Consider the following 144,179-nt stretch of genomic DNA (forward strand, 5'->3'; position numbering starts at 1 on the left):
ACCTTAGCTACTCCTCTGATAGTCATGTTCTGAATTACAGTCCCTGTATTCTTATTAGAAAAAGCAAGTAAATCGATTGACTGCAGATTAAATAGCTGAATAACAAGCGGCACCTCTGGTTGGATGGGTTTTGTTAACAGGTTTGTTCACTCTTCCCAGTCCTTGGACAACCCCAAAGGCGGTGATGTGATTTTTAGAGGCCCAGTCATAATGCTAATGTGTCACACAAACTTTCCTGCGTCTTTTTTTTTTTTAAATGCATGCTAGTCTCCCGCATGGAAGCCTCTGCTACTGCAGGACTGACATGTCATCTCTATTCTCCCTGTTCCTTCATTCCTCCACATTGACAGCCATGACTCTTGCACCTGGTGGTGTAATTTCAGTGCTTCTCTCACATCCACCATCTCCATGTGACAAATCACAAGCAGTAATGTAAGGAACTGCATATTTCTTGAAGCATTTGAACAGAGATGCTGTTGTGCTCTTGCCCCTGGATAGAGTATTGCATTTTTGTAACCCTTATATTCAGTCATGTGGCATTTGGGTGTTTCTAAAAAGAAAGTAAAAGTGTGCTTTTGGGGTGGATGCCTCATCCCAGTTGGAGAAAGGAAAAGGAAGGGTTATAATTGGCTCTTTTGCGATTCATCAGAGTTCTCCCTCGTATTGGACCCTTGCGCTCTGTGGCAGAGTTGTGTTCCTTGGAGGCCCTTACTTATGCTCAGCCAGCACATCGTTGAAGATGTTCAGGAAAAGGTGCACATGATACTCCTTGAACACCAGAGCAGGACGGAATCTGATGGACTTCTCACCACAGCCTCCAAGGATGATGCCTGTGTAATGAAGAGGTATGTGTTCAACTTTGTGCTTCAGCTTGGATCAAACACCTTCCTTCAGTGTATTTACATCAGCTGATGGCTTCAGCAGTCTTGTTTTGGCTGCCTTGTGGCATTTCACTTCAATATATTTAAAAGTCAGAGTTGGAAGATCTGTAATGCTGTGCTGCAGCAACTTGCCAGACCAAGGTAAGTGTAGTTAAGTGGAGATATGGATCATGTGACATCGGTTGGGACAGGATGGTCCGCCTACTTACCTTTGTTCCGGACTTTGAGAATGAGCCTGTCACGTGTGGCATCATCCCGAGCATTAATGGCACAAAATGTGCCCACGCCCCTGGCAGCACTCAGAAGGTGGGGGTACTGGGCCTGCGGAATGGAGGAACATCACGCCATGTTCACAACAGCAGTTGAGCTCTCTCAGCGATCTCAGCTCCCACTCGTAGTCGTCACACATACCTGCAGCTCATACAAACCCTGCAGCAGTGCCTTCCCCGACCGCGACACCTCCTCCAGCAGGCGCTCTGTCTTGATCACATTTAGCACTTCAGTCAGGAAGATGTTTTTGGATGGGTCGCCCATCCACGTGTTGAAGATCCTGTATGGCTGTGTAGGGTGCAGGCAAAACTGTGCTCAGTGAAATGTTCAAGAGAATAACACAGAATGGCAGCTCTGCGGTAAGACTATTTCTGAAACATCCAACAACAGAATAGAAAGGCAATACTCTTGGAGCACGGGCGGGGTTGGGGGTGGGCTATGTTTCTCAGTTTAACGGATACCAATTCTACCATTTGTACATGCTGTACAGAGGTTGGGAGGTTGAAGACAGCAGATTTCAAAATACAAACTGCTAGGCTTCCAGAAAACAGCAAATCGACAGTGATTTTTACGGTGTAAGAACCCCAAATGAAAAACTTTAAGTACTGTAGACAGCATACCTTGTCTGCCATGAACTCGTCTTTGTGGAAGTAACCCCCAGTGAGCATCTTCTTGCTAAAAGACACAATGTCTGCAGGGTCATCCAGCCCCCAGTGCTCGTGGGCCCAGAACTTTCCGGTGGGGCCGCATCCCGTCTGAACTTCGTCCACATGGAAGGCGCAGCCGTGCTAACAAGAAGTGGCCATATGTGAATTGCTATCTTAGTGCTTATGAGTTAAGAGCTACTGATGAATTATTGAACCTATGATTCATGGGGGCCAGGAAGCATATATCTGCCCACAGACATTCCTACCTTCCGTGCAATGTTGCGCAGCTTTTTGAAGAAGTCAGGAGAGGCGTGGTTGTCACCGCCTTCGGACTGGATGGGCTCAGTGACAATCCCCGCCACCGTCTTGCCCTTCTGTCTCCATTTCACTATGAGGTCTTCCACCTGGAAGGTGCACCTCAATGACTAATCCACTACACAACTGGCTGCTCGTGAGCATTTTTCAGTTTTAACAGGGAAGGTGTGTTGCGGGAAGGAGTGGATGAAGTGCTCGGAGGACAAGCGTGAGGGGGTGTCTCTTACCTCCTCCAAGCATCGGGCCTCCTCCTGGGAATTTTCCCGTACAAACTCCTCCAGCGGGTAGCGCAGCTTGGGGAAAGGGGCTATGGGCCAGTCAAAGGAGGGCACGTCCAGCTTGTGGATGGATTTTGAGTGGGTTGTGGCAAGGCAGCCTGTGGGGTACGATCAAAAACGCAGCATCATCGTTATTATCATGGAACAGGACTGGAACCACTGACCACCAGGTCTCAGGGCGAGCGCTGCTACTGTTCCTGTGAGAGAGCTTCTTAGATTGGATAACTTTGGAGAAGTAAAGAGCCAGTGTTTACCCATGGTCCTTCCATGAAATGACCCCATAAAGGACAGGATGCTGAGGTCAGGACAGCCCGGGCCCTGTGCCAGAGAACACACACAAATAAGGGAGCTGTCAAGTCTAATCTGGGCAACATGTTGTGGGGGTAGAGGCATGCATGATGGTTGCCTTAGATTTTTGGGAGACATGCTGGAAGGGCTGTGATGTTTTGTATTTACCTGGTTGAGCATGCAGCTGTTTATTTCCTCCTGCGACGGTTGATTGTGGCCCCGTTCCTTGTTCTGGAGATGAAATAAACACACAAAGCAATTGAGTATCCGGAACAGAAATGTATTTAAACCTACTCATCAGTGTAGTTGTATGAGGCCAAAAACTGAGTGTATGACACAATTGTAAAAGGGGTATACGTGACTTCCTCAAATGCTGTCCGATGCTCTTGAACCCTGATCTTAGTCAGAACAAAGAATGGCCTCGGTACTCACTTTGTACCAGATGAACATAGACTTGAAGGCATTCTCATTGGAACAGGACCCACATGCCATGGTCTGCACACGACTCATGCCCCTGGGGGCCACCTGTAGAAGGGCACAATGTGTCAATATCCCACTAGAGGGTGCCACTGTTTGTTTCTATTAAAACCTGCAACTGCACCAAAATACTTCTGCTTCAAGTTATCGGGGATGGTCCTTACAGCACTGCAGAGCAAAGTGTCCCATACCATTGCAATGAAACTGATTAAAAAAAAAAAGACATCCAGAATTGTTGAAAGGACAATGGACAAGAATCATCATCACAGATGCCTGTCTACATCACTGACAGTTGCCAAGGACAAGTCCAGAAGTCACACCAGAAGATGGACGGAGATTGCCTCATTCGGCATGATGAAATGCACCCAACGGCTGATCAGACAGCCTGGTCTGAGTCAGCACAGTTGCATAACACCTGACCTTCTGCATCCTTCAATGAACTTTTCCCCACGCGGCAAATGAGATTCTGCAACATAGGGAAGTGAAAACTCTTGAACTGGATGTTCAAGAGTTGTGGGATATTTGTACATTTGTGGTTCACGCTCACCGAAACGAGAGTCTCCATCAGCCTTTCTGGGAAGTTTTCCGGTGGAAGAATCCCCAGAGCTGGACGGTTCACAAAGGTGCTCTGAGAATGGGTGGAAGGGGAAATGGGCAAGTTGTAATAAGGGCCATGAAGGGTGGAACTGCATCATCAATTGTTTTTCTTTTTGCCACACACATCCTCCTCCTGACTCCAGCACTGCAGTCTGTGCTAAAGAGGGTCCTCAGGGGATCTCTGTTATTCATTGAGCTTGCACCCAAACCTTAGCCCCCCCAGTTTCCAGCTGCATGTTTACAGCAGGTTGAGTGCAAATTAAGTGTAGCAATAAGCATTTTGATGACTTACTAGATTGTGGGGCTTTGACAAGACTTTCAGGAGGGCTGGGTGGTTGTATCCTAAATAAAAATGCACACATCAGAAATGCAGAAGGCAACAGGAATCACATAACAGCTACGTATAATATATGGGCCACTGTTGTTCCTAATGTTCTTTCAAGTTTGAATGTATGGCACAGCCATGGATATTTCCCTTCTGAACAAAAATGTGAGTATATAATCATGGTGCTTTTGCACTGATTACATACATTACATTTTACATTTATTCATTTATTCATGCACTGCATGACTCCATGATCCATGAATGCGTTCTTTCTGTGCAATATCACATCCCTTGTTATTAAATGCTGATAACCACAGAGAACACGATGTTCTGAAGCAGACTTTGCATTTTTGATCCAGCAGTGCGACACACTGGCTGAGTTGCATTTCTGGCTCCGCTTCCTGGTGTTTGAAGAGACAAATATTCCATTTTAACAAATGCGAGGAAACCCAAGGCAGTCCTTTTATGCAAAGTCCATTACCATACATTTCATCAGGAGTGTTTACAACGACATAAGTAGACTGAGCTCCCTAATGAATCCAAGACAGGGAGCCAAGTCCTCATGGGAAAGTGCACATCAGTCTGCTCTCCCTCAGTAACGGTCCATGCTGGCAGTGCCACGGTGTCCCCATATTGTATTCACATTCATTGTACATTAAAAGTCTCTAATTCAAATATCACCATATGGATGTGAAAACTGGAAGAATCAGGACAGGGAAAACAGACTCCTTTTAACTGCGGTGCTAGAGGAGACTTTAAAACATACCATAGACAGCCAGGAAAGTAAACGGATGGATCCTGGGTCAAAATCAGAAGTCTGACTGGAAGCACAAATGATGAGACTGGGGTATCATACTTTGGACACATTGTAAGATTTGATTATCTCGAACATGAGGATGATGGGAAAAGTTGGAGGAAAAAGAAGGGGAGGATGGGCAGCAACCAGATGGATGTATTAAATCAGTGTCAGCAAACACAGCCCTTTCAGCACTAAGGACACAAGGTGGAGGACAGTTCATTCTGTAGGGACTCTATTTATGGTCCACAAGAGTTTACATTGAATCTACAGCACTTAATGACAGTAACAAAAAAGTGACAATCTCAAAATGCATCAACTCCTTCAAAGATAATCCATACATTGTGAAAAACCTAATTTGTTTGTCTGCAAATAAAACAAAAAGATGAACTGTTTCAGGAGTGCATCAACCTGAAGGTATAAAACCAAAAATTGTGTTCTGAAAGATTTTAAAAATATAATGAGCTGAGGTGTGTATGTATGTGCATGCTTTGCTTGAAGGGGTTGTGAGCTTTAAGGCTCTCCTCTTAAATCAGCACTTTACAAGTGTCACTGAGCCCAATTACACCCATCCTGAAAGGAATTGAGAACATTTCAATGTGTCCAAGGATGACAGCAATTTGGTTTATAGAAGCAGTCCTCTCACTCACTCACACTCACTCACTCTCTCACACACAGAATATTTGCAGCACTCCTTGACTGCTAAACCATGAGGCTTCTTCATGGTACTGTGTGGTCTGTGGAGGAAGATGACCAGCACAAGGACATCAAGAGCAGGACTGAAACTCCGTACTATTGATGGATGCTGTCCTGTGAGGACGATGCAATCCAAGATTGGACAGCGTTATCATCCATGTTTGCTGATGAAAGCTGTACGCACGTCACTCTATCAGCAAATGTGTAGGGGATGTTGGGAAAGAGGGGATTGGGATGTGTCAGAGATGAGAGATGCTCTCCTGTGACTGTTTCCTGATATGGCCATGACTGCCAAAGAGGACATCTTATTATGTTCTTCCGGAGTACACCGCAAGGAAGTGATGAGGTCAAGCTCAATGAGTTTTAACCCCCAGCCCCACCTCCTATATGGGGCCACCTCTGTTGCAGACAGCCTTGTGCTGTGTTGCCATAGCACCACATTACCGTGGCAGCGCTAGTCCATCACATTAGCTTACACAATAACTCCAGTAAACTGGTCACCCCCAGATGAAACGCGTTTCCTGTATATGTCATCATGGGTAACTTTTTTTTGTTGCTCTGTCCAAAGAAAACCCTAATTTTACAACAAAAGAGCTGTTTTATGTTTCTGAAGATGCTGAAATTATGGTTTGCATTTATTGACTACCTCAGCTCTCTGTAGTATCTCTTTGCTGGCCCTTTTTGCCTATCATAAGTCAGTGGCTAAGGTACATTCTGAAGTATGTTCCAGCTGGTCCTTCTTAACCTACCACAGGCCAGTGGTTTTTTTTCTTACCGATGGGAATAGAGGAGATCTGGGTGTACAAGTCCAGCATTCGGTTGCCGTCGGCATCCACCAGGTAGTTTCCCCTGCTTTCCTCATAGTTGCAGAAGAAGTGCACTGCACCCACATTCTGCAGAAAGACAAGCATGTCTGCTATGTCAAAACCTTTCATTTTCCAAGTAGACACTCTGGGGAACGATGAAGCTTACCATTCCACAGCCCCGATAAATATAGATGTATTAGCTAATGGAGCAGTTTGTTGGTGCAGTAGCAGGACCCCAGTCCTAAGACTTGGACTGGCCACCTTTCTGTCAAGAATCCAAACCATTAACCACTACCACTTTACCTTCTGTATTTCCTGCAAATCTGTCTAAATTGGGAGATGCTTGGAGGTATGAGAGGGCGCAAGGGGGCATTGATGGCACAGAGCAATTATACCCGGTTCAGGTTAATGTACAAACAAAAATCCTTATCTGTAATTATTTTTATTTTACCTTGGACTATAGAGTAATCATGTCATTTTACAGTTCCATGTGACACATAACATTAGAGCATCTCCTTAGACCAGACATACTGTGCTTGGCAGCAACTGGCAGGAACTCTGATTATGGCATATCGTTTGTATTTTTTCAGGGTTGCAACTGTGCTTTTTCTGGGGAAAAAGGCCCATTCCAACTACTAAAAAGAACAGGCTGTAACAACACAGCTGTTCAGAGAATGTGTTCTGAGACACATAATTGCACATAATTCCATCACTGTACACATCTGCAATGATTATGATATGAATGGTTCCAACTGGATATTTGGTTAGAGCTAAAGTAGTAAACAATTTAGTAACAATGTAGTAAAGCCATACTTGTCACCATCTGGAACATTCCTGACATAATGCTGACTCATACATTCGAACTGTCAGTTTTAAGACTTCTTCCTCCATGTTCAGTGCACCAACATGCATCATAATTAAAATATGAAATCCTTTTGCAAACAGCTACTAATTCGGCACAACTGCATTTTGTGGTGATCAAAAGGGCATGGATTTGTGGCTACAAGTTCCCCAGTATTGTGTCTTGTTTGGAGACTTCCTCTTGCTGTATACTCAGCAATAGCAAATTATACAAATAAATGTAAAACTAAGTAAGTGGAATAAAATCTTATAACTTTAAATTAAAAAATGAATTAAGTGAGGCATTAGAGAGCAAATGCAGAAGTCTTCTGAAAAATCCTACTCTGAGTTTTGACCTATAGGACACTTCTGCTATGGAGTCCATGGGTGTCCTGTCCCATAGTCTACCAGCTCCTCACCTGGATTTCTCCCAGCTGTTTGGCCAGTTCCTGTAAGGAAAGAAGGGTATGAGTCTTTATTGTCATCTTATTTGACTAAAAAAATAATATGCCTTTAAACCTTTTTAAAATATATATTTTAATTCTAGTTCAGCTGCCTATTTTGAACATTAACAAATATGGTAGTTTTACAGGATGAGCTTTCTGTAGTTCCTCGGCTTTTAGAAGATGTGAGCAGGTGATAAGTCACCCTCTTACCCTTGACTTTGGACCAGGCACTTCTGTCTTCATTGAGGGACCATCATAGTCAAACTCATCCAGTGTCTTGGTTGCCATTTTGCTGATATGCCTGCGGCCTGCAACAGGTGTCAATGTACATTTCAGGGGCAACAGCATGAACAACAATGGGCTGTTTAGTATTTCTACTGTACTGTTACTAAGAATGATAAACAACTGAATTTACTGTAATTTGTGAATGTAAATTACATAACAGCAATTGTCTTAATACATTATTCATTTATTCATTTAGCAAATGCTACTCCACTTAAACACCCTGTCTCCTGATTTTACCAATGGCCGTTACAAATTTTCCAAGGTACAAATGTTTTTCAGATTATTTAAAATACTTTTTCTTAAATCACTTTATTTCTAAAAATTCTTTTGGTCTGTACTAGACCAAAAGTGACTTGTGTTCTTCCACCAAAGTAGTAACTGACAATAACGAATACCCAAACACAACAGCAGTGTGAGACTACCTTAATTTAATCATGGTGGTTATCAATAACAAGGTGAGGAATGCTGCACATTTGTGAGCTTAATTGGTCAACAATTAGGATTCAGTAGGAGTTTCTGGAGAGAATTTATTTTCAGTCCTTTAGAATGTTTAATTTTTTTTTTATCTCAACAAAAATACTCATATTCTTAAAGAATATTATTACAGCTACATCTGAAACTTATATGGAAACTAACTTGTATAGAAATCAAAGAATGCCTATTATTAAGCTTCTGCTAACTGGAACTTAGTATTAACAGTAACTAAGTTATGAACAAAAATTATAAATGCAAATTGTAGAGGCAGTATTTTTGCCTAGGATTCCTCACTTCTGTCCTGAGCGTAACAGATTCCATCGATGAACAGTCACACGTCAATAAATGACACACAACACAGAGTAAACTATTAATGATTAACTACGCAGAATGACATTTCAGTGTGTTTCCTGTGTACTACTGGACTATGGTTTATGACTGGAAAAGGAGTGCCTAGGAGAAACAGCTGACAGAGGAGGATTTTTAAGATGGACCACCACTGTGTCTAGTACTGGGGGCGTGTGACCTGCCCTTCACCACTGTCCAAAGGGAATGTGTTCACGCTGAAGCTATGTGACAGTTTGGCCCCTATTAATTATTGATGTTTGTCACTGCTGGTTATCAACGTTCATCTCTTTGTTATATGATGTGACTGTATCTGTGTCTTTTGTGGAGATCTACTCTAAAGGAGGTTGCTGTTAAATGCTGAAGTTATTTTTAAACCCCATCCAGCAGGTTTTAAACTAGCAATTTATATAACATCAAATTTATGTAGCAGATTTAATGTCAGGAAAGCTATCATGCATACAACAATACCATGCAGTAGATTTCACTACATCCTCTTTACTGGGTGGCACAGCAAGTAGTGCTGCTGTCTCACAGTGCCTCTATGGTGAGAAAGAACAAGGGTTCAATCCCCACTCAGTTTGTGTAGAGTTTGTATGTTCTCCCCAGGTCTGTGTGAGTTTCCTCCCACAGTCCAAAGACATGCTGTTCAAGTTCCCCCATAGTGTGTGAGTGACAGTGAGAGTGTGTTTCACTGATGTATGGATGAGTGACCCATTGTAAGTAGTGTATCTAGCAGTGTAAGTCACCTTGGTGAATAAGGTGTGTGGGGCTGATAACACTAGATAGAGTTCACTGGAAGTCGCTGTGGAGAAAAGCATCTGCTAAGTAAATAAATATAAATACTAATTTCTAAGATATTTCATAGCCAGGACTGAATGTCAAATGGACCAGAGAGAGGGAAGCTATCATTAAGATTTTGTGCACATCCAATGCTTCGTGGTCACTGTGGGAACCAGGTGGTACACAGAATGTGACCCTAACATGCTGATAATTCACAAATTTGACAGAAAACTGAGATAGAGTGGCTGAAGTATCTGCTGTGTTATCTCAGTGTTCGGTGACTCCAAAGAAAAACCCAGCTAGGATTTCAGGCCACTGAAATAATATACAAAATGTCTTTGGTTGTTGGGTGCACATGCAGGCTGTGCCGCTAATATGGCCTCAAACTGAGGCCGTTGCCCAGGCTCTGCTACAGGTGCTCCTTTCATAGGGCAAAATGAGCGACTCCCAAACTGGCTGGAACTGGAAAACTGTTGGTCACTTATTAATGTGCAAACCTTTGTACCCCATGTCTGTGCTCCTCCTTGTTTATCTCTGCAGGAACTAAAATGCAACATGCTACCGTAAATATAATGAGGTTATTTTGTAGAAATGGGCTTAATTTCATCAAGCCTCTCCAGACAGTGTTTTTCCTGTCAAAGTGTTCCCATGTGTTTCCCCCTCCATGTCTCTCTCTGTCCATTAATTTCCTGATTCTGATCATACCAAGTTCAACACACTTCATGGCCTACAAGACAATCAAAGGGTGTGCTCCCCAGTATCTACAGAACCTGATCACTCCCTGCACTCCAGTAAGAGCACTGTGCTCCTCTACCTATGGCCACCTGTAGTCCGACACACAAGCGGTAGCAAAAACTGAAAAAAGTTTGTCAGTTCTTGCTTTTGGCCCTGATGTAGTGGAATAAGTTCCCTCTGTGCCTCAAAAGCCCCTGAATCTCTTCTAACATTCAAGGAGGGTCTCAAAATGCCACATTTCCAGACCCACTTCTCTCCTGATATCCTAACTGCTTCATAAATTTTCCTCACATAATCTGTCAAAATCCCCTTTAAATTACCTATTAATCTACCTGCAGCTACTCGTGTAACCTTTGCTGGCAAAAATAATGGTATTAGACAAACTAACTATGCTTTAAGAATGACACATCTCCATCTATATCAGGGACAGCTCATAGTGAGGTTAGCCTGCTGCTGTGGAGCCCAAAAGTTGCAGGTTGAAATCCCACCTGTACCTGCAGTACCTTTAAGCAATGTACTTATGTTTACATTTATTCGCTTAGCAGGTGCTTGTCTCCAAAGCGACGTACATCTCATAGAAAATACAATGTGTGCATTACCTTGGCAGGAAGAGAGACATAGATGCAGACATGTGATTCTTAAGTACTTAGCCTAAATTGCTCTAGTAAAATTACCCAGATGTATAAACAGGTAAATAATTGTAAAATGCTTTGGAGAGAAGTGTCAGCCAAATGTAAATATCCCTTCATCTGCAGTGAAATGCACACACACATTACATATGCGTCACTTTAGAGAAGAGCATCTGTCAAATGAATAAATTAGGTGTAAAAGTGATCTGCATACATTGTGTCTTGAGAATGATGTACATGTCTAAGGTTGAATGGAGTATTATGTGGAATGGAATTCTGTCTGAAGGAATCTGATGCGTGGTTGTGCCACTCACCTGAGCCTGACAAACGCAGGTTCCTCTGTATGGACAGGCCCAGCTGACGACTCAGCAGTGTGGACGCCATGCTTGTGTTTTGGAACAAGACAGACAGAGACAGGCCCAGTCTTCACCACCTGCAGGGAAAGGCGATCACAAAGGCATGTCACCGTCAGTGACCCAGGCATGCAGGCAAAGGTTATTATGTTGAATCATAAAAATTACTTGCTTGCTGGTTAAGGAGTTGCTTTTTCATTTTTTTTTTTTTGATGCAGAATAAAATGAGGCATAAGCACAGTTAGCGGCTGCTATAGAGTCCGAGGGTGGAAAGCTTTCACCAGAACTTTATTTAAATTGGTTAATATTTCAGGATTACAAAGGGAACAGTTCTTAAAAACCATAACGGATTATCTCAAAACAGATTTCTCAACCTGGATCGGCAAGAACTTGCAGTTTCTCACAGTAAATTATGGGTCATTAGGAACGATTTGTGTAGTGAATGAAATTATGGAGTCACTGGAACTGAGCAACCCATGTTACCAAAGGACTCAAAATCCTCGTAAATCAAAAAACAAGAGTGCAGCTCACCCGTGTCGTTTAGAATAAAGTGCAGATGCACAGTCCTGAAGGCCTCTCTTGGATAAGCGCCAAGTGTTCTACATGCATTCTGTGGTTTAAAAACTATACCAATCAGCCAAAATATTAAAACCACTGACAGGTGAAGTGAATAACATTGAACAGCTCATCACAATGGCACCTCTCAAGGGGTGTGATATATTAGGCTGCAAGTTAACAGTCAGTTCATGAATTTGATGTGTTGGAAGCAGAAAAAAATGGGAAAGCATAAGGATTTTAGCAACTTTGACAAGGGACAACTTCTGATGGCTAGACGACTGGGTCAGAGCATCTCCAAAAATGGCAGGTATTGTACACTAAGCTATGGTGAACCGGCGACAGGGTCATGGGCACCCAAGGCTCATTGATGCGTGTGGGGAGCGAAGGCTAGCCTGTCTGGTCTGATCCCACAGAAGTGCTACTGTAACACAAATTGCTGAAAACCTTAATGCTGGCCATGATAGAAAGGTGTCAAAACACACAGTGCATCGCAGCCTGGTGCGTAGCTGCAGACCGGTCAGAGTGCCATGCTGACCCCTGTTCACCGTCGAAAGCGCCTACAATGGGCACGTGAGCACCAGAACTGGACCATGGAGCAATGGAAAAAGGTGGCCTGGTCTGATGAATCACATTTTCTTTTAGGTCATGTGGACAGCCAGATGCGTGTGCGTCGTTTACCTGGGTAAGAAATGGCAGCAGGATGCACTATGGGAAGAAGGCAAGCCAGCAGAGGCAGTGTGATGCCCTGGGCAATGTTCTGCTGGGAAACTTTGTGTTCTGGCATTCATGTGGATGTTACTTTGACAAGTATCGCCTACCTAAAGACTGTTGCAGACCACATACACCCCTTCAAGACAACGGTATTCCCTGATGACGGTGGCCTCTTTCAGCAGGATAATGTGCTGTGCAACACTGCAAATTTGTCACGCCATCAAGTGCTGAATCATCAGTGGGCCCCAAGACATGAACGTTGCACAATATGAGGTTCCCAGTTAAGGTAATTAAACCTCACACTCCAGCTTTCCTCCAGTGTTCAGTTACCAGCACTGGCCCAAAACTGAGGCAAACTCCTGTATCCTGGTCAAGTTTCAGATGGCATCTGAAGAATGGCAAGACAGGACACACTTGACCTCAGTAGTCGGCCAAACACAGTCATATGATGTGATTTTCAGAAACAACAGAGCTCTGACCATGTGCCAATGTGACCTGCAGTTGCATTGCTGCAAGAGGTGTGGAAGACGTATGAGCACCTAGTCTCCCACGATAAGGCAGGTATGCATCTCACACCTGCTGTACCAGCTGCCTGTATTTATCCCATCTCCTGGGATATTGGATTGTGAAACTCCCACAGAAATGTTTTGCTGTTTCTAGTACTGACTGTCCAAGCACAACTAGCAGCAACACAAACAATTACAAGCGATAACAGGTCGTTTCCACTTAGGTATCTCTTTCAATGTTCAACTGATAACGAGACCGTTTACACAGTGTCATACTTTGGTTCAAAGAGTGGGCTCTATTTGAGGTGTCAGCTGCAGCTGCCTGGCGATGTCACTCACTCCTTCGAGCCACCCAAACATTCTGCAGCAGCAGTTTCTTTTGCACCCCTTCCCCGTCTGCTCCAGATCTGCTCTTCACTTACATAATCTGGGCAGTAGAAGCTGGAACATTCCAGACATCTCACTCTGGGTCCTATCACAGACACTCCAAACAGGATGGAACTGGTTCTCGAGAAGAAAGTGTTATGCAAGCAAGACTCTGGCATGCCCATGATGGGACGCAAAATGGGGCAAAGTGGGTTGCCACGGTTACACCCCACAGAAGAAAGGGCTGGGCAGTCCTGCATCTGTAAATTAAGAAAGATGTCTAATATGCGGGGTGCGGTGGCGCAGTGGGTTGGACCACAGTCCTGCTCTCCGGTGGGTCTGGGGTTCGAGTCCTGCTTGGGGTGCCTTGCGACGGACTGGTGTCCCGTCCTGGGTGTGTCCCCTCCCCCTCCGGCCTTATGCCCTGTGTTACCGGGTAGGCTCCGGTTCCCTGTGACCCCGTATGGGACAAGTGGTTCTGAAAATGTGTGTGTGTGTGTGTGTGTGTGTCTAATATGCCCATCTACTCCCAATATCATAAAAGATAAGGGAAACGACCTTGCTTGCTCCACAGCAGACAAACATGTCACTTTCGTTCAGATCCACAGAATGCTCCCTTTTAGATGCTCTTTATTACTTTGAGGACGTAACCCCCACATCCAGTACAAAAGATAACTGGTCCTAGCAGAAGTCACAATAATTGACTTGCACAGCCCAGCACAGAACACAGTGGTAAACAAACTTGTGCCCAGATAGTTGCAAAGTCAAATCCCAGGATCACACCTTGCTTAAGCAAATAAGTGGGAATAAAAGTACTAACATGTACTCTGAAGTATACCAGATGCTTACAGCAATCATTTCAGTGTTTTTATTATTTACTAATTTCTCTGACACTTTTCTCCAAGGTGAATTACAATGTTATTGGTTAGTTAATTGTTAGTAGACTGAGATACCTACACCGATTTACCCATTTTAAGAGCTGGGTCATTTTTACTGTACCAATTCAGGGTAAGTGAATGTTACTACATCAACGTTACTACACCAGGAACAGAGACTTGAACTTGGGTCTGAGTGCAAGTCAACATATCTAACTATTACACCCCCTGCTTCCTACATTATTTGTATTTGTAAGTTATTGTTATTTGTATTTGTAAGCTGCAAGTTATTTGTTCTCCAAGCGACTGTATTTTGATCATGCGGTGTCTCTGCTTTTTCTTAATAAAACAGGTAACACGTTTTCACATTCAGCTGAGATTCAAAAAAAAAAAAACTTTTCACTGCACTTTCACAGCACACTGAGTACAGGTTTCTTTCCCATTTATGATCCAAAGCGAGAGTTTGCTATCGGAATCATTACAGAGAGCTCTGGACCATGTTCACTGGAAGCAAAAATCAATATCCTGAAACAATGACCACATGGGTAAGGGAGTTAAAGGCACAACTTCCAATGGTACTCACCAAGACTGTAACCTGCATTGACAAATCTCCTGTACTTTTGGTATGTAAGAAAAGATTGTGATTTTAGGGCATCAGAGACAGTGGAAACAAGTTTGTCTTTCATTATACAGACTTTAGTTAAAGTCCCTGCTGCAGTACCATTGATCAAGGTACTAGCCTGGAATTGACACCACAAAATTACCCTGCTGTATAAATGGGATGGGTAAACAGTATAAGTGTCTTAGTGAACAAGGCACCAGCTAAATAAATGAATATTAATTGAACTGATGTTTGTCTATTAACTGACCTTCACAGTTAAAATTTTACAGCTCACACAGGACACAAATAAAGCACTGTTAACAAGTGATTACCTGTGCATCTGCAGTCTTTACGTGCCTGTAGAGGGTTAACCTCCTCTGACAGAAAGCGATCCCCTCCGGCTGGTTGTCATAGTTACCAAAGTGGCTCTGAATCGCAGGCACATGGAGCAGTTGGCAGCGCTCAAGGGGGACAATAAGTCTGTGTCTCCTCCTCGCGCTCAGTGGCACAGACGCATTAGTGTGCAGTCATTACAGTAACGGAGAGACAACGGCCCTAGGGGCCAAAATCGGAACACAGCACACGCAAAATTTCACTGCTACACGAGGGATGCGAGTATCGTGAATACCCCAGAAGACCTGCCACAAAGAGGTGAAACTGCAAAAAGTCCTTTTCTGAGTGGTCAAACTTGAGTTAAAAGGTGTGGCAAGTGGCATAGCGGTCCTGGGGATGATTCTCTGTTGCACTGATGTGTCAGTGGTCAAGGTACCCAGCTGTATAAATGAGCAAATCGTTGAAAGTAGTTTAGTATACAAAACCCATCATGGGATGTTATCTTGAAAAAAGACATCAAACTAAATAAATCATGAACAAATTTAAATTTGCTGGATCTACTCTGCTTCATGTCACATCATATATAAAACACACGTTTCTCTCCATTATTAATGAAGAAGTCAGGTCAAGAGCCATGATGACTCGGATTAAAGCATTTTGGAGATAGCGTGAATAAGATGTGCCATGGGTCCAAAGCAGTTTTTCCACACTGGTAAACAGCTGGAACTTAACCAACCAGTCGAGTTTCAGGTTTTACAAATTTTAATAATTTAATAACATCTCCAGCATTGCGTCAATAGTTAATCTGTTTTCTGCTGAGTTTCTTGAATCGCATCACCTACCAGGATTTAACTCCAAACAGCTTCCACCACCTCCCCAAAAGGGTGTTTTAATATGTTATTTAACAATGTGTTATATAATAGTCTAAAAGTGTTTATTCCGTCAGTTAAAGGACCTGGGTTTAAATCCTGCTCCTGCTGTAATACCCTTGAGCTAGATGCCCTTAATTACACCAGTGAAAATTTACAGCTATATAAATGGGTAAATCACTGTAAGTACTGGAATATTGTGTCTATCCATTAATCCATCCAGTTTCAATAACCACTTGTCCTGAGCAAAGTGCCGGTAATCCAGAGTCTATCCCGGAAGCATTGGGCACAAGGCTGAGGGGGATAATATTGTGGCGCACAGCGCCGTGGGTTTGGATGGGGCGAAGAAGGACGCGGAGGCAGCGTTCATTACGAATGATTTATTTGAACACCAGCACCAGGGAAATAATGCTCTCAGTCCGAGGACCTCGTTTCCTTCAGGACCTGCACCTACAGCCAGCCTTCCCAGCCTGCTTAACACCCTCAGGCTCTCTTTTTCTTTCTCCCCCAGGCAGACGCAAACACCCCATTTTATTCCCCGCGTGTCACCAAACACTAACCAATAACAATAAAACACATTTCCCGCTAAAAACAGTAACGCGGGTCATTAAAATATTGCGTCTCTTTGGAGAAAAGCTTCAGCTAAACAACTGACTATTAGCTAATTATCAACCTTTCACTTTTCCTCAAAGGACCTTCACAAAATGACAAAAGCAGTGTGCCCCTCAGTGTTTGCACCTTCCCGCCACATTAAATTACTCCTGACTCACTATGACAATAACTGGCCCAGAACAATAAGGAACAGCAGGAATGTGGTGATTCAGCCGTGCCACTTTAAATTTCTTTTTTTAAAATTAGGCAAAATGAAATGACCAATCAGTCACCTATGTTAGTACAGTATCTTAGAATATATGTTTTTTTCAGCGCACCTATGCTATGGTCATAGTAAACCATTTTTGGTCATGCAGAGCAGTGGCGTCTTAAACAACTGCACTGCTCGTGCAAAGGTAAATTGAATAAAAATATTTTATACAGAAATCGTTAAGAAAAGATTTTGCTGTGGATTCTTGCAAATACGAGCGTTCGTGAATTATGTATGGCGTCTACTCAGTTCAGCGTCTCCTCCAGTAAAGTTCAGGCTTCCAGAAACGGAACGAATCCATGTGACAGGAATGCCGTTTCCACTAGATACCGCTGCGCATTTTTGCAACCCTGTCGCGAGACAACTTTATCTGCGCCTTCTGACGTCACTCCGAAACGTATACAAATCAAATGTAACCAGCAGAAGGGAGAACACGCTCTGCAACAGTGCGCAGTATATAATCATAACTGCGCTGAATAAGCCAGTCTAACGATGTCATTTCTAGAAACAAAGTAAAACAACTAACGCATGTACACTTTGTGTATCGCGTGCGCAGGTGTGCTTGCCCGTCGCAGCAGCACTTTATGAAAATCCTGTAAAATTATGCAAATGATGGGTTTGACCCCAAGACTTCTCAAACATTGCATACATCAGTCAAATGTGAAATGATATCCGAACTAGGCGCCCCGGAAAGATAAGATAAGACAACACACACACACACAGAGCAGCGGGAGGTAACCGGTTCCGACTGGATCAGTCCAGCCTAGTCTGTGTGCGGACATTATGATTACAAGGCATGCCATGCCGCATGCCAGCCAGCTGTTCAGCGTGCGCGATCGCGTCGCGGAGGAGTTGGAGGAGAAGTTATGGACATCGAACATCACAGAGATGTGTCCGAGCCCCTCCCCAAGAACTGAACGCGATGAATGCGCTGGGGCGAGTTCATGCATCGGAGTGCAGCATCTTCTAAAAGCTGCATGCGCAGACGGTTTCCCAAAAGCAGACAGCTGTCAACATGTGTAAAACAAGGGTCGTCCCTTAAGCAAAGCTCATTCCTTAGGTAAGCGCGTGGTGCGCGGACAGCGGTCCAGTTCGCACTGTCAGCCACCGCCTCCAAACTCACCCGGTTGATTTGATGCCGCCCAGGAGGAACGGTTCGGGTCGCTTTCAGACAAGAACAGCCGCAGTTATCAAATGGGGTGTGCGTACGTCTTGATGGGGTTCACGTAATATTTGCGAGAGGTGTCCTCGGTCTTAAGAAGATGAGGGGCTACAGGCAGGCTTTAGATCTGGCAACCAATCAGCGAGCAGAGACCATCGCAGGGAAGGACGACTTTCAGAGACACTGGCCAATCATATAAGACAGAACGCCGCAGGGAAAGGAGACGCCCACAAACTGGACCGCTTAGAACAGCTGTCGTATTCTCACACTGAGTAGACACGTAAAACTGTCGACTAAATGTGAATAAAAGAAGGACTATAAACATGTTTCGAATCATCTTTGAAACGAAGCCTAGGCTTCTTTTAGGTGAATCGGACTGCAGTGCATATGTGTCTATGTGTTTACATTCTACTGTATAAATGGGTCAATGACTGAAAAGAGTTCAGTGCAGGGGGTGTCAACACTGTCAGTTCCCTTGGTTAAAGATGGCAGCTAAATATACTGGACATCACTTCGGAGAAAAAGCATCTGCTAACTGAATAAATGTAAATGCAATGTGTGTGTAAAAAGAATGAATATGCCTTATGTGTGTATGTATTTTATTAGGGAAAATGGTGCAGAAGGATGGACTAAGATTTCATAAACTTTATGGATGTGTGAGGAATATTTACACACTTACAGGTTACACATATAGTTCTATACTAAAACTTTTGGTTTTTGACAGCTTCCCTTTTGTAAGTGACAGCACAAAGAAAACAGTTTCAGCCTAGGCTTCGTTTGAAAGATTATTTGAAAAAATTTTATAGTCCTTCTTTTGGGTTGTGTGAGGAAACCGGAGCACCTGGAAGAATCCCACGCAAACCCAGAAAGAACAAACTCCTCATAAAATGATCCAGATTCAAACCCACGTCCAGTTGCACCTACCATACATACATTTCCAATCGTTGTGGGAACTTTACTGGGACTTACAATTTAATGCAGTAAGTCAGAACCCTATCTTAACAAAACACACAAAATCATATTGTAACTGCGCTGAGGGTAGCTGATATAGTTCAATGTAAATAGTTGGTATTAGCATATACATTACATTTACATTTATTCATTTAGCAGATGCTTTTCCCCAAAGTGATGTACATCTCATAGAAAATACAATTTGTACATTACATTAGGAGAAGGAGACATAGTTGCAGACATGTGATTCTTAAGTAAACTTATTTTGTTTCTTTCCACTCTATGTGCCAGTGTTCATCAAATGAGTCACAATCTATTTCGCACGAATCTATTTCTGTTTATACTCTTGTGTTCTGTTCTGATTGGTGTTGTAATGCTTATGCATAGTTTGCCACGGGGGAATATTGGGAAGTTCAAGGGTTGACCTCCTAACCATTTGGTGGAAAAGGGGGTTAGAGTGACTTGGGGGAACTCTCCAGTGATCTGGGACTGCGTGGTATTGTCTGTAGCGTCTTTATTCCTGGTCAGGGAACACTGTCCAAAAAAAGAAAAGAACTAAAACTGAAAGACTGTTAAGTTGGCCCAGTACGCAGACAATACCATCTTGTTCATGTGCTCCAACTGGTCACTCGCCAAAGTGCTGCACATGACTCAGATGTTCAGGAGGGCCTCGGGTTAGGCATACAAGCTTGGGAAGACAGAAGTAAAGTACTTTGGATTCTGGGGGGCAAGAAAAGATACCTTTGGTGGTCTCTCACTCTGCAAGGGTCCCCTCAGAGTGTTGGGTGCGAGTTTTCTTTCAGGAGGAGCAGCCTGGGTCAACCAGGAGGAGCACCTTGCAATAGCTAGAGGGAAGAAGAGGCCGTGGAAGACGAGGTCCCTGTCCTTCCTGGGTAAGGTGTTGATTTTGAAAGTTGATATCCTCATGACCTTACTCTACCTAGTTCACGTCTACCCCATGCCTCACAATTTACGGAAAGGATTTCTTATAAACGTGTTTGGCTTGGTATGGGGTGGGAAACATGAGTATGTGAGGAGGGAGGTAATGTATCTAGGGAAAGGGGTCCCTGACTTCCCTTTTGAAATTTGACTACCTTTTTTTTGCACAGCGCTGCTCCCATCTAGCAGCTCCCCTGGAACACTCACACGAGCATTTTGTACGCCTCTGGCTGTCTATTCCTTTACAGCATTTGGTGAATTTGTGATCTAATGTAGGACCCAAGACCAAGTCCCTGCCAGACCACTACAAACAGATGGTGAAATGGAGTAAGACCATTTCGGCAGATGCTGACGCCAGCACCCTCCTCAAGCATAAAGCATGCTTTGCTGGAGAGGAGGGAAATACAAGTGATGTTGGGCTTTGGGGAAGACCTTTAGACCTGAATTCAGCCAAAAGGGCTTGAAAATAGGCTGCAGGACCTAAATTGGCAGTGTCATCACGAAAGGTTGCTCGTGATGAAAAAGCTGTACAGGAACAGGTTGACCGGACATCCTGACTGCCCGTGACCCCAGTGTTCAGGTGTGGAAACGATCAAACGTTTTCTGGGGTTGCAGTTATGCCAGGACAGTCTGGTCACTGGTCAAGCCCTTGTGCAGGGTGTTAAATAGCAAGATGGTTTGATTTTTGATGTCATTATGAAGGGACTGTCTCCCACGGTAAACAATGCAGCCTCTTGTAGGATATGGTTGATTGTAAGTTTGACAAAGAGAGAACCGTGGAATGCATGCATTAACCGTGTCCAAAAGGGGCTGAAATTGGAGTCTATGGTGTTTTTTTAAAAACTCAAGCTGAACTGAAGTTCAAGATAAAGCAGGATGTGATTGCCTGGGGCTACCATGAGGCAAATGACAGATGGAAAGGCCCCATGGAAGATATGTGTGGATTTATGGGCATGTGGGATTTTATTCACAGATTTTTAGTAGCCTTTGTTTTACCTGGCTACCTTGAGCACTTTTAACTGGTTTCTGATATTGATGATTATAATTTATTATATATGTATATGCTTTTTTATGTGTATTAGTTTTATTTTATGTTTTAGGGGGTCTAGTAATGTTTTACATAGTATTTTAGAAGAAGTATTTTATAGGTTTTGGAGATGCATGTATGTGATATGATGTTTCAGATCAGGGTGCTAATGGGGGACAGTCCTTTCATGGTTTTCTCGGTGTGTGGAAGATGTAGGTGAGTGGTATTTTTTTGAAGCCAGTAAAGGGATTTTTTTGAATTTTGAATGTATGTTATTGGAGAAAGATTTTATGTGATTTTATTGTGACAATGTATTTCATGTAAAGATCTCGTAGTACGTTTTTTTGACCACCCAAAGGAAATGTAGTTGTTATGTCGGGCTTTGGGGAAGACATTTAGACCTGAATTCAGCCAAAAGGGCTCAAAAATAGGCTGCAGGACCTAAATTGGCAGTGTCTTCACAAAAGGTTGCTCGTGATGGAAAAGCTGTACAGGAACAGGTTGACCGGACATCCTGACTGCCCGTGACCCCAGTGTTCAGGTGCGGAAACGATCAAACGTTTTCTGGGGTTGCAGTTATGCCAGGACAGTCTGGTCACTGGTCGAGCCCTTGTGCAGGGTATTAGACAACAAGATGGTGTTGACTTTTGATGTCATTATGAAGGGACTGTCTCCTACGGTAAACAATGCAGCCTCTCGTAGGATATGGTTGAGACCGTGGAATGCATGCATTAACCTTGTCCAAAAGGGGCTGAAATTGGAGTCTATGATGTTTTTTTAAAAACTCAAGCTGAACTGAAGTTCAGGATTGTGGTGTTTTACACCAAGAACGAATCCTTGAGAGTTTTGTAAAAGAAAGGTTCCTGCCGGCCTGTAGGGTGTAGGTTGACAAAGGAGAATTGTTATTGATTAGTTCCTAAAAGAAGCGGGAACCGTTATTGGGGGCACTATATATAACGGGGGTTTTTTTCGAGCGAACGCAGACGAGGTTCCGCGGTGTGAAGTGAGTTTGTGACACGAGCTACTGTTCTCAATAAACTCTTTGTTTTGCACACTTCAAGTGTTCCAGTGCTTTGTTTCAGGGAAACCTCCCAAGAACGCTGTACCTTCCTTTTCGGACACCACAAGGATAAAGCAGGATGTGATTGCCTGGGGCTACCATGAGGCAAATGACAGATGGAAAGGCCCCATGGAAGATATGTGTGGATTTATGGGCATGTGGGATTTTATTCACAGATTTTTAGTAGCCTTTGTTTTACCTGGCTACCTTGAGCACTTTTAACTGGTTTCTGATATTGATGATTATAATTTATTATATATGTATATGCTTTTTTATGTGTATTAGTTTTATTTTATGTTTTAGGGGGTCTAGTAATGTTTTACATAGTATTTTAGAAGAAGTATTTTATAGGTTTTGGAGATGCATGTATGTGATATGATGTTTCAGATCAGGGTGCTAATGGGGGACAGTCCTTTCATGGTTTTCTCGGTGTGTGGAAGATGTAGGTGAGTGGTATTTTTTTGAAGCCAGTAAAGGGATTTTTTTGAATTTTGAATGTATGTTATTGGAGAAAGATTTTATGTGATTTTATTGTGACAATGTATTTCATGTAAAGATCTCGTAGTACGTTTTTTTGACCACCCAAAGGAAATGTAGTTGTTAATTTGTTTAAATTTGTTTTTGTGTGTAATATTAAATAACTTGGGGGGCGCGGTGGTGCAGTGGGTTGGACCGGGTCCTGCTCTCTGGTGGGTCTGGGGTTCGAGTCCCGATTGGGGTGCCTTGCGGTGGACTGGTGTCCTGTCCTGGGTGTGTCCCCTCCCCCTCCAGCCTTACACCCTGAGTTGCTGGGTAGGCTGTGGTTCCCTGTGAACCTGTATGGGACAAGTGGTTCAGAAAATGTGTGTGTGTGTGTGTGTTAAATAACTTCATTCTAACAAAGTTGAAGTTAAAAACAAACTGTTTAAAAAAAGAAAGAAAAAACTACCCTTGGCACTTTCAAAGACAAGTGTGTTATGGCATGGCATGACATGTAGACAGGCCTGGGAATAGGCCAGGGGACCACCCCTCTTGAATGGTGGAGTTACTGGGTAAGCTCCTTTTAATTATTTTTGATTTTAAGCTGTGGGGTATGTTTTTAGTTTTTTGTAGGTCCTGTCATGCAGTCCTTATATTAGTTGGTTTAATTTATTTTATTCTTTTATTAGATTTTATTATTGGCATGACAGTTTTTAGGATTTATTTATCGAATAAAGATTTTAATCGTTGGAAATTATGAATGGAGAAATTTTTACCTGTTGAGTTGGACAGTGTGTGGAACCAGACACCTTTGGTGGGCTGGTAATCCATTCTTATCCGTGAGAAAAAAAATGAGAAGATGTGTAGCTCTACCACGTTGCTCTACCTTGCGCAGGTGTACCCCTTGCCCCACATGATGCAGAGAGGCCTTATGAAAGACTTTTTCGATCTCGTCTGGGGGAACAGGTATGAGTACGTGAGGAGGGAGGTCATGTACCTTCCAAAGGAGGAGGGAGGGAGGGATGTGCCCGACAGTCCTCTTAAACTGGATTGTCTCTTCCTCTCCCAGTTATGTAAACGTCTGGCTGCTCCGATCAAGCATCCCCACCAGTATTTTGTACGTCTTTGGTTGTCCTTTCTGATGTGCCAGTTGGTGAAGTCCTGGTCCAACACCGGGCCGAATGTTGAGACACGGCCCGCTCATTACAGCCATACTGTAAAGTAGAGTAGGACCATGGTGGCCGGGGTCGAGGCAGAGACCCTCCTTAAGCACAGGGCCTTGTATAAGGCCATGGTCTAGAGAAGAGGGACTCAAGTTCTTCTAGGGCTCAAGGAAGGCATGGCGTAGCCAAGCAAATGCTTTGAACACAAGAACCCAGCTGGCCCAGACAGGGGTAGACTTGGGTGTCCAGGGTGTGTATCATAAAATCCGTGCTGACCTAATATTTAGGATGGAGAAAGATGTCACGCAATGGGGTTACTTGGAAGCCAAAGAGAGGTGGAAGGACCTCTTTTGGCTATAACCCACAGGTTTGTGGCAGATCCTCCATCCTTGGGTGAGTAACACACATTCTTTGGCACTTACAAAATACCGCGACCCCTATTTCGGTGAATGTAAGTGTTGTGTTTTGTGGTGTGCTACATGTTTTATGTTAGGTGTAGGGTTCTTATATCTCTTTTAACACACTTTAATTGCACATTTTTATCATTTATAGCACCTGTGGAACTCTTAAGTAGTCACTTAGAAAAGACAACCTGTGTGGTTTGTTTGCATTTATTTATTGTCATTGTCATTTATTTATTTTATGGTGTAATTTAGTGTAGTGCAGGTTGGATTATTGTGTGTAGTGTTTATCAGTTTCCTTAATATGTCTTAGTATCATTCACCCATTTTACTAAAATGTCAATAGGGGAGATGTGTTGTGAAAAGGAAAACACCCAAGAACGGTAGGTAAGGTGTATGGGAACAGGCCAGGGGACCGACCCTTTTGAGTGGTGCAGTTACTGGGTAAGTTCCTTTTAATTATTTATGGTTTTAAGCCTTGAGGTATGTCTTTTAGTGTTTTAAAAGTCCTGTTGTGCAGTCTTTTTATTGATTTTATTGTTTTATTTTAGATTTTATGTTGGCATGACAGTTTTTCAGGTTTTTATTAAAAAAAAAAATTTGAGAAGAAGTATGCGGTCAACAAACAGCCTGTTCCTGTTACCCTGACTCGTGAGCCTCTCTAGTAGCTCCATGGGGGCGGTGCTACAATATCATAGTAAGTAAAGCATTTGCACTTTTAATACGGAGCTTTCAGAATTGAAGGGCTGTGAACTTTTTCCTTCTCTTCATTAAAACTTTCAACCCAAAAATTGTACAAACCCCAGTCATCGATGTGGAAATGCACTAAAATACAAATAACCAAATACTAAAGAGTGAGAGTTTCCACAAGTTTAGTAAGATTTGGAAAACAACTAAATGAAAAAAAGAAAAATACTAATATAATTTCTATGTGAATATGAAGCTATCTAAGTTTTACGGATAAATATGACTGTATGGCACAAGTGACCCTGCACATCAGATGTTCTGTAATTTCTATAAAAATTTCGGTCATAAGAGTTGTTTAGATGCGCATTCAGTGTAGGGCAGTGATGGGCAGGAGAATTTTAAACACTTTTGTCCCATGAAGCTTGGCTCAAGCCCTATTGGTTGCTTTGAAGGTGAGTCAAAGCGCTGTGTCTTGTTTTGTTCTTTATATACAAACACATGCGCACACACACAAAAACATGTGCATGTGTTTGTATATAAACATACACACATTCCAGCTATATCCCATACATACACACACACACACACACACACACACACAACACAACAAACAGAACCAGGGAGAGTGCCAAAGACGAAGAGAGATGATAATATCAATACTTTAATTTAAATTCTTTTAGAAAAGATTCTTGGAGTTGTTTTATCTAGCCAGTGTATATTGTTGACTCCATAATTTTAGTATGATATGTACATTTCTTAATGGAAGATGTGAAAAATCTTATAATCATTAATCTTAGCAGATCTGGAAAGACCACTCATGACTAACACTGTGACTAGAAAAGTTCCAAAAAAATAAAAGCTTCTAAGTTATTACCAGAATCATGCTTCTAAAGTCTCCTAAAACAATACAACAAATAAAACCAGGATGGAGAAATAATTGTACCCAGCAGAAACACACTATTTTCAAACCAAAATAGTTTGCCGCTTCGCCATTTACTGTCAATGTCTGGTCATTTAATTGTGAGACAGGTGTTCACTGGGGTGAATCCAGCTGTGTGTGAGATACCACTTGACTTCCTAGATTAAAGATGGGAAGCTGTCACTTTCCACAACTCCTGTAATACAAAGGAAAATTTATATTTTAATTTCTACATGTCGGTATACCAGCAGGCAATGTTGCCATCTAGTGGTGCAGAAATGCTATCGGACTTAACATGACTTCAAATAGGACCCTCACCAACTGATCTACTCTCTCGTACTGAAGGAACTGTGGGAAGCAGGTTTCCAGTTGCTCTACAGTAAACCTCATCTTGCCATCCACCAGATCCTGCAAGTTGTCTAGAGAGTGGCGGAAATAGTCGTAGGCTTCACATGTGACATTCAGGTGTCTGATTGTGAAGTTCAGCCTGGCAACCAAGAGTCAAAAGAGATCTGAGAATACTTGGCCTAATTACACATGGATCTCAGTCATCACTGATGTAGGAGAAACACAGAGAGCTGCTTTATACCGTTTTTCTATGCACAGGTAGATGGTTCCTGGGTTGCAAAGATTGCTGGAGATTCTGTACAGTGTCCGGAACAGGCTATCGGTGAGGTTGTCATCGTAGCACACTGCTCAAGGGTGCCAAAAAAATACAAAAAAGTACAGAATTTTTCATAAGTCAAAACTTTGCCCAACTTTTATAACACGGCACTGGATACAAAAAATAAATCTTCTAAGTTCAAAACACAAAAGAATAAGCAACGAGGACATCTTTGAAATGTTCATCTCATGGCAGTGCACTTATTTCTTTCTTAATATCTTTTACACTTTCTTATCTTTAAGTGCAGGCTTTAAGTTTTTTCTTTCGTACTGGCCAAATGTATGTATCAATGTACTGACTCCCTGTACATCTTTGGGCTGCATTTGGGGTATATTTTAAAGGATAACATAAGATTGAAAAAGGAATCTCATATAATTTGACGAAGAGCACTTAAATACCAAATAAAAATTACAATAAATACCAGCATAAAATGAGAAGTAATCCTCATCATTGCTTGAATGTACAAGACATTTACAGTTAATTACTTAGCTGATACTTTTTAAAGTGTTAAGTTACTTATGATGTTTTACCCATTTATACAGCTAGGTAATTTTTACTGGAGCAATTTAGGGTAAGTACCTTACATAGGGGTACTACAATCAGAGGTGCGGATTGAACTTATAACCTTTGGGTCTAAAGGCGACAGCTCTAACCACTACGTTACCAGTTGTCCAAAAAAATTTTAATCTCCAGATTCTGGACTCTGGTCCCATTTTCAATGGGTACACATGAGTTCCATATCTATCTTATCCTTCTTCAGCAGTGATATAATGTGAAAGCAGAAGCTGACAACTATGGGCTCCATGGTAGTGTCCTCTGCACCTACCATCTGCTGCAAACAGGACAGTGGCGTTGTCATGCAGGTCAGCTACTTCCTCTTCAGACCAACCAAACTCAGAGTTTGTATCTGAATCAGGAAAGGCAGGGGTGCAGAATGCAGATGAGAGGTGACTATACAAACACTGTAGTTGACAGCTGTTGTAACAGAGAAGGACTTCAAAGTGCTTTCTGGTTCACACACTCCCGGGGATGTTCTTAGCTCTGAGAATATGTCCTTAAAACTGAGACTCTAACAAATTAGACATTTGTGCAACGTGTTTAGAAAAATATATTCTGTATGCTGGTTCCTCTTACTTATGAACACAACTGGGACTGGAAGCTGTTTATAACTCAATATTTCTGTAAATCTAAATTCACTTTTGCCACAAAGTTCCAATCAATAAAAGGCAAATGGCAAATGCATGTCCCTCCACTTATTAAAGGGTTAGGGTCTATAAAAACCTCAGAAAAAGTTACAATAAATTTAAAAAAAAATACTCAAACACTTCCATTCATCCATTAGCAAAAATTCATTATCGAGTGCAGGGTTATGATGGTCTGCTGTATCCCAGAAACATGGAGCAAGAGAGTACATTCATTTAAAATGACTGAAAATAAAAATACATACTGTTTACAGGTCCCTATTCATTGAAAATTGTTGACTGATTCATCCTATTAACATGTCTAGTGTTCCTCATCCTGTTATTGATTCTTGACACTAAGGGACACCCAGACATGAGCTGTAAACACTGTAGCAGGTATTTGAATTAAGGTGTTTCCACATTCCTATTGTCTTTCTGTTGTGCCTGAGTGTGTTTTGTGGAACATGGAAACGTGAGTCATTTTTACTCCACAACAAACAGAAATGTCAGAAAACAGAACAGCGGAAAAAATGCAATAAATAGTTTGTATGCTCAAAAATTCCCGAGTTAAATGTTCGTAACATGATGAACCAGTGTGTACAATTTGACAAAAGAGAAATATCCTTTTTTCTTTAGTGATTTCTTATTACTATCAGGCGTATTACAAACACTCTTAACAAAAGTACAAAAGGAACAAGAAGAAGAAACTCATGACAAATGCATGTCATCTCTCAGCTAGATCCCTTCCTGTGTTGAAAACCCTTGCAGGGCAGTGAATTTGTGTGTGTATGTCTACCTGTGCAGAAATCGTCCCACAGCCAGTCCAATTCACGCACTTTAACTTCACCTTCTGTCAGAGAGAGGGACAAACAGAGGATAAAACCTTGATCGTCAACAGTGGGTTTGTTTACCAGGCTAGCAGTAATGCTGTGGGACACTGTCAATTATAACTGTCATAGTATGAAAAAAGGCATTTTTTCACTTCACACTTTGGATCCAACGCCAGGAAAAACATGGATGAAGCAAAACTAGCTGTGCCTCGTCCCAGCAAAAACCACACTGTCTAAAGTGAACTTGAAAGCAACTGATATTTATTTAAAGAAAATGCGTGCTTGGATTGCTTTGTGTAAATGGATAACTCTGCAAAGAGGTCACCGTGTTTTACCAGCAGACTGATAATCCAGTCCTCATCTGGTAATTCCAAAGTTCAACATAAAAAAAAATTAACAAGAGCACAATGCATGCATAATTAAAATCCAAAATAATTTGTATTTGCAAAGTCTTCTTACCCCCAGAGTCCAAAAGGTGTGTGTTCAACATTATATTCCTTTGACACATGGTCAGAAGGTCATGACCAACATCTGGAATAAAACAATAGAGTACAAGATTTAAAAAAGGGAAGATGAGTATTTAGTACCAAACAAGTACTTCTGTATTCAATAAATCCAACAACAGGTGAATATGAGTTCAAAGAGTGCAGTATATAGACATATAATATATCACAGTAATATCTTTAAGAGCACACCTACTGTCTAAGAGACTCATGAGGAAAATTATCTGTCAAACTATTTTTTCTTTTGGGAAAAAATTCAAATCTTTATTATGATGAACTTCAGTTGTCCTTACTGAGTATATACACACACACATAGTCTGAAACCGCTTGTCCTGAGCGGGGTCACAGCGAACCAGAACCGGAGCCAACACAGGGCAAAAGGCTGGAGGGGGTGGGAACACACCCCAGACGGGATGCCAGTCCATCGCAAGCCACCCCAAGCAGGACCTGAACCCCAGGCCCGCCAGAGAGCAGGACTCAGTCAAGCCTGCCACGCCACGCCACCGCACCCCCCTCATTACTGAGTAGTGCTTTATAAACTTTTTACTCATTCATATATTCAATTAACAAGGTGATTGATGAATGTGAAAGCAATCCCCCCCGGCTACAAAAACAGGACTCATTTCCAGTGCACTCAAATTGCCCACTTCGACCAGGTTTGTACCAACTATAAAGGATGTCAGGATGATTACAGAAGGTTCTTGACACATCTTTTCATATTTACATGCCACTGCTACTTCCATAAATTTGTTTCGAATGGCATCAGTTTTTATTCTTCACTGCACTGACCTTGGTTTTATTTCACATTTTAATTAGCTAATTAGCCAACTAACCCTGCAGGGCATGCTGTGATGTGAGCAACTTTGAAAAAAGGGATTCTTTCAGTAGTCATCTGTGAGATTGAGAAAAAAAGGTTTTTTCCCTAAATGCCCTGCCAGCTGAATTTATATCAAATCACTGGAGAAAGAATAACCTGTAAAAATTAGAGCTTCAGTTGGTTGTGAGGTGTTGGGCAGTTTGTTGTGGTTCTCGCTTATAGATTTCTACAAAAACTGAACATAAGTGAGCATGGTGACATCAGCGTAGAGGCAGCTTTGGCTGCATTTCCTTTACCTGTGCAGTAGACTCTCTTGGCCACCATTGCCATGACGAGACTGGTCAAACCTGTGCCAGCGCCCAACTCAAGAACAGTAGCCCCTCTGAACATTTCAAGCTGAGAAAGGATGAAGTCGGCTAGAAGGAGACCACCACGCCACACCTACACAGGACAGTGTCCATGGAGGAGACGGTGAAAGATGAGCAAAAAAAAAAAAAAAAAGGAGATCCTTTGCGCAGGAGGTAAGTGTGCCCACCTGCTTTCCAACATCTTCCAAAGGTGTGGCCATGGTATGCTCTGTGCAAACAGACAACACATAAAGTAGCACAGATGATTTTACAGTATTGTACCTCTCCTTAAAAATACGTAATCATTGATGGAAGATCAAGCTTTTGTGCAAAGAGCTGTGCCAAATATGCATTGTGGTACTGCTATTCTATTCCACCGATTCAGATGGTCAATGGAGCCTCTTACCGATCTTAATGACATCTCTGGGGCACTCTTCTTCTTCCACCTGCTCCTCCTCTGTGGCATCTGGCTCCGTCCTGCTGAGGATTGTGGGATACATTATGTCTCGGTTTCTCAGGCATAGCTCTGTTGGGACCCTCTCCGCGGGCCTCCTGACCACATCTAGATCACCATCTTCATCCAAGGGAACCTTTGGTGACCTCTGGGCTTCTAGGTTGTTCCCCTCCTCCTCCTCTCCCCTCTCCATCTTTTTTTCATCTCTTCCCAGCTCTCCGGAAGCATGGCTTGTTTTTTCCTCCTGTTCAGCTGTGGTTGAACCATGGCCAAAATCCTGAGTCTTGCAGTCCCGCAAAATCTTAAACCGTGAAGCAAAAACTGAGGAGAAAACCATAAATGTAATCAATACACTATATGTTAGCAAAAAGAATATTAAATCTAAACAAACTACTGCATTTTTTATTGCATTCACATCCTCCAATGTGAATTACCCAAACAGTAGTTCATCTGTGGCAAGATCTTGGATATTTTTGACAGTGATGTAGCTACTGTGAATACTAATTTGCTCAAATCGGGGAACCATGCAGGTCACTGTGCTACACCAAGGGATGACTAAGCAATGGGCCCTTAGGAGCCTTGTGTGAAGTGACACTTGGGTGACAAGGTGAGGCAATACGTGAACCCTGGCGCCCACAGACTGCCTATAATGACTACAATAGGTTTGCTTTGTACTGTCTGTGGTGCCTACATGAGTTTACAGTAGATCAAAACTCTGTACTACCACAGATTTTAGTGGGGGCAGAGTGAAGCCTAATACAGGACTATGTGTGGCATGACCGCAGCTTTCCTGGAGCAAAACTCCACTCCCTCATAGAAGCTCATTTTATTTTTTTGGTAGCCCATGGAGCCTAATATGCAGGGTTCTGGGTGGCTTGTCCACCGTCCCCGCAGGGTGATATGGACTTTTTATTGCTAGTAGTCTTGTTAGTTAGTCCAGCTCTCCCACTGACGTCGACAGCTCCGACAGGATCCGAGGAAACGATGACTTCCACAGCAAGGACGGCGGTTCCTGGGATGCAGACCACTTTGAAGAACACTCTTTGCTACCAGTGGAGGAACCGGGAGGATGACAGCAATCTTCCTGAGCGAGTTGCTTTCGTTTGGGAGGTTGTCTTAGGACTCCTGGCCCTCACCACTGACGATGTGGTCTGCATCCAACACAATAGACCATCGTCGTTCTTCGATCTCACGCTGCTTACCAAGGAGGAGTCTGGAAAACTTTGAGAATATGTAGAGAGCCCTGACCATGTCACCTTGAACCCCTACTCTGTGGAACCGCGGTGGAGGAACGACCGGAGGATCGTGACGGTCCACGTCTTTGACCCCTTCGTGTCAGCACTGCCTATGGAAACTTTCCTTTGTCGATGTCATCAGATGAGCTAAGCTTTTGGAATGGGCGAAGACAATTTCAGGTATGTCTTCGCCTTGACCCTGCGGGGATGGAGGGTTTTGTCCACCCTCCTGCGTATTTTAACATTTGCGGCAGCACGGGCTACCTATTTTATCAAGGACAGCCTCCTTCCTGTTGTCTGTGCTCAGACTGGGGGGACACAGAGAAGAACTGCAAAGACATGACATGCCGGCAGTGTTTGGAGACTGGCCACCTGGCCAGGGACTGCATAGGGCCCCACCGCCGTTCCCAGTGCAGAGGAGAAGGAAATCTCTTCTGCAGCTGCCCCCAACGTAGGCCACCCTGTGCTGGTAAGGTGCTGGGCAGTGTGGCAACAGTGCAGAATGGCCCAGAGGCAGTACCATCTTTGACGGGCGCTGGGGGGCAGACGGGAGCAGTGGCGGAGACTGAAGTAAGGGATGATTTTGCAGTGGCCAGTGTTGGCGGGTCCCAATCAGCCAGCACTGCTGCAGTGCCTCTGGCCGAAGAGGATGATTGCTCTCCTGGTCAGGAGGATATGACCTTGAATTTTTTACGGGTGAGGAGGAAGAAGAGACAAAAGAGGGAGGCTGGACATGTCACCAGTACTACACTGGAGTACGGTACACACATGGTACTATCTGTAATGATTGGCACCCCACAAAAAGGTCAAGAATATTACCCCCCTCCCCACTGAGACCAGATCATTCAGGTGTTTTGATTATTGATTTGTGCCAGGTGGGGTCCACTCCTAGGTTCAGTTTCTCAGACTCTAGTGAGGGGTCCCACCTGGAAGCTGTGGATGAGGGGGATTACTGTTTGGAAAGATTGATATATGATTCTAGTTGGATTTTATTGAATTTCAGTATTTGTTGATGTTTAATACCTTTGTTGTAGTTTATTGATAATGTATTATTATTGTATTTAATTTTGTTTTCTCTGTTTATAGTGTGATTTTAATATATGAAATTGATGGCAAAAACCCCTTATGAAGGAAAAATCAAGGCTTTCGTTTACCCCGCTCGGTATGGGGTCACCGGGGCCCCACCCTGGAGCCAGGCCTGGGGGGGGGGGGCTCGCATGCGAGTGCCTGGTGGCCAGGTCTATGCCCACGGGGTCTGGCCGGACTCAGCCCGAAGCCATGACGTGGAGCCGCTCTTCGGTGGGCTCACCACCTGCCGGAGAAACCGTAAGGGGCCGGTGCATTGTGATTTGGGCGGTGGTCGGGGCCGAGTGCCCGGCCGACCCAAACCTCGGGCGCCAACTCTGGTTTTTGGGACTTGGAATGTCACCTCACTGGCGGGGAAGGAGCCTGAGCTGGTGCGGGAAGTTGAGAGATACCGTCTAGATATAGTCGGGCTCACTTCCACTAACAGCTTGGGTTCTGGAACCACTCTCCTCGATCGAGGGTGGACTCTCCACTATTCTGGCGTTGCCCAAGGTGAGAGGCGGCGGGCTGGTGTGGGCTTATTAATAGCCCCCCAGTTCAGCCGCCATGTGTTGGAGTCTACCCCGGTGAATGAGAGGGTCGTCTCCCTACGCCTTCGGGTAAGGGAACGGTCTCTCACTGTCGTTTGTGCTTATGCGCCTAGCGGCAGTGTAGAGTACCCGGCCTTTTTAGAGTCCCTGGGGGGCGTGCTGGAAAGCGCTCCCACTGGGGACTCTGTCGTTCTACTGGGGGACTTTAACGCCCACGTGGGCAGCGACAGTGATACCTGGAGGGGCGTGATTGGGAGGAATGGCCTCCCTGATCTGAACCCGAGCGGTGAGTTGTTATTGGATTTCTGTGCTAGTCGCGGTTTATCCATAACGAACACCATGTTCATGCATAAGGGTGTCCATCAGTGCACTTGGCACCAGGACACCCTAGGTCGGAGGTCGATGATCGACTTTGTAGTCGTTTCTTCTGACCTTCGGCCATATGTCTTGGACACTCGGGTGAAGAGAGGGGCTGAGCTGTCAACTGATCACCACCTGGTGGTGAGTTGGATTCGATGGCAGGGGAAAAAGCTGGACAGACCTGGCAGGCCCAAACGCATAGTGAGAGTCTGTTGGGAACGTTTGGCGGAGGCCCCTGTCAGAGAGGTCTTCAACTCCCACCTCCGACAGAGCTTCAACCAGGTCCCGAGGGAGGTGGGGGACATTGAGTCCGAATGGACTATGTTCCGCGCCTCCATTGTCGGGGCGGCGGTTCGGAGCTGCGGCCATAAGGTCTCCGGCGCCTGTCGCGGCGGCAATCCCTGAACACGGTGGTGGACACCGGAAGTAAGGGATGCCATCAAGCTGAAGAAGGAGTTCTATCGGGCCTGGCTGGCTCATGGGACTCCTGAAGCAGCTGACGGGTACCGACAGGCCAAACGGAGCGCGGCTCTGGCAGTCACCGCGGCAAAAACTCGGGCTTGGGAGGAGTTCGGTGAGGCCATGGAGGAAGACTTTTGGTCGGCCTCAAAGAGATTCTGGCAAACCGTCCGGCGACTCAGAGGGGGGAAGCGGTGTTCCACGAACACTGTTTACAGTGGAAGTGGTGCGCTGCTGACCTCAGCTGAGGATGTTCTCGGGCGGTGGAAAGAGTACTTTGAGGATCTCCTCAATCCCTCCGACAAGCCTTCCGTAGAGGAAGCTGAGGCTGGGGACTTGGAGAGGGACTCGTCCATTACCCTGGCTGAAGTTGCTGAGGTAGTCAAAAAACTCCTCGGTGGCAAGGCTCCGGGGGTGGATGAGATCCGCCCCGAGTTTCTCAAGTCTCTGGATGTTGTGGGGCTGTCTTGGCTGACACGCATCTGCAGCATCGCGTGGAGTTCGGGAACGGTGCCTCTGGACTGGCAGACCGGGGTGGTGGTCCCTCTTTTTAAGAAGGGGGACCGGAGATTGTGTTCCAACTACCGGGATCACACTCCTTAGCCTCCCTGGGAAAGTCTATGCCAGGGTACTGGAAAGGAGAATCCGACCGATAGTCGAACCTCGGATTCAGGAGGAGCAATGCGGTTTTCGCCCTGGCCGTGGAACACTGGACCAGCTCTATACCCTCACTAGGGTGCTGGAGGGTTCGTGGGCCAACCAGTCCATATGTGTTTTGTGGACCTGGAGAAGGCATTCGACCGTGTCCCTCGTGGCATCCTGTGGGGGGTACTTCGGGATTATGGGGTTCGGGGCTTGTTGCTATGGGCTGTTCGTTCCCTGTATGACCGGAGTAGGAGCTTGGTTCGCATTGCCGGCAGTAAGTCAGACCTGTTCCCGGTGCATGTTGGACTCCGCCAGGGCTGCCCTTTGTCGCCGATTCTGTTCATTATCTTTATGGACAGAATTTCTAGGCGCAGTCAGGGAACGGAGGGTGTCTGTTTTGGTGGCCGCGAGATCTCGTCTCTGCTTTTTGCGGACGATGTGGTCCTGTTGGCTTCATCAAGTCAAGACTTGCAGCGTGCACTGGGGAGGTTTGCAGCCAAGTGCGAAGCGGCGGGGATGAGAATCAGCACCTCCAAATCCGAGGCCATGGTTCTCAGTCGGAAAAAGGTGGATTGCCCCCTCCGGGTTACGGGGGAGTTGCTCCCTCAAGTGGAGGAGTTTAAGTATCTCGGGGTCTTGTTCACGAGTGAGGGAAAAATGGAGTGGCAGGTTGACAGACGGATCGGTGCGGCGTCCACAGTAATGCGGTCATTGTACCGGTCTGTTGTGGTGAAGAGGGAGCTGAGTCGTAAGGCGAAGCTCTCAATTTACCGGTCGATCTACGTTCCTACCCTCACCTATGGTCATGAACTCTGGATCATGACCGAAAGAATGACATCGCGGATACAAGCGGCAGAAATGAGTTCCCTCTGCAGAGTGGCTGGGCGCATCCTTAGGGATAGGGTGAGGAGCTCAGTCACCCGGGAGGAGCTCGGAGTAGAGCCGCTGCTCCTCCGCATCGAGAGGAGCCAGTTGAGGTGGCTCGGGCATCTGTTCCGGATGCCTCCTGGACGCCTCCCTGGGGAGGTGTTCCAGGCATGTCCCACTGGGAGGAGGCCTCGGGGCAGACCCAGGACACGTTGGAGAGACTATGTCTCCCGGCTGGCCTGGGAACGCCTTGGGGTTCCCCCAGAGGAACTGGAGGAGGTGTGCGGGGAGAGGGAAGTCTGGAGGACTCTGCTCGGACTGCTGCCCCCGCGACCCGGCTCCGGATAAAAGCGGAGGAAGATGGATGGATGGATGGAAATTGATGGCAGATGCTGAAAGTCGTGATTACTTTGTTAAGGTCCAATGATTTCTTGAAGTGCTGATACTGTGCAATTGTGCTTTTGAATGCATGAGTTGTGGAATTTTTGGCTATCATATGATGATTGAGATGAATTGAAGCAAAGTTGTCATGATTGGCATTTGATGTTTTAACTGATTTTTAATGTTTGGTTTTTTGACTGTTCATTGATTTTTGTTAGTATGATCTTTTTTTTTGAGGATACTGAGTTGTGTTGGTATTGTAGTTTTGTTTGCAAATGTTGAATTTTGTATTTGTATAGTATTCCTATTTTTAACTGGAGCTAATAGAGGGAAGAAAAAAATAAAATAATGACTACAATAGGGGCACCGATGACTCAAAGTTAACAACTCTGGCTTGGGGCTATCCTCAGTGGAGGAAGACAAAGTCTAATAGCTACAACTAAACATTTTTCAAATGCATTTGGAGCTTTTTAATGCAGTTTCTTAATAGATTCTGGCTCTTTATACAGCTTGCAGAATCACCGGGGAGAAGGTGGGTGACACTGTAATATCTATGACTGACTTACCCTCATAATTACCCATTTGCTTTATATGGTAATGATTGTCATAAACAATGGCTTACTCTGAAACTCCTTAAAATAGCATTTAACACTATTTCTGACTTCTGCAGAGATCTTTGGAGATAAGCTACCCAGGCTTTACATTAGGATTGCCACTGGCAGCACAATCAGGATTACGGAAAGCACCATCAGCCAAGTTATGGTTGTCAGTATGAGTTGGCACTATGGCACAGCAGGTAGCAATAGTGCCTCACTGATCCCAAGCTGCAGGATCAGATGTGGGTCTGGCTTAGTTTGTGTCAAGTTTGTAGGTTTATATGTATTTCATTCAGTTCCTTCTATGGTCCAAAGACATTTATTTCAGGTGGATTGGTGACTCCAAATTGTTCATAGTGTGTGTGTCTGATTGCCCTGTGATGAACTAGTCCTGTCCAGGGTGTTCCCTTTGTCACAGCTTGTACACCCAAGACAGACTTCATTACCTGGCTGTCCTGCCACATTGAGGTGGACCATAAGGTGGCCTCTGTTGGGCAAGAGCAGGTGGACGTCGGACAGCACGGTATCACTGCGGAAGACCATCTGATCCATGCACTCCCTCAGTGAGTCAGCAAAACAAGAAACCTGGGGACAGACAAAAACACACACAGCCATCTTTCTCACACCACTTTCTGGCTTTGTCCATAACAACCAGTAGAAAGGATCAAAAGACAATTCCAGGATGTTTACTAGTCTTGACAGTGGCTACACTTCAACTAAGCAGCACTAAATTAAATACATGGCAGTTGTAAATTTGTTGTTGTATACCCTGTAAAACTGCACATGCATGGGGCAGTTTGTGTCATAGTGGTTAGAGCTGGTAGCTTCAGACCCAAAGGTTGCAGGTTTGAGTCTCACCTCCAACTGTAATACCCTTGAGCAAGAAAATTACCCAGCTATATAAATGGATAAACAGTTGTAAGTAACTTAATATTTTAAGTCACTTTGCAGAAAAGTTAAATAATGCAAATGTAAAGGCCTTCCTTAAATAACCAAGTCAATGGCACAACACAGCATTAGTGGGTTTGGTTCTTACAAATACCATAGCTGAGATGTTTCAAAACCCTGAAATGAGCCTTCAGTCATAAACCCATGAACATGTCTAATATCTAACTATGTTGCCGATTCACTTTAGCATAAATGTTCATTCTCCAGATCAATTTGTTTCTTATTTGGCTGTTTTATTTAAAATTAGTTGTTAATGTAGCTTGGTAATTTGCTGGAGTGTTGAACCAACAACCTTCTGAGATGCAGAATCCAGTATACAGTTGAGCACATCAAGTTACAATAGTTCAAGCATCCATTCCCTCCTGGCAAAGTCCATGTCTCACAGTTTTCTCAGTCTGTAGTCTGTAAAACAGTAGAGCCCTTAGACTCCAGTCCTGTAGTATTTTAAGGATTCTGCTCAATTAACCTCAGGTTTATACCTGGTGAAGTCAAGCAAATAACACAAATAATTACTTCAGCTAAATTGTTAGTTTCTAATTACTTTGAAGAAAATTACATTTAAGATGGTGGTCCCATGGACTAAAGGTAAAGGACAGAGGTTTTGGCTCCGTTGTGGTGGAATGACCTTCCCCTTTTACTCAGAACTGTGGAAACTCTGACATTCAAGAACGGTCTGAAAACTCACCTTTTCCGCACCCATTTCACCCAAGATCTCTACAGCTCATGTACGGTATAAATGTTCATGTAACGTAACTTCATGAGCATCCCCAGATAAGCCTTTATTCAGCCACTACTCCGGCATTGTATGTGATTGTTTGTGTATCTTATCTTTTTTTAAAAAAAAAAAAAAAATGGTAGGAGGGTATCAGGATTTGTCTATCCTGTTTTTTATGCACCTACTTGAATGATGAACATCGGTGCAGCAAGCGGAAGATAACAAACTAGGTTTACTTGAAAGTCACATGTCTGCAGCCATGTCTCTTTCTCTTAATGTAATGCACAAATTGAACTTTTGCTGAGATGTACGTCGCTTTAGACAAAAGCGTCTGCTAAATGAATAAATGTAAATGTAAGATGATTGTAAGCAGAAACCCCAACAGCATCTGTGGAAGATGTGCAGCTAGACCATCTGCCCAAATACAACACGACAGGTAACAACAGACAAAACTGGTAGTGGGGTATCTAATGAAGTGTACAAACAGGAGTGTGCATCGGGGATAATTTAAAAACTACAGACCACACCTCACAGTGCGGCTGTACGTCATAAGCCCACTGAAATGTGTGTAGGTTCTGCTTTGACATCTTCACACTTCTATCAGTCGTGGGGACTCATCCGTCGGCCCGTCGTGCTGCATGATTGAATGATTGTCTTTCAAAATTAATTTAACACCTCGGGAGCACAATTTCTCCTTTGGATCCTCCAGGCACTCCATATTATAACTTTTATTATTCCAGCACAGATAAGAGGTCATGATGGGCGAAAGCAACCTATATATGTCGACTGTGTGTGTGTGTGTGTGTGTGTGTGTGTGTCGTGTAGGTAAGTCTTAGCTGACTGTTTCGTTAATCTCATGCATCGCATTGCATCGTGCGTGCAATGCATGCAGTGACAGTTTTTTTCAGTTATGAAGTCACTCACTGCACGATAAATACACCGTTGCTGCTTAAAACAAAGCAAAGCACAGCAAAACACAAGATTTCTTATATTCATCATATTTATCTAATTCCATGAGTTACGGTTAGATAGATAATAAAAAAATAAAAATATCACTTTCATAATCATAGTCGGCGTTTCCAGCCGAACAGAACCGAGAACGGCTGGCCATGCATTATCATATCAAATATAATTTCAAAATCTCTCAATATTAGAAGATTGGGAATAGCAATAGGTACTGAACTGCATTTAGAAAACTTACATTGTTAGAAACTTGTAAGAGCCCATTTACCGTACACCCTACGATAGCCCAGTATGAGCTAAAGTTGCAACCTGGAGACGTGTGCAACGGTAAAATAGAACCGACCGAAAAGGGGGAAACAAATGTTACATGTAAACAGTCCCGGGCTTAATATTGTAGCGTTCCCCTACGGAGCTACGAGAAACCGGCTCAGGAGTCAGAGTGAAAGGAACGTGCGCTTTATTTAGAGAGTTTTTTTTTTCCCTCCTTTTCCCTACGGATCAAAATGGATTAACAGCCCACCAAAGGTGTCTGGTTCCACACACTGTCCAACTCGACAGGTAAAAACTTCTCCATTCACCACTTCCAATTATTAAAATCTTCAATAAATAAATCCTAAAAACTCTCCTGCCAATAAAATCTAAAACAAAACATTAAAAATCAATAAGATCAATTAATATAAAGACTGCATGACAGAACCTTTAAAACATTAAAAAACATACCCCAAGGCTTAAAACCATAAATAATTAAAAAAAGGAACTTACCCAGTAACTCCACCGCTCAGGAGGGGCAGTCCCCTGGTCTGTTCCCACAGCCTGTTCCCGCAGTGTTACCATACACCTTATCTAACATAAAACACACAACACACCACAAAACACAACACTTACATTCACAAAATTAGGGGGTACAGTATTTTTTAAGTGCCAAAAGGACATGTGTTACTTACCCAGCGATGGAGCATGTGTCACAAACCTATGGGGTTACGGCTAAAAAAGGCCCTTCCACATTTCTTTGGCTTCTAAGTAACCCCATTGTGTGGCATCTTTCTCTGTGCTAAACATTAGGTTGGCCTGGATTTTATAATATGCACCCTGGACACCCAAGTCTACCCCTGTCTGGACCAGCTGGGTTCTTGTGTTCCAAAGCATTTGTTTGGTTACGCTGAGCCACGTCTGGGCGGCTGCTGCCTTCTGAGCATCAGGGTTCCATCCACTCAAGAGTTTGTCATTCGTCAAAACCATCTGCGGATCGATTTTCCTACACAGGCGAGTCACCAAACGCTAGACCTCCCGCACCTGTCCACAGTCCCAAAAGGCATGTATGAGAGTTTCACTCTCGCTGCACTGGAGTCGCAGGCCGAGTGGGTGGCTGGTCAGTTTGTGCTTGTACAGGACTACTTTGACCGGCAACTTACTTTGTATACAACGCCAGTTCAAATGTTGCAGATGGTGATTGAGCTCTTTTGGCTGAATCCTGGCCCATGTGCCCTTCTCGAGCCCCAAAAGAACTTGAGTTCCTCTCCTCTCAACCATGGCCTTATACAAGGCCCTGTGCTTAAGCAGGGTCTCTGCCTCGACCCAGGCTGCCGTGGTCTTACTCCATTTTACAGCGTGGCTGTAATGAGCGGGCCATGTCTCAGCATTTGGCTCGGTGTTGGAACAGGAGTTCACCAACTGGCGCATTGGAAGGGCTAACCAAAGACGCATAAAGTACTAATGGGGATGCTCGGTCGAAGCTGCCAGTTGGTTACATAACTGGGCGAAGAAGAGATAATCCAGTTTAAGAGGAATGTTGGGTACATGCCTCCCTCCCTCCTCCTCCTTCGGAATGTACATGACCTCCCTCCTCACGTACTCATACCTGTCCCCCAGACTACATTGAAAACATCTTTCTTAAGGCCTTTCTGCATCATGCAGGGCAAGGCGTACACCTGTGCAAGGTAGAGCAACGTAGGGAGGATGTCCACCTTCAGCGCTCGCTTTTTCTCTATTAAGTAGAGGGACCTGGTCCTCCACAAACCCATCTTCCATCTGGCTTTGGTCAAGCGTTCTTCCCAATTGGCCCTGGCAGCACCTTCTGAAAGAAGTTGACCCCCAAAACCTTCAAAGGACTGTCACATTGGGAAAAACCACTGATGCAGTCCTCTCTGCTTTTCCAGCTGCATCGTCCGCGTACTGGGCTAGCTTCACTGCCTCACCACCACCCCCCCGCAGGAGGAGGCCATTGATCCCTGGGTGGACATGAATGGCAGCCATCAGTGGCTTGATGTACAGAACATAAAGGAGCAGGGAGAGTGGAAAACCCTGCCTCAGTCCATTCAACTGGGGCACCCACCCCTTGAGGGAGCTGTTGATGGTAACTTAGCTACCTACGTCAGTGTGAAGCACACACACCCACTTTAGGCAATTAGGGCTAAAGCCCAATCTGCTCAGGGTGTTAAATAGGAAGCGGTGATCCAACTGGTCAAACGCCTTCTCCTGGTCCAAACCAACCAGCGCGAGGGGGACCTTTTGGTCCTCTGTCCAGGCAATTGCATCCCAGACCAGGTGCAAATTCCAGAACACAGAATGCCCAGGCCCTCCACACATCTGGTCACAATGGACCACGTCGGCCATTACCTTCTTCAGGCTCTCGGTCAAGATTTTCACAATGATATTTGCATCAACGCAAAGCATCGTAACGGGTCTCCAGTTGGCAAGATCAGCTTTATTGTCTTTCTTATACAACAAGGAGAGCACCCCTGTCCTCATGCTCTTGGTAAGCATGACCCTGCCCAGCACCTCTGACAACATGCAAAAAAGCTGGCCCCAAGACCTCCCAAAATGTGGAATAAAATTCCACTGGTAAACCTTTCAGGTGGGAAACCTTGCACCCATTCATCTTACCAAATGCCTCCGAGAGCTCGAGCAAGATGACGGGGCTCTCTAAGCTGCCAAGGGCATCCTTGGGAACCTGCAACGCCAAATTCTTTAAAAAGCTCTTTTCTGTTACCGGGTCTGTTTCCCCAACTTTAAAGATTTCTATAAAAACAAGATGCAACTTCCAACATCTGGGTAGTGTCGGTGAAGGACTCACCCTGCTGGTTCCACAGAGAGGTAAACCCTCTTTTACGTTTCAAGTCCTACACCTTTTTAAAAAAGTAGGAGGCTTCTCATTCTCCTCTACCTCCTTTACTCTGGCACCAAACAGAAAGGCTTTGGCCTGCTGCTCATGCAGCTGCCTCAAAGTAGCCTTTATCTCCACGGCCCTATCATAATCAAATGTCCTTCCATTATTGTGGCAAGAATAAATCCTCTGGGGTTCCTCCTCAAGCGAGCTGATCTCCTGACGTCGCAAAGCGGCATGTCGGCTACAATAGCTGATAGTGAGGGTCTTGGCCTTCGCCTTGACCTCCTCCCACCAATCAGCCACCGAGGAGTAAAAATCCATGGAATCCAACCACAATGAAAAATTCTCGTTAAAAAAGTCTCTATACTCCTTTTCTTGGAGGACTTTGATATTCATCTTCCATCCATCCATCTTCTGTCCCGCTCGTCCTAAAAGGGTTGCGGTGGCAGCAGGGAGAGCAGAGAGGTCCAGCCGCCCCTGTCCCCCGCAATTTCCTCCAGCTCAACCTGGGGGATCCCCAGCCGTTCCCAGGCCAACTGTGAGATGTAATCCCTCCAGCGGGTCCTGGGTCGACCTCGGGGCCTCGTCCCAGTTGGCCGTGCCTGGTATACCTCCAAAGGGAGGTGTCCAGGGGGCATCCTTATCTGATGCTCGAACCACCTCAACTGGCTCCTCTCAATGTGAAGGAGTAGCGGCTCTACTCTGAGCTCCTCCCGGATGTCCGAACTCTTCACCCTGTCACGGAGAGTGAGTCCCAGCACCCTGCGGAGAAAACTCATTTCGGCCGCTTGTATCCGCCATCTTATTCTTTCGGTCATCACCCAGAGTTGATGACCATAGGTGAGGGTAGGGACATAGATCGGCCGGTAAATGGAGAGCTTCGCTTTATGGCTCAACTCCCCCTTCACCACTACAGTCCTGTACAGTGACCGCATTACTGCTGCCGCTGCTCCCAGTCTGTAGCCGATCTCATGCTCCCTTCTTCCCTCACTCGTGAACAAGACCCCAAGATACTTGAACTCCTCCACCTGGGGCAAAAACTCTCCCCTTATCTGGAGGGGGCATACCATCCTTTTCCGTGACAGAACCATAAACTCAGACTTTGAGGCGCTGATCCTCATCCCCACTGCTTCACACTTGGCTGCAAACTGTTCCAGTGCGTGCTGGAGGCAGCCATGTGATGGTGCCAAAAGGACAACATCATCTTTAAAAAGAAGAGACGTCACCTTCTGACTCCCACACAGAATGCCCTCCTGACCTCGACTGCGCCTTGATATCCTGTCCATGAAAACTACAAACAGGAGTGGAGACAAGGCACAACCTTGGCGGAGTCCAACACCTACACTGAACAGGCCTGACTTAGTGCCGAGTATGCGGACACAGCTTTCTCTCCGTATGTACAAGGACCGAATGGCCCGCAGTAGTGGCCCCGGTACCCCATACTCCCGAAGCACCTCCCACAGAATTTCCCGGGGAACACGGTCATAGGCCTTCTCCAAGTCCACAAAACACATGTAGACTGGATTAGCAAATTCCCATGCCCCTTCAATGATCTGTGAGAGGGTGAAAAGCTGGTCCACTGTTCCACGGCCAGGGCGGAATCCGCATTGTTCCTCTTCAATCTGAGGTTCAACTATCGGCCGGAGCCTCCTCTCCAGCACCCCAGCATAGACTTTCCCAGGGAGGCTGAGGAGTGTGATGCCCTGATAGTTAGCACACACTCTCTGGTCCCCTTTCTTAAAGATAGGGACCACCACCCCAGTTTGCCAATCCAAGGGCACTGTCCCTGAGGTCCATGCAACATTGCAGAGGCGTGTCAACCATAACAGCCCTGCAACATCCAGAGTCTTAGGCATTTCCGGGCGGATCTCATCCACCCCCGGTGCTTTGCCACTGTGGAGTTTACCAACTACCTCAGTGACTTCCACCAGGGAAATGGACTCTGACAGCCCGAAAGCCTCTGGCCCTGAGTCCTGTAAGGGAGGCATATCACTCGGGTTTAAGAGTTCTTCAAAGTGCTCCTTCCACCTCCCGACAATGTCCTCATCAGAGGTCAGAGTTTCTCCACTCCTGCTAAACACAGCCTGAGCGAAACTCCTCCAACCCTTTCTGAGCTGCCAGATGGTTCTCCAGAACCTCTTTGAAGCCGACCGATAGCCGTTCTCCATGGCCTCTCCAAACTCCTCCCAAGCTCGGATTTTGCTTCTGCAACCACAGCCGCTGCTGCCTTTTTCGCCTGCCGGTACCTGTCTGCTGAGTCAGGAGTCCCCAGAGCCAACCAGGCCCTAAAGTCCTCCTTCTTCAGCTTGACGGCTTCCCTCACCACCGGTGTCCACCAGCGGGTTATCGGGTTGCCGCCCTGGCTGGCACCAACAAGCTTTTGGCCACAGCTGTGCCTGGCTGCTTCCACAATGGAGGTTTTGAACAGGGTCCATTCAGACTCCATGTCCCCTACCTCCTCCGGGACATGGGAGAAGCTCTCCCGGAGGTGCGAGTTAAAATCATTCCGGACAAGGTCCTCTGACAGTTGTTCCCAACACACCCTCATTAACTGTCTGGGCTTACCGGGTCTGTCCATCAGTTTTCCCCTTCACCTGATCCAACTCACCACCAGATGGTGATCAGTTGACAGCTCAGCACCTCTCTTCACCCGAGTGTCCAAAACATGTGGCCTCAAGTCAGAAGAAACAACTACAAAGTCGATCATTGACCTTTGGCCCAAGGAGCTCTGGTACAAAGTACACTTATGAGCATCCTTGTGTTCGAACATGGTGTTTGTTATGGACAAACCATGACTAGCACAGGAGTCCAATAACATTTCACCATTCGGGTTCAGATCAGGCACGCTGTTCTTCCCAATCACCCTCCGCCAGATTTCCCAGTCACTGCAAACATGAGCGTTGAAGTCCCCCAGCAGGACAATGGAGTCTGTAGGTGGGGCCTTGTCCAGAACCCCTTCCACCTTCTCCAAGAAGGCCGAATACTCTGAACTGCTATTTGGTGCATAAGCACACACGACAGTCAAAGTTTTCCTCTCTGCGACGTATTGAGTATTAAGTCGTATTGAGGCGACCCTCTCGTCCATCGGGGCAAACTCCAACTGTATGGCAGCCAGCCGGGGACTTGTGAGTATCTCCACACCAGCCCGGCGTCTTTCACCTCGTGCAATTCCTGAGTAGGAGAGGGACCACCCCTCATCGAGGAGTTTGGTTCCAGAGCCAACACTGTGAGTGGAGGTGAGCCCAACTATATCTAGTTGGTATTTCTCAACCTCCCGCACCAGTTCCGGCTCCTTCCAGTTTTCGTCACGATGGGCCGTGATGCCATGCGCCACCCTGCCCCCTCCTGCCACCAGGTATACATAGCACCGGACCCCGATGCTGGACCTTGCAGGTGGTGGGCCCACATGGCCCCCCCACAATGCCTTTTCGGCTGAGCCTGGCCAGGCTACATGGGCTGCCCGGCCACCAGGCGCTCGCCTAGGAACACTACCCCCAGGCCTGGCTCCAGGGGTAGGTCCCCGTGACCCTATTCCGGCAGGGTAAACATTCTTCTGTTTCCATTTTCCATGGAGGTTTTTGGATTGTGTTAGTCTGGATCTTCACTCCAGACCTGTTTGCCTTGGGAGACCCTACCAGGAACATAATGCTCCTGACGACATAGCTCTGGAGATCCCTAGATCACGCAAGCCCTTCCGCCACGCCAAGGCCCCGATCCAGGAAGGGTTCATTCATCTACCAGTAGATGGAAATTGTGGCCTCGACCATCTTATGGCCCGTAGGCTGCTGGGCAGTCAAGAGAACTTTCTTAAAAGTAACGGAGGGTGATGCTAAAATGTAGTCTAAATGACTACAGGCGCTGCAGCTGTTGCGCCCAGTGATGCCCGAATCGGTGGGGTTGCATTTTCTAAAACCGTCTGTAAGGTTAAAACTGCTAATAAAACTTTCAAAATGTTTAATACTAGCATCGTCCTTGCCCTCAAGAAAGATGTTGAGGTCTCCTCCTATTATTAGATGTCTGTCGGTCACACAATGAGGGACTAGCTCATCTAACAGAGCAATGCGGTACTTGACCTCCACCGGAGCATAGACACACAGAACGCGTATGTGCTAACTTCTCCATGTGACGTCCACTCCCAAAACCCGGCCGGCATGAGCAATAAAAGGCCTTACTTTCTCAAAGGCGCAGTGCCCAAAAAAAATTCCCATGCCTGTAGAGCGGACGCCACCTACGCTCCGGTAGGACTCACCATTCTTGAGAGAAGAGAGTCATGTCCCACTGGTCCCGAAGGTGGACTTCCTGCAAAAAACACAGGATGAAGGCATAGGACTCAAACTGGTTAAACAAAACAGTTCTCTTAACTTTATTTTTAAGCCCCGTGACATTAAGGGTTAAAATTTTAAAAACAGCCATTGGGGTATGTTATTAAAAATAAAACAATAAAAGAACCCTAAAATAAAATTAAAAAACAGCCATTATTTAATCCATTAAAACCTCCTTCCCAGAGGACCCTGCCCCTGCCCCACTAAAGTCCTCGTTTGGCAAGTATGCCTCTGAGTTTGGCATCACCCGTCCTCCCTCGTACGATGACCACCGCTTCAGAGACATCGGCGGGGAACTCCGCAGGGCCCACACGGTATCCATCTCCTTGGGGGAGGAGGGGCACTCTCGGCCTTCTTCTGAAGGGGACCAGGCCGGCAAGAGGTCCCTCTCTGATGCCACAACCTGCCTTCCGGGCTTTTTCTTCTTATTTTTCTTTGGTGTAGAATCTTACTTTTTCCGCTTCAGGATCTCTGCCAGGGTAGAGTTAGGACTTGCTCCCTGGAGCTCTTCAGCTTCACCAAGGGCTTCTCCGGCCCCTGCCACCATTTTCACCGCTGTCCCCACCACGTCGATTTTCTTTTCGTTCAGTTAATGCCTGAAGACCCTCCTCTGCAGATTTTTTTTTCATACTTTATTCAATACCATAAGAACAAAAACAAAAATTCCAACATTCCACATCACAAATCACAAACACAAAACATCCTCACATTCCATTATAAAAACACTTCTCAACATAAACATGACAGAGCTTACTTGTTTCTCCAGACACCTTATTTCACTGATACAAAGAGTAATAAACATCAGAATTTAACAACAAATATAAATATCCATTATGACAAAAAGAACCTGGGACTTTAAAACCCTTCACCAAAAAGTGGTTTAAATACAAGGTTTAAAACACATGTGTACCACACCCACAAGAAAAGTACCAGGCACCCATGCCAAAACCCCCACATTCTGATTTTGATCCATCAATAAAAACCATAAACATTAAACATTCATACAACACACATCTAAAAATAAAACATTATAAAATCTAAAATACTATAACATCTACAAATTAAAATCAATTATTCAAACAGTAGGGGGTATGGTGGCGCAGTGGGTTGGACCGGGTCCTGCTCTCCAGTGGGTCTGGGGTTCAAGTCCCACTTGGGGTGCCTTGCGGCGGACTGGCGTCCCGTTTTGGGTGTGTCCCCTCCCCCTCCGGCCTTATGCCCTGTGTTGCCGGGTAGGCTCCAGTTCCCCGCGACCCCATATGGGACAAGCGGTTTGGAAAATGTGTGTGTGTGTGTGTGTGTGTGTATGTATTCAAACAGTTTTTCTAAACAAAAATCTCCTTCCTCCACAGCTGTCAGGTGGGACTCTTCCCCCAGCCCTGACGAACTGAACCAAGGGGGAGACCCCACCCAAGAAAGTCAATAACTAATAGGCCCGAATGATCGTGTACCACTATGGAGGAGGGAGCATCTTCTCAGTCCTTTTCAGGGGTCGCAGTCAAGACCAGCACCCCCAGTGTAGTACCGGGAATCAACCCAGCCTCCCTCCTGCGCCTTTTCTTCTTCCTGGTCACTCCCAGAAAGTCCCGTAAAATGTCCGAGTGACCAGGTGTGTCCCTCCCTTCCTCAGCCCGGGACCCCTCAGAAGTGCCTGGCAAAGAAGGAGACACTGCCACACTGGCCCCTGACAACCGCTCTCTTAGCTCAGCACCCACCGCTGGTTCCAGCTGGTCCGCAGCTCTGCTAGACAAAGGCTGGGCTTCCACATCGTCCCCCGTCTGCACCGCCTCTGCCCGCACCACGCCCGCATAGGTTGGCTTGCGCTGCGGGCAGCTGCAGGAGAGATAATGCCCCCCTCGCATTGGGTACAGCGGCGGGGGCCTACGCAGTCCTTGGCCAGGTGGCTGATCTCCAAACATCGCTGGCACTTCATTGTTTTGCATGATCTCCCAGTGCGTCCCTGACCACAGTGGCAGGAGGGAGGCTGACCATGATAAAATAAGTAGCCTCTTGCCTTGCCCAAGGTGAAATACGCAGGTGGATGCCTATAACCGTCCATCTCCGCAGGGTCGGGACGCAGGCAGACTAAAAAGTGTCCAGTCCAGATGCCCAGAAGGTCCTGGTCTTCCTCATGTCCGGGGAAGACGTCGGCAAAATCCCCCAGGAAAGCTGCCATGACGTCCGCCGACACTAAGGGGTCGAAGAGTGGACAGTCACAACTCTTCTATCTGTCGTCCAGAGTGACTTGATGGAGTAGGGGAGCAGCTTAGAATGCATTGCACTCACCCTACACACCTCCAACACCCTCCAATAACGTTCATCGGTTGCCAGCATGATTTTGAAAAAGGACAATGGCCCATTCCTCTGGATGCAGACAATGTCCTCCACCGGAAGTCCCAGGAGTCCGAAGACGATCTCACGAACAAATGGAACGCTCTCGTGAAATCCGATGAAATCATCCCGGTTCCTCCAGCGGAAGCAGATGGTGTTTTTCAATGCCTGCGTCCTTTCAGCCGTCATCCTCGCTGCCAATGATGGTCTCTCGTCCTCCCCAGGGGCCACCGATGTCTTCGAGGAAAATTCTACTCTGGACAATCTGGTACAGAACAGTTAAAAACAAAATCTCTGCGTCACTCTGCGGGGATAACAGACAAGCCACCTGAAACCCTGCACTATAGGCTTAGCAGGCTACCCAGAAATAAAATAAACTCCTACGAGGGAGCAAAGCTTCACCCCAGGAAAGCTGCGGACATGCCACACACAGTCCTGAATACGGCTCCACTCTGCCCCCGCTAAAATCTCCGGTACTACACTTGATCTTAGCCAAAAGGCCGAGAAGTGAGAAGAACCCTGGTTCCAGGCAGGGCATCTGTGTAAGAGGGACCGTACTGCGGGCAGGGACAGGCCGGATGGTATTCACTGCTGCAGATATTGCAGTGGCGGGGGCCCTTGCAATCCCTGACGAAATGACCGGTCTCCAGGCAGTTCCTGCATTTCATGTTCTTACAGGCTTCTGCCGTGTGCCCCTGACCCTGGTAGAGCCTGCAGAAGGGAGGCTGCTGGGGGTTAAAGAGATAAACCCTATTGTTATGTATATTGAAATATGCCGGGGGATGATGGAGCCCACTGGGGGCCACAGGGTCAGGATGCAGGTGTGCCTGAAACTGCCTGTGCCCGTTCCATATCCCAAACTCATCCTGGATATCCCTGTGGCCAGGTAGGTGGTTGACGTGGCGCTGGAGAAAAGCATGGATGGCCTCAGCGGGAACAAAGGGGTTGAAAACATCGACAGAGATTATCCTCTGTCCGTCCACCAAAGGTGCTAAATCTTATATTGCTTCAACCCCCTGTCCTTCTCCTTCTTACAGATTTCTACCACTTTCTGGTAGGTTTTGTCAGCGAGAACAGTGACATCAACAAGCTGCTGATGTCCATTCCTTTGAATACAGACAACTTGTGTGGTGGCCAGGCCCAACTTTCTAAAGATGACTTCCCTGATAAACCCAGCACGATTAGAGAAGTCCCCCGCTGCCTCCATGCCTTGCCACCTGAAGCAAGTGGTATGCTTCATCCTCAGAGCAATACCACTAGTGGACTGCTCCTCCTCTTCCAAAGATCCTTCCGGGGCAGCAGAGCTCTTCTTCTCGGGCCTGGCCACCTCTTCTGCAGGTGCGGCCATCATCGCCTCCACCCCTACAGTTGTCGTCTCCGGTGTTGTTGACTCCACCGCAATCTTTAGGTTTGACGCTGCCATCACCTCCACCGCCAATCCTCCTCCAGCCTGTGTCGGGGCTCCCTTAACGAAAGGCTCTGATGTCTCTGGTAGTCCTTCTTCCTGTGGGGAGCTCTTCCAGGTGGGTGACTCTTCATGGAGAGCAGCATGATGCTGCTTCCCTGGAGGAGGCAGCCTCACCTGCCCCCCAGTGGTTGTCTTCATCCTTGCTGTCTTCACCGCCATCTTTTTCTTTGCTGCAGTCATCATTGTTGATCTCCCTGCTGATGTCTTTATCCCCAGTATAATCCTAGGCTGGGTTGTAAGGGCTGTGGAAGTGCTCTTTTACACCCCCGGTAGCAGGCTGTGATACTACACTTTGATCTTAGCCAAAAGGCCAAGAATCTCTTTTATTGAGTACATATCTTTTGGTAGCAATCTTAACAAAGATGCTTCAGACAGTACAAGTAATCCCAAACACTGGAGAATCCCCATGAGTCACTCCCAGGCCCCCTACCGTGCCCAAGGTTAAGGGAGCACCCCCAGAACCCCCCAGAATATTCCTGAAACGTCAAGCATTAACAGAACAACCAATCAGAACAACACACAAAACTATATACACATATATGAACAATAATAACAACTGTATGTACACGGAGCTATTAAAGCTCCCTTCAGAGCCGTTACAATATGTTTTTTTAAATAATTTACATTGTTTATGCATTTTTGCACAATTATAATTGCTGCAAAATAACAGCTTTTTTAAGCATAATAAGATTCAAGTGAACATACTCTGACAGGTACGTATATTGTGTTAATCCGTCACGCTAATATCAATTTCAAATCACTGATTATGAGAGTATTTACAGTATATTTTAGGAATACTGCAGCATGCAATCGAAAGGCACAATCTTCGATGCATTCCGATAATCGAATAGAGCGCCATTTATAATTCTAAGAAACAACGGGTGGTTTATCCATGTCATGTTCTCGCTGGGAAGTCTCTAGGGAACACTCTGATACGCTGAGATAACAAACAGATGAAAGAGCTGGGAGCGCCCACTGCTGGCGAGACAGCGCTGAAAGTGATGTTACGAGTGATACTCGGCGACACTTGGATAGCGCGCGCCGAGCTAGTGGCAATGAGTCGTACACCTCCGACCATAATCTTCAGGAGAGACCAGGAGAGCGCGGTTCTGGGAGGATGAAGCTCACTCTGGGAGCGCTTGCCGTCTTCGTGGCCGTGGCTGGAGTCGTTAGCTTCGTGTTCCTCGTGCTGGCCATTGGAACCGACTTCTGGTACATCATAGATATGTCCAAATGGGAGCGCAACTCCTCTCAGCTGAGCTCACACTCGGGGCTGTGGAGGACCTGTGACGGTGAGCGATACGATCCTGTCGTATTACTAGTAGCCCATGCACACAAATGTTCAATAAATGGAACGGATTGAATTCCGTTTCAGCGCACAACAAGCAGTGCTGGCCATTCGTGAACCCATTCGGAAATGCGAACAACTTCACGGAATCCCACAGGCAACTTTTAGGTAAGAATTCGTTCGTTCATTTCTAACATACGGCAACTACGCTTTTGAACTTCTTTTAATTTATCTCGCATTTGATCATGTCTTGGTCTTGCCTCAAGAAGAGGGAGGGTTACCGTAGAACGCTCCTCCAGTATTATTATTATTATTAAAAGGACAAAGCGTAGTGCTTCCTAAGTTTACAAAGTTTCCTTTCGCGCATAGTCCTTTTTAATTTAATGTTCTTTATCTCTGATTAATTATTTTCCTGCTCCCCGTATAACTGTCAGAACCGAATTTCGTTATACTGTATATTTTGGCGCGCATCGTTTGGGTTCGCATGCATGGGGCGAAGAAGAACGCACAGGCCGCGTTCACGAACGTTTTAATAGAACATCGACACACAGAGAAATAATGCTCTCGGTTCGAGGATCCATTCAAGCCAGACCTGCGCCTCCCCAGCCTGCTTAGCCCCCCCAGGTTTCTGTTCTTCTCACTGGATAACATTGTCACCCCATTATTTTCTCCTAAGTACCCTGAGTGGTTGAACACTTATTTACATTTTCCCCAAAATCCAACTAGTTACAATAAACACATTTTCCCGCTCAAACTCACGGTAACGCGGGTCGTTCTAATAATGACAAATTAAGGTCAGCTGAATATTAAAGCGCCAATAAAATAAGTGAGGTTGGAATCAGTTGTTCCAGGAAAGTTCTGAAATATGGTTCATTGTGGGTGATTGTCTTTGGACTACTGGCTTTTCTTTGTATTTATCTCCTTGGAAGCATTCTTAATCAGGGTGATGTAGTTATCTATCATTAAATAATTCTGCTGAAAGTTTTGTTCCTAAGCAGCTGTTTTAAGGGTTATTTAAAATAAGCATTTTATTGTGGATATGGTGGGGGGCGTGGTGGCGCAGTGGGCTTGGCTGGGTCTTGCTTTCTGGTGAGTCAGGAGTTCGAGTCCTGCTTGGGGTGCCTTGTGACAGACTGGCATTTTGTCCTGGGTGTGTCCCCTCCCCCTTCAGCCTTGTGCCCTTTGTTGCCGGGTTAGGCTCCGGTTTGCCGTGACCCCACTTGGGATAAGCAGTTTCAGCCAGTGTGTATGATTGTGGATGTGAGCACCGAAAGCAATTGGATAAACCCCCTGCATTTTGGGGCTTTATCCAGAACAAGTTGCCTGGTTAGGGGGATGTGGTAGTGCAGCAGGTTCAGTCAGTGCCTGGGGTGTGGCAGGTCCAGGGTTCGAGCCCTGTTTGAGGTCCCTTGCGACAGACTGGTGTCCCATCCTGGATGTGTCTTTTTCCCCCCTCAGCCTTCCGCCCCATGTTGCCAGGTACGGCTCTGGTTTGCTGCAACCCTGCTTGGGACAAGTGATTGCTGATGATGGATATGGATGGATGGATGGAAGTTGGCTGGTTGAGTGGAAGGTCATCTTAATTCCTTTTCACTTGGAACAGAATAATTTAAGATAATTGAGCTGGCAATAGTGAGTTCTCCAGCCATGCTAGGGGATTCATAGTCATCAAGATCAGCATCTTTAAACCGTTGACAATGAATGAAACATATTGCAGCACTTAGAAGTGAACAGAAGGACTTATTAGTAACATCCTGGGAACAGCCCATGGGACCGCCCCTCTTGAGCAGTGGAGTTACGCATAAGTTTCTTTTATTTATTTATGGTTTTAAGCATTGGGATATGTCTTTTGTGCGTTTTATATATATAATATGTGTTTTCATATTAGTTGGTCTTATTGATTTTATTGTTTTATTTTAAATTTTATTATTGACATGGCAGTTTTTAGGTGGGCTGGTGATCCATTCTGATCCGTTAGAAAAAAAAAGCCTTTTAGTGTTTTATAGGTCCTGCCATGCAGTCCTTATTAGTGACCCAGCAGTTGCCATGGTGATAAGCTGTCGCCTCTTTCAGATACATACCTTTAAGTAGTGGGTAGAGGTTATATTTCTGGAGATTTTTATAAGCCTCGTACATTTTAATCTAACTCGCCTGTTACATCAGGTCCATTGTCTGCCCTTATCACTCTGGCAATGACTTTGATCAATAATTTGTTCAGTAATTGTAACCACTAGCCTACCCCTGCTAATAGTGTATCTTGGATTACTTATGTTAATAAATCTGTCAGTATCATTGCCTGAAGGACTTGAACTGAAAAAGAATCATTCTCGGGGACTTTAATAAAGCAAATCTCTCCCATGAGCTGCCAAAATACAGTCAGCACGTTACATGTCCCACCAGAGACGGTAATACACTGGACCACTACTACACCACAATAAAGGATGCATATCACTCGGTCCCACGGGCAGCCTTGGGGTTCTCTGATCACTGTCCGGTTCATCTTATACCGACCTACAGGCAGAACTGAAATCAGCTAAACCTGTAATAAGGACTGTTAAAAGATGGACTGAGGATGCAGAGCAGGACTTAACAAGCCTGCTTTGAGTGCACTGATTGGAGCGTTTTTGAGGCTGCTGCTACCGATCTGGATGAGCTCACAGACTCTGTAACATCTTATATCAGTTTCTGTGAGGACTTGTGCATCCCTACCAGGACTCATTTAACATACAACAATGACAAACCGTGGTTCACTGCAAAACTCAGACAGCTTCGTCAGGCCAAAGAAGATGCCTACAGGAATGGGGACAAAGTCTTGTATAAACAGACCAAAAACACTGGCAAAGGAGATCAGAGTGGCTAAGAGAAACTACTCTGAAAAGCTGAAGAAACAGTTTCCAGCCAACGATCCTGCATTAGTGTGGAAAGGCCTGAAAGACATCACAAATTACAAGACACCACCCCCCAGCACCGTGTCAACTCAACAACTGGCCGACGATTTGAATGAGTTTTATTGCAGGTTTGATAAACCCTGTCTCACACCCCACACCCATTCAGACCCTCTCTCCACGAATCAATTAACACCTCCAGTAACCCCCACCTTCCCCCCTCCTGCACCTTTGATCTGTGAAGAGGAGGTGTGTCGGGTCTTCGTCAAACAGAAGACAAGGAAAGCACCAGGCCCAGACGGTGTCTCACCGGCCTGCCTAAAAACCTGTGCTGACCAGCTGACCCCTATCTTCACAAAGATCTTCAACAGATCACTGGAGATGTGTGAAGTTCCTTCCTGCTTCAAACGCTCCACCATCATCCCCATCCCAAAGAAACCCAAAATCACAGGACTTAATGACTACAGACCTGTCGCCTTAACGTCTGTGGTCATGAAGTCACTTGAAAAACTGGTGTTGGACTACCTGAAAGACATCACTGGACCCTTGCTGGACCCCCTGCAGTTCGCTTATCGAGCAAACAGGTCTATGCATGATGCAGTCAACATGGGACTGCACTACATCCTGCAACATCTGGACAAACCAGGGACTTATGTGAGGATCCTGTTCGTGGACTTCAGTTCCACCTTCAACACCATCATCCCACACCTCCTCCTGTCCAAATTAACCCAACTCTCTGTGCCCACCTCCATCTGTCGGTGGATCACCAACTTCTTGACATGCAGCAGCTAGTGAGGCTGGGAAAATTTTCATCCAATACTTTCACGATCAGTACTGGCGCCCCCCAGGGATGTGTGCTCTCCCCACTACTCTTCTCCCTGTACACCAACGACTACACCACAAAAGACCCCTCTGTCAAGCTCCTGAAGTTCGCAGACGACACCACACTCATTGGCCTCATCCAGGATAGTGATGAGTCTGCTTACAGACAGGAGGTTAAAGAGCTGGCTGTCTGGTGCAGTCTTTCTGTTACCGCACCGCGCGGACCGGACGAGAGAGCTCTCGGGGAAGAGCAGAGGGGGTGGTGTGTGTTTCATGGTGAACAACTCGTGGTGTGACCGGAGAAACATACATCTCATCAAGTCCTTCTGCTCCCCTGACCTGGAATACCTCATGCTCCTGTGTCGGCCATATTGGTTACCGAGGGAGTTTACGGCGGTCATCATCACAGCTGTCTACATCCCCCCCCAGGCCGATACGGAGCAGGCGCTTAAGAAGCTGTACGGGAGGATCGGCGAGCAGGAAACCGCGCACCCTGAGGCCGCGATTATTGTTACTGGGGACTTTAATAAGGCTGACCTCAGGACAATAGCGCCCAAACTCCACCAGCATGTAACCTGCAACACACGGGAGGACCGGGTCTTGGACCGCTGCTACACCCCTTTCCCTAACGGCTACAAGTCCCTGCCCCGCCCACCCTTCGGCAAATCGGACCACTGCTCTGTGCTGCTCCTCCCCGCCTACAGGCAGAAGCTGAAGCGAGAAGCGCCCGCCCTCAGGACGATCCGCTGCTGGTCAGACCAATCAGACTCTGTGTTACAGGATTGTTTCGATCACGTCGACTGGGAGATGTTCAGGTCCGCTTCTGACGGTGACGTCGACGCCTACGCAGACACCGTGACGTGCTTCATCCAGAAGTGCATAGACGACGTGGTCCCGACCAAAACAATTCGGGATTACCCGAACCAGAAACCGTGGTTCAATAGCGAGGTACGGGCTGCTTTAAGAGCGCAAACCTCAGCATTCAGGTCTGGAAGTGTGCAGGAGTACAAACGAGCCAGCTATGCCCTCCGCTCAACCATCAGATCTGCCAAACACAAGTATAGAGTCGAAGTAGAGGGATATTTCAACTCCAACAACGCCAGAAGTCTGTGGCAGGGGCTCAACAACATCACGGATTTTAAAAAGGAAAACAACCACCCTGCTTCGGACACCGCTGCCTTTCTACCTGACGAGCTGAACACTTTCTATGCTCGTTTTGAGGCGGGCAACACCACCAGCAGCACAGAGAGAGCTTCCGCGGCTGCAGAGGTTAGTCCACTTTCTGTCTCCGTAGCGGATGTAGCCCGATCTTTTCGTCGGGTGAACACTCGTAAAGCTGTGGGTCCAGACGGCATTCCGGGCCGAGTCCTCAGAGTATGTGCGGTCCAGTTAGCGGGTGTGTTCACGGACATTTTTAACCTCTCCCTCTCCCACTCAGTCGTCCCACTGTGTTTTAAAACTTCTACCATTGTGCCAGTCCCAAAACAATCAAAAATTACATGTTTAAATGACTGGCGCCCTGTTGCTTTGACCTCCATAGTCAGTAAGTGCCTGGAGAGATTGATCAGAGACTATATCTGCTCTGTGCTGCCTGCCTCATTAAACCCTCTCCAGTTTGCCTACAGGAACAACTGTTCCACTGACGATGCCATTGCCTTCACTCTCCACACTGTTCTTTCCCACTTGGAGAAAAAGAACACTTACGTGGGAATGCTGTTCGTAGATTACAGTTCAGCTTTTAACACCATTGTTCCCTCCAAGCTCAGTGTGAAGCTCCGGGCTTTGGGTCTGAACAACTCCCTGTGCAGCTGGATACTGGACTTTTTAACTGGCAGGCGTCAGGTGGTCAGAATGGGCCGCAACATCTCCTCTCCGTTGACCCTCAACACCGGTGCCCCGCAGGGCTGCGTTCTGAGTCCTCTCCTGTATTCCCTCTACACTCATGACTGTGTAGCTACGCACAGCACCAATGCCATCATGAAGTTTGCCGATGACACGACGGTTGTAGGCCTGATCACTGACAGCGATGAGGCGGCCTACAGGGAGGAGGTGCATACTCTGACACATTGGTGTCAGGAGAACCACCTCTTACTCAACACCACCAAGACCAAGGAGATCATCGTGGACTTCAGGAGGCAGGAGAGGGAACACACCCCCATCACCATCAGCAGGTCACCGGTGGAGCGGGTCACCAGCTTTAAGTTTCTCGGTGTCCATATCACCGAGGATCTCACATGGACCACTCACACTAATGCAGTGGTGAAGAAGGCCCATCAGCGCCTCTTCTTCCTCAGACGGCTGAGGAAGTTGAGGATGAACCAGAACATCTTCAAAACCTTCTACACCTGTGCAGTGGAGAGCATCATTACTGGCTGTATCACCTCCTGGTACGATAACAGCACTGGCCTCAACCGTAGGTCTCTCCAGAGGGTGGTGAGGACAGCCAGACACATTGTGGGGTTGAGCTTCCCTCCCTCCAGGATATCTACAACAGGCGGTGTGTGAGGAAGGCACAAAGGATCATTAACGATCCCAGCCACCCTAGTCACGGACTGTTCCACCTACTCCCCTCAGGTAGACGGCACCGGAGCATCCGGGCCCGCACAAGTCGGCTGAGGGACAGTTTCTTTCCTCAGGCTATTAGACTGTTAAATACGCAGGGCTAAGACTAAAATTCAAATCCGCTGTTTTATTTCCCTGTATTCTCTGTACATACAGATACCGTACTTTCCGCGCTATAGAGCGCACCTGACTATAAGCCTCACCACCCAAATTTCATAAAATTTAAGAAAAATTACACACATAAGCCGCACCTGACTATAAGCCGTGCCTGCCTATCAGCCGCAGGTTCACACTGAACCACGATATCTTTATGGTACACAGAAAGATGGTACATAGAAAGATTTTTTTAAATGTTTAATTACTAAACACAGCAGTAAAATGAGATAACCATACCGGCTTTTTTCCGAACAGTGCCTTAACACGGCAGTAACGCAGCAGTGAAATTACATTATAGTAACATGCCGGTTAAAAAAATAACAAGCCTACCAGCTGTTGATCGTTAGCCTTTTAAAAAAGTCATTGATCGCTCTCTTCATCTTCCTCACTAAAACCACTGAATTCGTCGTCTTCAGTGTCGGAATTGAACAGCCTCAGAATGACTTCGTCACACACTTTCTCAGTCTCTCTTTCGTTGTCGCTCTCAACGTCACTTTCGTTCCGTGGCGAATTTGTGCTTGTGCTGTCCTCTTCATCATGCAGTAGTCCAGCCTTTCGAAACCCGTTGGTGATTGTGGATTTTTTCACACTGCTCCACGCTGTCAGGATCCACTGGCAGACTTGAGCAAAAGTTGCTTTTCGCATGCGGCCAGTTTTGGTGAATGATTTCTCACCGCTGGTCATCCAAGCCTCCCACTCAACCCTGAGTGCCACTTTAAATGCACGATTCACACTGATGTCGAGTGGCTGCAAATGCTTCGTTGTGCCCCCAGGAATCACAGCTGGAATTGAGTTTGTCCTCTTGATGGCTGCTTTCACAGAATCTGTTATATGGGCCCTCATGCTGTCCAAAACGAGCAATGCTTTTTTTCTGTGAAAAAATCCTCCCGGTCGCTTGACGTAGCACTCCGTCAGCCATTCCTTCATTAGACTTTCCATCATCCACCCTTTTGTGTTGACTTTCACGACGATGTTTTTCGGGAGTTCTTCATTTGGCATAGTCATCCGCTTAAAAATCACCATTGGTGGAAGCTTTTGTCCGGATGCTGTGCAGCTCAGAACACAAGTGAAATGCGTCCTCTCATGGCCGGTTGTTTTCAGCGTGATGGACGATTTACCTTTCTTGTCAACAGTCCTAGTGAGAGGTAAGTCAAATGTCAAAGGTACTTCATCCATGTTTATGATCTCGTCTGGTCCGATGGAATTCTCCGCTATCTTTGTTTGAGTGAATTTGCGGAAGTTTGTAACTTTTTCCTCATAGTCGGGAGGGAGTTGCTGACATAGAGTTGTCCGTGCTCTGATTGACAGGCCTTTTCGTCTCATAAATCTGAGGCACCACGATGGTCCACCTGTAAAATCTTCAATCTTCTTTTCGGTGGCGATTGTTTTGGCCTTCAGTCGGATCTGCACGGTGGAAACACCTCGGCCGGCTGCTCTCTGTGTGTTCACCCAGTCTTCAAGAACGTTTTCAAGTTCAGGCCATCTGCTTTTATTACCTCTGAAAGCTTTTGTCGTTTTTTTGCATTGAGTCAGTTCTTCACGCTGCCGTCTCCAACGTCTCACCATCGATTCATTGATGCCAAGCTTACGTGCAGCGGCTCTGTTTCCTTCTTCTACAGCCAGATTGATTGCCTTTAACTTAAAAGATGCATCATATGCATTTCTTCGTGTGTTTTCCATGATAAGGGTGTGCGCATGACGCGCAAAATGACTGTTCAAAACACAATTAACGTGTGTCAATCAAACTAGCGACTTCCTCGGCGCATTATTTCTCCTGCCTGTCTGTCACGCTCTTGCGCTTCCTGCTAGAGCGCCCGCTATAGGCCGTTAGCCCGTAAAAATATATAGATTAACCGCATCGTTGTTTAAGCCGCAGTGTTCAAAGCGTGTGATAAAAGTAGCGGCTTATAGTCCGGCAATCACGGTAGTTTGTTTTTTATTTCTCTATTTTTCTTAATTATTTATTTATTTTTTATTTATTTTTTATTTTATTTATTCTTCTTATGACATACTTTTAATACTGCACTTTCTGGAGCTGCACTCAAGATTTTTCACTCTTCTCTACATGTTATGTTGATGATGATGTGACAATAAAGCTTGTATTGTATTGTATTGTTCTGATGCACTCTCCTGCTTTGTCCATGCTCCTTGCTGCTTGAGCCCCACCATTCTGCTGCCTCTTACTTGCTCCATGCCTGCCCGTACTTTCTCCTGAGTAATAATGGTGGCTATCTTTGCCATGGGCCTTGCATGCCTAGATCGAGGCTTGCTGTCTACGTTGCCACTGTGCCCACCAATGGCTTCCATCTCAGGGGTGGCTCCACTCCCTCCAGCTCTTTCTCTGCCCTCCATCTCCGGCCTGTTTATACCTCAGTGCCAGCTACAGCCATCTTGGGGTCCGTGGAGTCTCTGTGCTGGAGCGCTTCACTTCTGCATGCCACCATGAACTCTTCCTGAAGGCCTTGAAATGGGAGTTGCAAGATGTTACTTCTCCCATACAGGGCTGTGCTACTGAGACGCCGAGGCAAGCCAGACCATCTGCGGAGGTAGCTGCTGATCTTCTTTTCCAGAGATTCAGCTGTTGTGGAGACCCTCTATATTAACCAAGGCCATGGGAATCTAGGCAAGATGGCATGTTGATAGGTTCAAGGCCTGAATTTATCAGGCAAACCTACTCTGGTAGTTCTCTGGATAGTAGCAGTGTCTCTACTACTGTAAAAAATGTTTCTAAGACTCTTGACTGGTTAAGTGATGGATGGGATGATTGCTCCAGACAAAAGCAGAATTTATCTACCACTTTTCCCTTCAGCACAAGAGACCTTGATTTTTGCTGGTTTAAAGCTCATCCTTGCCCATGTGATGAGCTCTTCTAGGCCTTGAAGGATCCACCTGCTGCCAGGCACAGATATAGCAGTGACTGTGAGATCATCCGTGAATGCTCTTATGGGGGGCTGGTGGACTCCAGTCCACTCCATTCCACCTCCTCTGATTTTACTACCATATTCATGGCGAGGGTGAAAAGTATAACCAAAATACTACAACCAGTTACTATACCCTTCTCAAGCAGATGTCGGTCTGATGTGATGGATCCAGAATTGACTCATCTTGAAGTTGCTGTAATAATCCAGGATGAGGTGCTTGATCTTGATGGGAACATGGTGTATGAGCGAACTCAACCAGTTTATGTGGTATGGACCCATAAGCACTGGCAAGGTCCAGCCATAACATGACCAGGTCCCCTTTGCCTTCTTGAGCTTCTCTAAGTTGTGGAACTACACCAGTATGCTCCAAACATCCAGGCACTCCAGAGATGCCGCCCTTCTGCACCGTGATGTTTACGTACACATTCTTCAAGCAGAATTCCGTTAGTTGACGTGAGAAGACACTGAAGAATATCTTGCACTCTATGCTGGGAAGTGAAATGTATCTAAACTGGTAGATATTATTAGAGTTATCTTCCTTAGGGATCCAAATGCCGTCTGTGTACCTCCACTAGGAAGCAATCTTTCCCCTGCGTCATATGACCCTCAAGATTTTAAACAATTGGCAAAGAATTTCTGGGCAACGCTTGTAAACAATGTACAGCATTCCATTGGGTCTGGGGTGGAAGCTGATCTTGTTCTTTTAACCACCTCTTGAACTTCCCTCTAGCAGGGCTCCTTTGTAACAGATTAAACAGTGGGGGGTGCTGGGTTAATGAGGGCCTTATGGTGTTCAAAGAATCGCCTTCTTTCTGGGTCACTCAGGGTGCTGTGAAGGAAGGTATCCACTTCTTCCACTGAGCGCATGAGCTGGCCGTTGTGCTTATCCCCTAGCAGTTTCTTGGTGAAATTAAAGGTATTGGAAATGAAGGAGGCCTGTTCTCTAGTTCTTTCTTTTCCACGTTTCCTGTCCCGATGCTCGGTGGGGTGTCATGAGCTTTCTCCTTACGGTGTTACGTAGCTCCACCAGTGGTTGTTGCTCATTTCACTGGCTATCTTGGGCTGGCATTTGAGTTCAGAGCACTTGCCTCAGCTGATATATCTTGGTGGCTCTGCAGTTCATTGAGTATACGGACTTTGTTTCAGGTTTTACACATCCAAACGTTTTGAAGGCATAGCTGACAATTATGGCTGCTATAGAGTGGAGTTGACTGTCCATGTCCCCTTTGGGTGTGGCTTGAATGATTTTGCTTACATCTTTATCAGATTGCTGCCACTCTCTTGTTGCTACTGAAATGCTCTTCAGGGCATGGGAGTTTGACATGCATGGAGGGGCTGGGCTCTGTGAGGTAATTCCTGGCTGGGCTCCTCTGGTGTCTCACCAGGGTCAGGTCCTGTGCGCTGCACATCTCTCTCATGTTTGAAGCATTTCAGTCTGCCCCAATGGATTTTAAAGCTGCGTAGGTTCTTGCATAACTTTCTGCAGGTGAGAAAACTGGGGGTGGGGTGCTAAGCAGGCTGGGAAGACTGACTTAAGGTATAGGTTATTTTAAGGTCTAAGGTTGCTTCTCAGCCTTTGGCTAAGATCAAAGTGTTATACTGGTGATTTTAGAGGGAGCAGAGTGGAACCTAATACATGACTGTATGTGGCATGGCTGCAGCTTTCCTGGGGTGAAACTCTGCTTCCTGGTAGGGTTTTATTTTATTTTGGGTAGCCCATGGATCCTAATGTGCAGGGTTTCGGGTGGCTTGTCCACCATCCCTGCAGGGTGATGTGAAGATTTTATTTCTAGTACTTTTATTAGTTAGTCCAGCTCTCCCACTGACCTCGACAGCTCTGAGGATTTGAAGAAACGATGACTTCGACAGTGAGGTTTGCAGTTCTGGGGATGCAGACCACCTTGAACACTTGTTACTTCTGATGGAGGAACTGGAAGGACAACTGCAATCTTCCCGAGCAAGTTCTCGTTCGGGAGGTTGTCTTGGGACTCCTGGCCTGCACCGTTGAGGATGTGGTCTGCATCCAATGCAATGGATCGTCGTTGTTCTTCGATCTCATGCTGCTGACCGAGGGGGAGTACTGGAAGACTTTGAGGACATGTAGGGAGAGTGCTGACCATGCCACCTTGCACCCCTGCTCCGTGGAACTGCTGTGGAGGAACGACCAGAGGATCGTGACGGTCCACATCTTTGACCCTTTTGTGTCACCAGCAGCAGTGGAAACTTTCCTGAAGGAGTTTGCCAACATCATCAGAAGACATAAGGATGTGCAGGATGAGCTGGGCTTTTGGAATGGAAGAAGACAATTTCAGATATGTCTTCACCCTGACCCTGTGGGAGTAGAGGGTTTTGTCCACCCTCCTGTGTATTTTAACATTTGTGGCAGCACGGGATACCTGTTTCATCAAGGACAGCCTTCCTGCTGTCGTTTGTGTTGGGGCCAAGGGCACACAGAGAAGAACTGTGAGGACATGAGGTGCCAGCGATGTCTGGAGATGGCCACCTGGCCAGGGACTGCGTAGGTCCCTGCCACTGTTTCCATTGCGTAGGAGAAGGACATCTGGTGTGGTGCTGGGCAGTGCAGCATCGGTGCGGGATGGCTTGAAGGCAGTACCATCGTTGACGGGTGCTGGGGGTCAGATGGGAGTGGTGGCAGAGACTGAGGTAAGGGATGATTTTGCAGCGGCCAGTGTTGGTGGGTCTCAATTGGCCGGCACTACTGTAGTGCTTCCGGCTAAAGAGGATTTTTGCTCTCCTGGTCAGGACGACACGACCTTGAACTTTTCCAGGGTGACCAGGAGGAAGAAGAGACGAAGGAGAGATGGTGGATATGTCACCACTACTACACTGGGGGTACCTGTTCAGATGGGCACTCCACAAAAAGGCTGAGGAGATTACCCCCCTTAGGACCAGATCACTTGGGTATTTCGGTAATTGACTTGTGCTGGGTGGGGTCTTGTCTTAGGTTCAGTTTGTCAGGTTCCAGTGAGGGGTCCCACCTAGGAGTTGGGGAGGAGGGAGGTTATTGTTTGGCTAGATTAATATGTGATCTCATTTGAATTTTATTGAAGTTTTAGTTTTTTTTTTAGTTGTTTATTCATAATGTTTCATTGTATTTTATTTTGATTCTTTATAGTACACACACACACACTTTCTGACCCACTTGTCCCATATGGAGTCGCAGGGAACCAGAGCCTAACCTGGGAGGGGACACACCCAGGATGGGACGCCAGTCCGTCGCAAGACACCCCAAGCAGGCCTTGAACCCCAGACCCACCGGAGAGCAGGACCCGGTCCAACCCACTGTGCCACTGTGCCACCGCGGCCCCTTTCTCTATAGTATGATTTTAATATTTGATAGTTATGGCAGATACTGAAAGTCATGAATACTTTGGAGTCCGATGACTTCTTGGAGTGTTAATATTGTGCTTCTGAATGCATTAGTCGGAGTTTTTGGGTTATTGGATGATGCTGGAGATGAACTGAAGCAAAGTTGTCATGACTGGCATGTGATGTTTTAACTGGTGTTTAATGTTGAATTTTTATTGAACTTTGCTTGAATGAGTTTGTATTTTGAGTTGTGGGTGTCTTTGGAGATGTTGAATTGCGTATTTGTATTTTTTAAAATTTGTTTTTAATTGGAATAAAAACAACTTGCCACAGGTGCATCCCATGTTAAACATCATCAGACCGTTAGTATGGGTCAAATGCCTTGAATCTATCCTGTTGGGGATCTGAATTCCCCCCGCTCGCCCCCTTGGGCTCCCCTGGGGATATGTACAATTTTTAAAAAATTAAATTGTTAAAAGCCTGGGTGAATGAATACTCATTGTGAAACAGTTACACTTCTCTAGAGAACATTACAGAAAATGTTTCCAATGAATACATTTAATATCTATGCTTATAAAATAAAGTGAGTTAAAGATTAAAATTGATCTCTTAACATGATTCGTTGACTTTAATACAAACCATTCTGTTCATATTCATAAAGTATATGATTGAATTTTAGTGCATCAACGGAGTCCCAGCTGGGACACAAAATGGGTTGCAAGTTTTGTTCTTTTTCCAATATTCTAACTGCAGCTCTTCAAAACATTTCTGGGCATCATAAACATCTCAGGATTAGATAATATCAGCAGAGAAATTTTTGAAAGCTATGATGCTGGGTAAGAATGTGTCCGCCAATCTGTCAGTTTGTTGTACTGTGGTGGTTTGCTTGTTGCTATGATGCTGGAAGCGATGCCACTGGTAGTTAACCTACCAGAAGGGTCACCCATGGTGGGCTTGTTTCAGGGACGCTTCTAAAGAACAGATTAGGGAGAAAGGCATGGCAATCTACTCTTGGGAAAAAAACACTGATGAAAACCCCATAGGTGGTGCAGCAGGTTTGGGTCTGTGCCTGCTCTCTGGTGGGTCTAGGGTTCAAGTCCCGTTTGGGGTGCCTTGTGGCAGACTGGTGTCCCGTTTTGGATGTGTCCCCTCCTGCCTTATGCCGTGTGTTACTGGGTTAGGCTTTGGCTCACCTTGATCCCGCTCGGGGCAAGCAGTTTCAGTCAGTGTGTGTGTATGTGTGAAAACCCCATGAATCATAATAATCAATGCTCAGGGAAGTAGCAACCAAAAAATTAAGATGTATTGCCCTGGGAAAATCTGCCGTCAAAGACTTGTCTAAAGTTTTCAGCACTAAAGATATCGCTTTAAAAACAAAGGTGTGTCTGATTCATGCCAATCGTCTCATGTGCTTGTGAAAGCTGGAAATTAAAAAAGGAAGATAGAAAAATAATTGATGCACTTGAATTGTGGTGCTGGCGAAGAATATTGAAAATACCATGGCCTGCCAGAAGAACAAATAAATCAATGTTAGAAGAAATACAACTAAAATGTTTCTTAGAGGCGAAGATGATGAGACTTAGACTCTCAGGGCACATTGTCAGAAAAGGCCAATCACTTGAAAAGAACGTCATGTTTGGTAAAGTCAAGGGCCAACAACAAAGAGGGTGACCTTCAGTGTGATGGATTGATACAATTGCCGCAGCAATGAATGCAAATGTGGGAATGATCAGGCATGCGGCGCAAAATCAGGCAACATTTTGATCTGTTACACATAGGGTCGCCATGAGTCATAAATAACTCGACAGCAACTAACTAAAAATGTGTGTACAGAGAGAGGGTCCTTTAAGAAACATGGCACTCATTGCTTGTTTAATGTTAATGTCCATACTGTACATATTGAAAATGGTCCTAATGGGTGGCTATATTTCATATTTGAAAATTTTAATTAAAACTCTTTTGAATATGTCCTGTATAATTATTTTGGTCATTTCATGAACTCAGTGAAAAATTTTTGACTAAGTCCACGCATTACATTACATTATGTTCTATAGCGGTTTAAGAAATGTTTTTATCCTGAAGGAGCCACATAGTTTATAATCCTGAAATGTTTAATTTAAAAAATCCAGCTGTTTAAAAGGGTGTTGCTCACAGGCACAATGGCTGCCAAGCTGACAGCTAATACCTTTGGATTAATTTTGCCCTTAGTAGTGTTTTGGTGTAATGCCTCTTGAGAAAAATAGTGATTATGTTTAATGAACAGTGAGAGACCAGATGTGGACGGTAATTATGCCGGTAAGAGGTCATGGCTTGTCATTAACAGGCCATCCACAGCATGCCAAGCACCTTTTACAATCCAGAGAGGACTAGCTACTTGAAAATAAATATCCTGCATTTAAGCACTAAATGAAGAGAATTATGGATCTTAACAAAAAACCATTATATGAATTTAGATAGTCCCTGTACCACTTTCAATTCAATTCATTTTTTTTTTTCTAGAGTGCTCTTCTCACGCAGTAATACGAGTGCTTGAACACAGGCATAAGGCAAAAAAACAAAGAAGATAGTTGACTACAGATTGGCATAGTTGACTACAGACTAGCATAATAGATTATCAATGCTTTTATAAAACTATAAGTATGCCTACTGGCCATGGAGGAAAGGAATAAAAAACACCCAACTGAAAGTTGAGAGATAACTTGGGGGTCCAAGTGCCAGTGGCTGCCCACCCCTCCTGGGCATTCTAGATTAAATAAGACTTCTAAGTCAGTTTACAGGTAACAATGGCATTGTTGCTGTATAATAGCTTGATTTCCCAGTTCAGCAAGGTACATCTCATCCATCATGGCAGTTCCTCACTTGAGTTTTGAGTTTTGATTGTGCCAAAGAGTGAAGGACTGTCCAACTATCTGTAACCCAGACAGAATGCTTGTGAAGTATGCTGTGGCAGCTGTGTTGGCTGACATTGCCATGAAATTTGTAAAGGAGCCCCACATCATGACCCCATCTCTATCCTGGACAGAGGAAACCATATTCTCTCTGCTTCTTACAAAATGATTGTCAGTTGGACCCTAGCATTTCAAACTGGGCTCTTTAATCTGTAAGACAAACTGTCGCTCCTCAAGTGTCCAGTTTCATTGTTTTTTGACCTAGCTGAGTCTAGTTTTAAACAGGTGTAGTCACACTTTTGACTGATAATGTATGTTTTGGCTTGTATTTTTTTTTAGACATGTGGTTCCCAAACTTTTTTGGTGGCTAACCTTAATACCTGCCCTAGGTGACTCTTTTGTACTGGTATGTACAGCATTAATGACCAAACCTTGTGATATGTTGTGTTTACTACTTTTACCGAATTACAAAACACATTATGATTTTCACAGTTTTTAGCTGGATGAAAAAGAAAAACAAATATATGTGAAAATAAAAATTTAATGCACAAAGACTGTTTTAAATGGCTAATAAAATACCACTTGTTTTTGTAGATGAACTCCACGAACCTTCAGTAAAATTACGGTGTCATTTGTAATATCATTTTAAGATAAGTGCTGCTTAACAAGAGGCTTCTCGCTAGTCTGCTTGATGCACAAGTATTGGACATAAGTGGAGTTGAATGTTATTGTACTTGCTATTGTAGAGTTGACAGTGCAGTTTGAGGATGCTATTGGAGAGGCATTTCAGCAGAAAATGTTAAAGTATTTGGATTTTGTGGCAGGCTCATGTGCGACCAGTAGAGGTAGATGTTAGGGAGTTTATGACTAAATTAGTTGCGTTGTTATTGGTAGAAAGTGGTGTTAGAGGCCATTCATTAAAGCTGGTAGTGAAGGAACTGTCTGAGGCTGCTGAGAAGGCAAGTCAGTAGTTACGGTTGAGAAGAGAGCAGGGTAGATGGAATTGCAGGTTGAAGGGAGGTGTATGTTGGTTTGGTAAAGTTAGTAGCAGGTGGCTAGCAATGGGAGGCAGCTTTTGTTGGCATCTATGGAAGTGTGGTATTTTAATTTCGATGGTTCGAGTTTGTGGAGTTTGTGCATTTTCTGTGGGTGGAGACCATTGTAACATGTATCGAAGGGGGTGGGTCCGGGATGCCAGATTTCACTGTTGAGCCTTCCTGAGGTTTCTTGGCCTAATTCTATGAAACTCAGATGAAAAGAGGTGCCCACTTGACAATCTCAATGAAACACCCATGTTGCCACCCTGTGATTGATGTAGTGTGGTGGGGGAGGAAATTAAGCTGCTTCATTTCGAGTTGTGATGTATAATGGCAATAACAGGTGTCTTCCTCTGTGGCTTCATGGTTAAGTCAGTTGGACGGGGTCCTTGTGTACAGTCATTGTTACACCCCATGGAATTTTACATCTTATCCTGTATATGTTGAATGTCAGAAATCTTTCATATCTGACCCTTGGTTCCAGGAGCCACTGTTTTATGCTCAGATGCACACCTTCAGATTATAAACTAGACAAAACATAATTTAAGACTTTGTTCCATAACTCTGTCTGTCAGTCATAGCTTTTGAATACATATTGCACAACATATAAAAGTATAGATTTTTGTTAGAGCACCCTGATGAGAAGGAGAGAATTTGTGCTGGGAAATAAATAGCATAATCATCCACATTAGCAAGAACTGAACAGGCAAAAAGGGTTTCCAATTATGTGTGATGATGATAGCAAAGCTGTGTCCTAGCCTTTGTCTAAAAACCTCATTTCCACTGAGAGGTTCCAAACAGCGAGATTTTTTTTCAAGATGACAGCACACCAAGTATTGCATAAAATGTGATTCATACTTGTTCTTCATATCCTTGTAAATGTTGCTTGAGGGGAAAAAACATTTTGTGCAGTCTCTTTTGGCTCAGTGTACCTTTATGTCAGTTTGGCCCTATTAGAAGACGACAGTTGGCAGACGTATAGAAGTTAATCCCCATGTCATCATATCCAAAAATGTAGAAACTGCACTGCCATGAAAGGTGACAGATGAAATTTTAATTTCTTAAAGTTATTATGGCACTACTATTGCCATTAAGGAAAAATAAGCGCTGGCAATCTGGATTAATGCTTGCTTTCGATCTGCTAAAAAAAAAGTCATTTTTATACACCCCACTATGAGTGACAGGGATGCACCCATTTTGCTTGTCATAATGGACTTGTTCCTCATTACACAAGTGCCAAGTGACCACTGAAGAGTACAAAGGGTAAAGTTCCAGCAACATGCCATATGTTTAACATGCAGCTAACATCCTTGTGCTTCAACAGTGTCATAATTATGGTTACATAATATCCTCCGACCTCCAATCAGATTTTCGTCTGAGCAGGAAACATCTGGGCTGCTCTAATGTAATTGTTGAACAGTACCAGAGACTGCAGCAATTCCAGAGACTGCAGCATTGCCACTGCGAACAAACACTTTGGCATTGTGGAGGACTGCTGTCTGCTGATATGTGGTGATTAATGTGCTATGTCATGCAGAGCTTCCTCTGCCGTCACAATTCAATATACTGTATTTAGTGCTGTTATGTCCCCGCAAGACCCTGCTGGAAGAGGTTTTTTTTTTTTTTTTTTTTTTTTTTTAAAAGTTTTTATGAAGCTCTGTGTCCTCTTGGCTCTTCTGCAGCACTTTGGAGAAATGTAGGACACATGTGGATTGCTTTGTTTTCACCCTTCTTTTCATATTGTCATATACAGCTCTCACCCTGGTGTATTTACACTTTTCACAGAAGCAGTTGTTTCCAGAGGAAAAACAAGTCAACAAAAGCAAAACTCTTATTGTTTAAATATGATAGAGATAATGTTAAAAAAAAACAAATGGCTTCCAAAAACATTGGATGTGAGGTGAGATGAGTGTGGTGATAAATCTGCTGGCCATACTTGCTGGAACAGACACATGTCATCCAGTAATGCAAACATGACTTGATATCTCACGTACATGAAATGCAAACTGTGCATGATAACTTTTTTTCTTAAGTTTCCCATTTTGGATCTCAGCAAGCCTTTTTTCTGCTTCTCCTGGTAGCAATCACACCATCTTATGCCTAAACATTCATATCTGGCCTTTAGAAACTTCACATCCAGGTGTTGAAGGGGCAAAGAGACCTCAAATGGCACCTCAGATCAGACTCAGGGTTCAAGATCTGAATGTTCCTGGGCTTTCAGGCATGCACGGGACCTTTGTTGTGCTCCTCCCGCTCAGTGTCATCGTGATGGTCATTGGCGGCATGGTGGGCTTCATAAGCATTCTGGCTCGGGCGTATCTGATGCTGCTGCTGACAGGAGTCATTCTACTGTTTGGAGGTAAGGAACTCCAGCATCCGAGGGCCCCCAGCACATGATGCAAACACTGGTACATTTATTTAAAAAAAAAAAAGAAAAAACTGAAATTTAATTATGTTCATGCATATTTTCCCAAATTCATTCATTTTTATTACTAGATTAATTGGGGACATTTGCCTGGTTCTATTGAAACTATAAATACAGCAGTGTTTTGCTTATTGACATTAAAATGACCCTGCTCTAAGCATGGGCAAATCACTAAATAGCTTAACATTTTAAGTCACTTTGGGGAAAACCATCTGCTATTTCATCTGTGATATTTATTTAATCAAGGGTTGTCAGTATGATAGGAAGTTAGAAGTTTGTACAGCAGTTGGTTTTGGTTTTTGGAAGAAGCAAAACATCTGGATGCTTTGCACAGTGAAAGATGTAGTAGGCAGTGAACAAAATGCCCACTATGAAACTAAAATGACTTGGTAAAATGCCATAGTACCGAATTACAAGCCTGTTATATGGGAAAGAAAGATATGCATTTTTATAAGCTGCCGTAGTGTTTTTTGCTGTGTACAGGACCTAGTTATATGAGAGCTGATGTATGTAGGGCCAATTTTATAGCACCCATTGTGCCAGTGCAAAATTATACATTTCCTTCAAATGATACGTATAAGTGTAATAATACAAAGGTGACACAATTACAAAAGAATTATAAATACAAGTGTAATGCTGAAGGAAAGGATAAAACACAAAATAGGCTTAGGGTTTAATTTAAAATTTTAGTCAGTATGTATAGCTTGTCCAGAGACTAAACTAAGAAATCAGTGCTGCTAGAGCAGGAATCACAACTGATTAATTAGGCTACAAACTTATTTCAGCTAAAACAACTTATTTATCAGTGGGCATTAGAAAACTTCATAAAGTACAAATTCATAAACCATCAGTTACTTTGGGCAATATTTGAGTTCAAAACATAAATCAAGTCTTTTTGTCACATGGCTCATGTTTAATATGTAATTAGAATTTTGTAAAGAGTTTTTGCAACCTGCTGTAAATGTAACAAATACTTGGAGTTTTCTACAAGGATTCATTTCCACATCTTTACTGTTGTAGCAATCCATGGACATGTGCAAAAATTGTAATATTGCTGAAGTAATAGACTGGAGTGGGGAGACTGTTACCGCTACATGCATTAAGACTTTAAGACTGTACAAGTTGTTGGCAGGGTCTTCCATACAGCCACATAAGTGTGTTTCATTGGACTGGACCTGGAGGCCTCTCCCAGGGATGACGAGCTGTGTACATCTGCATTTGTTTGCCATTCTTCCCCACAGCCTTGATCACCCTTTCCGGAATCAGCGTCTATGTGGCTTATTCTGCGGCGGCCTTCAAGGAGGCCTTGTACATATCTAGCCGTAGAACACTGGAGGACATCAACATCCACTTTGGCTGGTCCATGGCATTGGCCTGGATTTCCTTTGTGGCTGAGCTCCTGACCGGAATATCATTCCTGCTTGCATCCAGGATCGTAGCCGCAGTGAGGAGGCAGGACCAGGCCATATAAGGTTGGGACTGGTTTGAACTGCAGTTCCCATTTGTTAGGCATTAACTTTAGTGACAGCACTGTGTGCAGTTCTTACTGGTTCACAGCATGGGGTTTGAAGACTAAAATGGACTTTTTGCAGCAATTGTGTTATGCAAGGTGTTGTGTCAGCCTTGGAGCTAGTAATTTGTTCTTTATAGCTGAATTAATGTGGGCTTGACTAAGACTAATGTTCTCCTGGAAATGAGGGATCAAATCGGCAGTGTGGTAACAAAATTGATGAGGACTTAATAATGCTGAGGAATAACATTAAAATAAGTTCAGCTTTTAATTTGCTTTAAAGTAAAGGGCTACCATGTTTTTGCACAGGCCATAAATGAATTCATATATTACAAATAATTTCTAGTGAGTTATTTTGTGCTGCTGGACAACTGCAGTTGTTGCTGTAGTATGTTTACCATGAGGAGGATGACTCACATTAAATATAACTGATAAAAAGCATTTTTCCATGCTTTCCCTAGATGAAATATTCATTATGTGCATTTTTTCAGCAGTCCTTTTTTCCTGACCTTACAGTCTGAAGCATAATAAGCTGTTACAGTCTAAAGCATAAGCCATTATTCAGCTTTTGAGAATAAGAATAATCCTGGCAGTCACAGCAACTCTGAATAATTCCATGTAGTTAATTCACAGAATTATTGACATTCCGATTCCCTATAAACTTTCTGCAGTTCCCGCTATAATGTAATACATTTCATTTACATTCAGTTACTCTAAATTTAACTTATATTTTGAGACTTAGATTGAGACACACACACACACACACACACACTGTCTGAACTGCTTATCCCATACAGGGTCGCGGGGAGCCGGAGCCTAAACCAGCAACACAGGGCGTAAGGCTGGAGAGGGAGGGGACACACCCAGGATGGGACGCCAGTCCGTCGCAAGGCACCCCAAGCGGGACTCAAACCCCAGACCCACCGGAGAGCAGGACCTGGTCCAACCCATTGCACCACCGCGCCCCCTGACTTAGATTGAATTTAAGTAAATTGAAAATATTATGGATCTAACATGACATTCACGACATTTGTACCACACATATAGACAGATGTCTATTGTCTTTTCAATAAAGGATTAATTTGTTTCATGTTACTTCTTGTAAAGGTCAATGATTGAAAATTACACATTGAATTACCATGTGTGGAGATGTTTCTGACAAAATGATTGTGATTGAAAACATGTCATGCTTGTAAACATTTACAAGTCTTGTTTTCAGAGGTGTTTTATGAATATTTTTACTGAAGAATTTCAGGTTGATAACAGGGCCATTTCTTCTCCTAACCTAAAGTAGAGCTCTCCATCTCTTCAGTGTCATGTTGGCTGATTTTTAGTTTGTAAGAAAGAAGGAAAAGTTTGTTTTTATGGGCATAGATATGAACTGAAGGGTAGTAATAAAGATCATATAGGTCAGAGGAGACTTTAACTTTTCCAGTACAGACCTTGCTATGTAAATATTAAGCAGTGTTTTCTGTGATTTGTGAGTCATTTGTTTACAATGTGTTCATGTGATTTTTTGTCATTGACATGTCATTGCATATTTAAAAATAGTTTTATATTTAATTTTACATTAAAAATTCCAAGTAACATCTTGCTATTGAAATGTCTGTTTGAGATATATATTTTATTAATCTCTTTTTCAGCTCCATGCAATAGCAATTGTGAAAACTGGCTTGTTTGATGATGGTACATATGCTTAATAGAGTTTTATGCACGTTAAAGAAATTTTGCAGTCACTGTGATTCAAAGAAGAAAATCCTGTGACCACAAACATCTAAATATAGAGGTCAACTTCGTTACATTATAGCTTGCAGCAAAAAAAAAAAAAAAAAAAAAAATCTAGTTCTAGATCTGTCTCTCCTTTCATGAAATAAATGTTTGCCTCCAAATTAATGTTCCTGGTTGTAATCGAAGAGGGTGGGATGAGAGAACAGGTTCAGTAGTTCTTGCATCCCAGATGCACGTTGACACTGAGGAAGCAAAGGGAAATGTCAGCGCTACCAAGGTAAGGGGATGTCTTGGCACCAGCCTTTCCCCTGACCCCTTGTGCTGGACCGCGGCAAAGACAAAGACGTTTACTTCCTATGCATTGGGCTTCCAAGCTTTTCCATGGATGGAAATTGGGTTTACCTACAGCGATCGTTAACTGACAAGAAACCTATAAACTGCTGGCAAAATTACATCCCTTTGGTGGCTTGAAACTCATACAGTAATGCTGTAGTTTTGTAGGGGGGTACACAGATGGATGAATTTAATTCCAAGCCTTCATTTCTGATTGGCTCCGGGGCCTGGCACCATTTCCATGATAGGACGCTAGAGTTACACAACAGATTCTGAAGCCTAATATCTGGATTGCAGTGAGATGGAATATATATTTTTTCCTTGCTTTTAGCTGTTCAGAGTTGGTTGCAATGACTTTTTTCTGTACTTAGAAAAAGTTTGTACAGTCAGTTATTTATCAAGAGTTGCTATCTACAGCTGGTGACACATAGATTCTTAAAAAGGTTTTAGGTTGTAGTACATAAAAATTCTTTTTAAAAAAGATATTTAATATATACACACCATTAAACCCTTAGCTTGTAGCCATAAAAGGCCACTGCAGCTAGCTGCATCCTTAGCTGACAGTTGGTACACAGCAACAAAACAGCTTTTGACTCACAATTCATTTGGGACATTTCAGCATTTTTATGTTAGTATGGGAAACAAAGAATAAAGCCTGTAGGCAGCCACTATAGCTTCATGACAGCCTGTTTATCCCCTTTAAGTGGTCTGTGGAAAGGACTTTTGTTACCCCTGTAATGTTTCTTATCCACTGCCACAATTATCAGGAATAAATACAGAAGCATAATTCTACTAATCAATAATCTCCTCTTTTATTTTCTCTTATAATGACACAGATAGCCTGAGGGATATCAGTGTCATAAGAGAAAATAAAAGGGAAGAGCATTCATTAGTAGAAGGGGAGATCCAATAAAATAATGACAAGCAGAGATAACTGATAGCCCCAAAAAAGCTGCAAAAACAACATGAGGTACGTGTTGTAGGTAATGTTTTACTGACCTTTTGATTGCATATCCTAACAAGAATCAAATATTTGATGATGTTGGAATGACAGGAGACAAATCCCTCATTTGCATTCTGTGAAATTGAGTTGCTTGTAGAATTCCCTAGCCTGTTACAAAACGTTTTTGGCTGGGGACTTTTGTGAAAACAGATTTTTCCAATTAAACTTGAAACATTTTGACAATATTTTGTCACATTATCCATTTCAATTTAATAGTCAAACCACCAAAACTTTAAAATACTTCTGGAAGTCTGTATGTCATGGCCTTCAAAGTGACCCAAATAGTATTTACTTTACTTCCAATGGTTTGCATTATCCATAGGCAGCTAGACTTCATTTAAGCTCACACAGACCAGAACAGATGTTAGCAGTCATGGCAACTAACAGAATTCCTGGAGAGAGACATGAGAGGATTACATATGTAAGTGTACTGCAGTTCGTCGCTGTACATATTTATTGGGTTTAAGAATTAACAACCATGTGTGGAATCACTGCTGGCCCACTGGCTCATGTGATGATGCTGGTGGGAAATTAGAATCAAGGGACCCTCACTGGATAATGTCTGAGGTGTAAAGCACAATTTATCTTCATCACTTTTGTGTTTTAACCTCTGCATCTTCAGACATTCAGAAGGTCTACAAAAGCAACTTTTCTCAAATATTTGTTTTAAAACAACTTCCCCTGAAATTCACTGACTTGCAGCAATTTCTCTCTCCTTTCTGATGCTCCCTTTTGCAAAGTCCCCTTGCTGTTCCTTGTTATCTGCTCCTTCATATTTAATTGGTATAATTGATTCTGAAATCAACAATATATCTTAATAGTACTTGGGTAGAACGAATATAATTATATTTCAGTTCAGTGTTGTATAAGATGACATTAAATTATTGGAAATTTAAAATGATGTAAATGCTCAGCTGTTTCTGTTGCTGTAATGCACTCTTTTGCTCCGAGTAGAGAAAAGCATCTGCTAACTGAAAGAATGTAAATAAAATTATGAAAGTCAAGTGAGCTTGACATGATTGGTCTGATCAGTATGGACAAGGTCTAAATACTTTTTTTTTTTAAAATCCAGACATAAGGGTTTGATTCGTTGTGAAGATTTTTTTCCCCTGGACACCAACAATTCCATTTTATTCCCAACATCATACCCAATATTAATAACTGCTTGGTGCGAGCGAGGTTGTGGCAAACTGGAGCTTACCTTGGAAACACAGGGTGCAAGGCTGAAGGGGGAGGGGAAACACCCTGGATGGGACGCCAATCCATCACAAGGTACACAAGCAGGACTCGAACCTGCCACACCCCCCTACAGCATACTCAAATTTTAAAAAAATTTAAAAAAATCTCACTCACTACCCTTAAAACAAACATAAGAGAAACTTTACTACAATTCTTAAACACCTGAGACCTTCCACGATATCTAAAGCACAACAGAAACTCAAATACAACCATCAAAATATAGAACAGAACACTTTTTTCTATTCCACCGCACTTGATTGTACTTCTCAGGTAATCTTAAAGTTCTTAATTTGTTGTTTGAGCTGTGCTGATGATGGTAGACATAGATTATTCTATTGATCTCTGCTCTAACAGATTAAGCATTGCTGTGAACAAAATTTGCATTGAAGTTGTAGGGGTCCTCTCTCAGAAAATATGGCAGACCAAGTACAACAGCTGTTCTTCTGTTTGAGTTCTGTGGCAAAAGGAATTCTGCAAATTATTTAGGGGGGAAACGGTCTCCTTGTTTCTCTGAGCCACTATTTGTACACAACAGATCAAGACTGTTTAACATCACTCACCTCCTGAGAAATTAAAACACCTAACATCCAGATATGTACCAAACACATACCCTTTTCATTACAGTTAGAAGACTTTTGAATTTAGTGCTAGCAACCTTTCCTTGGTAAAACTTTAGAAATCTCCACAGGTGCTTGTGAAGTTGTCCCATAAAGAACAGCTTAAGGTTCTTGGAGTAATTAGGCAAACTCAGGTAACCTGGTCAGATAACAAGAACACCCTGGGGCCATGACTGAATCAAAACACATTAACAATACCATCACCTCAGAACAATGCAGTGTTAACACATAAAATAATGTGGGTTACCTGTCTTTCTGTAAATATTGCCATTATTATTCTCTAAAAAATTTGACCTTCTTCAAGCAACAGTGGCTCTTCAGCTGTCTGCTGTCTTCACAGGGAAAAGGTACTTGTGAGCACATCCACCAGGTTCCAGTCAGCTTTCTTTTTAACATCTCCTCAACCCAAACCTTCCTCTTTTTCAAGGTCAACACTTCTTCCCCTAGTTGGTTACCTTTGTCTTGTGAAGCTTGTTTAAGACTTGAAAATCTTTCTGAGGTATTCTTAGCCATCAGCTTTTAAACATGCAATATTGCAGGACATGTTCAGTGTTGACATAACTATTATTTTTTAGTGTGTATGTACATACACACACATTTTCCAAACCGCTTGTCCCATACAGGGTCGTGGGGAACCGGAGCCTACCCGGCAACTCAGGGCGTAAGGCCAGAGGGGGAGGGGACACACCCAGGACGGGACGCCAGTCCGCCGCAAGGCACCCCAAGCGAGACTTGAACCCCAGACCCACCAGAGAGCAGGACCCAGTTCAATCCACTGCACCACCATGCCCCCCTATGTACATATAGTATATGAAAAAAGTAATTGCTAATATCTTAAAAACAGCACGAATGAAACATGAGGGTTTTTACATATGTGCTGTTTTTGGAGAGGAATTCTTCATAAAGCCAAGGGTGGACTGTACATCACTTTTTGTGAATTTGAAGGAAAAGATGACTATGACACCAAGAGATCTTAATTCTGATGCATTGCAGCAAAGTGACCCAACACACAACGTGCAGCACAGACAGCTGGAATTAAACTAGCCGGTCCATCTGCCCTCATCAAGAAACCATCAAACCGGAGTCATTAGTGTTCTACTCACACGTCATTAGTTGACCTTATTCCATCACACAGCCAGAGTACAGGAACACATCGGGACATTGAACACACAGACACTCAACAAGGCCCCTCGTGGGTTTGGGGTATTAAACCATACTAGGCACAGCCCCGACCATGCAGGACTACATGTCCCTCTTGTGGCGCACACACACTGGAGCAACAGAATTTCACCAAAACAGGAGCAAAAAATAAGTTTTTTTTAAACTGATAGATAGATAGATAGATAGATAGATAGATGGAACGCAACACAGCGATCACCACCCTTTCAGCACAGCTGCTGCCTCAGAAGTGAACTTTGGAACCTTCCAACTTGTGCTGCGTACAACAGCCGGGAACAATTGATCATCACCTCATTTAGTCATTACAATCAATACAATTAATTGATTGTATTTAATTTCAATGAGGGGGGCGCGGTGGTGCAGTGGCGCAGTGGGTTGGACCGGGCCCTGCTCTCCAGTGGGTCTGGGGTTCGAGTCCCACTTGGGGTGCCTTGATACGAACTGGCATCCCGTCCTGGGTGTGCCCCCTCCCCCTCTGGCCTTATGCCCTGTGTTGCTGGGTTAGGCTCCGGCTCCCCGCGACCCCGTATGGGACAAGCAGTTCAGACTGTGCGCGTGCAATTTCAATGGACCAATAAACAAATTTAATTATGTTCATGCATATTTTCCCAAATTCATGCAAAAACAAGCAATGGGGATGTTTCTACGCAGAATGATATGCTACATATTTTTTAGTAACACATCACTTACGACAGTACCTTTTGAAATCCGTGTACGTTTATGTCACAAATTTCAATTCAATTCAATTTATTTTTAATGCGACACTGAGTGCTCGAATACAGGTGTAGAGAAAAGAAACAAATACATCAGACAAATCCCCTTATGACTATTAAATCCCCTTATGACTATTAAATCAAGGATCCCGTTCACCCTGCCCAGTATGGGGTCACCAGGGCCCTACCCTGGAGCCAAGCCTGGCGGGGGGGGGGGGCTTGCATGCGAGCTCCTGGTGGCCAGGTCTATGCCCACGGGGCCTGACCGGGCTCAGCCCAAAGCCAAGACGTGGAGCCGCTCTTTGGTGGGCTCACCACCTGCCGGAGAGGACGTAAGGGGCCGGTGCGTTGTGATTTGGGTGGTGGTCGGGGCCGAGTGCCCGGCCGACCCAAACCTCGGGCATCCAGCTCTGGCTTTTGGGACTTAGAATGTCACCTCACTAGTGGGGAAGGAGCCTGAGCTAGTGCAGGAGGTTGAGAGATACCGTCTAGATATAGTCGGGCTCACTTCCACTCACAGCTTGGGTTCTGGAACCACTCTTCTCGACCAAGGGTGGACTCTCCACTATTCTGGCGTTTCCCAGGGTGAGAGATGGCGGGTGGGTGTGGGCTTATTAATAACCCCCCAGTTCAGCTGCCATGTGTTGGAGTCTACCCCGGTGAACAAGAGGGTCGTCTCCCTGCGCCTTCGGGTAAGGGAACAGTCTCTCACTGTCGCTTGTGCTTATGCACCTAGTGGCAGTGTAGAGTACCCGGCCTTTTTAGAGTCCCTGGGGGGCGTGCTGGAAAGCGCTCCCACTGGGGACTCTGCCGTTCTACTGGGGGACTTTAACGCCCACGTGGGCAGCGACAGTGACACCTGAAGTGACGTGTTCGGGAGGAATGGCCTCCCTGATCTGAACCTGAGCGGTGAGTTGTTACTGGATTTCTGTGCTAGTCACGGTTTGTCCACAACGAACACCATGTTCATGCATAAGGGTGTCCATCAGTGCACTTGGCACCAGGACACCCGAGGTCGGAGGTCGATGATCAACTTTGTAGTTGTTCCTTCTGATCTTCGGCCATATGTCTTGGACACTCGGGTGAAGAGAGGGACTGAGCTGTCAACTGAGTGAGTTGGATTCGATGGCAGGGGAAAAAGCTGGACAGACCTGGCAGGCCCAAACGCATAGTGAGGGTCTGTTGGAAACGTTTGGCGGAGGCCCCTGTCAGAGAGGTCTTCAACTCCCACCTCCGACAGAGCTTCAACCAGTTCCCGAGGGAGACTGGGGACATTGAGTCCGAATGGACTATGTTCCACACCTCCATTGTCGGGGCGGCAGTTTGAAGCTGCAGCCATAAAGTCATAAAGGAGTTCTATCAGGCCTGGCTGGCTCATGGGACTCCTGAAGCAGCTGACGGATACCGTCAGGCCAGATGGAACGCGGCTCCGGCAGTCGCCGCGGCAAAAACTCAGGCCTGGGAAGAGTTCGGTGGGGCCATGGAGGAAGACTTTCGGTCGGCCTCAAAGAGATTCTGGCAAACCGTCCGGCGACTCGGAAGGGGGAAGCAGTGTTCCGCCAACACTGTTTACAGTGGAAGTGGTGTGCTGCTGACCTCGACTGAGGATGTCCTCGGGCGGTGGAAGGAGTACTTTGAGGATCTCCTCAATCCCTCCGACACGCCTTCCGTAGAGGAAACTGAGGCCGGGGACTCGGAGGGGGACTCGTCCATTACCCTGGCTGAAGTTGCTGAGGTAGTCAAAAAACTCCTCGGTGGCAAGGCTCCGGGGGTGGATGAGATCCGCCCTGAGTTTCTCAAGTCTCTGGATGTTGTGGGGCTGTCTTGGCTGACACGCCTCTGCAGCATTGCGTGGAGTTCGGGGACGGTGCCTCTGGACTGGCAGACCGGGGTGGTGGTCTCTCTTTTTAAGAAGGGGGACCGGAGATTGTGTTCCAACTATAGGGGATCACACTCCTTAGCCTTCCTGGGAAAGTCTATGCCGGGGTACTGGAGAGAAGAATCTGACCGATAGTCGAACCTCGGATCCAGGAGGAGCAATGCGGTTTTCGCATTGCTGGATCAGGATCAGCTCTATACCCTCACTAGGGTGTTGGAGGGTTCATGGGAGTTTGCCCAACCAGTCCGTATGTGTCTTGTGGACCTGGAGAAGGCATTCGACCGTGTCCCTCGTGGAATCCTGTGGGAGGTACTTCGGGATTATGGGGTTCAGGGCTCGCTGCTACAGGCTGTTCGTTCCCTGTATGACCGGAGCAGGAGCTTGGTTTGCATTGCCGGCAGTAAGTCAGACCTGTTCCCAGTGCATGTTGGACTCCGCCAGGGCTGCCCTTTGTCACCGATTCTGTTCATTATCTTCATGGACAGAATTTCTAGGCGCAGCCAGGGAACGGAGGGTGTCTGTTTTGGTGGCCGCGAGATCTCGTCTCTGCTTTTTGCGGACGATGTGGTCCTGTTGGCTTCATCAAGTCAAGACTTGCAGCGTGCACTGGAGAGGTTTGCAGCCGAGTGCGAAATGGCGGGGATGAGAATCAGCACTTCCAAATCCGAGGCCATGGTTCTCAGTCGGAAAAAGGTGGATTGCCCCCTCCGGGTTGGGGGGGGAGTTGCTCCCTCAAGTGGAGGAGTTTAAGTATCTCGGGGTCTTGTTCACGAGTGAGGGAAAAATGGAGCGGCAGGTTGACAGACGGATCGGTGCGGTGTCCGCAGTAATGCGGTCATTGTACCAGTCTATTGTGGTGAAGGAGCTGAGTCGTAAGGTGAAGCTCTCAATTTACCGGTTGATCTACGTTCCTACCTTCACCTATGGTCATGAACTCTGGATCATGACCGAAAGAATGAGATCGCGGATACAAGCGGCAGAAATGAGTTTCCTCCGCAGAGTGGCTGGGCGCACCCTTAGGGATAGGGTGAGGAGCTCAGTCACCCGGGAGGAGCTCGGAGTAGAGCCGCTGCTCCTCCACATCGAGAGGAGCCAGTTGAGGTGGCTCGGGCACCTGTTCTGGACGCCTCCTGGACGCCTCCCTGGGGAGGTGTTCCAGGCATGTCCCACTGGGAGGAGGCCACGGGGCAGACCCAGGACACGTTGGAGAGACTACGTCTCCCAGCTGGCCTGGGAACGCCTTGGGGTTCCCCCAGAGGAGCTGGAGGAAGTGTGTGGGGAGAGGGAAGTCTGGGGGATTCTGCTTGAACCACTGCCCCCGTGACCCGGTCCCGGATAAGCAGAGGAAGATGGATGGATGGATGGACATCAGACAGGGAAACAAAGAAGACAGTTGACTAGTGTAATACATTATCAATGCTTTTATAGAGCTATAAGTATACCTACTGGCCACGGAGGAAAGGAACAAAAAACACTCAACTGAAAGTCAAGGGAGGAAAAAAAAGACATCTGGGGGTCCAAGTGCCTGTGGCTGCCCACTCCTCATGGGCATTCCAGATTAAATTAGGCTTCTAAGTCAGTTTACAGGTAACTTTGGCATTGTTGTTGTATGGTAGCTTGATTTCCCAGTTCAGCAAGGTACATCTTGTCCATCATGGCGGTTGGTCGTCATCTTCAGTCAGCATGGGGTCAGGTCTTATTGTAGGGAAAAAATGCTCAACAAGAAGAAATTCTTTGTAATTTATAACTTAAAAAAATAAGTTTAATACGTTTTGATATAGAGGTGGGAAAAACTGAAACATAGCCTACTGGAATTTATTTATTTATATTTAAATGAATTTACACATCAGGAGCACAGGTGAGAATGAAATACCAGTAATGCAAATCAGAGCTGAAATGAGGGAAAACCTGAGCTGGTGACGAAGTCAAACCCATCCAATGCAGTGTACACACAGGACGGAAACAAAGACACAAAGAGAGGCAGTTGTGCTGTCGTTGCCGCAATAGTGAAAGGAGACATTTTGGTGGCTCAGTTGTTAAAGTGCAGCAAGTCCTACAGCCCTGGTTCAAACCTGGCTTCTGTCATGCACTGACAGTTCCTGGGAGTCTCTAGGGTGTAGGGCACATCCAAGGACTTGTTGGCACTTCCCGGTCACCATTTACGCTCAGGGAGATTTGTGCCGAATGGCATGCGATCGCCACCACGAGGTCTCCTTATGTAGAGATTTGCGTACTTAAGGACACTCCAGGGCGGGGACAGCGTGCCTTTCTCTCCTGGTTCTTGGCAGAGCAGTGTGCAGCTACCTCCCAGGAATAACTGGCCTCGGGGGTTTTACACCACCACGGCGTAATGCTGAATGGCATGCATTCCCCTGAAACACCCTGCAAGGGTAGGACTTGTGAGACCATGAAATTTGAGCTCATGCAAACAGCTGTACATAACAGCGCACAGCAAAACACAAACATACATTGTTTTTGCTCCGAGGACAACATGTTGAAATATTACATTACTTTCATTTACAGTTTTAGAACCAGTTATGTCAGTACATTATAGAACCTCCCGGAATAACTCCTACTGGAGAATGGGACAGTGAACACCAGCTGCATGCTCATATACAATACTGATGTCTCCAAAAATACAGTGATACGTAGTAATCAATTTTAAGCACCAATACCCTAATTTAGTTAGTTTTTCATGCATATTCATGGGGAAGTTTGGACTTCTGTGTCTCTAATACTTTACTTTTATTCCCATGTCCATTTGTGGTGGTCAGAATCTTTTTTTGTCCATGAAATCCTGTCCATTCCCCCACTCGGTTGCACTTGGTGCCTCGAGATCCATAATGATGGCATGCACAGACATATTGCACTAAACAACTTCCTTGCATCTTGCTCCTGCCAGTCTGAATTGCAGTTTGAGAGTTGAAAAGGAGCCCTCATATCCTGTGCCGTGTGTTCACATACAGCCGATGGATATGGTAATGATGCACAGGTGCGTCTCTCAGGTAAACAATCCATTGCCATAACAGGCTGCTTTTTTTCTTGTCAAATTCACTTGTCTGCTTGCCCTCTTTTCAGAGGAGTTTATTCTCCTGCTTCACCCACCCCAAGGATCACGCCAGTGACCTGAATGCGCCCCACCCAGCAGCAAGGCCGACACGTGCCACACGTGAGAGCCTGCAGGCGAGCTAATGCAACATGGGCAAAGACCCTTTGGAATTAATACTCTTAGTATGTTAATGTGATGAGTCCAGTGGTGAACACACCCCGCCTCCAGGAGAGAAACAGGTGTGCATGCCTACTGTGCCTATACATAAACCTTGCCAGACTTCTGTAGGTTCTTCACACAGAACACAGGCAAAGATCCAGTCCATAGGGTAAGGTACTGTACAACTTCCTTTCTGGGTATTGTAGAAGTTATTATTCTATAGTAGAAGAAACTATTGTAGGTTGCTGGATAGAACCCTGCCAAAAGCCCACCCCAAGCATTTGGTTCAAAACCCTTAAAAGGACCTCCCAAATGGTACTGTATTTTAGAGTCCAACCAGGTCACTGTAATAATGATGACTCGGTAGAACAAAGCCCATAATTTATTTTCTCATTATTGATAACCATTTGCCATACAGGCAGGGTCATGGTGGTGCAGAGCCTATTCCAGCAGCACAGGGTCCTAGGTTAGGTAGGATGCACTCTGAAGGTCAGTCGCTGGGTGGTCACACACCACATATAATTTAGTTACCTCTATAACTGAAGCACATCTTTGGACTGAGGGAGGAAACAAGAGCACCTCTCACATGGGGATCACAGAAAAGCCTGATTATCCTGCCTAGGCACTGCTCTGCCATCCACAGCACATTTTTACAAAACACAGCAAACCACGATCAGTTACAAAATGACAGAAACATGTCCTCTTATGGCCAAAGGATCATGAGGTGAGAAACATGACTCATAAACAGTGCTGCCCATTTGCTGATAGCAGATCTGACAAGTCAGCAGCAGCACACATGTGAGGGCCCTTTGGGGTGGACACCACAGGAGATCAGCATGGCATTAGGGAGGGGGCATGGGGGTGGCAAATTCAGAGTTTGGGATTGTCTTCAAAGAGAAGGGGTGGAGAGAGCTGAGAGCTGGGGGCAGATTAGCACAGTGTTGCTGGCCGGAGAGAGAGACACATTAACCAGACGGACAAAGACTTGCACAGGGTAGGGACAGAACTCCCTCCACCCCACCCGACTTGACCAGTCGGGGCCTTCTTACCCTCTTTCTGGGCCATAGTTGCCATGGCGCAGCAGGTCAGCAGTCCACCCATGCTGAGACCCTTCTTCCTGAAGACCCCCAGCAGCATGGAGAGCCCTCGCAGGCAGCGGCGGCACACACTGCCTGCCAGTGAGTTCCGCAACCTCACTCCACAGGATGCCATCAGCGTGTTCGAGATTGAGAGGGAAGGTAGGTAGGCAGTGAATGTGGCCTCTTCCATATTAAGGACTGCCGCTTGGCTTTTCTTTTTTTAAGCCAGACCTTGACTTGTTAAACAAATTCCTGGATTTAAAGCTGAAAATTTTAAAGTTAAATTCCAAAATTTTACACTGTATTAGTCTGTTCAAAAGCCTTTAAAATACAAGGCGAAAAATATCTGCAATAACATTTATAGTGAAGCTAATGTACTATTGCAGTTACCCTGTTATTGTGATGAAAGAACTTGGTTTAAAGCATACAACTTCAACTCCAGGGTTCCTTGATGTACAGCTGATTTTAAACTATTCTTAAATGTTTGATGGGTGCTTCTGTAAAGCAGAGAAAACTATAAATGACAAGTTCAGAATAGGGGTGGTGAATTAAGTGTATAACCATGTACTTTGCTGGTAATCCCTTGTTTGGGCACTAATCATTGTGGCACTGATCTTTCTGGCTCTCTCTCTGTGTGCAGCCTTTGTGTCTGTGTCAGGCGAGTGTCCTTTGACCCTTGACGAGGTGCTCAGCTTCCTTGGCCAGTGCCCGGAGCTATCACTGGGCTGGTTTGAAGAAGGCCAACTGGTGGCCTTCATCATCGGATCAGGATGGAACAAGGAGAGACTGGCTCAGGTGAGGAACTTTTGATGTGTGGTACCCCTTATTTGTCATTTATTTTCTGAAAACTTAACTTAAAATCATAAGGTTTTTTGTTTTCTTTTTAAAAACCTTAACCACTATTCCCCCCACTGGGTTTGCTCGCCTGTATAGTAACCCTGTGCCATGGCTCTCTGTGACCCATTCCAGGAAGCCATGACCACGCACGTTGCAGATACGCCCACGGTGCACATACATGTGCTTTCAGTGCACCGCCACTGCCGGCAGCAGGGTAAGGGTTCGATCCTGCTGTGGCGCTATCTGCAGTATCTGCGCTGCCTGCCGGGTTTGCGCCGTGCCCTGCTCGTCTGTGAGGAGTTCCTGGTGCCCTTCTACCGCAAGGCTGGCTTCCAGGAGAGGGGGCCGTCCGCCATCACTGTGGCGGCCCTTAGCTTTGTAGAGATGGAGTGCCAACTGAGGGGTGCGGCATACGCGCGGCGCAACAGTGGCTGTTAGTCCCCTGTCATCTCCACCAGCCACCACTCCACGTTCACTCCTTCCAGCGACTCAGAGCCCCTTGTTGGATCGACACCTACCACCGCCTGAGCCAAACCAGTGACCTGGAATACCAGGCCTGGAGGAACCCTCCATCTGCAGCAGCAGGGCCTCTCCATGCCACAGAACCATCCAGAACATCCAATTGGGAGCTGAAGGCAGAACAGCTCACAAGTGTGTATGTTGTCAGAACTGTAACTCACCATATGTGTAGCACAGGGTAGAATCATTGCGCTCATCAAAAGGAAGTGTGCAGGTGCCTGCCCCCATATCATCTGTAGCACTGCATTTATGAACCAAATTAGAGGTTTTGGTCAAATTTCATTTTCTGTCAAGCAAGAAACCTCCCCATCTGTATGTCTCTGGATATGACAAACAAAACCATCCATTATACTGAACCCACTGTGCAATATGAGCCAGTGCTAAACCACACATCTCCAAAATGGTTGTACCATTTCCTTCTTTGTACTTTTAATCGTGAGGTAAAAACCCTCGGATGTGAAGTCCCACACACAATAGAGTTACTGGTATTTCCATCATGCTAGTGGAAATTCAGTAGTGGCACAAGGACACCAATAGTACTGCTGACAGTCCTTTCATGTCCTTCAAATACTTTTTGGGGTAGATTACTCAGCTTGTGAGCTCTTAGACTAAGGCTAAGACAACCCTTCTGGTGCTTATGTTTTCTTCTCAAGGGGATTCAGCTCAGGCCAGAAACACACACACACATTTTCTGAGCCACTCATCCCATACGGGGTCGCGGGGAGCCGGAGCCTACCCGGCAACACAGGGCATAAGGCCAGAGGGGGAGGGGACACACCCAGGACGGGACACCAGTCCACTGCAAGGCACCCCAAGCAGGACTCCAACCCCAGACCCACTAGAGAGCAGGACCCAGTACAACCCACTGTGCCACCACGCCAGAAACATTATCGATGAATTGCCCACAAACCCAGTTTTGTCATCAGGATTGCAAACAGCCTGTATATACTACCACTGTGCAAATGTATACTACTTATTTGTTCTATGAGTCACATTTTTTGGTATAAAATATAAAGGATTACTACTGTAAGTGTGTGTTCATTTCCCAAATGAATTCCATGTGCTGTGTGGGAACAATACCACCAATTCATGGAGAACCTTTGGACTTTGGATAAATCTTGCATTTACACTAGCTGTATCCAAAGCACATGAAATGGCTTATAATTTATTATAAAAGTGTTCAAGATAGACTTCCTCTGAATAAGTCAAGATTCATCATTGTAATCCCAAAGTACAACAGCAAGACAATGTCTAGGGCCTGAACACGCATCCTTTTTGGCCAATTCATTAAATGTGAGCATCAATATCAGAAGTAATAATAATATTAAGGGAGCAGGTAGCATGGTGGGTAAAGTCTCAAAGCCCAATAGAAGTATTGTGCAAGGCATTCCGAATGAAAGCACGAAATAAGTTGAAAAATAGTGACTGAGCTATTTTTGAATTGCTTAGGGTGAAGGTTGTAGTAGTAGCAAAAGGGCAGATTTTGCTTCCAATAATACTTAAGACAATAACATAACTGCAGTGGCTCCTCAGGTTACAAACATTTGAGGCAGGAAGTCTGACTTGTTTTGTTCATAACTGCAAAGTCACTGTCACTATCAAGTCACGGTCAATAAAAGGTTGAATCAATAAAAGGTTAATGTTAATTCAAGCATTCCTTGATGTTAACTTGTTTAACTTCTAATCTTGCATGTAAATAACTCAGTGAAGAAACAAAATTAAAAACCGGAAAATGTGTCAATTCATACATGACTGTATGATTGATGTGCTGAAATTTTTACATTTAGATTTTTTCCAGATGAGAAGGCATGAAAAGTGAACCATCATAATGAAATACAGTAATACAGCCTGACTTTCATTGCTGGCAACAAACTGAACAGTGATGGCCAACTATAATCTGGCAAACTGCTCTGATCTGCAGCCTGGACTGCTGATGGGGCTGATGGAGCAAAGGAAGACAGACAGCAGCAGGTGTTGTCAAGGTGTCTGCTTGTATTGTTGGGTACAAATACATAGGTGGGTAGCTAAAACGCTACTCTTTGTGTCATTCATCACCGCTTCAGAAGCAATAAACCAAAACAGTAAATGTTTAAATATTTGAGTGCTTGGGTCAGTACACTGCAAATATGGCAGTAGTTGCTAGAAAGTCATCGACAAGGCACCAAAGGCAATGCCTCATGTTCTTCTTTTTCCCCATCCATACGTTTAGGTGTGATACTGCCGGGGGGAGAAAATAAAAAAAAATAAAAACAGTAAAACCTAAACAGGCTGTGTGTGAAGTGCTTAAAAATGCAAATTTTTTTAAAAAAAAAAAAAAAAAAAAAAAAAACACAACAACAACACAAACACGGTTGAAAAAAATCTTGCCCTGATGCAAAAAAGGGAAACTTTTTGGAGTAGTGTCCCTGAAGCCTTAGCCTTTTGGAAGAGAAAGTCTTTGTGGTGCAGACATGTACTTGGTCATACGATGTTCTTAGTCCATCCTTGAAAAGTAACAGGAGGATAAAATACAAAAGCCTACTGTCACAGTTTATGGTGGTAGCCTTGGTGGTGGGAGCGCAATCCCTCGGCAAAGCAGTTGGGGCATGGAGAAGAATGAGGACACGCCCCTTTTGTCAGTCCACACCCTAGTGATCAATGCAGATGCGCATTGAGGTCGTACTTCTCACAGAACGTGTCTGTGAAGGGGATGCAGGTGAGGAGCTCGCACCACTCGCATGTGATGGGGTGGACATAGAAGAGCACGACAAGGCCAGCCAGCAGGCCCACGAAAACCAGCAGGGAGGCAATGATCTGGCACCTCTTACGGTACATGTCCAGCCGGCCAAAGCTGATGTAGGGCAGGAAGGCAAAAGAGAGGAAGAAGCCTGAGGCAAAGCCGCAGATGTGGGCAAAGTTGTCAATCCAGGGCAGCAGGCCAAAGGCAAAGAGGAAGAGGACAACACACAACAGTTTGCCCAGTGCCCGCCAGGGCCGCTCCAGAATCTGCCAGCTCTGGAAGAGCTCCACGAAGAGGCAGGCCAGGATTCCAAACTGGGAGCCAGCCGGACCCACCTGGGAAAGGGAAGGCATGGTGTTTATACACACTTACACATACACAAAGCCCACATGCCAGTTGTACACGCATGCTTGCATAAATATACCTCTGCTCGGTAGGGTAGAAAGATGGCACTGGCAAGATTCCCTGTGATGCCACTCAGGATGTAGATGATGGAGATGCGCAGCCAGCCTGCTAGCTTCTCCAGGTCTCTGAGGATGGTCATCTGGAAGGCCACAGAGACCAGGCAGTGGAGGATCCTAGAATACAGTGGGTGTGGGGGGGACGCATCATCGCCTTGTATCACCTCAAGGAGTCCTCGGGAGGGTCTTGAGGTCAACCTTGCTGTTTGCATTGACATGGACCTTCATGTTATGAAAATAATTTTTGTAAAAGTAGGCAGTTTGTATGCATTCAGGGTAAGTACCTTGATCAAATGTACTACAACAGGAGCAGATATTCAAATCTAGGGCCTTTAATTGAAAAGTTACAGCCCTAATTAAGCCCCCCTCTAAGATCCATGATTCAATATGTGACAGGTCATACAAGGAAGACACTTATCTGGCACTGCTAGGTGGGTTCTTACACTTTCCGTCCTTGTTTAGTCCTTATTTAAGAAGTAAACAAATCTCACCCAGACAGAGTGAATTACTTAAAGACCAAAGCAAAGAGCCTTAGGGGGCTCTGCTTAATTAGGAGCCTCACAAAGGGCAGGTGAGAACGGGAGCCCCAGGCACGTGTTGACTGGACAAGCCTTGTTCATCCCTTAGAGTAAACATGGGACCGTGGCCCACATAGTAATAGATGAAGGGAGGGGAGCACACTTTGCCTGTGGATGTCGCCACAGAAATAACTGAGAGAACCACAAATACTACAGACTCAGTGGGTTTGTCAAAATGTGCTACTTCCTCAGTTGCGCTACCTGTCAAGGGTACTCTCAGTGATGTACCAGAAGTTTCTGCACTGTCCAGGGGCCTTGGTCTGTGCTGGACAGACTGGCCCCCTACTCACCCAGCATGCAGGAAGAGTGACAGCCAGAGTCGGTAGAACTGGTCCGGGACCTGTGGGTTGAGGAATGGTAACAGCCCACATACGTCGTCCATGCAATGCACCTGCAAGGGGGAACAGCCACCTTGAGTTTTGAACTTAACCCAAAACTGCCTTATTAATCTAAATGTATTCATTTAGCTAATGTTTCCTTAAATAGACTTACACTGTTAAGCTACAGCTGAGTAATTTTCACTGAACCAACTGACCAACTGTTTCAATTCTAGCTAAGCACCTTGATCAACGGAACTGTAGCAGGAGATGGGATCTGAACCAATAACCATCAGTTTGGCATTCTGCAGTCCTAACCAGAAAAGCACTATTATATATATGTATAGTAACAATTCTGAGATTATTCAATAAACCAATCCAGGGTTATCTATAAACCATCGATCCCTCGTGACTGTTATGTCACCTTGTTCAGGAGTTTGTTGGGATACAGTCAAGCTGAACTTTTGATAGGTTTTCAAGACTTTCACATTGGCTGGACTGACTAGAGGCTTAAAGACCCATTCAGAATGTACCACCACAAGGAAGCCAGACTGCAAAGTGATGTCTATTCCCTGCTCCTGCTAGTCTCTGCTGGCTACTGCTGCCCAGACAAACCGATTAACAAGAGAAAACTTTCACACGTGTCCAAGATTAATTGTACACAATCCGCGTGAATGGAACACCCTTAAATCTTGTCAGAAATTAAGCCGCGGTCTAATTAACCTACTTGTTTGGGGGATGGTTTGTCGGGCCAGGTGAGCTTTGGGCTTGGGTTCTGAGGGCTGTGACCTAGGCCAGCCGTAGGAAAGTAGATCTGGTCTCAACCCAGCTAAGAACGCTAATCTGACCGTGCTAATCACGGTTTTAGAGTTGGCTGAGACATGTCACACGTGAGGAGACCCCACAAAAAAAAAAAAAAAAAAAATCTGTGAGATCCGCTCACGTGCTTGACACTGCTAGTCTGATTAGCAGCTCACACATATAAAGGGTAACAGTAAGAGCAGAGAAGTAGACTTGCGCCAGAATATTTGTGGGCAATCGCACCAGCTGTCAGAATGCTGTCTGTACACCTAACCGCACGGCTTCTTGTTTCTGTATTGACCCCATAGTTGGCTTCTTACCTGCGAACACAGAGTGGCTTCCTCGTGGAAATATCCCCTCATAAACTCACAATATTCCCGAGAGGTGATCTCACACCTGTGCAGGAAGAATACAGTCAACCCATCCACCTCACCTCTGTAGTGATCCCACTGGACTGTGAAACCAGTGTTACCTATAAAGTTGCCTATATTTCATGACAAAGTCATGAAACGTAATAAATTTCTTTTAATTCTAGAAAATAGTTTGTGTGTATGCTCACCTCCCTTTAGTGCCGATGCAGCAGGGCCGCCCAGTGATGTCACAGTCAATGTGGGGTAAGTTGGTGTGGTTGCCTGTGGATTTGGTGCAGATCTGAAGACAAAAATGTCTGTTAATAAATGCTAACAACATAATAAACCATAATAAAGAGGGACTGTGCATAATTTCCTTTGGAAACAAACTCCTTTATCTCCAATGAATAAACCTTTTAGAGTTGATTCATCTGCCTACATCTATGCATCTATTATATCTATGCACCTACTATCTGTGTACGTATACATCCATCTACCTGTATCTATCCATTTCTATCTCTACCTATCTACTGATCTACTTACCTCCAGGCAGGTCCATTCTGGTGGTGTGCAGAGCCAGAATGATGAAAATTGTGCCACTGCCCAAATATTAATGGACCTGACTGTATGTACCTATTTATATCTACCTATCTCTATCTATCTAGACATCTATCTCTGTGTAGCTACCTATCCATCTACCTACCTACGCATCTAACTAACCATCTATCTTTTTATATCTACCTATTGATCTGCCTACATATTTATCTATAAGTGCTGCTTGAGACAACTGGAGCACAGTAAGTGAAGAGCTTCCAGTAAATATGCAGAACAGGACAAGTAAAGCACAACACATATACACATACCGGCCACCTGGTGATGTCGTCGGGCCACTCGTGTGGTGAGACTGAGCCCGGCTCAAGACAAACCCTGTGAATAGCACAGTTCAGAGGGTGGTTGACAAGACCACGGCATACTGACTAGCCAGAGCTCTGTCAGTTGAAACCACTGTACATAAAACAAGGTGGCACTGGTGTAAGCCCACCGTCACACCTGGGATCCTGATGGCACACAGAGCCATATTGTCGGACTTTGCCCTGCAGCTTGGGGGCACTGAGGTGCTCAGGCCACTTCACCCAAACGGCCAAGGTACTCTTGAGAGGAGAGAAAGTAATGCCATCAGACTTTTATCAGCATTGGGTGGGGGATGCAATCAGCAAGCCACTTACAGAGCACTGTTCCCGGGACGTCTGCACACAGCCAGAACGGTCATTGCGCACGCAGCAGGCTGAGTTGCGCTCCAGATCCTGCTTGGCTTGGATCAGCTTGTGCACCTGTCGGTCCTGCCGCATGCACGGGGAAAACTTGGCACCCAGGTGGATGAGCGCCTCCTGCAGGGGCAGCAGTAAATCTGCTGGTGTGACTACAGCAAGAAACAGCCCCCTTTAAAAGGACCAGCACATAAAAATGGCACAACTGTACAGTCTATTTGCAGATGACCAGACACTGAAATGGCATAAAAGTATTATTTTTTAATATAAACAATTTTTTTTTTTTTTTTTTTTTTTTTTTTTAAAAACTTAAAGGTTAAAACACATTTCAACAACTAAAAGTAGTTTTTAAGCATACAACTCAGTACATTTTTTTTTTTTTGGAAATTGAAATTTATTTGATTTGCAGGCAAAAAAATCAAGTATGTGATACTTTGGCTTGACCAGCCAATTGCATGAATCTGCATTACTTAAGTCACAGGAGGGTAAACTATACTCTTATTAAAGCTGTAAGTCACTGTACTTGTACTTACCGAGCTTGGTCCCACCCAGAAGTTCTCTTGCTGCACAAACTTGACATTTTCATAGACACCTTTGTTTCTGAGAACCTGGAAATGTATAGTACCAACAGCAATGGTGTAAAATGCTTTATGTTGAAGTATGCTCTGCTGCAAATGATAAATAAATAGTGTGACAGGCCTCCCCAGGCTTATTTTTATATAAACTTTTTTTATATACCATGGCGATTTTTCAGTTTGTTCAGAGTGAGTATCTTACTGATGGGCACTACAGCAGGAGGGGGACTGTAATCTGTGTTCTTTAAATGGATACAGCATATTATCAATCATTTAAATTTTAACGTAGCTTCAAGTTTAAAAATGTCATAACTAATTTTTTTTTTTTTATTTACTGTAGCTATAGTTGGGGCTTTTGCAAACCCTAACTGGCTAATAAATCAAGGGGTATCTGCATTATGAACCCTTCCACTGTTATTTAGTAATACAACAGACTTTGTTGTTAAAATGAATTATGAACAGGCTTCCGATCTCATTTGCATTTGTAAATTGAGCAGGCAGTGATCTGACCTCAAGATGTGAGAACAAGAATGAGTCCCACTCACCGAGTCCACTGTTTCGTGCTGAGAGAACCCAATGGGTGCGATGCCGTAGATTCCCACCGCCAGGATCGTGATCAGCAGGTGGACAAACGTTATCCAGTAAGTAAAAAAGGGCCTAGACAGAGCAAACACATGAGCACATGTTTATGGTCTACTGCTGGGAATGTGCAACAGGTATGATCGGTGGGAGGAGTACTGAGGTGCAGCACCTGTGATCGTCCATGTCCTCAATCTGCCTCTTGACGTAACTGTCAATGTGGCTGCGGTATGTGCGGTTTGTGAGCTTGCCCACCATGCCGAGGCCATAGGGTCGCTTCTCACGGGCGAACAACTTCTTGACAGGTGTGGCAATGCGCTGGCCCCGCCTCTGCCCGTTGACGCTCACCACCTCCTGCTGTAGGCGTACCTTGGGCTGCGGAGAGGTGCCCTCTTTGCCCTTGCGCCAGCCTCGCTCCAGGGGACTGCTTGGTGGGTGGGGAAGTTAGGTCATGATTCAAGGCACTTGCCAACCTGGGGAATGCCAGGAAGCCATGCAGGTGTGTGAGACTCACAGCATTAGGTGACTCCTCTCCAGTTCACATTTGTCCAGCGCTCCCCCAGTCTGGTCACCCTCATCTGCTTTCACGTCTGTCTCCACGGGCGACTCAAATACCTCATCTGCACATGTAGACAGCTCCTCCCGATTCAGGCCATCCTGTGGGTGAGGGGTCAAGATTCAAATCAGGATAGATGAAAACCTGCACTATGATACATGATGGCGCCGCGAACGGCCGCCTTGGTGTGGAGCTCCACAGTTCTTTCACTGTTTTTGTTAGTTTGCCCTGTCTTTAGTTATACTCCGACAATCAGTTTTACCAGGGAAGAACTGCTAAACATTCGGCAATACACACCACCCAACATTTTACCGGTTTTCGACTATTCTGACATTTTGCTGGACATTGTAGTCGGAGGTGCAGCAGCGCTACTCAAGCGCTCCAAGACGCACAAGCGTGGAAAGCGAGCCGGCGCGCTAGTCAAGCTCCGAAAGCGCGGCTTTAGAACAGCGCTGCCTAGTATCCATCTGGCGAACCTCCGTTCCTTACCCAACAAAATGGACGAACTTTTCCTCCTGTCCCAAAGAAACAAGGACTTTTTAAACTCTGCTGCTCTGTGTTTCACGGAAACCTGGCTGAATGAAGCCATCCCGGACAGCGCACTACATCTGCCGGGCTTCCAGCTGTTCAGAGCGGATCGCGACGCGGAATCAGCGGGGAAATCACGTGGCGGTGGGACATGCTTCTACATCAACGAAAGGTGGTGTACAGATGCAACAGCGTTGAAGAAGATGTGCTGTCCCGACCTAGAAGCGCTCCTCATCAACTGTAAGCCTTTCTACTCGCCGCGGGAGTTTTCCTCGTTCATCCTCGTAAGTGTTTACATTCCACCGCAAGCGTGCGTGAACGCAGCACTGCAACAGCTGGGCGACCAGATCACAGACACAGAGCAACAACACCCGAACTCTGTTATAATCATTCTCGGGGACTTTAATAAAGCAAATCTCTCCCGTGAACTGCCAAAATACAGACAGCATATTACATGTCCCACCAGAGACGGTAATATTTTGGACCACTGCTACACCACAGTAAAGGATGCATATCACTCTGTTCCACAGGCAGCTTTGGGGCTCTCTGATCACTGTCTGGTTCATCTTATACCGACCTACAGGCAGAAACTGAAATCAGCTAAACCTGTAATAAGGACTGTTAAAAGATGGACTGGGGAAGCAGAGCAGGACTTACAAGCCTGCTTCGAGTACACCGATTGGAGTGTCTTTGAGGCTGCTGCTAGCGATCTAGATGAGCTCACAGACTCTGTAACATCATATGTCAGTTTCTGCGAGGATATGTGCATCCCTACCAGGACTCGTTTAACATACAACAATGACAAACCGTGGTTCACTGCAAAACTCAGACAGCTTCGTCAGGCCAAAGAAGACGCCTACAAGAACGGGGACGGAGTCTTGTATAAACAGACCAAAAACACCGGCAAAGGAGATCAGAGTGGCTAAGAGAAACTACTCTGAAAAGCTGAAGAAACAGTTTTCAGCCAACGATCCTGCATTAGTGTGGAAAGGCCTGAAAGACATCACAAATTACAAGACACCACCCCCCAGCACCGTGTCAACTCAACAACTGGCCGACGATTTAAATGAGTTTTATTGCAGGTTTGATAAACCCTGTCTCACACCCCACACCCATTCAGACCCTCTCTCCACGAATCAATTAACACCTCCAGTAACCCCCACCTTCCCCCCTCCTGCACCTTTGATCTGTGAAGAGGAGGTGTGTTGGGTCGTCGTCAAACAGAAGACAAGGAAAGCACCAGGCCCAGACGGTGTCTCACCGGCCTGCCTAAAAACCTGTGCTGACCAGCTGACCCCTATCTTCACAAAGATCTTCAACAGATCACTGGAGATGTGCGAAGTTCCTTCCTGCTTCAAACGCTCCACCATCATCCCCATCCCAAAGAAACCCAAAATCACAGGACTTAATGACTACAGACCTGTCGCCTTAATGTCTGTGGTCATGAAGTCACTTGAAAAACTGGTGTTGGAATACCTGAAAGACATCACTGGACCCCCTGCAGTTTGCTTACCGAGCAAACAGGTCTGCGGATGATGCAGTCAACATGGGACTGCACTACATCCTGCAACATCTGGACAAACCAGGGACTTCAGCTCAGCCTTCAACACCATCATCCCACACCTCCTCCTGTCCAAATTAACCCAACTCTCTGTGCCCACCTCCATCTGTCGGTGGATCACCAACTTCTTGACAGACAGGCAGCAGCTAGTGAGGCTGGGAAAATTCTCATCCAATACTTGCACAATCAGTACTGGCACCCCCCAGGGATGTGTGCTCTTCCCATTGCTCTTCTCCCTGTACACCAACGACTACACCGCTAAAGACCCCTCTGTCAAACTCCTGAAGTTTGCAGATGACACCACACTCATCGGCCTCATCCGGGATGGTGACGAGTCTGCTTACAGACAGGAGGTCCAAGAGCTGGCTGTCTGGTGCAGTCATAACAACCTGGAGCTGAACACGCTCAAAACAGTGGAGATGATCGTAGACTTCAGGAGAAACACCTCAGCATTATCCCCACTCACCATCATGAACAGCACTGTGGCAACAGTGGAGTCATTCAGGTTCCTGGGCACCACCATCTCACAGGACCTGAAGTGGGAGCCCCACATAGACTCCATTGTGAAGAAGGCCCAGCAGAGGTTGTACTTCCTTTGCCAGCTGAGGAAGTTCAACCTGCCACAGGAGCTACTGATGCAATTCTACTCCGCAGTCATTGAGTCTGTCCTCTGCACCTCTATAACTGTCTGGTTCGGCTCAGCTACAAAGTCAGACATCAGAAGACTACAGCAGATAGTTCGGACTGCTGGAAGAATCATCGGCACACCCCCCCCCGGCTCTCCAAGAACTGCACTCGTCCAGAGTCAGTAAAAGGACTAGCAAAATCATTCTAGACCCCTCACATCCAGGCCACTTCCTCTTCGAACCCTTGCCATCTGGCCGGTGCTACAGAGCACTGAGCACTAGGACAACCAGGCATAAGAAAAGTTTCTTTCCTCAGGCCATCTACCTCATGAACACCTAAATCTCTCCCCTAGAGAGTAAACCAGTGCAATACATAATGCTATTTATATTTATAACTTTTTATCACATATCTATCTCACACTCCCTTGCATTTGTAACTAGTGACTATTTTTGTATATAATATTGGGTACTGTATATTTTTATATATTTTTCATCCCTTATTCACATACTCTATCTTCTCATCTATCTTGCCACTGTCATTCTGTCTGTGCTGTGGAAGTTCCTGTCACCAAGACAAATTCCTTGTATGTGTGAACATACTTGGCAATAAAGCTCGTTCTGATTCTGATATCACAATTAGAAAATAGCACAAAGTACCATGAGATTTTGCCAGAGGGCCCTGTGAGCAGTACCTTGGCGAAGAAGGAGGTGTCAAGTTCATCTGGTAGCTCTGCGGCCTCTTCGTCCAGGAAGCTGCCAGGGGTAAAGCTCCGTCTTTGGATATGGCGCGTGGCTGTTTCATGCAGCGAGCGTCCCTGTGAGCACAAGAGCCAGGCGTGATCGTCAACCACCGGAGAATGGTCAAGTCACATGTTCACACACATGCAAAAAAAAAAAAAAAAAAAACACTTCTCCTGCACTCCTCCACAAGTTATTGTAACTATTGGTACGTTAGTGTTTAGAGCCAGCACCCTGCAAATAAAGGTCCTTGGAGAAAAGTGTCAGATGGTTCACAACTATCAGAGAAATATTAGGCACAAATACATCCTTTAGTAAACTGCCAGAGCTGTCGGATCAGAATGGCCTCACCCTGGGGCCACTCACAAAGCAGCCAAACACATGACCGCTCCATTTGAATCCACAGCCCAACTGCAGCCACCCACTATACCCAGCAGGCTGAACAAGCAGTTGAGTCAGCAAATTAAAGGAGACGCTTAATCCTAACACTGCAAGACAGGTGTGGGCTCAATATTAAATGACAGATAATTTTTGTAAGTCTGTGGGTCAGACCTTGTGTGCAGGTGTCCTCTGGCCAAACGCTACACTGGTCGGTAAGGGATACTCCATTTACTTATCCCCACATCTTTTCGTTTTCATTATTACCAAGTTATATACATTACATTTATTCAGTCAGTGTCATTACTTAGACCCAAAGGAGCTGGGTTTGAATCCCTATTCCTGCTGTAGTACCCTTGATGGAGGTACTTATCCTGAACTGATATAGTAAAAAAGTTACCCTGCTATATAAATGGGTAAATCACAATAAGTAGCTTAGTGTACAAACCTCACATTGTTAATCACCTTGGTAAAAGCATCTGCTAAATGAATAAACAAATAATAACAACAATAACAACAGCTTAGGGCATGCAATGCTAATTTTAAGGGTAGCACATTAGCATTTCAGACAACAGGGTAAAAAGTGATATTCAACAAAGACTGTATACAGTCACAAGGGGGCATGCTGACCTTAACCAGTGCTGCTGCAGCTCGAAAGCTCATCTTAGCAACAGACTCCCGCTTGCGCCTTCGTGGCAGTCGGTTGAAGCCAGAACGGGAACTGGAGAAAGAGCAGAGTGATGTGGCACCGGGGGTGATGGGAGTCTGGGGCACACTGCAGCCATCTGCATCTTCAACCATGCGGAACGCTCGCCCCCGTGCCAAGGGGTCCACGATCTGTGGGGGGAGGGTCAAGAAACTTACAAAAGACCACCAGATGAATGGACAGTGGGAAACAGTTGGGGACGTTGGGGGACTGTGGTGATAAAAGAGTGATATGTGCAGTGAGGCAATTAGACACCACATTATTCAATGATGGGAAATGGAGACAGTGATGAACAGCAGGGGGTATTAAGAGGCAAGAGGGGAGAAATAACCATTAAAGGACCAGCGAACGAGTGTTCAAGTGGAGCAGTGAGGTACAGCAAGGGCTATCTACAACTCGCCTTCTGCATGCCGTGTGGGTGGGCTGGCACATAGAGTGGTGGCGGTGTCTCCGTGCTCGTGATGGAGATGTTGTCCTGGCTGGGTAGTTCCATGTCCCGCACCACCTGAGGCTTCAGCTTGCCATAGCGGAGGCTGCAGTGGCGGAGACTTTTCCGCTGCCACTTCTGCGTCGCATCACCATCCTTGCTCACGCCAAACCAGTCCGCAGTGCCCCTGTCACAGGACAACAAGTGCATAGTGAAGCCTCTTGGGAAGTCGCTGCCACAAGACCCAACATGCACGCAACATTTGGTCTGACACAATAAACTGAGACAGCATTTAAAAGCTGTGCCAAGTGGCTATACAAGACAGAAAGTGAGAGTTAGCGTCTTGTGGAAACCTGGTACCCATGCGCTCAGCTGCAGTCCAGTAGTCTGGCTTGCATATCCATCTCTCCCTGTCTGCACCCTCTTTTGTAACATTGTGGCTTCATTGTCTAGATATTTATTTATTATAGTTTTGCATTTCTGAAAAGCTCTTGAAGAAGAACAAAGTCACTGTTAGCTAGGGTCGAGGCAAAGTGCCTCATAGCCATAGTTTGTCTAAAACCACAGTGCAAATTATTCTGGACTGTAACACAACTTTTTCTTATTTTAGGCATCATTTACCTTGATTTTGGGGCAAATTTTGGGTTGAACACTAATAATGGAATAAGTAATTAAATTATTAATTGTGTCAATATTTGGTCTGTTTTCAAAAAAACTGATTAAGCTCTGTTAACAGGAGATAAGTCTATCCTATTTGAAATATTCACTATTTACTGGTGCTGAATATATATCTACAGTATAAAATATGACATGAGTGAGGGGAAAAAAGATTAAAGGGCCACAATGACACAAAGGAGAAATGTGAAAAAGTAATGGACTGTGGGATACAATCTTTGACACCCATCTGACATGTGTGACATCTGACTGGTTCAGAACAATTTTACCACAGCAGTCACTGTAAAGGTCTCACACATTGGTCATGTGTTCCCTTCAAATAAAAGCACAGCAATTTAATGGTTCATTTTAAAATGACCTTTAAAAAGCCTTTGTACATGTATTGAGATTCCTAGATAAAAACCTTTTCAATTGCTCATCGCCTCTCAATTTCAGAAGGCTATCTGTGGTTAATATAGATGCTGCCCATATTAATACCCACTGTGTATATCTCAAGAATCAAATATCATTTTTAATTAACTAAGAATGAAAACAAATGATGCTAATGACATTAAAACATAAGAAAAATACCATAATTTACAATTAGTATCATAAGTTGCAATGAAATTTACATCTTATTTTTACCAAAGCTGAGAGCAGAACTCTTGGCAACATTGAGAACGACTGACAAAGTTGCTTTCAAATCAATTTTAGAAAATGAAAATAACGGTGCACTTTAATGGTCTAATTTCTGTACATCACCTCAGTGGTCACTGGTCCCATCCTGCAAGCAGCTTCAGCCTTGCAGATTGGTACATTACTCCACTGTTCCTGTCAATGCCTGGGTGAGACCTTCCTGTCGAACCTCAAGTACCAAGTGACCAAGTTGGTCCACCTTGATTGGCCTTCACTTCCACAACTGGATGTCACCGTGTCTTTTAAGACCATGCAGTTGTCTTGGAAATACCTCCCAGTGCTGCTCAGGGAACATACTCCAAGAGTGGCCTTGTCTCTGTCAGCAGTATGGCAGGGGTCTGCACAGACCCCTCAAGCATGGTAATCCACCTCATACCTATAGCAGCCTACCAGGACAACACTTTAGGAAGTACGAGCACATAAGCACATACAAACTTTGCTTCCCAGACGAGATCAGCAGCAGCATGCTGTCGGCTGTCAGGGGCAGGGAGCCAAAGAGGACATGCCTGAACATATCCCAACCCTGCCACACAAAGCTCTGTGAAGCTGGCCCTCCTACAAACAGCACAAATGAAATAAACCTTATGATTCATTAATGCTACATTTGTGCCGTAAAAATTTGAATTTGTGACATTGCAGTTTTTGAGATATTAACATTTATTTATTTCGGAATTGACGTTTCTCCAGCCCCCCATAACGCCCCAGGAACTCAAATTTAGCCTCATTCATTTGTGCTACATTTGTGCTGATTTATGCCGTTTAAACCACGGCTCTACCCCCTTTGGTTCTGGAGCTATACATGGTTGTTTACATGGCATGTGACCTCACTCCAGCCCCCCCAACAATACCAGAGAAACTCAAATTCTGGCTTATTTGTTAGTGCTACATTTGTGCTGATTTGTGCAGTTCGAACCACCATCCTATCTCTTTTACTTTTTTAAATATAAAGAATAGTATTTCTCATGACGTCACCCTGAACCGTGAAGTTGGACCCCTACAAACGGCACAAATAAAGAAATTTATTTTTTTGTTAGTGCTACGTTTGTGCCGATTTGTGCTGTTTAAACCGCGGTCCTATCTCTTTTACTTTTTAAATATTAAGGGATATGTTACACGTGACATCACTGCGATATTTCAGATAGTACTGACTATACGACACGTTATCTCTGGCCATATTCATAATGTGTACATTATTACTTTCAGTCCGTATAATACTACTGCCTTTTTACCTGATCCTGTCCCTCCCACTTCACTCACCGATCCATGTTGTAGTCGAACACGAGGGAAAATTGCTGCTGTTCAATGAACAGAATTGATTCACCCAGGTCGACACAATAAATGGAAAAAAAATAAAAAAACAGCACTGTATAGTTAACTTTGAGGATTTTTTTTAAATGAACAACACTCAAAACATGGTCAAATGCACTGCAACGTTTCTAGCGTCCTGTACACACAGCACAAGTGTTCTGTGAAACAATGCCGACTTAACTGAAAACATGAAGAAATAAATGAACATGTGCTGGAAAATTGCTAGACTAATTAGTCTGTTTCTATCATTAAAATATAAAATAGATGTTCTACACATATATGACGTTGAAATATGCACTATTCACCACTAAATCGTAAGATTAAAAACCGTTATTTTGTTTATAACTTTAAATTTATTTTCCTCCTCTTCATGATTTGTGTGTGATCATAAATATTTATACATCAAAAATGTATGTGTGTGAGTGTCTGTATGCCTTTATTAACTTTGAGAAAGAAGCCTATAACGGGTGTTACCAGTCTGATTCTTGCCCAGGGGCACCAAAAACCACTGGTAGTGGCCTTGAGCAAATAGGCACGGCCCCAACAACTCCACAATCCAGACATTTCTGCATCTCAACAGCTATAAAAAGCCAATCCCTTGCAATTGAAACAAAGATGGTACCCTCCCTTGTTTTTCAATCTCATATTTGCATCTCTGTCACAACACAACCACAAACCAGACCTTGAAATACCCGTAGCAACAGTCTACTGTTGGCTTTGATGAAGGGACACCATCCAAACAAGATGATGACCTTCAGTGTCTGTGCACTTCAAACAACAGTTCTAAAAGAGAAAACACATAGGTGGACCTAAAAGCATCTTGTTCAAAAGTCTGAAAAGATAATACTTTCAGGGCTCCTGTTCCAATCCAATTAAGGCTGAGAACATAAGACTAAATATGGTCTCAACAGTGAAATGAATGTCATTGTCAACACTTGAAGAGCTCCAGCACATTCTTTGCAGTAGCCCATGGACATATGTGTGCTACAGCACCTGTCTTGCAGTAAACACATATTTTAATCATCACATAAACTGTGTGGGAATCCTAATGTGTAACCAAGGTGTTTGCACAAAATGGGACCATAAGGATGTTCAGTTTGTAAGGGTTCGATGAAGTGGTGAAATTTCATTAACAGCTTTATTCTGAAGTTCAATGAGACGTGTTGTGATTTGTTTTATATGGAAGTACTATGGGGGGGGTGCGGTGGCGCAGTGGGTTGGACCAGGTCCTGCTCTCCAGTGGGTCTGGGGTTCAAGTCCCGCTTGGGGTGCCTTGCGACGGACTGGTGTCCCATCCTGGGTGTGTCCCCTCCCCCTCCGGCCCTATGCCCTGTGTTGCCAGGTAGGCTCCGGTTCCCCACGACCCCGTATGGGACAAGCAGTTCCGAAAATGTGTGTGTGTGTGGAAGTACTATGGTTTTACACTTACTCTAATACTAATGGAACACTCAGATGGTCATTTTAAAGGAAAGTTCATATGGTATGTAAATCTAAAATATATCGCCAAAGCACATGAGTAATAGAGGAAGACAGTCCATCCCTTCATTCTGACTACTGTACACTCTCAGGAATATCACTTAATTTACCAAAGTGCTCCTGGACATTGACATCCACATAGAAAATCAAAGTCAAAGACTCAGTGGGTTGTTACCAAGAGACCTTCTGAAAAATGGCTGGGAAAACAAGACTGAAATCACCACTTTTCTGCAGACCTAGCTTTTACCTCTCCTTTTTGTAGTGAACACACTGTTGATCCTACTGAATGGGATTCAGCCACCTGTGTCTCACCGCCTGATGGGTGGTAACCCACATGATGCTCACCTGCACAACATTGCACACTGGACAAAAATACCAACTGAAAAGGCTCACACTGCTACTGAACCAAATCAAACTGAAAGTCAACAGCTGTGTCACGAGGCATCACCCCAGTTCTGCCCCCCCCCCATAGAGGAGCGACCCACATTCACCTCTGTGGTACCTGAGGAACAGTTTGGACAGAGATCGCCCCCTCCTGGACACCCGGCGTGCAGCACGTGAACCTTTTATGGGCACTGTGCTGATCCGCTCAAAGTGTACCTTCTTGCTGCTGGAGACGGGCAGTATGGTGTGGGGGCGAGGGGTGACAACAGAGGAGAGAAGGGCCGCAACGAGGGGAAAAGAGAAAGAAAGAAACAGTGAGGAAGCAGGAAAAGTGACAAGGCAAGGAAAAGGGGTTAGTGCAGAAAAGGGCGAAAATGTTAGATAAAATGACAAACGTGCCCCTCTGTAGCGCACACACATACACACAACATCTCCAGAGCCACCGTATTCTCTCATGCAGACAATTTCAACCAGCAATCCTCAACATTTCAGGGAAACTGCATGCACACGGAGACACAAATTCTAATGCAATGGTATTAAACTCATTTCATAGAGCAGGGAAAATAGATGGCACCTGCTGCAGGCAATTTTGCACATCACATCTATATAACACAGGGGCAATAACTAGTAGAGCAGCTAAACACTGTTCACAGTCACTAAGTTATTAAGTGCATGTTCTGGAGTTCTGGCCTGTGCGTCCATACTTTCTATAAAGTTTTGCTGCTAAAATGAGGCGCAATCAAGTGCACGTTACTAGACTCCAGTTGCCTGAGCGCTTTCATAGTACTGCTGTCAACAGCATGGTGAAGACGAGATGTTATAATACTAAACCTGTGAGTAATGGCATTTGAAGGTATGACGATATAACTTTACACAATGAGGTTCATTTATTAGTATGTTTAGTGCTATTTTAAATAGCTCATAGTTGCAATAGTCACACAACTCTCCACCAATTTACATTTATTCATTTAGCTGATGCTTTTCTCCAAAGTAACTTACAATGTTAAGCTATTTTACCTTTATTTTCCCATTTATACAGCTGTGTAATTTTACTGGAGCAATTTTTAGGGTAAGTATTTTGCTCAAGGGTATTACAGCTGGAGATGGAGTTGAACCTATGAGCTTTGGGTTGAAAGGCCTGTCAGCTCGTAGTGTAGTGATTAGTGCTCCTGTGTTTGGCTCTGAAAGACACAGGTTCAAATCTCAGCTCCAACTGTAGTATTCTTGAGTAAAGTATTTACCCTGAAGTACTGCGGGGAAGCGGGGTGCGGTGGCGCAGTGGGTTGGACCACAGTCCTGCTGTCCGGTGGGTCTGGGGTTCGAGTCCCGCTTGGGATGCCTTGCGACGGACTGGCGTCCCGTCCTGGGTGTGTCCCCTCCCCCTCCGGCCTTACGCCCTGTGTTGCCGGGTAGGCTCCGGTTCCCCCGTGACCCCGTATGGGACTAGCGGCTCTGAAAATGTGTGTGTGTGTGTGTACTGTGGGGAAGTCACCTGAATCTACAGTGGATAAATTATAGGCAGATCAACAGTATATGTCACTTCAGGGAAAAAAAATACAACGTAAGGATGAAGGAACTGTCTCCAGTTTTTTTCTCTGAGATGTATGTCACTTTGGAGAAAAACGTCTGCTAAATGAATAAATGTAAATGCAAGGCAGCAGCTCAAACCAATATGCTACCACCAGCCCCACGAAAAATCATCATATGGGCTGGACAGGCAGCTTTATGTTTGACACCCCTCTGCTCATGGGAAAGCAGACTTGCTGCAAGTCCTTTGAGCATACTTCTATGATCCTCTGCCCTTTCCCATACAGTGCTGGTCAACAGCACTCCCAGGTCTGCAGATTTTGTCACTCATTGTACTTTGTTAACATCTGACAAGGGTCACGACCTTAGGAGTGCTATCTGTTCATTTCATAGAGAGTAAGGTTCTGAGGACAGCGCTACAGAGAGTCCAAATGACATCCAAAGCAGCTCAAAAGATGAAGATATGAATGAAAATGATGGTGCATGATGCAAACACACATACTACCAAGGAACAGCAGAAATTACCCCACATAAATCACACAGACATGCATCCAAAATATTCCTTGTTACTAATGCTTTCCATCTGTCTATGTGAGAACTACACATTGTTGTCGTCCACACAGGATAAATCAACATTCGTTACAGAGTAAAGTCAAATTGTACCTCTTGATGGTCTGTGTGATAGAGGTCTGCCGCTGAAAGGCCTGGCGGCGGCGGTCTCGGGCGTCATGGGGGTCTGACGCAGGGGAGTGGAAATGCACAGTGCTCTCCACTGGCATGCTGATGCTGCGCAGAAAGCCCTGTCGCCTCACTGACTGTGCGGGCAAGGAGACAGAGAAAACACAGTGAGACAGGCAAAGTTGAGCACAGTGAAGAGAGCAACTAGCAGGAAAATTGACAGAAAGAGATTAAATCACATTTTTTTTTTTTTCCCCAAAAGGCAAACGAAGACAAAGAGAGTGTGCAGGAGATTTGGCCTTGGAGTGGGATCATCTGGGTGTAAGTCGAGTTACCTGGACGAAGGTGGGTGGCTCGTCCTGTGACACTTGAGCAGCGGGGATGTCCAGTCTGAGCCAGGGAGGCTTTTTCCTCTGGAGGCTGCTACCACCACCTTGGTTTCGTGGCTCCGCCATGGCCGTGGCCACACCTCCACAGGCCAAAAACCAACGACTCTCCTAAAGCAAATAAAACACGTTTATGCCAGTCAACCCTTTGTCAGGATTCATTGTATTGAACTCCCATGTGACTATATCAGAAATTTTCTGGTAATGCTTTACCACAAAATGTCGCACAAGAATTTCCTGCCAAATCTGACCTTCAGTGGGTAAGTCCTGGCAAGCGTTACAAAACTGAAAACCCTTGAAACACACCACTGCTGTTTATTTTTTATTTAGACAGTACACCAAACTTCATAACAAAGGCTGGTAAATATTTCTGTCTGGTGAAGAGGACAGTTTGTTGTTGTAGGACTTCTGTGGGTGGTGGCCAGGGATGAAATCGTGTGGAGTTTCCTCTTCTCGCAGAGGCTGTGGTTAACCGTCTGTCAGTTATGCATTTTTGGGTACGTAGCATTCCCTTCCCTTAACTCCTCTCTATTCATGCACTAAACGTGAGCGACTGTCCTCTGAGATCTTCTTAGCGAGGGGGCTGGAATACCCAAAATGCCACACTAATGCTCTGGCGTGCCATGATCAAAGGAAGACGTGACTCACTTCCAATACAATCGATGACAGCTCCAGGGAAACCAGATGAACTGCGAGTGTGGCTTTCTTTTTGCTACGGCTAATAGATACTCCAAAATGGAGTAATCTTGTATTCCAGCCTCCAATATTCCCACTAATGTAACACCAGTACTGGAGCACAGCTCTTAAAACCAAGTGATGCATATCTAAGTGACTAGTGTTTACCTTGATTTCATAAGAAACATCACAATAGTCACATGCGGTTAAGGTTTCCTTCAGTCACAGTGCTGCACTGAGTTTGAAACGAACATTGACATTAGTCATCTGACGTCGAGGAGTCAAAGTGCGTTTTTATGAAAAGTATGGAGAACCTGCTGGCCTGAGAGAGACGGTCAGCACACATGAACGTAGCATATGGAGAACAGGCAAGTGGCAGGAGGGCGATAATTCAGGGTGGGCTTGGGGATGTGGGTCACTGGGGACTAAAGAAACACAATGTAGGGCTGCCCTTGCTCTTCAGCCAGGGTTGAGACAGAATTTGAGGAATGAAGCTTTCCACTAGCCCTGCAGGCAAAGAGGCGAGAAGAATCCTGACAAAGGGGTGTGGCTCCAACAACAACCACCGTGCCCCTGAACTGGAGCAACCACCCCAAAACCAGGGTCTGTTTCTTTGGCCTTCCACAAGGCAGACAGCTGCCTGCCGAGCCTTCATTTCCTCCAGGAAGCAGAAACCTGACCTTTATTCCCCATCTCAGAAGTGGGTAAGACCACCCACCTGAGAATTAATGCCAAAACCAACCTGCAAGAACTAGGGGACAGAGTTTCCTTAACTCCATTATCTAGATAGTCATATCTTACTGAATTAAGCCTCAAGGTTTAACAAGGAGCCAGATGACTTCACATGTGGAGTCATGCTAGATCGCCAAACTATATTTTTGTCACGATGACTCCTCAGTTACTCAACCAGTCAGTGAGACATCAGGGCAAGACAAATCTGTTCTGCCCTCTATTGGAGAAGTACCAAGTGGCTGGTTTTTCAAGGTTACCTGGTCCAAACCCTGTGTACACTGTGTTACTCAATATGAGTTTGGGCAAGAGATTGACTGCTAGCCTCTCTGTCGCCCCCTTGTGTTAGTCTAATGTGGCACGCCAATGCAAATGTGACTGATCCTCTACTGCTCATGTTGCTTCGTCCACCAGGCGATGACAGAAAAGGACCCGCTGCAAGGGAAAGAAATTGGTTGGAAATCTTTTGATGACAAGAATGCATAAATGAATAAATAAAAAACTGAGGAGGAAATGGAAAGTCCTGCCATCTCACACTTAGTTTGCTGTTGAGTTTGGGTGCTGAAAAGCAAAAAAAAAAAAAAAAAAGACCTTGAGATAGTAACCATATTGAAAATGGAAATCAGAAGCAAACATTTACTTTCAATGACTTTACAATGAATCACATTATTTCCTTCGGATAGAGCAACTTGTAAACCCTGGATAAGTTGTATGTTACCCGGACTTTTTCTGAGATCAAGATGTTGATGTACAGAAGACATGCCTTGGTGTTCAAGCACAAGTGCTAGAACTGGTAATCAGCTTCCTGCATGAAAGAAACCATGAAACCACCAAAAATACTGTGCCTCTTCCTCATTAGTAAAAGATACCACACACACACACACACACACACACACACACACACACACACACTTCCTGAACCACTTGTCCCATACGGGGTTGTGGTGAGCCGGAGCCTAACCTGGCAACACAGGGCGTAAGGCTGGAGGGGACACACCCAGAACGGGACGCCAGTCCATCTCAAGGCATCCCAAGCGGGACTCGAGCCCCAGACCCACCGGAGAGCAGGACCCGGTCCAATCCACTGCACCACTGCACCGCCACGCCCCCCTTGATCAAAGTACCTATCCTGAAATAGCACAGTTAAAATTACTCATCTGTATAAACAGGTAAACAATTAAGTAGCTTAGTGTATAAAAAGTACATTGTAAGTCAAGTCACTATACCTAAAGGTGACTGATGAATAAATAATTTTACTGGAGCCTCATCTCATTGTGAGAAATAACAGTGGTTTCAAACAAGCTGGGAAGGGTTACACGTATCAGTGTATTACTGTGGCATCTCTGCACATTCTCTTATTTTTTCTTTTTTTTTTTTAAAATCACACCAAGCGCTTAAAGAATTTCATTGTTCTTTCAGAAAAGCCATAAACAAGTAAACAGGTTGTGCTTTACAACCGAAAGCAACGATTTATCTGTAAAGAAAGTTGTGGAGACAAGATCATGTCGGGGACTTTCTTGCTAGCCTGGAGATTTGACCAATGCCAACCACATATCCCTGGGATGGCTGTATAAATTAACATTGCTGTAGTTTTATTACTTTTGCTGGGTCTTCAACAGCTTACGGATTTAACTTTATTATGCAGCTGGGGTTTCCAGTAGCACCTTTCTGGAAGCTGCAGCCAAAGGGTCCCACGTGGGACATGAGCAACCTTATTTTGACCACTTCCTGTTTCCTGTTGTCCAGCTCCACCCAGGTGTACATCAAGACTAGTGAGATGCAGAAAGGGTCAGCTAATGTGATGGATGACCTCATCAATCTACACTAAAGGGGAGGCCGGATGTCCCCTACACAAAGGGCGACTATGTGGCATGAGTACGCACATGTTCTCAAATGCACGCACACACATCAACTGAAAAATGCATACAAACCCAACAACACACAAGTTTCCATAAATATCAGGAAGAGAGGACCCACACCCCCGCATCCTTTTGAAAACAAATAAACCCCATAACGTCAGTTCAAACAGCATCCGGCAAACATTACATACCAAACCCTTTAATAGCTAACCCTTTGTGCAATTTTAAGTCATGACTTGGGACTTGGAAATTTCATTGTGGAAACTTTCCCCACACGTACACCTTGCAGAGATGTAACCACTGTTTTCCAGGCAGTCACACTTGGTGCTGCGTCTGTTTATTCAGGTCACTTATATTCCATTTCCCCTTCTCAGTGACATGGGGCACTTCAGCTGCAATGTGTCGCAATTCAGGAATTAACCCTAGTGCACAGATGGTTCTGCCAAAATTTCACAACCAAAATAACTGAAGACCTTGTGGCTGAAATATCCTTATCTAAAGTCATTTTCAGCAGTAATAACTTTTCTCCCATTAAAAAAAAAAAAAAAAAAGAAAAAAAAAAGTCAAATTTGTATAAGTGTCCATGAGCTTCTGAGCCAGAAAAATATTGTTTTCAGAGCTGAAACGCATCAAGTGAATCATCGGTTTTCATATAACATTTCACAATTTAAAATGGTTTCAGATGAATTCTTTTTTAATGTTTAATTTTTTTCTGCACAGTTCTGTATCTGCTGCTTCTAATTCACACCAAGAAAAGCATTCAGATTCAGCCCAGATTCCAGTTTAACTGTCAAGTTAGTCATGCTCAGAGGAAAAAAAATGGGTATTACTGAATAAGGTAAAACAAAAGCCAAACAAAGCTCTTCTTATGATGCTACCATGGTCTGCTGCTAATCAGCACCATTTCTGTTTACACAGATGGCCAGTGGCTCAAGAATCCCAGGTCACAGAGGTTACTGAATATCATTTTCTGAGATTTCGGAGGGGGCCAAGTGTGAATGGAGGTACATTATACTTTGGCCCACAATATTTTTTAACAAAAAAGTATATTAATCATTACTAACATTTTTTGGAGAACTCTGAAATAGCTGAGCAACTTAATCACTCAAAGCTAGTTTTTGTATCTTGAAATTTGCATTTAAAAAAAAAAAAAAAATGAAAAAAAATTAAGCAAAACAAAATTTCAAAAAGAAATTTCAAATTTCAATACCACTCACTTCAAGTTTAAGTGAACTGGCAATCCAAAAATAACGATATGTGATGACAGTAAGAGCAGGAGCCTTAAAGGCTGATGAGGAAAAATCTCGACACACGGCTGGTCTTCCACACAAACGTGGCTGTCCCCGAGACAGGACCAGGGTGAGGGTGAATGTTCTACATGCCTCTGGGGTGGAGGTGAGTAGCGATCTTGCTGTGTCCACTCGTCCCCCCCCAATACGGAAATAGCTCACATAACTGCGGGGCAGCATGAGCCAGGACTGGTCTGCATGTGGGTGCTGGGAGTTAGAGCGAAGGTGACCAGCAATCCAAATAACACTAACCAAATTAAACCCATGTGTGCACCCACACCCAGATGGATGTATTCACTTCTGCTTTTTCACGCTATCCCACACTATGCTGACGCTGCCATCCAGGGCCTCAGAAATTTGTCAGCTGAATTTTTGTGGCTGATTCTAAAAAGTAAAAAAAAAATACTTTCAATTCTTGAACATTCTACCGACCATGAGCCAAAAGCCTAATGTGGCAGACTTGAAGATCTTTAATAAAAAAAGCAAACAACTGCTACTGAGCCATATGCCAAACATATATATGTTGCAAGAAATATGATATTTTGACATATAAGTTCACACTGTAAACACTATGTGTGAAACTAAACCGAGGGAAGGAGAGTACTTTCAGGCTGTGGTTTCTCTTGACAAGGATGCTAAAAATGTGGGACTGTGGTTCTGCTCAGGTGTTCTTTAGCCGGACTGGTATTGAGCTCCTGTCTGGCAGAAATCAAGGTTGACCTGTGGTTCGCACAACCCCACCACCCCTACAGCACCCCTGCAGACCAGTCTGAAACTATAACATACCATTCCACTGCATGCTAAGCAAAAAAACCCACAATGTCTACTGTTGAGAGTTCTGATTTTCAAGGCCCATTATCTTGCACCTTTGAATAAGACTTCTGACCTTAGATGGTTCAGGAACCACCCAAGTGAACTGACATCCACAGTATAAAACTGCATATAGTAAATTATGCAATGGACTAAAATATTTTTAAAGGTTTCATCTTCAAGAAGGAAAGCACAACCATCAGTGGAGGGGAAGACTTACTCTCGCATCCTGTGAGCTCTGCAATGGAGGAAGAAACAAAAAGGACAGCCCCTTCAGTTTCCCAGCACCCTAGGGGGAAAAGCTGATGAACCAACATTATCAGGATATGGAATGAACTGTCAGTTACACTATGCAAAACTCCCAACTGCCATTTCTATGGAAATACTGCATGCACGACATCACAGTTTACAGTAGACTTTTGTCTGACAAGCCACATCCCCAGGGGTCTGCTGACATGACACAGAGGTATAAATAGTCATAGGAGCTTTTGTATTTGACAAACACTTAACAAGGAACCATGGAAGGAGTCCCCTAGCAGTTTCCCTCCAAATTTACAGAGGGGTAAAGAAGGCGAGATGGTTAACCTGTTGAATAAAAAACATTTGAGGCTACAAACCCAAAATGAAGCTTAAAAATGTTGGGCACATGACAGAAGCCAAAGGAAACTTCATATAGTACATTAACTCTGTTTATTGATGGGAGCCAAGATGATTTCAGAGGTATGGGTTAGCCTGCTCAATTCTCAATGGAAGAAAGTGGTGTGGACTGACACAAACTCCAGATGAGCTTGTTAGCCCCAACAAGCCCCTTCATTGGCTGTAGAAAATCCCCGCCAAAAGAGCGAAGATGGGCTCTTCACAGCACTGCTCCACGCAACATGTGATACCCACTGAAATACTTTCCAGCATGATATCAGTCCGCATCTGGACTACAAAGAGCGTTATTGTACACTAGCATCAGTTGGATCCGCTAGGGTGCTAAGATCGAGAGCTCAAAGCTGCATCAGCAGTCAGACGAGCCTTCCGGCTCAACGGATCTCTCCATCTGCTGCAGCAAGGAAGAAACATATGCTCCTCAGGACTCTGTAAAAGACCAACATGTCTTGTCGATGCCAAGTGGTGATACTGTGATTTATTCAGCAAAGTCTTTGGTGTGGGACAGTATGATGAAAGTGCTGGCATCTCAATAAACAGCAATCCTGGAGCTAACAGCTTAAGAGCCTGCCTTTCCACTTGCCCAGATAAGCCATAAATGTGAAAGCTTACTGAGAAAACTGAAGCCAAGCACTCTGGAACAAGGAGACAACCAAAACTACCCCCTGCCAAGTCCTAAACCCACAACCGAATCTGCGTGCTCTAATAATGAGGAAAATAACTTGCTGTAATTTACTGATGGATTGATTTATCTGTTTCTGGAATCCGTCCTGCAGTAACCCTGGATGCAGGTTTTCTGTGCGTCTTTCAGCTTGGCATTAACACCATCAGAGTGACGGGATACAAATCAGACATACTTCAGGACAGTGGATAACACTCCTCATGTCTTCAACTTTCAGGTTGGTGGGGAGGTGACATGAACAAGTGGTTTCTACTTCATCATGGCGACTTGCCAAGGTTCCCATCACATTATGGCACATGTAAACAAAATCAGAATGTTCCCCTAGAATATAATCCTTCATGTAAGAAAGTGGCTGATTCCAAAAAGTAAAAAAAATACTTTGTTCTTGAACATTCCACCGACCCTGAGCCGTAAGCAAGACCACTACAATTTGGTATAATGTAACCCTCTCCTTCAGCACTGCTGAAAGAAAGCTGAAAGCATATCTAAGTAACATTCTGCAACACCTTCATCCAAGTTGGAGATTCATGCCTTGTCTTTCCTAATCGTGAGACACACCATCTGAGAAACAACCTGTCACTGACACCCTGAGCTCCGACTGCCACTTAAAGATTGCTCAGAAATCGGGAGGTTCTTTATAACTGCACAAAGAAGCTAAAACCATTGGTTTTTCTAGAACAAAAGGGAATTACCAAAGATTAAACAGGACCTGAGGTTGGGTGGGGTCAGAAAGTGGTGGCAGCTGCTAAAATCCCACAGAAAGAAACGGGTAAATGCTCGGGTCCTAGAACACACCCCGTGACTGCTGGACAGGTCACAGACACGACTTGACCGGGAGCACTCCTGGCCTCACGTAACTGCTCGCCTGTTACAGCACTTACATAACCCAGCAGATCATGATCGCACACAGAGCAGGTTCTTCACATTGCTGTGTGCCAACAACAAACATAGACATCGCTGCAAGTAACTTCATCTGCCATCCTTGAAATACAAGAGTATATTCGTATGCAAGCTTACTGTAAAAAGACAGCATATGGTGTTTACAGTGCATTCAGTTTCACCAAGTCAAATCTAAACATTTTAAAACTTTCTGTTTCCAATATACTGTATTTTGACAGGGGGGCACGGTGGCACAGTGGGTTGGACCGGGTCCTGCTCTCCAGTGGGTCTGGGGTTTGAGTCCCACTTGGGGTGCCTTGCGATGGACTGGCGTCCCGTCCTGGGTGTGTCCCCTCCCCCTCCAGCCTTGTGCCCTGAGTTGCTGGGTTAGGCTCCGGTTCCCCGCAACCCCGTATGGGACAAGCGGTTCAGAAAGTGTGTGTGTGTGTGTGTGTGTGTGTGTGTGTGTGTGTGTATTTTGACATTATAAAGAATGTCATACAGTTTCTAGACAGCTGAAAAAGCAGGAGGTGGTTACAGCCGGTGCCTCGCAACTCAAGAACCTTGGTTTGAATCCCTCCTCCTTTTGCAGTAGTAGCCCTGATCAACGCACTTACCCTAAACTTTATTTTTTAATACAATAAAAATTTTGTGTTGTGGGTAATTCATTACGAGAAGCATAGTATAGTATACTATACACTCTAAGTTAATAACTACAAACAATAATAGCTAAAATTGTGTTAATATGTGCAAATTCTGATCATAGACAAAAATAACTAACATAAAATGGATTTATCTTTAAGGACAGTTAAAGATTTATCTTTTGTCCTTTAAATGTTTTAAGAGGCATGTCCTCTAGTGATCAAAATTCCTTTTAAATGGCAAAATATTACATTTCCATGACATTACAAGAGTACAATTCCATATTTACATTTATTCATCTAGCTGATGCTTTTCTCCAAAGCGACTTAGTGTTAATGTACTTACAATTATTTACCCATTTATACAGCTGGGTAATTTAACTGGAGCAATTTTAGGTTAAGTACCTTGCTCAAGGGCACTACACCTGAAGGTGAGGCTCGAACTGTGACCTTTGACCCTCTAACCACTACGTGTCCAAAGGAGGAAGCCATACATTTTCATTTTATTTACTTGGCTGACAAGCTTACCCAGAAGATCTAGCATTTACTTCACGGCAAGAAGTGCCCGGTACAGCATCAAGGTAACAACAGAGATTCAGCACAGTGATGTGAATCTGTAGAAGCTCAAGAACCAGCGCTCCAGGTATTCCACATCATTCCTTTTTCTTAAAGAATCATTTCAGCAATGCAATTCAAAGCAGCAAAGCCACTCCAGGAATGTTAACTTGGAACCTTGTGGTTAAAAACTGAATTCTTTTAAAGAACAGACAACCCAGCACATCACTGGTATACAGCCACACACACGTTTTGACTGGTTCAGTTTCTAACACTGCTGTAATCTCTGCTGAGACCCTGCATTTCTGGACAGATGGCCATGGTGCAACATGCTGATATTAAGCACGACGTAAATAGCCCGATATGCACACAGGACATTCTTCAGGATCCTGCACACCTTCTTATACCCAGATCTTACTGAACAAGAGATATGGATGAGGGCACAATATTCAGCTCATCCAAAAATTAACTATTAGCCAGTATTTATCTGACACCTTTTTCCAAAGTCTATTACAAAGTCAAGTTTGTACAGTATGCCATTGAAAATTACTTAGCCACACACACACACACACACACACACACACACACACACACACACACACACACACACACACAGTACTGTGCAAAAGTTTTAGGCACTTGGGGGAAAAAAAGCTGTAAAGTCAGAATGCTCCAAAAATACTGCTTATTAATTAACTTTCTACAAAGCTTTGTAACCATCCATCGTCAACAACCGCTTGTCCCGAGTGGAGTCGCGGTGGGCTTGGCTGAATCCCGCTCTTTGGCAGGTATGGGGTTTGAGTCCTGCTTGGGATGCCTTTCAATGAACTGGTGTCCCGTCCTGGGTGTGTCCCCTCCCCCTCCAGTCTTGCGCCCTGTGTTGCTGGGTTAGGCTCTGGTTCGCCACAACCCCACTTGGGATAAGTGGTTTCAGAGAGAATGTGTATGTGTGTGTGTGTGTGTGTGTGTGTGTGTGCGTGTGTGTGTACTTTCTTTCTTTAACGACATACAAAACCCTTACTGTAATACTGTAAGTTTTTGCAAAAGCAATGCTTGGAAATCTAAAATATGCTCTTTCCCATTGACACTAATGCAGTAGACATTAAATAACCATCTAAAACAAATATGTTAGTGAAACATCTAAGTGCCTAAGAAAATTTGTCAGTAAAAATTTGAGTAAGTATATCGATCAAGGGAACTACAGTAGCAGCGGGATCAAAACCCATTCAATTGCAAAGCAACAGCCATAACAACTACACAACCTGCTGTATAATTCTGACATACTTCTTGTGTCTTATAATCCTCATATAATACTTTTGAACAGCTAAAATCCCTCTAAAGTAATGGGGGGGCAGGGCACTATTTTCATTTATCATACACAGGCAGTCCCTAGGTTATGAACGTCAGATTTATGTACAACCCGTAGTTACGAACCACCCCCTTACTGACCGGAACTTAATTTTTTTGTCACCCTCAGGTAATTTTGCTTAAATGTGCTTAAATTTCCATAGATAAGATTTCATATTCATTCCAATGAAAAAACACTCACTCAAAAGGCATCAATCTGCAATTCTGACTTGATCAGATACTGGATGAGCATCAGCACCTGTCATCTGCATATACTGTAAGTGCGGCATTGGTGGCACCAAAGATTTCTGCACATTGTTGGGTTAAAATTTTGGATAGCATCACCATGGATTAATGCCAACAATCACAGACTGCCTGTTCCATTAATAAAACAGCGCATGACTGTGCACTCACACAAACACACACGGAACAGACCAACCCATCCATCTAGCTGCTTGCTGGAAAAAATACAGTGCTCACATCTGCACAACAGGCCAAGCAGCTGTTATTAATACAATTTATTCTACATTCCAGCTCGCCCATGCAAATCTGTGGCCTTGCAGCCCATGCAAGTGTGGGATACCTCCATCGACGCCTGCTTTCTGGCTCCTTCAAGCACACAAAACAAGTTCTAATCTTATCTAAGCAGCTTTTAGGAAGTGTGATATTTAGTGTCTCCAAGAAATCCAAAACCAAGATTGACTTGAAAAGATTATGGCAACAGAAATCACTCACTATATGTATCCCAAAATGCACTGTGAGTACTGAAACTTTTTGAACCGTCATGTTAATCCACCTTATTTGACAGTTAAAGTGTACAAATTACTGGCTAAACTCAGAGGCATATTTTGCATTTGTGAGGGCTAAAGCTACCCCATCATCCTATTCCTTACCCACCAGCTATGCCCTTAGATAAGAGTCCAGCTGCTCAGACTGCACTGCAGCAACTTAAAAACATGATGGGAGGAAGGCCAAGGCTACCCCCAGGGACATCTGTGGCCCGACTGGAGAATCCCGCATCAGCCTGGCAGATGCAGCCAAAGAAAACCATACAGAAAAAAAATATGTACAGAACAGGGTTAGATCAGAAGGGCACCCGTCCCCTTCGGCAAACAACTTAGTGATGCTTGGGTCTCATTCTGGGGACTGGAGTGAAGATTACAAAATGTGTGAGATGTGGGGGGTCTGCAACCATGAGCTGGCATTCTTGTCTCTTGCCATGGAGAGCCAGAGCGAAACTAGGCCACATCCCAGCAGAGCGTTAACACAACACACTTCATCGCTCCATTTTTTGTTCGTTTCCCTGGTTTATTTTTTATAGTTATCATCTCACTCCACACAGCAGGTTTTTCTGAACATGAGCCCACGCATCATTTTCCTTTCTTGATGCAGATTTATGTGTTAGCGTAGCACACACTTGCTGCTGGGAAACACTGATGTTACATGGTTACATCACTACAGGGACACTGCAGGGATAACCAGCTTCTGACAGAGAAGACCATCGTGCCTTACAGGGATATCACTTGGCTGATATGCTTATATCTGGAGTATTACAGTATAAGGTCCATAAGAACACCACAAGTCTATTACAGAGTGAAACTGCCAATTAAAGAAGCCTAGTAAGGACAATCACATTATATGGACAATCCTTGGATGGCACAGGGACAATGAGAGTTAGTTGGAGAGTTTTTGCCAGCTCAGGTAAGAATGAAACCAGCACGCCTTAAGACTTCCATCTCAAAATAAAGGTGCACATAGATCACAAACACACACTGTCTGAAACTGCTTGTCCCGAGCGGGGTTGCAGTGAGTCGGAGCAAAACCTGGCAACGCAGGGCGCACGGCTGGAGGGGGGAGGGGACACACCAAGGACGGGACACCAGTCCGTTGCAGGGCACCCCAAACAGGACTCGAACCCCAGACCCATCAGAGAGCAGACCTGGGCCAAACCCGCTGTGCCCCTGTGCCCCCTGTGCACACACATATATGACAAAAAATATTTTTATTTTAGACAGACACATACAGAAAATCTTAATTTATAAAATGTTATTTTTATGTAATCATGATCACAAACACAAGAACATTACATAAGCACAAAACACAAATCTATACTTTAACAACTGAAAACGGACTGAAAGCGAAACTAATTTTAAAGACTTAAGTTTGTTAACGGAACAAATAGATACACACCATTTACCGCGCAGATTCACAGTTTGTTTCATGAAAAAATTTTCCTGTGAAGTTGCAACATATCAAAGGCAGGAGGAGACAATGTGTCATAGAATGTTTACATAAATGTTTAAGGCGTTAGAGCTTTAATTTCCCGATAAAACTGTTAAATGTCCTAGTAAAGGTTTAATTAATTTTTCCCCCAAGATTAAAGTGTACTTTTTGACTTTTAGCAGCAATCTTTCAGCACCCAAATTCTGAGGCCTCTAATTATAAAATCAGTCCTCTAGACAATCAGTAGTATTAGATCAGTAATGTTAATGGGATAATCATAAGTACAGGGATTTTCAAAGAAAACAGGATTGTTCCATAATTATTCATAGGATTTTAGAGCTCACTACATGTTCATTACATGGACAACCAGCATCGTTTCAGGACATTTACAATGATCCTTTTGTCTATCTACAAACATGACCTAACATCCCTTCCACTGTACAAACAGGACTAAAGATAAAAATTGCACTATTCACTCAGTTCCCTCACAATTGTTATCTACAGGTAAAACACACCAGTTAGAGGTTTTGTTGTTGCCGCTATTGGGCAACAAGTGTTCATTTTTATAATCGTTTTTGACCCTGGACACTCAGGCTGTGTGTAGCTATGCCTATGAATTCTATCTTCACCACAGTACACAAAATACTTCCACCATCACCACCTTCCAACTACCTGTGGATTTAGGGATAGCTCCTGACAGGCTGTCTGCCATATTTAAATCTTCCCCATCATCCTCACAACCCCAGGGCCAGAATATGAATCTGGGAAGTTTTGTTCTGAGACCAAATCCAGACGTGAGCTCTTCTCGTCCCATGAGGTTTATAACAACCCTGTTGAGCCTTCAGAGCCTAAATTCTCATTCTCATTAAATGTGTTCACATCAACAATGAATCTGAAACAGCCCTTCCACATCTAGTTCTGTTTCAAATGAGCACTGCTACAGCATTTTGCAGGTGAATCAGTGAGTTTGTCACAGCTGTGGAACCGGATTGTAGACCTGTTTGAGTGGATATACTTTTGTCATGGCTATCTGTGAGTAACTAACCCCTTTTCAAGGCTACACTGTCCCAGCAAGAAAGATTAAAGCTTCCTTCTCTTAGCAAAAGGCAGCTGCAGACATAGAGTGGGTTAGAGACCGCACAAACTCCAAAAAACTTCATGTTTTACCTGACCATTGACATTACCATGGCGTTAAATAAAATCCTACACAGGGAAAGGGAACTAAAGATACTGACCTTTTTTTGCTCTCTAAAGTAAATGTGCTTAATGAAAAATCAATTTTGCTTTCCCATTTCAATCAGCGGGAATTTGACTGCTCCTTTGGTTCTAACAGGAAAGCCACACATTTGTGAACCTCCCAGCAATCTGAAACATGCAGAGAAAAAGGAGGAGAGTAACAGAAATATGGGAAGGGTGTAGGATGTGTGTCTGTTGAATGTGGGCGGAGGGGCTAGTTTTAAGACTGAGGTGGTGGGTCCAAAATAGCCCAAGCTACATTACATCACATCAAATTCCCAGGGCAGATGGAAACATGTTGCATCTTGTAGAGTGGCAACCAGGACCACTCCAGAGAGGCAGGACACTGGCACCCTGGCATGGGAAGGGTTTCACATTGTCAAGCTGTGGGAGATACCCAGCTAGCCACACCAGTCTGTGACACAGGAGATCTCCAGAGTTGCACACTAATACCACGGCTCTGCCTGGAGGGTACTGTTGGACTTGTTTTGTGTGCTGAAAATAGCCAGAAAGCAGGCGTATAGCCTCTGTTCACAACAACTTGACACAATGAGTTTTACTTCCCATTTTTCACTTTGAGAAGAAAAAAACTTAAGTCTGGCACCCAAGGAAAGCAATATGCTCTCCCAAGACACGGTCTAGTATGGGGAGTTTCCCCAGGAAGGAGTTGCATGGCTCTCTTTTAGGAAAGGAGCCTGGACAATGGGGGGAAAGCAATGAAACGACTGTCTCATGCATGCAACATCCTGACCACAACAAAGTGTGTGTCATGCTCATCAGCCTTCCTTACATCCTGGAAGCAGATGAGGACTGCTGTTCTCCTAACTTCAGGCTCATCCGCCACCATCTGTCTGCTTTTGTCGGAAATGTTTCTAATGCTGTGAAACAAACAACTGCTTTTTTCTCCAAAGCTGCCAAACAGGTTAGTTAACATCTGTGACGGCACAAAAAAGACCCTTAAGCTTAAGCTTGTCTGTATCAAAATATCTGTGGGCTTCACCATTGCGAAGGGATTTTGAAGAAGACCACGGTTTGTGTCAAGTGGGGTGGAGCAGCAATATTCAAGTTACATCAGCTCAAAATGTGTACCAGTCCAGAGCTCATCAACAGCAGCTGTTTTGGTGATGGACAGGAGTTTCTTGGCTGAGCAGACATGGCTATGTCCAGGCCTCCTCCAAAGCATCTTCTTGTAATTTAGTGCATGTTTTCCGCAATCATATTGGCAGCCATTCATCACCCATCCACCCTTGACCCCTGACCATTAACTTGAGGGCCAATGGCAACAAGAGGTTCATATAGGAAGAACCAAAAACATTCAGCATTGCTGAAAACAGTGATTTCCAACATCAAAATATTCCAGAAAACACTACAAAAATTATTTTTTACTTTTCTGTCTTTTGGAAAAGAAGTATAAGAGCTGCATAATTGTGTGTGGGTTCACAACAATATCCAGATAAGCAGTGATTCGACAAAAAGTAACTTCAACTGTTGCCCACACACTGCTGCCCAATTCCACCTTGATTCCCTCTGAAAACATAACAATGACTTCTTCGTACTCCTTCATTAAAATACCCAACTGGTTAAGTTAACATTTCACAATTTTTCCATGTCGGGAGAAGACAAATGAATAACAAGCCAAGTTCAACCTCATAGCTAAGCACCAATGGAAAAAAAAACTATCAGGTCAGGTTCTTCTGAGATAATTACTGTGTTGGGTTTGGAGCAGAAATGATGCAAAGTGCAGTCACCAACATGAGAATGAATAGCAAGTGGGAAACCTGCAGAATAACCTGCAAACTAGATCAGCTCAAACATGTCCCCAGTGCACCCAGGCTCATAGTCCCCTTCTGCAGTCACCCCTCTGACCCATGGCAAAACACACACCTACATTCCTCAACCCAGCTCACAGCACCAGAGCAGCTTTATCTATGCTATTACATCACCCAATGTGATGATCACCCTGCAAACCAATGTTTTTTTGGACCTGGGGAGTGTCAGCATAATGACATGTGCCAAGGGCACTTGTGGTCTAACAAACTTACTACCTTTAAATTGAGATGCTAAGCATTTTCACTAACTTTTAAAAGTCATGCTTTCCCACAGATCAAAGTTGAGGCTTTCCTATGGTACAATTGGACAGTGGGACTTGTTTGTTCCAAGGCTCCAGCAACAAAAAAAAATAAAAAGTGTTAAAATGACCCTGACAAAATTCCTAGCGCTCAGAGTTTTTGTGGTGCCCTTGGAATCACCTTACAAACCCCCACACCGCGTGTGCAGTCAAACCACCATGTCTGCAGCAAATGCCACACACTGCATAATTCAGGCTGCCCACATTCCAGGGGTCACCTCGGTCACCCGACTCACGGACCGTCTTAAAACCCCAAGGAGCAAGCACCTCACACTTGAACTTGGGCAAAATTTTACTGTTTTATATGAACAAAGTCAACTTTAACTTCAGCTATCTGGTAAAAGAAAAGCAAAAGTTCAAGATCGGCCTTCAAAGCAGCTGAGTCAGGAAGATGCTGTAAAGGTGGTGAAATGTCCCAGCTTCCTCTTTGTGTCATGACACAACATTATGTGCAGTCACAACTCTATACAGAATTCCCAAATATTAATAAGATCATAATACACAATACTCTCTATAGCTCAACAGCAGACTCCCTCAATACCAGTCTTTGAAATGTAATCTAACTAAAGTTTACAAGAATTCAAAAATTGCTCATTTAAGCAAAGCGCCCAAAAATATTAATTTATAGCCAGAACTTTAAAAGAACCTCTAACATAAACCAGAAATGCCACAGCATAATAAAATGTAAAACACATTAAGTATAATAAGTGTAATTAATATCTACAACTTAAAAAGTTGGAATTTTATGGACATTCAATTCAATGTATTCCCAAAAAACAACCCCCGGCCATGTGTTTTCACCAGCTAAGCAGACGCTGAAGCTTAATATTTATGACTAATACTGTACACAACCTTTGGCCAGTACGTTTCACGAGTGATGTTGCACATGATACACTGTCACACTTTATGACTCCCCCATCATCAAATCCCTTATGATCGCTGCAGTCAGTCGACCGTGCGAGGAGCACAACACACCAACATCATCATCATGGCCCCGAGTAGGACCCACACGTGTTCTATTACTTAAGACACACGAAGCCCAGCGTGAACCTGGCTGGCCCGGAGAACTGAGCAATACCATGTCATCAGCTTCATGCTGACCATCCATTGGGTAGTGTTTATGTCTCATGTTTCGGTACTCAATACTATCCCCCAATCATGCACAGAACTCACCCTGTCGCAGACCTTCAGCGATCCAGAACCGTGATTTGTAACTCGCAAGTCGGCAAGAGATATCGAGTTGTGGTATGTATCACTTCCCCACACAGCGTGCAAAATACCACAGAACTCAAGGAGCAGCAATATGAACAGTCCGGATCCTGTGAGAAGATCTCGGAGCCCAAATCCACTCCAGGAAAGTGCAGAAGAAACCTTCTTTTAATATACGCCGTGTCCGGCACATTCCCGCACGTCCGCCCGGTCCAGCCAGTGTGAGAGTCCGTCCCCCGCTTGGGACCGCGAAGTATAAGTCCCACCCACAGTCACAGGCCGTCAGAGGAGCCATCCAATCGGTGTTGTCCGGACAGTGGGGGAGGGGGGGCGACGACGACAACGGCCGCCGACAGTACTGTGCCTGTGGAGGAGTGACTAAGCGACTACGACTCTAGGGTGGCTTGTATAACTAAATAGAGCTCGTATTGGCCGTGTCTACCTGAATAGCGCTCCGGAGGAGCTGGCCGGGGCTCCTGCAGGGGTGTGGCTAAGCAGTTTCCTCTGTGTTCTTACGCTGTTTAAAGACCGTGCTCTGAAAACACGGATCTGACTGACTCATTAATCTGGCATGCCCGTTTAAAAATGATTAATCTACCACCACAGGAGAAAGCGGAATAAAGAACTCTACTTACTCTGCCTCTCTAAAAAAAGAAGGAACTTCTGCCACCGAATATACCCTCCTCTTTACCGTCTCTGATATTAAATTACATTTTTACTTTCCATATCCTGAACGAATAATGCAGTACACCTAATCCATGAATTTTACATGTAATACACAGACACACACACATATAATATTATATATTTAAATAGAGACAGCTGGTAGCATAGTAGTTAGAGCTATTGCCTTTTGACCCAAGGTCACAGGTTCAATCCCCACTGCTGGCTTATAGTACCCTTGAGCAAGGTAAAACTGCTCCAGAAAATTAGCTAGCTGTATAAAGGGGTAAATGATTGTAAGCATGAAATAATTATGACCTTAACATTGTAAGTTGCTCTGGAGAAAAGTGTTAGCTAAATGAATAAATGTAAAATATCACATATATGAGGACCAAAATCATGTTAGTGCATGTCTATTTTTTCATTTTTTTCATCTCTCTGAAAAAGAGTTGCAAAGCAACCCAAATAAAATGGACATGGAACCTATTGAACAAGTCAGCTTTCAATGCTGGCGGGCTTATACGATTCTTTGGGTGTGGGTTGATGGAGGACTTCTGTCTTTTTGAAGCTGACCTCCAGTCCAAAGAGCTGGGCAGCCTCTGCAAGGCAGGATGATATGCACTGCAAAGCTGATTCAGTGTAAGCAACAAGGGCAGCGTCATCAGCAAACAGAAGCTCCCAGATCAGCTGTTCCCTGGTTTTGGTGTGAGCCTGCAGTCGCCTCAGATTGAAAAGACTGCCATTAGTGCAGAAGTGAATGTAAAAGCCATCATCGTCATTGAGGTCTTCGAGAGCCTGCTGGAGCATCATATTGAAAAACAGAATGAACAGAATGGGGGCAAGGACACAACCTTGTATTAAGCCATTTGCGATTGGGAAAGGCTGTGAGATGTCGTTTCTATGTCTGACCTGGCCGAGCTGGCCCTAGTGGAGCTGTACAATCATGCCCAGGAACTTAGGTGGGTAGCCTAGCTTTTCCAGAATTTATCAGAGCCTGCTCCTGCTCATGGGTCAAATGCTTTGGTCAGGCTGACAAAGGTAACATACAGTCCTTTGTTTTGCTCCTGACACTTCTCTTGGATTTGTCTCAGGACAAACACCATGTCAGTTGTGTTATGACTGGATCTAAATCTACTTTGGCTCACAGATATATGTCAAGTTAAAGACAAAGCATGACAAACATAGATGTTTCATGTCTTTTTTGTGCTTGCTAGACCTCTTTGAAGGAAGGTTAAAGTCATTTATCACTTTGGACTGAGCTGTATATTTGTTGTTAAATAATTAAGAAACCTTGCTCAGAAAACAATTTCGTTTGTTTGAATGTCTAACGGGGGCGTGGTGATGTAGTGAGTTTGGCTGGGGCCAGCTCTCTGGTGGGTCTGGGTGTCAAGCTCTGTTTGGGGTGCCTTGCGACAGACTGGCGTCCCGTCTGGGATGTGTCCCCTCCCCCTCCAGCCCTGCATTGCTGGGCTAGGCTCCGGCTCGCCACGACCCCGCCTGGGACAAGCGGTTTCAGACAATCTGTGTGTGTGTGTGCATGTAGATGTGCTTCTACCTCTGTTTTTCAGTTTATCTATATTTAATTATAGTATTAAACTCAAGTTCTATCTCTTGAAATTACCGCATCTTACATTAATTACTGTATATCCAAAGAGACATTACAGATTAATTACGAAAAGTACAGAGTATTCTTTTATATAGCTAGATACTGTATGTTATTCAAAAAATAAATATCAAGGATCAGAACTCTAGGTATAACATTATGAGATGGAAATAAAAACCTGTGGTCCTTAACCGCTATGCTACCTGTTGCTGCTAACATATTGAAATGTGTGCAACAGGTGTTTACAAGGAATGCAACAAGGTTTTAATTCAGTGAGAAAAAACCAGGAGAGCTAGATCATTTAAACATGTGGGATTTAAGGAGCCCAGTAGTTCAAGTGTGCAAAAGTTCATTAAAATCCTCAGTGGAATTGAAGACACTCAGAGAATAAATAAGACATCAGAAATAACATGGTGAGCAGGGTAGCATGGAAGACAAACATAATGCGTAACCCTGCATTCAAGAGTGGCTTTTTCCATTATTAATAATGAACTGAGAACACATGCCAGATGGTTGTTTGTTCACCATCCAACTGGAACCTGGTTATGGGCTGCCTGATGTGGCAGGTCCTGTCAGCGGACTCTCACAGGGCTTAAAGCTGCTGAAAGTCTACTGTGACACTTTTGTGCCACATCAGCATGTAAGCCCAGGGCTAGACAAGCAGACAAAACTGTAAATCAACACGGACTAAGGTATCAGCTAAATAAATATGAATATGAATATCAGTTATTATTATTATTATTATTATTATTATTATTATTGATGGTTCATAAATGGTCACTTGTAACCAAACCAGCATACATAAAGTGTGATGATTCCATATACTCTCAAACTTACAAACCCACATTTCCATGTAACACCACTTCCTCCTCAAACCCACACCGCAGGCACAGCACTTCCGTTTCCTAGAAATGTTTTGCTTGTGCCATTGAATGGTCACCACATTATTACAGCTCGCAGTGGACTTTTCCTGACCACATCTACCCTGTACTCCCTGATTTCACTCCTGATACACAGTAATTGCTGGCTCCCAATACAGTCTGCACCATACGTTTAAACAATAAGAGCAGGGTCAGGGGAAAAAACCTCAAACAATATGTGTAGACATTGTAAATGAACTGCTGCTTGGTCTCACTTGGCAGAGATGGAATTTCTTTTTGATGTTTTCTGTAAACATTGGTGGACAGAACAAAACAGTACGAACAAATGAAATCATGGGGTGGGGAGAGGAAGTGAGGCTTCTGCAAAGAGGTCTTGACCAGATGTGGTGGGGCCGGGCTATGGGTCAAGCCTAGCTGTGGGAGGGACTCTAGTGAGCCATCAGTCAAAGAAACCCTGCACTGCGGAAAAGGGAAGACAGCGGGGTGACTCTCAACATGTGAAAAACAGTGACCTTTGTGACCTGCAAGTCTGCATTTAATCCCAAAATCCCTTTCTGGCTTTTTGAAGATTCACTCTAAACTTGGCCTCCAGGAAGGGAAAGCATCTTGGAGGTGTTGCATTCTTTATGCACTCTATTATCTGCACTATAAACCTATTTCAAGAACATTTAAGAAAATGTACAATTAACCCTAAAAGGGACACTATAACAACAATATATGGCTTTTTAAACGATTCCTCAACTTAGTTACATAGTCCACCCATATAGTACTGCTTTAACAGTTCTTCGAAAAATTTTGGTGGGATTTTAGAACTTTTCATCTCTTACAATAAGAGTGCAAGGTTCCAGTAATCTGAGATCTTACTCACTGGGATTTCCAGCCTAACAGTGAGACATCTAGATACAATTAGATTAGCTGTCACTGTCTTTGCAAGTTCACATGACTGCTGGGGCTTTCAAACAATATATATCAAAGTCATGGAAACTGGAAGTTCCCATGGTGATGAGGCACTTCAGCACTGGGTGTGTGTGTGTATGTTTTCTGTCATGTTCTCACAGTGCAGTCTAAATTGATAATCTCTGACACCCTGACTCTATAAACTCTTCCTTAAACTCCTGCAAGTCTACAAGCAGCCAGTTAGTGACTAAAGCCATGTCATTACTGCATGTCTTTGACAGGAAGGAAGTGAACAGCCAAGAGGTGTTTATATGCCATTTATTGATGGACAGAAGACAGCTTGCCAACACATCTTTTGCATTACAGTGGGACCCATGTGACACGCCCTTCAAACACAACAAAACAGCAACAAAAGGTTTGAGCTAAAAAAAACTAAAATTCATATGTTGGTTAAATATGCTGTCAGAGTGACCTATGGGCAGCAAAAGAGGTGCAAAACTTCCCCAAGATGACCACAGAAGTTATAACCTTGATTACTGACATTAAACATGCATCAAGGAAACAAACAAAGCTTAAATATCTTCCGTGACCCAGCTCACCCTTTCCAGCCCCCCTGTAACTTTATCGTACAAATCCGCTTTACTTTGTCTAAATCTTCCTATTGTTCTTCTTCTCATGTGTTCCTGGTTTACTTGGTTAACTGGCTCCTTGTGTTTTCTATATGGGGGGGGTTCCCCCTGAATTTGGCCCATTCAGCACTGCTGCCCAATCTCTCTTGGGCTGCACCTACATTTCCAGGGCATTTCCTGTCTGTCTGCCCTCTCATTGCTCTGGTACATCTTCAAATACCTCAATATATTTTACATACCTCAGCCATACACACAGACACACACACACACAAAGTCTACAAATGCTTGTCCCAAGTGGGGTTGCAGCGAGTTGGAGACTAACCCGGCAACAAAGGGTACAAGGCTGGAGGGGGAGGGGACACACCCAGGACAGCACGCCAGTACCGCAAGGCGCCCCAAGGAGGACTTGAACCACAGACCCACCCCACCCAATGGCAGGCCTTAGCCAAACCCACTGCGCCACTACACCCCCCGCAGCCTAACACACATAAGCATAAAAAGTTAGTCAAGTGCAGCTGATTAGAGGCACTCCTGATTGATTTACCATGAAAGAGCAGTAATTAACAGTGGCTCAACTACCCTCAAGGGCCAGAAACAGAGACCTTGGGGGTTGTGGTGGAACTGTACTCAAGAGCTTTTGAACAAGAACTGGAAAAAAAAAAGTTAATGGAGTTCAGGAATACTAGCTGAGTCCATAATCAGCGCCACAACAACAGAAATTATATCATAACATTTAAAAAAGATCACCTTTTATATTTTTTCACGTTTTTCTTCTGATATCTCAAATTACTGACTGAGACTGTGTAAAGGCAACTTTTTAATGAAGGAAAAGCTAAAACTGATTAATTTTGGTGAAATTACCTAAAAAATTCAGAAATAATACAACTTCCATCTCTCAGTAACCCCAAACATCTGAAACAATCAAACTCTGGACTCTGCTGTCTACAGACTATTGACACTATTAATCGAGCGTAATATGTGAAACTTTTAATTTTTTTCTACACATTAAAATGTTTGTTGCAGTAACTTTAGTGGGAATGATGAAGTCAAGTCATTATGGGGCTATGTACCAATATTTAATTCCGTACAAGACAGGATGGTTGTCAGTCAGGAGTTGAAAGAATAAACAAAACAAATGCACTTAAAGCTTATTCAGTAAACTCAGCTCAACTTTATATGCTGCTCCTCATGTAAGGGTATGGTTGATGTTGCTTATAAAAATTACCACTGCCTACCAATTCTTATGCAGCTATCCCTGTTATGTATGCTGGTTCACACAATGACTTTGAGCAAACTGATTACACTTTGTGAATTACATGTGTGCAGCTCTATCTCCCCTGTCTATTGGTGAAAAACATTTTGTTTTCACTGAGTTGTATGTCGCTTTAGACATAAAAGCACATACTAAATGAATAAATGCAAATTAAATCTAACAAATTAAACTATTTTGTTTCATTGACATTGCTGGGCAGATCATGGCAACAAAATAATTTTTAAAAAATGGACTTTAACACATTGATTTATTGTAGTGGTAACTGTTGCAGTGGGGGCGCAGTGGGTTGAACTGGGTCCTGCTCTCTGGTGGGTCGGGGGTTTGAGTCCCGCTTCAGATGCCTTGTGACGGACTGGCGTCCCGTCCTGGGTGTGCCCCCTCCCCCTCCAGCCTTTAACCCTGTGTTGCTGGGTTGGGCTCCGGTTCCCCGCGACTCCCTATGGGCTAAGTGGCTTCAGATTATGTATGTATAATTGTTGCAGCTGTGCAGCAAGACACTTAGGGTTGTAGGGATTTAACTTTTTGTTGACTTCAGGCAGGCAGCACAGTGCTACAGTGTATTGAGCAGTTGTCTCACAGCACCCAGGTTGTTCTGGCATAGGCTCGAGTCCAGCCAAATCTACATGAAGACTGCATGTTCTCTGTTTTGGCATGGGATTCCTCCCACAGTCCAAAAACATGTGTTTCAAAGGAACTGTTTAATTGACTATAAAATGCCCATGGCATCTTATTCTTCAAAAACGATGTTTATTATAACAGACAAGGGCAATGCAAACGGGAGTAGTCGTGGGACAAGCGATGGTCGGGCGATCAGCAATCAGAGTACACAAGGCGAGGCAAGAGTCGTAGTCAAAAACACACAGGTGAAAGGTCAAGATATGAAGGAGTAACAGGAATCACAATCTGGAGAGAAGCGGCGTTTGCCAAACAAGGTTCTGCGTCCCTGTCTGTTCCGCGTCCCCTTTAATCCCCACTTCCATCAGGGAACAGCAGGTGTCACTGATGTCCTGGCTGCCAGGGACGTGACAGTACCCCCCCGACAGAAGGCCCCAGACGCCCGAGGCCTAGACGGTGGGGCCGGATGCTCTGGATGATCCCTGTGGAAGACAGCGATGAGATCAGGATCAAGAATGTCGGATGCAGACACCCACAAGCGTTCCTCCGGGCCGTAACCCTCCCAATCGACTAGATACTGCAGCCGACCCCGCCGCCGGCATGAGTCCAGCAGTGTCCAGACCTTGTAGGTTCAGTCCCCATCGATGGGCAACTGAGGGGACTGAGCTGTGTCTGCCAGCAGCTGATGAAGGGACACCCCTACCAGTTTCAAGAGAGACACATGGAAGGTGGGGTGTACCCGGAGATCTGGGGGCAATTACAGGTGGTAGGTGACTAGGGTTACCCTGCGCAATATCCAGAATGGGCCTATGTACCGAGGCCCTAACTTTTTTGATGGTGTCTTGAGTCGCAGGTCCTGGGTAGAAAGCCACACTCGTTGCCCAGGTAAGAAGGATATCGTCCACCGATGTCAATTTGCGTGTCGTTTGTACCACTTGGAACTGCGCAGCAGGTGGTTCCGCACCGTCCTCCACACCTTGTCACTCTCATGATGCCAGGTCTCCACGGCAGGAACAGAACTCTGCGGAGAATCCCTTGGAAACAGAGCAAGCTGGTATCCTAAGACACACTGAAACGGCAAGAGCCCTGTGGATGAGTGTATAGAGGAGTTGTGGGCGTACTCTGCCCATGACAGGTAGTGAGCCCAGTGGTGTGGCCGCTGGAAACAGTAAGCCTGAAGGTAGTGTGGGACATCCTGTTGCAGGCGTTCTACCTGTCCATTGGCCTGTGGATGATAACCAGACGTGAGGCTTACCATGACGCCAAGCCGCCGCCAAAAGGCTTTCCATACGCGGGAGGTGAACTGGGGTCCCCAGTCGGTAACTATATCTTCTGGCAGTCTGTAGAGTTGGAAGACTTGCTCAAAGGTGATCTCCGCAACCTCAAGGGCGGTTGGTAATTTCAGGAGAGGGACCAGACGGCAGACTTTGGAGAACCGGTCAACCACCGTGAGAATTACTGTCTTACCCTCAGAGGTTGGCAGGTCCACCAGGAAGTCTAGGGCAACATGTGTCCAGGGCCGAGTGGGAACAGGCAGCAGTTCCAGGAGGCCCGCAGCCTTTTCGGGCAGGGTCCGAGTCTGGGCACAAGTAACGCATGCCTGCACAAAGTCCCTGATGTCGTCCACCACTGAAGGCCACCAGATCTTCCCCTGTAGAAGAGAAAGAGTGCGCCGGATACCTGGGTGGCCCACCTCTGGCGCTTCATGGGCCCACTTCATCACCGCAGTCTGGAGCTGACTAGGCACGTATTCTCTTCCAGCAGGTCTTCCAGGGGGGTTCCATCTCGTTGGCCTGGGCATCTTGAACTTCTTGGAGTAGTTGCCACTGGACGGACCCCACGATACATCCGTCAGGCAGAATCCCCTCTGGAACAGTCGGAGTAGGCTCGGGGTTGTGGATTCTGGACAGGGCATCTGCCTTGGTGTTTTTGGAACCAGGGCGATAGAACACTGTAAAATTAAACTGGGTGAAGAAGAGAGCCCACATAGCCTGGCGGAAGTTTAATCGTTTGGCCTTTTCCAGGTACTCGAGGTTTCGGTGATTGGTAAGTACCAGGAATGGATGTGTAGCCCCCTCTAGCCAGTGTTGCCATTCTTCGAGGGTTAGCTTGATGGCTAGGAGTCCCTGTTCCCAATGTTATAGTTACGCTCCACTGAGGACATTTTTCGCGAGAAAAAGGCAGATGGATACAGTTTCGGAGGGTCCCTTTGCCTCTGGGATAAAACCGCTCCTACACCGACCTAGGAGGCATCAACCTCCACTACAAAAGGCAAAGAGGGGTCTGGCTGTTTCAGCACTGGGACTGATGTGAAGCGAGTTTTCAGCTCTTGGAATGCCCTCTCTGCGTCTTCCGCCCATGGGAGCCTACGTTCCTTACAGGAGGTGAGGGCAGTGAGGGGGCTGCCATGGTGCTGAAATCGCGGATGAAACGACGATAATAGTTAGCGAAGCCTAGGAAACGCTGGAGCGCTCTTACTGTCGTAGATCGGGGCCAGAACGTCACCGCATTGACTTTTCGGGGGGTCCATGGAGATTCCCTCGCGCCTCAGAATGTAACCTAGAAAGGAGACTTGGCCCTGGTGGAAGACACATTTCTCTTCCTTGGCATATAGCTTGTTCTCTAGAAGACGCAACAATACTGCAAGGACCTGATGGATATGCTCCTTTCGGGTACTGAAGTAGATCAGAATGTCATCGAGATAAACTATCACACACTGATTAATGAAATCACCCAACACATGATTCAGGAAGGCTTGGAAGACTGAGGGGGCGTTCACGAGGCCAAACGGCATAACCTGATACTCATAATGCCCCTGGGTGGTGGAAAATGCCGCCTTCCATTTGTCCCCCTCGCAGATCCGGATCTAGTTATAAGCACTACGGAGATCAAGCTTAGTGAACCATGAGGAACTGTGAATGTTTTCTAGGGCAGCTGTGATTAAAGGCAAGGGGTGAGGATATTTCACCAGAATGGCATTCAAACCACGATAATCAATACAGGATCGCAATCCCCCTTCTTTTTTACTGATGAAGAAGAAATCTGATGACGCTGGAGAAGTGGATGGTCGGATGAGCCCAGATGCGAGGGACTTGACGATGTAGTCTTGCATGGCCCTCTGTTCCGACAAGGACAGTGGGTATATCCGACCCCGGGGAGGTGTGGTTCCTGGTAAAAGATCGATTCCACAGTCCAGGGTCGGTGCGGTGGGAGTTCCGATGCCTGAGCTTTACTGAAGACCTCCCAAAGGTCCTCGAATTCTGGGGGAATCTCTGGTGGAGGAAGTCCCTCGACGTCCTCCACCGATGTAGCGTGGCAGGGAAGAGTTAAAGGAGAAGAGTGAGAGTTATGTCCTCAAGAAATCAATTCTTTCGTGCTCCAACAAAAAACTGGATCATGGCTCACCAGCCATTAATATCATTGGAGTGTCAGGGGCTTCTAGTAGGAAAAAGGTAAGTACCTCCTGGTAGCATGCTCCTGTTTCTAGTCATAGAGGTATGATGTGAGTGTCCACTACTCCGGACCCGAGGGGTTGACCGTCGAGGGCTTTAACCTTTAGTGTGACTTTGCAAATTCTATGAGGAATATGGTGTTTTGTAGCAAAGCCCTAGTCCATAAAACACCCAGCAGCTCCGGAGTCAATTAGCGTGCTTGTATGGACCTGGTTCCCCTCCCATGTTACGCAGACAAGTAATCGTAATTGGCCCTGGTACTCCCCGGAACTCACCTTGGACTCCCTGGAGGTCCCCTGGGGTGGCCTTACAGGGCAGGATGCTTGGAGGTGTTCTGGTGAACCACAGTAGAGGCATAGGTTCCCCACCAGGCGACGCCTCTGCTCCTCTGGACCCAGCCAGCTCGGCCCTACCTGGATGGGCTCAGGTACGTCGCTGTACCTAGATGCAGGGGGGAGAGCCCGTCGATTCCACCTGAGATTATCGATGGCAATGGCGGTCTCCACATACTGGTCAAAGGTCCAATCTTCCCCCCTGTATGTCAGCTCAGCCTGGATCCGTGGGTTCAGACCGTTATGGAAACCATTATGGACTGTATGATTCCTCTGGCTTGCAGCACCTGAATCAGTCTCTCTACTGTTTCTCCCAGGCGCTTAAGGGTTTGGTCGTGAGCACTGAGGAGGGCGCCCTGGGCGGCGAGTGCTGTACACATCTGGACACACTCTGCTGAGTCCTGATTAGAGGTGGAACCTTCTGTCATGGTTTCGCTTTCCGAGAGGACGGACTCAAGTGCAGAGTTCTTCAAAAACGATGTTTATTATAACAGACAAGCGCAATCCAAAAGGGAGTAGTCGTGGGACAGGCGATGGTCGAGCGATCAGCAATGAGAGTACACAAGGAGAGGCAAGAATCGTAGTCAAAAACACACAGGCGAAAGGTCAAGATCTGAAGGAGTAACAGGAATCACAATCCGGAGAGAAGCGGCGTTTGCCAAACAAGGTTCCGCGTCCCTGTCTGTTCCGTTTTCCCTTTTATCCCCAATTCCATCAGGGAACAGCAGGTGTCGCTGATGTCCTGGCTGCCGGGGACGTGACACTAATCCTATCTATAACTCTGATCTTTTTGGTTCACTCAACCAAACCGTATCCCTTGTAAAACTTTTGTGTTAAATGACTTACAAAAGTTTTATCGGTTATCCTGACCCCAGCCCAGATATTAACTTTATTCCATGTAGAAGAAAACGAAACTGTAAAGAGACCTTAAACTCTTTTCCAAAACCAGACCATATCTCTTGCATAAATCACTTTCAGAACCCTGACAGTTGTTGTAACAATAACCTCAACTCTAGCACTGTACTCTTTTAAGAACACTTTCACAGTGCCAAGGCCTGACCCTAATAAATTCTCTGAGCATAAATCTGACCATTAGACTCTTCGTAATCCCATCTCCAGCATAACTCTTGAGTGAAAGTCTTTTCAGAACCCTAAAAGTTTGTGTAATTCTAACCCTTACCCTAGCTGTAATCCTAGTTACAGTCTGTAGGCTGGCTTAGCAGTAAAGGGCGCTGACCCCAGTAATTTCTCTGACTTTAATTCTGACCTTTTGATGTTAGTCTAATCCTCTCTCATGTATAAGTTTCGAAGGAAAGTAATATCTTAACCCTAACAATTACTGTAAGAATGATCTTAACTATGGGTGTAACCTTATTCTGGCTCAAGTACAGCTACAGCATTCCAAGACCTGCCACCAGTCATTGCTCTGAGCATAACTCTTAGCCTTTGGTTCATTCAAATCAAATCTGTTGTCACAGTAAAGAAGGAAGAATACAGAGAAAAGACACTGCCACCCAGCAGTGGCAGATGGCGGAGCAGATTTTCCGTCTTGGTTGTGATTAACTGCCTTTTTCACTCATCTCCACCTCCTCTCAGACATCATCCACATCCGAGACCTCCACATAGAAGAAGCAATACATTTAAGACATTCCTAATCGAATGAATATAATCAATCTGGCCTGATATCACTCGGTTTAAAAAACATTTTGATCATTGTTTCGGATAAAACAAGTTTCATTTAAGTTTATGAAACATCATAAACTCTGAAACAGTCAGTAAGTAAAGGCAACATGAAACAAACTGGAGTTGCACGAGGAGTCGATGAAGCAGGGACTGAGCTTTTTTGATGAGAGGCACAATCTCAGGTCCTGGGTGGACAACCACACCCTTTGCCCTGATTGGAAGGAGAGAGTGTGCCAGTGGTGGTCCGCCTGCTGTTTGCAGTGGTGGGCATTATGCTGGAGGTAAGTCTCGACGGCACGCCACATCGCCCTGCTAGCCTGGTGCCAGGCGTCGACTGCAGGTATGTTGCTCGGGCTGGAGCACCAAGGAAACAGAGTGGACTGGTAGCCTAAGACACATTGGAAGGGTGACATACCTGTGGAGGAGTGGATAAAGATGTTGTGGGTGTACTCAGCCCAGGGCAGGAATCAGACCCACTGGTGTTGTCGATAGGCACATTAGATGTGTAGGAGATAACTGGTATCCTGCTGCAGCCGCTCCACCTGTCCATTGGACTGGAGGTGGTAACCGGAGGTGCGACTCACCGACACCCCCAGTTATTCCAGAACCCTTCCAAACTCGTGAGGTGAATTGGGGACCCTGGTCTGACATGATATCCTCAGGTAGGCCATATAGGCTAAAACCTGCTGGAATAGCGCCTCTGCTGTCTCCAGGGCGGTAGGTAAGTGTTGCAGGGGGATCAGGTGGCAGGCCTTGGAAAATCGGTCGATCAAGGTTAGTATTGTAGTGCTGCCATCCAAAGGAGGGAGGTCCACCCAGAAGTTCACGGCTGTGTGAGACTAGGGCCTTGAGGGCACCCACAATGGCTCCAGTAACCCTGCAGGTCTCTGAGTTGGAGTCCTGGCCTGGGAGTAGGTTGTGCAGGCCCCCACATATTCCTGGACGTCCTCTCGCATGGAGGGCCACCAGAACCTCCCCTGAAGGAGGAATGTTGTTCAGTGGGCTCCTAGGTGTCCGGCTGCGGGAGAGTCATGGGCCCACTGCAGAAGTGTGGGTCGCATCCTCGCTGGCACATACTCCTTACCTTACGGTGCATCTGGTGGACCAGGCTTAGCTGCCTGTGCATCCTAGAGATCCTGGAAGAAGTGCCAGCATACCGGGGCTACAACACAGTTCTGCAGTAGAATCAGTTTGGGGCTTTCCGTCAGAGTGTCACTGGCATATAAGCGCAAAAGGGCATTGGCCTTTGTGTTCTTAGAGCCTGGTCGATAAGACACTGTAAAGTTAAACCTGGTGAGCAACAAGGCCCATCGAGTCTGGTGCGGGTTCAGCCAGCATGCTTTCTGGAGGTATTCTAGGTTGCGGTGGTCAGTTAGTACAAGGAAGGGGTGTGAAGCCCCTACTAACCAGTGCCTCCATTCTTCCATGGCCAATTTGATGGCAAACAGCTCTCGATTTCCAGTGTCGTAGTTCCGCTCAGCTGGGGGGAGCTTCTGCAAGAAGTATGCACAAGGGTAGAGCTTTTGCGGATCACCTTGTCTCTAGGACAGCATGGCCCTGACCCCGGCCTCTACCTCCACTACAAAAGGCACTGTGGTATCAGGGTGCTGTAAAATAGGTGCCATCATGAAATGACTCTTCAGCTCCTGGAAAGCTCGCTGAGCCTGATCGGTCCAAGTCAGACGGGTCTCTTTATCTGCTCTAAGGTCCTTGAGGGGGGCAGAGATGGAGCTAAAACCTCTGATGAACCTCCTATAGAAGGCGGCAGAACCTAGGAACCGTTGCAGAACTTTCACAGTTCTTGGCCATGGCCAATCCATCACCGCCCAGACCTTCTTCGGATCCATGGCCACTCCCTCATCATTCAGGATGTAACCTAGGAATGGCACTCACGACTGGTGGAACAAACATTTCTCCCTCTTGACATAGAAGTGGTTTTGCAGGAGCCCTTCTAACACTGTCCTTACCTGGCGCACATGTTGTTCCCTGGTCCTGGAGAAGATCAATATGTCATCCAGGTACACAAAGATGCAGTCATCCACCAGGTCTCCTAGTACATGATTGACAAATGCCTGGATCACTGAGGGCGCGTTAGACAAACCCAAAGGCGTGACCAAATATTTATAATGGTCCAGGGTGGTGCTAAAGGCGGTCTTCCACTCGCCCCTCTCCCTGATCCGGATCAGGTTGTATGCATTCCGCAGGTCCAATTTTGTAAAAATCCTAGCGCCATGTACTCATTCTAATGCCGCAGTATCAAGGGCAGAAGATGGGGATATCGCACCGTGATAGTATTCAAACCTCAACAGTCAATACAGTGGTGCAGGCCTCCATCCTTCTTTCCCACAAAAAAGAAACTTGCAGAGGCTGGTGATGTGGAGGTTTGAATAAAGTCTGCTTTCAGTGCCTCAGCAATATACTCTCCTATGGCTTTTTGTTCAGGAAAGGAGAGAGGATACATCTGCCCACAGGGTGGTATGGTTCCGAGCAGGAGGTCAATGGCATAATCCTACGGTCTGTACGGAGGAAGGGCCGAAGCCCGGGCCTTACTGAATACCTCACTCAGATCCCGATATCTGGGAGGAATTACCACCGGTGGTGTATCTGTGGCGCTCTCACTACAGGTAGCCCGATAGGGAAGTGTCAGACAAGAGCACTCACACTGTAGTCCCTAGGAGAGGAGGTCTCTGCTGCTTCATCGGAAAACTGGGTCGTGCAGGGCTTACCAAGTGAAACTCAAAATGATTAGTGTGACTGGTGACTGGACAGGAGCTTTTCCTTATTATGAGCCCCGATTGACATGCGTATTAATTTTGTACAGTACAAGAGTCCACCAGTCCAGTCCCTATTGGCTGGGCATTGAGGCCAATGACCTGCAGCTTCATGTCAGAACCCTGCCTGGGTATACTGTGTCAACTAGCGAAATCGGGGTTCATAAAACAACTTGCGGCTCTGGAATCCACCAGTGCATGCATCTCTATGCGATTCTCTGCCAACTCCAGAGTCAGAGACATGGTTAGCTGTGGTTTACTAACCTTGGATTCCAGCTGGGTCTTCGGTGGTGGCAGGTGAACTGGGTAGGTTGTGAGGAAATGGCCTAGCACTCTGCAGTATAGACAAAGGTGGTTGTGGAGGTGGCGCTGTCTCTCTTTTCTCTCTCTTGATTTACATTGGTTCCAGAGGCTCCTCTGCGGGTCGGTGTTCTGTCGGGGGGGGCAACCACGGCCGAGGGGTTCTTTCTCGGGTGAGATTGTCAATGGTTATCGCTGTCTCCACAAAGTGGTCAAAGGTTCAGTCTTCACCGTGGTAGGCGAACTCTGCCTGGCTCTAGGGGTGGAGCCTGTTCCGGAGGTGGAGTTTCATCCGTTCTGCTCGGCCAGAGTCCAGAGCTCCAAGGAATACTTTTCCACCAAGCGATTGCCTTGCCAGATCATCATTAGGTGGTTGCTTGAGGCTCGAGTGGAGAGCAGATGATCAAAAACCACCTCGAACCGTTTCTTGAATGCCTCATAGGTTCCATAGGTTGAGGGAGTATGGGACTTTTATCCCGCCTTAGCCCAGCACTGTGCAGGATCCGTGAGAAGCGAGACTAAGTAAGCAATCTTGGTTTCATCTGCTTGATAGGTTTGCAGGGAGCTAGCGAACACAAACGCACACTATTAAGAAATCTTGGAAGTTGTCCGGTGATCCGTTGTACCTCTCCGGGGTAACGAAGCGCGGGTTTCTAGTGGGGGAACTCATCATCACTGAAACCAGCAAACTGCAGGGCTCAGGCACCACAAGGACTGAGAGGTTCCCTGTCAATTGCCCGATCTTGCTGACCTGGAGCACTTGTACCAGACCCTGGAGGGTCTCCTCAATCTGGTGCAGGGACTGCTCATGTGAGTAGATGGCATGTTGCAGCTGGTTGAGCATTGCTGAGTCAGTGTAAGAGGCAGAATCTTCTGTCATGATGAATGTAGGAGACCAGGCAGATGGATTCAAATGCAGATGCTTATTTGTATCAGATGAGAGTTGCGTCTTCAGAACATAACAGAACAGAGGCCCTTGGAAAGTAGGCGAGGAGAACGTTTCTCAGTTTGAGGTTCCACGGCCTGGTGCGTCGGAGTGAATGCTTTTCTAGTGCATCTCTGGGGTGGTCACAGGGAGGGTCATGGTTGTCGTCCAACGTTCCGTTGTTAGACGCACATTCGTCAAGCACGCGATCGTCAGGGACGCTAGTGACATTTGTTTCTACACTGACAAAGTGTGGGGTCATCTCCAAGAGGCATGTTCCAGCTTAAAAGGCCTGAGACACTCTGCTCCCCACATGAGGGCTGTCAATAAGTCACCAGTGCCAGCCCAAGGAAGGGGGGGGGGGGGAATCCAGTACATCCCCACAAGCATGGTTCAGCCTCTCCTTTACATTCAATACTGACAAGAAGTGTCTGGTAGAGCAGCTGTCCAAGAATGACACTGGGTGGGGTTGGAGGGCGTGCTGGCGAGGTGTTTGTCTGTGTGTTTATTTGTGGGCCTGTATGGTATGGGGGAGTAGCATTCAAAGGAAACAGTAGCCGAGCAGCCAGCAATTAGTAACGGCAGGAGGGCACAGACAGGAGTCAGCTGACAGAGATACCGTACTTAAAATTAGCCTGAGTGGGATACAGTGGACATGGGGAATGAAGGGAGTCCCAAACACACCAATTACTGAGTTGTGGACAGGTGCAGCTCAACCATTCCCACATCTCATGGAGCAACATCATGCCCGTGTTGACACCTCTCTTTTACATCTAATGCTCAGTCTCTTAAATTTTGTTCCTTATGTACAAGTGTTTTACTGCAAATATTTTTATTGCCCTGCAATGGACTGGTCTGATGGACTTAGGGTTGTACCCCATTTCATGCCCTATACTATACCCTGATCCTGCACTGAATAAGCAGATATCGATAATGGATTGTTTAATAGAAATATACTTTTATTATTCTTATCATAAAACATAACTGCAGCTAAAATTCATTACTTGAAGTCAACAAGTATTATCTAAATAAAGTCATATAAAATACTGTTATGGGCTATCATACTCTGAGGCGTTCACTAAGTTCACCAATGGCATCTGTTTCTTGTGTAATATATTTGCATGACACTAGTTGAATCTAATCACATGTGACAAAGGTAGTAAGTAAAAGTAAACTAAAGTAATTGATTGTGAGCAGAAAATGGCCCTAATAACCACACACACACACACACATTTTCAGAACCGCTTGTCCCATACGGGGTCACGGGGAACCGGAGCCTAACCCGGCAACTCAGGGTGTAAGGCTGGAGGGGGAGGGGACACACCCAGGACGGGACGCCAGTCTGTCGCAAGGCACCCCAAGCGGGACTCGAACCCCAGACCCACCGGAGAGCAGGACTGTAGTCCAACCCACTGCGCCACCGCACCCCCGGCCCTAATAACCACTATTACGTTATCATGAGAAAGCAACTATGTTTTACAGTGCTAAGGAAACATGCACAATCAAGGCTATTTTACTATAATAAATGTAAATCTTTCACTCATCTTTCAGCATCTTCAGCATCACTGGATTAAGACATTAAGATACAGCACATTTCAGGCCACATCAGACCTTTGACCCACATTACACTGGACTCTGGATGCAAGTTTTGGCAGCAACTTTTCAACAGATAGCAGGAGTGCCTGATTTTAATTAAAAAGAGCCGTGAATCACAGCCCTTTCACAATAAATCAGTCCCTACAACAAGAGGTCCCAGCCCTGCGTTGAGGAATGCAGCATTAATGTACTTGTTAAAGTCCTAGGATGGAGGCCAAATGTGGACTAGCTGAACTCATACCCCTCAAATATCCACGGGGAAAAATGGCTCATGTCCACCACGAGCAACTAGCTACTCTCTTAGCAACTGGAAAGCATGTTAAGGTTAACTTTTCTAGCAACTTACACTGCAAAAAGTTATTTTTGGTTCCGAAAAGATCCAGTTGCATATAAATTTATTGTGAATGTATAATCAAAGGATTTTGTTCTTAAAATCAATACCATTAAATGACCTCAGCATGATTACATAATTCCTCAGGCAGCTCAGAAAATGGCATCACAGGACAGTTGGCAAGAAACCTTAAACTTGTGGCCACCAAACAGAAGCCCTGGAATGGGACCTTCTCCCAACTCTGTATTATTGAAACATATCTGTTTACTCAGGGACCAGTTCCAGTGTCCACTATTTGTATCTTCATTACACATAGGGGCAGCACTCTCTATGCATGCCATCCTCTATGGCAGAGATCCAGAGCTCCTCTTCATGGTCTTGTTGCACTCAGAGACAGAGGACATGCTACACTGTGGGAGAGCCCAAAGGAAGCCTGGTGCATGTTGGAAGAGTGGAAGAAGGTAAAGCAGAGAAGATCCAGGTGTGAACACCACACACACTGGCTGGAACATGGCATTAAAAGCTGTACTACCTGGCGTAATTGTTTTCATACTATAAAGGCAGTCTGAAGGGGGACAGTGGAAGGGTATGAAGAAACGATTCAGGCCGAGCCAACTTTGAAGTGGAAACGTGTTAAACCTGAAAAAAAAGAGAAGAGGACCATGAAATGCAAAAACCTCCTGTGACTCAGACATTCATTGAGTCCACTGTAGAGGAAATCTATTTTAAGTGCATCTCCCAAACTATACATGGTACAATGCTGAGGTGAGGTATAAGGTATGTGTTTAATTGATACCATGTTTTGGAGTGGGGCTTCGATAACTTCTTAGAAATTGCAAAAAATATTCTCAAAAGCTTTCTTCTGAGTCTTTGGAGGAGGGACAAAATGCAACACAAGCTCTCCGAAGGGTCAGGTCAGTCAGTGATGCATGATGGGATTATGGGCTTTGTAAAAGTTACAAGCCAGCCTATATACACTCTTATATTTCTGTGATGCTTTAAGCCAGTGGGCACAGGGCATATTATTGGCAGGATGGCAGGGAACACATCCAACCAGACCAAGCTGACAGAACCATGATGCACTATTTGAGAGTTTGGAGGGTGAGCACTGTATCTAGGACCTGGAGTCCTCCGCATCTCAGCAAATTCCAGACACTAAACACATACTAAACTGGTGAACATTGAAGGCCTGGAATTTACTCATTTTAATGTGGTTTTGCTCTATACTGAGACAAAAACAAATTCTCCAGTACAGCCAGCCACATTTATGACACCAAGAACTTCTCCACTTCTCATGCATTCTTATTTGAAGGTGATATGTGGAGTTTTATAACCCAAAACAGTAACGTGATAACTACTACATTATGATGGGGTAGAAGTAATTGTATGCAATTTAGACAAGCACTAAATGAAACCACTCACGGACAGGAAAATACAGTGTAAATAAAGTGAGAGAAAGTGCACCGTTCAAAAACATGCAAACTAGACACAAAGTCTGTGTTATACTACGTATGAATAACACAACTTTTATTCAGTAGACTGTACTCACAGTAAAGGAATAAATACATCTCTATTATTTACCCTTACTTAAAACATGGCTTTGCACAGCTAAAACCCAACTTTAGAACAAAGGGACAAAACTGGTGCTGTGAAACAGATGAGGAGCTATCATGACATGAGGCAGTAGGTGATATGATAGTTTGAGCTGCCCCTTTTGAACTTAGAGATCACAGATTCAAATCCTAGCTCCTGTTGTAGTATTTTTGAGCAAGGTATTTACCCTGAATTGCTTCAGTAAAAATTGCGAAGCTATGTGAATGGGTAAAACATTGTAAATCACACACACACACACACACACACACACACACACACACACACACACACACACACACACATTTCCAGAACCACTTGTCCCATACGGGGTCACGGGGAACCGGAGCCTACCCAGCAACACAGGGCGTAAGGCCGGAGGGGGAGGGGACACACCCAGGACGGGACGCCAGTCCGTCACAAGGCACCCCAAGCAGGGACTCGAACCCCAGACCCACTGGAGAGCAGGACCCGGTCCAACCCACTGCGCCACCACGCCCCCTCTGTCATTGTAAATCACTTTAGAGAAAAATGTAATGCAGTCACACACACATTGGCTGAAGCTGCTTGTCCCAAGTGGGGTCACGGCAAACCGGAGCCTAATCCAGAAATACAGGGCACAAGGCTGGAGGGGGAGGGGACACACCCAGGACAGGATGCCAGTCTGTCACAAGGCACCCCAAGCGGGACTTGAGCCCCAGACCCACCAGAGAGCAGGACCCAACCAAGCTCACTGCGCCACCGTGCCCCCATAATGCTTTCAG

At 45.1% G+C, this 144,179-nt stretch overlaps 5 protein-coding genes across 15 annotated transcripts; 2 read left to right on the forward strand and 3 right to left on the reverse strand.

Annotated features, from left to right (window-relative positions):
• Nucleotides 1-242: 242 nt before the first annotated feature.
• On the reverse strand, nt 243-18,224 carry abat (4-aminobutyrate aminotransferase). Its single transcript, XM_018754782.1, has 16 exons — nt 18,071-18,224; nt 11,228-11,346; nt 7,873-7,970; nt 7,636-7,665; nt 6,346-6,463; nt 4,046-4,095; nt 3,704-3,784; nt 3,112-3,204; nt 2,848-2,910; nt 2,646-2,709; nt 2,341-2,489; nt 2,065-2,202; nt 1,772-1,939; nt 1,293-1,439; nt 1,091-1,202; nt 243-830 (listed from the first exon to the last, which is right to left on the reverse strand). The coding sequence occupies exons 2-16, from the start codon at nt 11,295-11,297 to the stop codon at nt 709-711; spliced, it is 1,503 nt and encodes a 500-aa protein (XP_018610298.1). The 5' UTR covers nt 11,298-11,346; nt 18,071-18,224; the 3' UTR covers nt 243-708.
• Nucleotides 18,225-25,496: 7,272 nt separating this feature from the next.
• mettl22 (methyltransferase 22, Kin17 lysine) lies at nt 25,497-39,610 on the reverse strand. 5 transcript variants are annotated; one of them, XM_018754660.1, is made up of 11 exons: nt 39,535-39,610; nt 37,117-37,255; nt 30,464-30,832; nt 30,246-30,286; nt 30,007-30,151; nt 28,850-28,921; nt 28,357-28,410; nt 27,206-27,286; nt 26,305-26,407; nt 26,034-26,202; nt 25,497-25,911 (listed from the first exon to the last, which is right to left on the reverse strand). In XM_018754660.1, the coding sequence occupies exons 2-11, from the start codon at nt 37,220-37,222 to the stop codon at nt 25,879-25,881; spliced, it is 1,173 nt and encodes a 390-aa protein (XP_018610176.1). In that variant the 5' UTR covers nt 37,223-37,255; nt 39,535-39,610; the 3' UTR covers nt 25,497-25,878. The 5 variants fall into 5 exon arrangements, with proteins under 5 accessions (XP_018610176.1, XP_018610175.1, XP_018610174.1 ...); XM_018754659.1 differs by having other exon boundaries at nt 26,305-26,410; XM_018754658.1 differs by lacking the exon at nt 25,497-25,911 and having other exon boundaries at nt 25,918-26,202.
• An 11,906-nt stretch (nt 39,611-51,516) lies between these two features.
• tmem114 (transmembrane protein 114) lies at nt 51,517-73,175 on the forward strand. The gene is made up of 5 exons (XM_018754696.2): nt 51,517-51,815; nt 51,899-51,979; nt 70,634-70,771; nt 72,079-72,309; nt 73,145-73,175. Exons 1-4 carry the CDS (start codon nt 51,641-51,643, stop codon nt 72,306-72,308), a joined length of 624 nt encoding a protein of 207 aa, XP_018610212.1. The 5' UTR covers nt 51,517-51,640; the 3' UTR covers nt 72,309; nt 73,145-73,175.
• A 10,616-nt stretch (nt 73,176-83,791) lies between these two features.
• aanat2 (arylalkylamine N-acetyltransferase 2) lies at nt 83,792-86,600 on the forward strand. Its single transcript, XM_018754771.2, has 4 exons — nt 83,792-83,807; nt 85,314-85,484; nt 85,966-86,120; nt 86,295-86,600. The coding sequence occupies exons 1-4, from the start codon at nt 83,792-83,794 to the stop codon at nt 86,598-86,600; spliced, it is 648 nt and encodes a 215-aa protein (XP_018610287.1).
• Nucleotides 86,601-89,008: 2,408 nt separating this feature from the next.
• On the reverse strand, nt 89,009-124,087 carry rhbdf1a (rhomboid 5 homolog 1a (Drosophila)). 7 transcript variants are annotated; one of them, XM_018754765.1, is made up of 19 exons: nt 123,839-124,087; nt 106,908-107,069; nt 106,558-106,709; nt 104,486-104,593; nt 99,823-100,036; nt 99,347-99,553; nt 98,293-98,415; nt 94,844-94,986; nt 94,502-94,753; nt 94,296-94,407; nt 93,709-93,783; nt 93,134-93,295; nt 92,958-93,058; nt 92,771-92,834; nt 92,117-92,208; nt 91,878-91,953; nt 90,730-90,830; nt 89,825-89,978; nt 89,009-89,735 (listed from the first exon to the last, which is right to left on the reverse strand). In XM_018754765.1, exons 2-19 carry the CDS (start codon nt 107,025-107,027, stop codon nt 89,316-89,318), a joined length of 2,676 nt encoding a protein of 891 aa, XP_018610281.1. In that variant the 5' UTR covers nt 107,028-107,069; nt 123,839-124,087; the 3' UTR covers nt 89,009-89,315. The 7 variants fall into 7 exon arrangements, with proteins under 7 accessions (XP_018610281.1, XP_018610280.1, XP_018610283.1 ...); XM_018754764.1 differs by having other exon boundaries at nt 94,502-94,756; XM_018754767.1 differs by lacking the exon at nt 104,486-104,593.
• Between the last annotated feature and the right edge of the window lie 20,092 nt (nt 124,088-144,179).

The sequence above is a fragment of the Scleropages formosus genome, chromosome 8 (genome assembly GCF_900964775.1).
Source record: "Scleropages formosus chromosome 8, fSclFor1.1, whole genome shotgun sequence".
Classification (NCBI taxonomy): Eukaryota; Metazoa; Chordata; class Actinopteri; order Osteoglossiformes; family Osteoglossidae; genus Scleropages; species Scleropages formosus.

Coding starts and splice junctions, on each gene's coding strand:
- abat (XM_018754782.1), bottom strand. CDS start 11,297: ATGGCGTCCACACTGCTGAGTCGTCAGCTGGGCCTGTCCATACAGAGG. Junction 3,205..3,703: donor TGATGGAGACTCTCGTTTCG/GTGAGCGTGAAC, acceptor GCCCTTCTACAG/GTGGCCCCCAGGGGCATGAG. Junction 1,203..1,292: donor AGGGTTTGTATGAGCTGCAG/GTATGTGTGACG, acceptor TCCATTCCGCAG/GCCCAGTACCCCCACCTTCT.
- mettl22 (XM_018754657.1), bottom strand. CDS start 37,222: ATGGATCAGATGGTCTTCCGCAGTGATACCGTGCTGTCCGACGTCCAC. Junction 28,922..30,006: donor CAAGAGAGTCTACTGCACAG/GTAAAGGAAATG, acceptor GTTTTATTCCAG/ATGTTGGTCATGACCTTCTG. Junction 26,411..27,205: donor TGTCCTGTTTGCAGCAGATG/GTAGGTGCAGAG, acceptor GGCACCCTTGAG/CAGTGTGCTACGATGACAAC.
- tmem114 (XM_018754696.2), top strand. CDS start 51,641: ATGAAGCTCACTCTGGGAGCGCTTGCCGTCTTCGTGGCCGTGGCTGGA. Junction 51,816..51,898: donor GCTGTGGAGGACCTGTGACG/GTGAGCGATACG, acceptor ATTCCGTTTCAG/CGCACAACAAGCAGTGCTGG. Junction 70,772..72,078: donor AGTCATTCTACTGTTTGGAG/GTAAGGAACTCC, acceptor TCTTCCCCACAG/CCTTGATCACCCTTTCCGGA.
- aanat2 (XM_018754771.2), top strand. Junction 85,485..85,965: donor GTTCGAGATTGAGAGGGAAG/GTAGGTAGGCAG, acceptor CTCTGTGTGCAG/CCTTTGTGTCTGTGTCAGGC. Junction 86,121..86,294: donor ACAAGGAGAGACTGGCTCAG/GTGAGGAACTTT, acceptor GACCCATTCCAG/GAAGCCATGACCACGCACGT.
- rhbdf1a (XM_018754764.1), bottom strand. CDS start 107,027: ATGGCGGAGCCACGAAACCAAGGTGGTGGTAGCAGCCTCCAGAGGAAA. Junction 92,835..92,957: donor GTGTGCCATCAGGATCCCAG/GTGTGACGGTGG, acceptor TGCTATTCACAG/GGTTTGTCTTGAGCCGGGCT. Junction 89,736..89,824: donor TTCTACCCTACCGAGCAGAG/GTATATTTATGC, acceptor TCCCTTTCCCAG/GTGGGTCCGGCTGGCTCCCA.